The sequence below is a fragment of the Elgaria multicarinata genome, chromosome 5 (genome assembly GCF_023053635.1).
Source record: "Elgaria multicarinata webbii isolate HBS135686 ecotype San Diego chromosome 5, rElgMul1.1.pri, whole genome shotgun sequence".
Classification (NCBI taxonomy): domain Eukaryota; kingdom Metazoa; phylum Chordata; class Lepidosauria; order Squamata; family Anguidae; genus Elgaria; species Elgaria multicarinata.
The window spans coordinates 127,985,082-128,096,319 of record NC_086175.1 but is presented as its reverse complement, the minus strand read 5'-3'; the positions used below and the strand labels follow the sequence as shown (position 1 = coordinate 128,096,319).

General features: G+C 44.4%; 3 protein-coding genes across 3 annotated transcripts; 2 read left to right on the top strand and 1 right to left on the bottom strand.

Moving 5' to 3' along the window:
• Positions 1 to 32,365: 32,365 nt before the first annotated feature.
• Positions 32,366 to 54,255, top strand: PCF11 (PCF11 cleavage and polyadenylation factor subunit). Its single transcript, XM_063127199.1, has 16 exons — positions 32,366 to 32,854; positions 37,772 to 37,897; positions 39,611 to 39,799; positions 40,136 to 40,342; positions 41,413 to 42,485; positions 42,660 to 42,849; positions 42,931 to 43,378; positions 43,610 to 45,330; positions 46,272 to 46,380; positions 47,445 to 47,564; positions 48,035 to 48,149; positions 49,315 to 49,498; positions 51,824 to 51,979; positions 52,150 to 52,242; positions 52,644 to 52,679; positions 53,170 to 54,255. The coding sequence occupies exons 1-16, from the start codon at positions 32,612 to 32,614 to the stop codon at positions 53,383 to 53,385; spliced, it is 5,226 nt and encodes a 1,741-aa protein (XP_062983269.1). The 5' UTR covers positions 32,366 to 32,611; the 3' UTR covers positions 53,386 to 54,255.
• A 3,920-nt stretch (positions 54,256 to 58,175) lies between these two features.
• On the top strand, positions 58,176 to 88,112 carry ANKRD42 (ankyrin repeat domain 42). Its single transcript, XM_063127387.1, has 12 exons — positions 58,176 to 58,200; positions 62,971 to 63,131; positions 65,642 to 65,749; positions 68,561 to 68,680; positions 71,143 to 71,278; positions 72,198 to 72,398; positions 76,686 to 76,811; positions 77,807 to 77,912; positions 79,884 to 80,053; positions 82,141 to 82,267; positions 85,982 to 86,129; positions 87,705 to 88,112. The coding sequence occupies exons 1-12, from the start codon at positions 58,176 to 58,178 to the stop codon at positions 87,837 to 87,839; spliced, it is 1,563 nt and encodes a 520-aa protein (XP_062983457.1). The 3' UTR covers positions 87,840 to 88,112.
• Positions 88,113 to 90,797: 2,685 nt separating this feature from the next.
• Positions 90,798 to 104,839, bottom strand: CCDC90B (coiled-coil domain containing 90B). The gene is made up of 9 exons (XM_063127859.1): positions 104,754 to 104,839; positions 103,107 to 103,226; positions 99,532 to 99,635; positions 97,858 to 97,959; positions 97,089 to 97,130; positions 96,294 to 96,365; positions 96,144 to 96,197; positions 94,000 to 94,114; positions 90,798 to 92,194 (listed from the first exon to the last, which is right to left on the bottom strand). Exons 1-9 carry the CDS (start codon positions 104,824 to 104,826, stop codon positions 92,139 to 92,141), a joined length of 738 nt encoding a protein of 245 aa, XP_062983929.1. The 5' UTR covers positions 104,827 to 104,839; the 3' UTR covers positions 90,798 to 92,138.
• Between the last annotated feature and the right edge of the window lie 6,399 nt (positions 104,840 to 111,238).

Sequence of the window (111,238 nt, the reverse complement as noted above, 5' to 3'; positions counted from 1 at the left end):
GAAGCCGGGTTTTCTATATGTGGGGGAAGAGGGAACGAGGTGGGGTTGAGGCCTGAGGGGAAGAAGACCGTGTCGTTCAGGGGCGACGGGTGCGAGAGGGCCAAAAGTCCTCGGTTGCGTTTGGTAATTGCTCTTGTATGTGTGTGTGTGTGTGTCCCGCCTTGCTGTAGCTGAGGGATGGGAGGGCTGCGGGGTTGCCATGGGAGCCCCTGACGGGCGCGCGGCTGCGTCTTCCCCTACGTCTCCTCGCCCCGCCCCTTTTTAAGTGTTCTAGACGGGCGCGGGCTGTTCCGGATGCCGGTGGCGTAGAGGGTGGAGCGCCCCGCTCGGCGTCCCGAAGGCGCCGCGTTCGAGTCCCCGGCACCGCACTAACCAAAATGGAGCAGGGAAGAGATTCCCAAGCGTGTTTAGTCCGAAGTAAGTCTTCCCCCCCCCCTCCCCGCATGGGATGGGTTCAGGCTTTGCCATACTCGAGCAAATTCTATTGATTTAAATAGGGCTACTCTTTTAAGTATGACATGGTCTGGATTCCCGGCCAGTTGAGTTCAGTGGAAAACGACTCCCTAGTAGACCTGCTACATGGGAATGCGCCTTAATGGGTTTAATGGTGTTTACTACTGAGTGGACAGGCATAGATGGGGTCGCATTGCTGAGCCCAATTCTGCAAGCCCCATTGAGTTCAACGGTGCTTGAGTTCCGTGGTCTAGGATGGCCTCCATAACATGGCATAAACTTTGGGGGAATAAAGTGCTTCCAGGCCCGTGGAATTGTATTCTCAAGACGGCAGTGGTGTAGTTCAGGCCACTGGCTTTTTCCCTTCATTATTCAATGCTGGGGTCTTCAGTGTGGCATCCATCAGGTTCCCTGTCTTTCCTGATTTAATACCTTTGCAGGGATTCTTTTGTGCTGCAAACCAAAGTGCTGGATTCCAGAGCCGTCTTTATTTCGGGGCCCCAGTAGCATTCTTGGAAAATAAAAATGGCAGGGGGCTGCAATCCAGCACTTCATTTTGAAGTATCCCCCAGCTGTCCAGAAAACGAAAAAGGTAAGTTGGGAGTGATAGGGAGCATCTCTGGGGGGTGGAGGTAATGGGGGAGAGCCTGTGTGTAGATATATATGGGGAGTGAAGGGCTACATGTCTGTCTGGACTACTTACCTTGGAGGGAATATGTTTGCTTGTTTTGATATTGATGGATGTGTTTTTCCAATGTGGGTGTGATTCTCTGAGCCTCATTGGTTTGCCTTCTGTGACATGGGTGCTGGAGCAGAAAACTGGGGGTTCACAAAACAGGTTTTCCATTCTCTGCTCCTCCCACACCTCTGCTTTTTAGTTGGGTTCTTGGAAAAGTTACTCTTCTTTTCGCCTCACCAGTTTGTCTTCTGGGACATGGGAGTTTTGTGATTGGCCACATCCATTGTGTGAATGAGCAAGCCTGTTCTGTCTGTCTGTCTGTCTGTCTGTCTGTCTCTCTCTCTCTCTCTCTCTCTCTCTCTCTCTCACACACACACACACACACACACACACACACACCCTCCCAGGGCAACAATTTTGAGAGAGTGCGCATGACGCTTTCTCAAAATTCCAAATGTATCCACTGGTCAAAAATGGTTGGATACCCCTAATTTAAGGAGTTGCCGTAGGTGAACAAGGAATTGCATGCAGACAAGTGAACGGATTGACAACGAAGGAGTATTCTTGTTTTCTTCGCTATGCCCAGCAGACTGCTTGGGGAGGGAAGCCCCCCCTCCTCTCCCACTCCCAGCATAAATATGCAGTAGGCTGTTAAAGGAGGAACAGCTTGCAAATCCTAAACAATCGTCATTACAAAACCAGAACCAGTCCTGTTAGTATGGCAAATGACATGACGACTATATCGAATGAAGGGCATAATATAGTCACATTTCGGAAAAGTCAAAGACAGTTGAGTTGCAACAGTGTAATAGTTCTTTTTTTAAAAAAAAACTTTCCAATGAATGCTGATCATTTTGGGGCCCGCCCACCGAAGGCTTCCCTTCAGTTTGGGTAGTTGTGAAATCTTGTTTGAAGGGCAAATAAGGTACACAGTACTTTAGTTCAGCCTTCCACTGCCTGGTGTTCTGCAGATGGTTTGGACTACACCTCCCATCAGCCCTATCCAGCATAGCCAATAGGGCAGGACTGCTGGGAATTGTAGTCCAAAATATCTGGAGGGCACCGACTTAGCGAACTCTGGTTTTGATTATGTCAGAAATCCTGTTACATTGTTTCATTCCACTAGTTTTGTGGGGGGAAGTGGCTGTTCTTTAACTGTCATTCAAGGCGGCTAATGGATTTGTTTAAAATGCATTTAAATGTGAAGTGTACAAAAAAATATTATAACAAGGCATTAACTAAAAATAGACCGGATATACAAGAGAAGAAATGGTGCGTTGTGGGGCCCAAAGGCCATGAAATGTAAGGTGTAACAATGTCTGACATCTCTGTGAAAAGTCCTATATTAATGGAGTAACTTCTAAGATTTGCAATTGTATCCAGAAAAGATGGAAGGGCTTTTGCACTGAGCAGAAGCAAAACTTTCAGCAATCAATCCCTGAAGCTTTAGTAGCTCCTGATAAAAAAGCCACTATTATCCTGCAGAATTGTTGCCTAGACATGGAGCAGCTGACAGAATTGTACTGGGGATGTTTCCTCTGGTGCTGCAAATGTCCCTGTCTTGTGTCTTTGAGAGTATTTCTTTGTACACATCAATTGAAAGTTTTAAGAGGAGAAAAATGTACTGCCTTACCCCTTTTAATTTTCCTAGATTTTTTTCACCCAGCAGCATAACGAGGCAATCTTACTTTTAATGCTGAATCCATGTTTGCTGGACTGGTCTAATCTGATGCCCACAATATTACAAACATCTGAGTCAGTTAATTAAAAAGCAACTTTATGGTATCAGTGTAGACATCACAATCCTGTATACTTTACTCAGAAGTAGGTAAGGTCAGCTGTTGTCTTATAGAATCATAGAATAGTAGAGTTGGAAGGGGCCTAGAAGGCCATTGAGTCCAACCCTCTGCTCAATGCAGGAATCCACCCTAAAGCATCCCTGACAGAGGGTTGTCCAGCTGCCTCTTGAATGCCTCTAGTGTGGGAGAGCCCACAACCTCCCTAGGTAACTGATTCCATTATCATACTGCTCTAACAGTCAGGTAGTTTTTCCTGATGTCCAGCTGGAATCTGGCTTCCTGTAACTTGAGCCTGTTATTCCCTGTCCTGCACTCTGGGAGGATCGAGAAGAGATCCTGGCCCTCCTCTGTGTGACAACCTTTTAAGTATTTGAAGAGTGCTCTCATGTCTCCCCTCAATCTTCTCTTCTCCAGGCTAAACATGCCCAGTTCTTTCAGTCTCTCTTCATAGGGCTTTGTTTCCAGACCTCTTCAGAGGCTTACTCCCAGTTAAGAGTGCATAAGACTGAATGCACTTAAGATCCCCCTTCAGGCCTTCCTGCTCTATGCAAGAAGGTCAAAGATAGAGCCGGCAGAGGCGGTATATCCATTTCTTGAGTGGCATACAGATAAAGCTCCCATGGGCTTCCAGTCTAGAAAGGTGTGACACACAAAAAGGAATGGGAAAGGTATTGGGGGGGATAATTCTTTTACATGGCAGATGGAATGGCTCTGCTCTCCCTCTCATCTGCAGTATAGCGTGCATTTGCACCCCCTCAATGCTCTCTCACATTCTTTGGTTGTATAGACCCTTTGCGGGGGGCGGGGGCGATTACCTGGCACTAAGCAGGCCTGCAAAATAACTCCACCGAAGTTACTAGCCAGCCGGTATTGAAATAACTTAACTGTTGATGGCCAGAAGTGTTGGAATGGAAGTTGACTGAAGTTCTTTTCTAGATTTATTTATTTATTACATTTCTATACCGCCCAATAGCCGGAGCTCTCTGGGTGGTTCACAATGAAAAGAATGGAGAAGAGCCTGATGCAAGAAATGAATGGGAAATAATGCATGGTGCTTAATGTTTAGATCTGCATTCTCTTTCAGGAGCTACAAGACCCAAGGACATGGAACGTGACTTCTACACTCCCTTGTTTCTGTTGGTTTCAAGCTACAGTTTTCTGTGATTTGCGGCTTTATTTGTCATTTCTAAACAATGGCTTGGATGGCTGAGAATGTGCTGCTCATCCCTTGATCCAGCAGGGATTAAAGTGATATTCTCAGGGCTAAAGGAGGCAGATGGGGTGAGAACATGTAATGTCTTTGAAATTCTTCCTACTGCAAACACTTAATTCAAACAAGTTTATTTCTCATCAGTCCTTCTTCCTCTCAGTGCATAGATGTCTAACACCTGGGGAAAGGGGGTTTATTGAAGGCTTTAGAATCTAACTAGGTTAGGATGTTCTACTGTGGGTGGGTGAAAGAACATCCTGTTTTTAAGACCTAATTAAATCTGATTTTGGAATGCTGCAGCTGCAATCGATTCATAGATAAAGGTGGTAAGTATTTTGAAAGCTGCGGCTCTGTATTATTTTCCTTCTGTAAAGTAGCATCTATCAAGCTTCCACTGAGCATTGGCCGATGTGTTATTCTGGGCAAATCAGAATGTGGGAGGGTTTTTTTGCGTATGGAACTGCCTTATACAGAGTCAAGTTCTGGTCTGTGCGGCCTGGTATTGTCTACTCCCTACTGCCAGCAATTTTTCATGGTCTCCAGTTAGAGGTATTTCCAAGCCCTCCTACCTAACTAAGATCTTTGAAATGGAGATACCAAGAATAGAACTTTGGACCTTGAACATGTGTAGCATGTTCTCTACTACAGTCATTTTGTCTTGACCAATTAGAATGGTGACTCCATTATCGATCAAAGGTGCAGAACCTTTTTCAGCTCATGGGCAGAATTTCATTCCAGAGATGCTCTCTACGGGGGGGGGGGGGGGGGGGATATTTTAGTGGTGGGTGTGGCTGAAGGCAAAAGGGGGTGAAGCCAAAATGCCACTAGGTTTACTTCCAGTAACTAAGGCGTCTCTACCTTTTAAAATGGGGGGAAAGAATCATAGAATTGCGGAGTTGGGCCTACAAGGCCATCGAGTCCAACCCCCTGCTCAATGCAGGAATCCACCCTAAAGCATCCCTGACAGATGGTTGTCCAGCAGCCTCTAGAGTGAGAGAGCCCACAACCTCCCTAGGTAACTGATTCCATTGTCGTACTACTCTAACAGTCAGGAAGTTTTTCCTGCTGTCCAGCTGGAATCTGGCTTCCTTTAACTTGAACCCATTATTCTGTGTCCTGCACTCTGGGAGGATCGAGAAAAGATCCTGGCCCTCCTCTGTGTGACAACCTTTTAAGTATTTGAAGAGTGCTCTCATGTCTCCCCTCAATCTTCTCTTCTCCAGGCTAAACATGCCCAGTTCTTTCAGTCTCTCTTCATAGGGCTTTGTTTCCAGACCCCTGATCATCCTGGTTGCCCTCCTCTGAACACTTGTCTGTGTCCTTCTTGAATTGTGGAGCCCAGAACTGGATGCAATACTCTAGATGAGGCCTAACCAGGGCCGAATAGAGAGGAACCAGTACCTCACGTGATTTGGAAGCTCTCAACACTGGAGAATAGACAACCAAGGTTTATGTGGGAAAGAAGGAACAAAGAATGTGTTGTGTTAGGAATTAGCATCTGGAGGCCCTGGACCACGTGTAGCCCTTTGTGGATCAATTTTCACAAGCATGCATACCAAAGTTGCTAACCTGGAGGTGTGTCAGAGAAATGGGAGCAGTTCATTTTTGAGGGATGGTCCTCCCATTGCCACCTCTGTTTCAGTGTCCTTTAAGTAGTTGCCTCCCAGCCTGCGTCATACCTTGGATGGCTGTAGTTCTATATTACACCAGAGCAAGTGAGTAAAGTGGTTCTCCAGTGGAGCGTGTGATCTGCTAATGCAAGTTGCACAGCACTTAGTTCTGTCTAGAGGTGGCAAGCTGTTTCTAAAAGCTTTTAAAATTTACATCTGCAAGAGGATGCAACAGTTGGGTAAAAATGCATTCCCAAGCTTGATTCCATTTAGGGGTCTTAGTATATGGTACAGGTGATAGAGTGGGGTTTCATCAGCAAATTCAGAGGCATAGGTCTACCAGACAACTGGAAAAACAAAAGTAGTTAACACACTTCACATCTTCACCTCCATCTTAACCATGTTACTTGGACTTGCTTTCAAGTAAATCCTCTTAAAGACTGCAACCTTACACAGGAGTCATAAGCTTACTTAGGAGTAAATGCAATTGGCTGCTGTGGGACTGTTCTTTTTTTTTAAAAGGAGTGCAACCCTAACAAGTGGAAGTTATCAAGCTCTTCATTTATAGGCCACAGGGAAGTGAATGTGGCTATTTTCATGGTTCACCCTCTCTATTCCTTCATAGCTAAACAACATAAACAGCTGTTCTAGAAATACGTCATAAACTGTCTTGTCTTCAAATGTGCTGTGGGAGGGAACTGTTCTTAATCAACATTTGCCAGTACTCTTTGCTTAAAAACAGAGCTTTTGCATCTAATTTCCTCATACTTTCTCCCCAGTCTCAGCTTCAATTTTGAGGAAGGTTTTGTTTGTTTTTTGCTTTGCATTATCAGTACTTCCGATATTGCTTCATCAGACTTGATTAACTCAGTGCTACTTAACTGCCTAGTTACTTATAAGAGTACAGCAGTACTAGGGAGAAAATAGCTTCAGTGCATCTGTTGTATTGAGGGGCGGGGGGGGGGGCAGGGTGGGATGGACAAGGTTTGCTTCTGTGATTAGTTTATTACCCTGCAAATGGGTTGAGGGGCTGGATCTCCGTTGGAAAACACTGGCAACATTCCTTTAACCTAGCTGTGTTCAACCTGGGGGGTCTCCAGATATTTAAATTTGGGTGGCTTTAAAAGGAGGTTGGATAAATTCCTGGAGAAGAAGGCTATCAATGGCTGCTAGTTCTGATGGCTATGTGCTGCTTCCAGTATCGGAGGCAGTAAGCCTATAGGCGCCAGTTGCTGGGGAACATGGGACAGAGGGTGCTGTTGCGCCATGTCCTGCTTGTGGGTCCTTGGTCAATTGCTGGTTGGCCTCTGTGTGAATAGAGTGCTGGACTGAATGGACCCTTGGTCTGATCTGGCTCTTACGTTCTTATGAACTACAGCTCCCAGGATTCCTGAGTAATTTTAAGATGTGTAAGATTGCACCTTTAATGGCTGTTTCCTAACCAGTTACTTTTCACAGTTCTGAAGGCATTTTTCATCACTTGGGCGCTCTTTACAGCAACCCCAGTAGGTACAAGTTTTGAATTGGAGCAAGTTGCACCTGTAAGGCAGGGGAGGGTGTATGTCAGGCTTGCAGGATCTGTTCGATTTCCAGTGAGAACCCCAAGATCCACCAAATGGAACAATGTACAAAAGACAGACAATCGGAACTGAGTGATTATGAACTGAGCTCACACATTTCGTTAAAATGTTTAAAGTTGGAAATCATTGCTGATCTACTTTGAATCACCCAGCAACCTACCAGTAGATTCAGATCTACCTTTTGGCCAGTCCTCCTGCAAGGTGTTTGAAAGCCTGTTGTTGAGGGCTTTTACATGGACCTCTGAAGATGCTAAAGGTTTCCTGCCCGTCTGCCAATGGTGCTCTGTCAGAGCAATGGAGTGTAGGGGTGGCTGCGAAGTTGCTGAATGGTAACAGACATGAAACCCCAGGTGCAGCTGGCAGGAGCGAATGGTTATACATATTTATTGTACCTTGCAGAAGAGACTGCTTTGGATGGGGCTGCCCCCCCCTCCAGCCTCTTGAGTTTTGAAATACACTTGCAAGGTCTGCTCACCCGGTGATTGCTATGGGAGCAGTATAAAAGAATTAAGCACTCCTCTCCTTGCTCCCAATTGCCCTCCTCTTCAAGGTAGCTTTTTGTGCAAAATGCCATTAGCAATGTTTGCATCCATATGACATATGGTCAAGTGCATTTCGTCTTGGGCTGGAAAGGACGTCCTCAGGTTTTCCTATAGGGAGATGTACTAACAAGCTGAGAATTGAGCTGTTGAGAGTTTTCTCCTGCTAGTACATCGTGGTTTGTAAAGGAGCTTTGAGGACCTCAGCAGAGGCACAGATGTAGCAATGAGGATGCTGTTAACCGAGAAGTTCAAAAAAATCGCCAAGCTGTTCGGCAGAGAATGGCTGCTGTTACCTGATTGAACCTGGGATCTTCATACAATGCAGGCCCTCTTGTTATGCAGATACCCTTCACATTTGGTTTCCTGTGTATGTAAGCAAGTGTGTTCTGGAAGTATGTCGTGGGGTGGCTGCAGCCTGTTCAGTGCCTTTGTGGAGCTACTTTTGGCAAGAATTTTTTTATTTTATTAATTACATTTCTATACCACCCAATAGTCAGAGCTCTGGGCGGTTCACAAAAATTAAAAACATTCAAAGTATAAAACAACAGTATAAAACCATAATATCAAATACAATATAAAAGCAGCAGCAATGCAAAATTACGAATTTAAAACACCAAGTTAAAATTTATAGACTTAAAATGCTGGGAGAATAAAAAGGTCTTCACCTGGCGTCTAAAAGCATATAATGTAGGTTCCAAACGGACCTCCTTAGGGAGCTCGTTCCACAGCCGGGGTGCCAGAGCAGAGAAGGCCGTCCTGGTAGCCACCTGCCTCACTTCCTTTGGCAGGGGCTTGCGCGAAGGACCCCTGAAGATGACCTTAGGGTCTGGGCAGGCACATATGGGAGGAGGCGTTCCTTCAGATAGCCTGGCCCCAAGCCGTTTACGGCTTTAAATGTTAATACCAGCACTTTGAATCGGGCCCGGACTTGAACTGGCAGCCAACAGGTGCAACTCTCAATCCATTTCCATGGTGGGTGAAATTCTTGTCTGCTTTTGATCACTCCGGGCAAAGTCTTTTGGATTGAGAATCAGTTTGGAAAGTGGTCACAACGTTTTATGTTAGTTGACAGCAGGCAAAGCTTTAATTGAGAATATGTCACCCAATTAGCTGTAAAGATAAGGGGCAGTTACTTCTGTGTCAGATCAAAATGGCAGGTTTAAATGCATTTCAAATGATTTGGAATGACATCAGTAACTTGTAAACAAATTTTGAAATCCATGACTCAGCCTGGATGAGAACGTGTCTGTTAAAACAAGTCTGTGTAAACATCTTTTTTTCTTTTCAGAGGAAGCTGCTGGCAGCACACTAATGCTAATCTTGTGTCTTTACAGCCTAAAAGATCACATCGGTACTTTGATGCAGGCCCAGAAGAAAACCTCTTCCTATAATGCCTGTGGCACTGCAGGACTGGGAAGTCAAGATAACCTAAATAAGCTGACTGCTTTTCAAAGCCGCCACTGGTGCAGACCTCAGGTTGTCACTTGGAAAGTTCATCAATTGTGCGGTAGACCATAAGCCGCTTAGCAGAAATCTTGCATTTGTAAATAGCGCTAGGACATGCGCTATATTAAGGTGGAGCATGTGCTCCGTCCAGCAGGGGGAGAAAGACATGCTAGGGACCCAGTTCCGTGTAGAAAACAGGGAAACGGAAGGTGCAGCAGTACAGCAAGGAGGGCATAGGCCATAGAATCACTCTTGGAGCAAAGACACTGTAAACAGGCTGGCAAGCTTAGTCACAAGTGTACCAACGCGGAAATGTCCCTCGTTTCCCCCTTAGTGTTGCTTCACTTGCAATGGTTCACAATAAAGGGTGGAGTATAGCTGCCCTGACGACATACGGCTAGGCTAACACTACTGGCGTGCTTTACAGATTACTTGTCTGCAGAGATGTGCTTGTAAAGACAAGCTAATGTGCCTGAGGAGCATTGAACGCCCAACCACTATTTACAAGCTGAATATAGTATTCTGCGGAATTTGAGAATGGATTGTGAAGGAAGATTGTGTTTCCCCTTGGGTGGCCGCTTGTGAGCCACTAAAAAGGAGGACTGCATTGCCAACGAGACAGATTTACATATGCAAATTTAGAAATGATTATAATTTAAATAGAAATCTTACACATCTCACCATTGTGGAGAAGAGTGGACATGTGAGATGTGTGCCTTGCAATTTAAACACCAAGGTTCTTCGGAGGGTTCTTTACTTTTAAAACAGATTTGGGCTGGGAGGCCCTTTGAATAGAGGTTGCTTTTAAACTACAGGACAGTTCTCTGGCAGTCCTTCCAATAGAGGATTGTCCTTGGTAAAAGAGACATGTGGCCACCCTAATGGGGTGGGACTTAAACATTGCATGAAGTAGCACACTCCCAATTGCTGAAAGGCTTCACAAGCAATATTCCGGTAACCGTTGCAGCAACTCCTGTGAGATAGGCCAGCATTATCAGCCTCGTTACAGATGTTGGGGCCCAAGAGGCCATAGCTTGCCAAAGATAATTTCACAAATTCCTATTAAGTTCTCGTCTCTTTCCAATGTTAGCTCAAAACACTTTGTCATCTGACCTCCTCCTTGTGGTGCCCCAGATAGTTTGACCTCCCACCAGCCCTAGCTGGCATAGCCAATGATGAGGGTTGGTGGAAGTTGTGGGCTAAAACATCTGGAGACCCACAAGTTGCCCATCCCTGCCTTCTAAGCCATGTATGCAAGCTTCTTTGTCCTATACAGAGATAAAAGTTTACTGGAGAAAAGCCTTTCCCAACCTTGTGCCCTCTATGTTGGACTACAACCAATCACGGTCATTGGGCCTAGTTGGATTCTCTATGGCCAAACCTGCTGTGGTTCCATGGCTCAATTAGCCAATAGCATGGATGATGCCCACCTTGGTACTTCTTTGATGGTGTCGGGTTGTCAATTTCTCTCCAAGGCCAATCGGAATACAGGCATGCACACATACTTGGGAGGACTCCCGAAGGATTTAGCATCTCTCCCAGTGCCTGCCTACAATGCCATCTTAAGGTCATCTTTGCGTTTTGCACTTTCTTTAAGTCAGGCACAGCTGTATTTGGCTTGATAAGTTTCTGGAAAGCCAAAGCTGATCCTTACCTAAAGCTTTATTCCAGCAATGTGTGTTCGCACAATCATGAGAATGCATCATTCTGAACCTTAAAAGTTTGATCTGAACCATGTTCAAAATTAAGTTCCATTATGCTCATGGTAGAGTTTGCTTCCACATAAAAGAGCATCCCAGTGACCAGATATTTTTGGACTGGAGATGCCAAGGATTAAACGCATCACTTGGCATCTGTTGGGCAACAAGCCTTCAAAGTAGAATATTGATCTCTGTTTAGCAACAACATTGGCACAGAAAACCAAATACCTATCAAGGTTGTTATTTCAGTGGGCCACTTTAACGCAGTGTGCTGCCATTACTTTAGGGAGTGATCCCGTTGTCTTTTGTTGAAAAAAGCGATGGTCTAGCTAGCCCGTGTGTGTGTGAGAGAGAGTCAGTCATAAGCACACAGAATGTGATCCTGGATGAGAAGAATTCTGGCTCTCATTTATTTCTTTAAATAGTTAGTTACTAGACCTTATGACTGAAAAATTACGCCTGAAGTGAACTATGCCTAGTGAAATCTGAAATGCCACAGGAAAAATGTTTGCAGTGCTTATGGGTGAGGCTTCAACAAACTTTATTACTCTTGACCTCACACCAGTGGCAGAAACAGAATATGTTCTGCAAAATAAGAGGAATGTTCCAGTATATACAATTATGCCAACATGGTTGCAGATTTCAGCTTTTAATCTTGCAGGATTTGAGACATTTGGAGCAGGAATGCATTTATTTAGTTTAGCATACATTTATTTTTTCTGTATGTGCTTACTATATTTCTTTTGGAGTTTCTACCCTTGCAGATACCGCTCGAGGTGGTTTACAAATTGAATAAGATTAATGATAAAACAGTCCTCTTTATCTTTCCTCCAAGGAGCTCAGGATGGGACATGTGATCCAGCCCTCTCCCTTCCCACTAAAACAACCCTGTGAAGAAGGACAGGCTGAGAGATACTAGTTACTGCCCAAGGCCACTCAAGACATTTTTTGGACTTGGTTTACACCAGAGCTGACCCTGGGGCCTTTCAACAGATTCAGTGGGATCTTGCTTCCATTCTGGAGAATGGATTGATTTCCCCATTGATTTCAATAGGTCTTCCCATTGCAGAATATTTAGCAGAACATATTTCGTTTCTGCTCCAGGGGTGTAGAACCTCAGCCATATGCTGCCCACCTGGGTTCCCAAAATGGCCATGCCCTCTTCCAGCGGTCTCACTCCCTTTTCCCCAACCAACCATTGAGCAATTTAGTGGTTTCCTGGCTCTTGTGCAGGGTTTTTCCCATTCTAAAAGGTTGAAATGTCTCTCCTAAGGCTTAGTCATAAGCAAATCAGGGCATTAAAATGTGCTGGTATTTTGGTGATGCCCCTATTAAGAGTATAAGAAGTGCCGTGCTGGATCAGACCAAGGGTCCACCTAGCCCAGCGCTCTGTTCATGCAGTGGCCAACCAGCCATCAGCCAGGGACCAACAAGGCAGGACATGGTGCAACAGCACCCTCCTGCCCATGTTCCCCAGCAACTGGTGCACACAGGCTTATTGCCTCAAATACTGGAGATTGCACACAACCATCAGGGCTAGTAGCCATTGATTGCCTTTGGCTCCACCCATTACTGATCTGAATTCAGCCCTTGAGTGAAAGAGGGCTTCTCTATGATTAAGTCTGGATCCATCAGATTAATTTCTTTCCTTTCTGTTATGTTTCTTCTTATTGGAACATTTCTCGAGGCCAAGTGGTACATTGCAACTGTCTTCGCTATCAAGATTTCATTCCCTTCTTCCTCTGCAGTTTGTGGCTTGACTCAAGCAAAAACAAACACATCAGGGTCATTAGCCAATCTAACTCATGCTTCCACTAAGCAAACAATCTTTTTTTTAAAAAAAAAAAAAATCCACACACTGGTTCCCAAGAGATCTTACGTCTATGAGAAATGGGACCTGGGTCCCTAGTTCATCACTTAAGATTGGTTGCTTCTTGGTTAAGTTTCCATAATCCCAGTTGTCAATAGCAGAGACAGAGCCTGTGTTAATTAATCAGTAACAAAAGTGTTATGCTGAAGAAGTGTGTGGTTTAAAAGTACAGAAATAAGCAAAAAAATCAACTCGTAGCTTGAAATTCGTATTCTTTGGGGGAGTTTTGCAGAAAGGAATCCAGATTGTACCTTTACTTCCATTAGACATAATTACCAAAAAAAAGAATTGGGAAATGCCTCGAATTTAGGCAGCATAAGTAGCTGTGTTGGCCCTGGGATTGGGAGTTGAAAAGCCACAGTAGGATGACATTAGTTCTTGCTGAATTGTGGTTTTTCTAATTTTGGAAGCACCCTCCCTCCCCCCAACCCACAACTGCCTTCTCCCCCGCCCCCAAACATACAAAAACTCAAGACACAGTAGGTTGCTTTCTTAGAGATTAAATCTAGAATTGTTATTTTCAAGGCTGTCACACAGAGGAGGGTTAGGATCTCTTCTTGATCCTCCCAGAGTGCAGGACACAGAATAACGGGCTCAAGTTAAAGGAAGCCAGAATCCAGCTGGACATCAGGAAAAACTTCCTGTTAGAGCAGTACGACAATGGATCCAGTTACCTAGGGAGGTGGTGGGCTCTCCCACACTAGAGGCATTCAAGAGGCCGCTGGACACCCATCTGTCAGGGATGCTTTAAGGTGGATTCCTGCATTGAGCAGGGGGTTGGACTCGATGGCCTTGTAGGCCCCTTCTAACTCTGCCATTCTATGATTCTATGAAGAGCCATGTTTAGAAGAAATGCAAAACAACAGTTGTTCCAGTGTCTGGAAGCTCAGAATATCCACCATAAATACTTCAAGGGATCTGTTCTGCAGTACCCTGTCAGTTGGAATCTTGCCCTTGCTTTTCTAAAATAGCAAGACAATGCACCTTGTGTGAAGTTCCCTCGCCTTCTTTTCTCTGTGCCAGGCTGTGAGAATTTTAATTACCTATATACTTTAGAGCTAGTTTCATGCTTGGCTGTCAGCGACAGCTTATGGCAATTTAGGGTGTTCTCTTTGTGTGGCTACGGTGAGTCGATGTGGGATGAATCACAGCCTGGGTGGAATTTCTCTGGTGTGTTATGCATATGCAATTATTTCTGAGAGCTTTCTTTGGGATGGCTTGATTTTTATTTATTTTTGCGAATATTAGAGCCTGAACAGGCGTAGGAGAAATGTAGGATGGATTACATTGGAACTGAGTAACTAGCTGAAGGGGAAAGGTGGAGAAGAAGGCAAGCCAAATGACCAAGGAGGAGACAACCCCCTGTGAGGATAAGATATGATGATTTAGGCGTCTTCGCTTAGAAAAGAAGGGAGTAAAGGAAGTGGAGAAAACACGGTAGAGGAATTTGAAATGGTGTAGGCTGTGGATAAATTGGATAGGGTAAAATGTCATAATGCTCAAACTCAGGACCATCCAATGAAGCTGAGTGGTGGGAAATTCAGGACAGATAAAAGGAAGTTCTTCAGACAGCGTATAGTTAAACTATGGGAATCACTGCCACAAGATCTAGGGTTGTCCACCAACTTGGATGCCTTTAAAAGGGGGTTGGACAAATTCATGGTGGAGAAGGTTATCAGTGGCTATTAGTCATGGTGACTATGTGCTAGCTGTGCTGTACACCAGATGCTGAGAAACACGGGCAAGAGGGCGCTTGTGGGTTTCCCATGGGCTACTGTGCGAATAGAGTGCTGGATGAGATGGACCCTTGGTCTGATCCAGAACAGTTCTTCTTAAGTTCTTCTGTTTACACTTTATAGAGGGGGCCAACTCCCCTATGAAGAAAGGTTCCAACATCTGGGATTGTTTAACTTAGAAAAGAGGCGAGTAAGGGTAGACATGATAGAGGTGTACAGAATTATGCATGCTGTGGAGAAAGTGGATAGGGAGACATTCCTTCAGAATACTCAAACCGTAGGGTCACCTTATGAAGCTGATTGGTGGGAGATTCAGGACAGATCAAAGGAAGTCCTTCACATAACGTATAATTAAATGATGGAATGCACTTCAACAGGATGTAGTGATGCCACTAGTTTGGATGACTTTAAAGGGGGAATGAACAAGGCTACCAGTGGTTGCTAGTCAAGGTGGCTCTGTGCCACCTCTAGGATCAGAGGCACTATGATATGTACAACCATTGCAGGCGAACACGAACAGGAGGGTGCTGTTGCACTCATGTCCTTGGGGGTTTCCCAGAGCCATCTTGTTGGCCGCTCTCAGAACAGAATGCTGAACTACATATTACTATTAGTATTATTATATTTGTATCCCACCTTTTGCCCAATGCTGGGCCTCAAGGCAGCATTACAAAATTTAAAACAGATACATTAAAACCTACAAATAGAACTATACAAAAGTTAAACATATCTATTAAATATGTTCCAATATTTAAACATTTAAAATGACAAATTTAAAAGGCCTTGGCAGAGATGGAGGTCCAGATCATTCGACTAAGGTCTGCTGGAACAAAAAAGTTTTTGCCTGCTTCCGAAAGCACATCAAGGAGGGAGCCAGTCTAGCTTCCCTCGGAAGAGAGTTCCAGAGCACCGGAGCAGCCACCGAGAAGGCCCTCTCCCACATTCTCACCAGACATGCCTATGATGGTGGTGGCACTGAGAGAAGGGCTTCCACGGGCAGGCTTGTAAGGGAGAATGCGGTCTTTCAGATAACCTGGGCCCGAGCTATACAGGGCTTTATAGGTCATAACCAGCACTTTGAATTGTGCCTGGAAACAAACGAAACCAGTGGAGCTGTTTGAACAGGGGAGTTCTTTGCTCCCTGTAACTAGGCCCGGTCAAAACTCTGGCTGCAGCTCTTTGAACCAGCCGAAGTTGCCGAACACTCTTTAAAGACAGCCCCATGCACAGCACATTACAGTAATCCAATTGGGATATTATTAAGGCATGTGTCACCGTGGCCAGGTTCGACATCTCTAGATAGGCTTTTGGTCTCATCCACTATGGCTCCCCTTGTGTTCTTATGACTTGTGGTGCCTTACAGACTTAAGGAATCCTATTAGGACATTGATCTTTTGGGGCTGTAGCTCACTTTGTCAAATGCATGATATGTTATTCTTAGTTGGCAGGTGTCTGTTTATTACACACAGGTACAGAAACATGCATATAGGACACAATGGTAACGTGTGGGGCGAAATGGCCATGAAACACAAGACGTCAATAATTTGGCCTGCCCCATGAAGCTCACTGGATTACCCTGTGTCAGTTACTCTGAGCCTAACCTGCTTGTTATGAGGGTAAGATAGGTATTTAAGTTCAGATTTTGGCTGAGATGTATTTATTGACACACCCTCACACATACCAGCATTTGGTGTGGTGAATAGAAAACCTTCTAGAAGTTAGTGTCCTACAGATGTGTTGAACTACAACTGCCATCATCCCCAGCCATCTTGGGAAAGTCTGGGTTAGGGAGTTAGGACTGGGGAGATCCAGGTTCAAATCTCCACTCAGCCATGGGGTGACCAATATGTAAATCTCTAATCCATGAGCACAGTGGCCATTCACATTTCCAGGAACCCATGAGAACACTGTCCATTCTAACTTTGCTGGGTTAATTAACACCTAATAGTAGGTGAGGAAACCATTGTCTTGATTCAGGCCTAAACAAATAGAATCAAATGTCCTGATAAGTTCTAGTGCATCAATTTCATGCTAGGCTGGAGTCCCCCTTTCAGGCTCTTTTGTTGGAGATTGGCAACTCTTGAGTTAGAAGTAGAGTGTCCTGGGAGATTGAAAGCCAGATGTGGATAACACTTGGTGCAACTGACAGCTAAATTCAATTTCCCTCAAAATTCAGCTGGAAATAGACAAGAGGAAAGTCACGCCTCCCAAAGTAAAGGAACTGAAATTTTGCACCCATGATTAGAGCAACAGGTTAGAGTAACTGGAGGCGCTTTTACACACCATACAGCTTGTTAATTGGCTTACTGTTTGTGGGATCCACTTTGTGGTCCATGTTCACTCAGGTGTACACTTGAAACATCTTCCAGGTACACCTGGAAAACAATGGAATGCACGAAGCCACCCACAGTGATTGGGGGGGAAGTTCTGCAGACACATGTTCAAGTTCACCTGCTGAAGGCAAGGTGGTCTGCCCCTGATTTGGCAATACTGCCTAGAGGTGATGGGGTTGTAGCGCAGCCTTTCTGGAAGGCATCAGCTTGGGGAAGGCAATCTCAGGAAATGACAGCCGGCAGAGAATGGAAAGGAAATGGACTGGCACTTGTATTGTGACTTGCTGACAGAGCATCTTCTGTAAAGCTAATTGCTTGCTAATAGTCCAAGATGATTGTTGGAAGTTTCATCAGTGGCAGCTAATCAGAGAAAATGACCTCCTGATAGCTGGGAATTCTCCCCTCAGCCATTTGGCATACGATGCCCTTCAGAGCTCAGAGAAGGTGACACCCCTCCAGCTCTGGGGACGTGCCAGAGAAACAGCTAAAAGCAGTTTATCATTTCTACTTCTGGAGTGATGGGTGGAGCTGCAAATTGGATTTATATGGGGGGGGGGGAATAGAAACATTGCACTTATGGAAACATGCCTGTGGGTGTAAAACCTACCCCCTACTCTTGACTCTAGTGACACCCTATGCATAGCCCTCCTTCCATAGACATTGTCAGAATGATGACCACTAGCCAACTCAGAATTCATGCTAGCACGTGTTCCCTCAGCCACATCATGTGTGTGATGCCCTCAAGCTCTCATGTTGCGTGGATGAGATCTTCATTAAATATTTTAATGTCATGCAGTTCTGAGCATGAGGCTGACACATAGAAACTGTTGCCTGATTCTTCACCTAATCTCTGTTAACTAAGCCATGTGTCTTCGGAAGAGAAACAGAGAGAATGACAGAATGTACTGGAAAGGTAACAAGCAAGTTAGACTGCTAGAAGAGTTCAGCGGTGGGAAAGGAAGGCCACAGAGCCAACGTTCTAAATCAAACACGTGCAAACCTGTTTTCCTCCTGTGCTAGTGTATTCAATCAAACCTCACTAAACTCGAGCCAAATCAAAAGACTGAAAGTGGATTAAAATATGCAGGTTGAAGTACAGCAGTGTGTTCCTTTTGGCACAGACTGGTGAAGCCATTCAGCACCAGCAGAAACTTCCTCGCCCCTTGAGAGGGGAGAGAATGCGCACCACCACATCGTGCCCCTTTCTGCCATTGCATTGCACCCCGTCCCGCATTGGAGCTCCCTTCCTCTTAACCTCTGCTGCATCAACTCCGTGGAGAGTCACGCGGCTCTCTACAGAGCTAACGGCAGCAAAAGTAAGGGCGGGTTGCGCAATACGGGAAACAGGAAGTGGGTGGGTGGGTGCTCCAGAGAGTCCCACCACTGCTTTCTTGCTGCGGCAAATGCCCCGGTCGGAGAGCAGCTGGTAGGGCTCTTCAGAGCACCCCCTGGAGGCGGTGGTGGCAGGGAGGTGGCAGGGGCAGGGAGTGGCACAATTCACCATTCCTCCCACTCCACCACCTGATGCTTGTACCTCACCTTGCTTCATGGCAGGGCCAGCCCTGAAGCAAGCTCTCTGCAGTTGCTCCCTCTCTGCAGCCAGGTTGCCCTCTCCCTTCTCATGATGTTTATGGGATTCTTTACTTTCCTAAACATTTACAAAGTTCTGTTCAGACCGAAATCCTGGGTTGGTGGGAGGCGGTTGTGCCGTCATAACTGGATTAATGAGCTCATCAGGGACTCGGAGAGAAAAGCAATTTCATGAGGGCATCGAGAGATTGCGTAATTAAGAGCAATGTTTTCCTGCTTGCTTTGGTTGCAGAATCTTTGTTAGAGAAAGGGAGCAAAGGGCTTTGTTAGTTTTGAAATGTGTGATCAGGTGAACCAGGCCTTCAAAATCTGCCCCCCGCCCTCCCGCCACTAAAAAAAGGAATGAGGATTTTGGGAGAAGGTTGTGCAAACAATTCACTTTTAATAATTGCAGTTATGAGCGACCTGTCTAGAGGCCTCTCAAAACTAGCAGCACCCCTTCTTCCAGACTGAGGGCTCTTAGTATGACCGCTTAAAAGACTTTTGGCCACTCTTACAGCTTTTCTTCCTTTGCAGATCTTTTGTGGAAAGAAAAAAAAAAAGATGGAAGAAGCAGAGGGAAAACACAGGAGGGTAATGATTTGAAGATGGCGACCTATGGACTTCTCCATAAAATTCCAACGATTATTTATTATTTATTTACAATATTTATATACTGCTCCCCGTTCAAAATTTTGGAGCGGTGTACTAGATAAAAAAAAAAAAACAGGAAAAAATCCACTTTAAAATAGATTTTTAAAAGAAACAAAATGTACAGTGAACCATGGCTGGTCATTAAGGAAAGGCTTCTGGGAATAATGATGTTTTCAGAAGGCGCCGAAAGGAATATAAAGTTGGCGCCTGCCTGACCTCCGGAGGTAGGGTATTCCATAGGAGGGGGGCCACCACACTGAAGGCTCTTCTCCTGGAGCAAGGTGACTGCATGACAAAAGCCTCATTTGGTAGTGCCCTTAGATACAGTTGGGAATGAGGATCAGAGGGATAACTGAATGATGGTGTAGAAAAGGTAGGTTTTGCGGAGTGATTTAAAAAGGCGGGGAAAGAGGTGGCTTTGCATACATGTTCAGGGATTCCAATCCCACTTTGTCCGTGAGGTTTTTGGCATAACCATTAGTCCACATTGCCAAATGAAACAAAGACTAAGTAGGGCTGTTATTGGCTCTCATTACACTAGGGCTGTGCATGCCCCCTCCCCCGCCGAACCGGTTCGTATCCCGATCCAGACCTTCCAGATCGGGCCCGAACCGATTTGGGTCAATCTGGTTCCCCCGACCCGCTCTGGAACCGGATCCGGAGTGACATCCAGAAGTCTGAATTGATATTCGGATGCCATTTTGCCCCCCCCCTTCCCAACTTACCTGCCTCCGCAGTGCAGAGGCAGGTAAGTGGGGAAGGGGGACAAAATGGCATCTGAATAAGCCACCCTTCCCCAGCTCTGCTGCCACACGGACTGTAGCGGCGGCAGACAGCAGAGCCAGGTAAGCCCCTTCCCCCCCTTACCCGCCTCTGAAGCTTCGGAAGGTCCGAATTGATTCAGACCATTCTGAACCATTTCAAGTGGATCCAGACCTCCCCCGACCTGCTCCGGAACTGGGTTTAGGAGGTCCGGATTGGACCGCTCCGCTTCAGATTCGGAGATCTGAAACGGAGCAGAGCACACCCCTACATTACACTCCTTCCTTGGGTGGGGGAAACCCTGGCCTACAGAGCCTTCTCGGCTTCCCACAAGGGGAGGGGCTTGGCCTTTAGGCCCCACCCCTTAGAGGAATCACTATCGTTATCTCTGATCCGTGTTCAGAAATAACAGTGGCAAATTCCCTGTGTACCACTACACCTCCCAATTGAGAAGGCAAGTGATGGTCGGAAAAAGCCTTGCTGTTATCTTTAACCAGAGATTAAACCTAGATGGGGGACTCAGTGAGCGCTGGAAGGAGCAGCCGCTGTTCTCAGCACCAGCCCAGTCCATTCACACAGCTCTCTATGGAAACAAAGCCGGAGACTCAAGCCAGAGCTGGAAGGAATGACTCCTCCCCCCCTGCATTAGCTGAGTTCCTTTCTCCCTGCCTCTCTCAGCCCAGGGAAAGGTAAAATGGATGGAGGTGGGGCGACAACATCAGCTGCTGTGGCCACACCCAATGACATCATCTGGCCGAGGGGGGCACATTTCAGCCTTCCACCAAAAATATGTTCTTCACCCCTTCTTTTTTTACCTTTGCTCTTCATTCCCTTTTCTCCCTCTGGTCTTCCTCCTCTCTCCTCCTACAGTTTTGACCACGAGTGTCATCACACAGGGGGAAATCGTGTTCGCTTACCGTCGCTTCTCTGCTCACGCATTTGTCCCTCATTACCTCCTCCTTTGAAAGAGGAAGTAAACGACATGCACTGGCCCATTCAGTGGGCCGTTTTGATCCCGCTGCTTCTCCTGCGCACAGCAGTAGATAGCGGCAACTTCCGGCTTTAAAAATAAGTCTTACTGGGGTGTTTTTTTGTCGCACAAAGACATCTAGAAGGATCTGGGGGCACGCGGGAAGCAGACAGCGTCATGAAAGGGACCCGCAAAAATCCATGAGTGCCTAGTAATGAGCATGCAATAAAATGCTTTGATGGAGCTCTGTAAGCACCTCAGGGCAGAGATGTGGCTTCTTTTTTTCTTTTTACATACCTTGCTAACCAGTGCCACCCATACTGATGATGCTATCAATCACCATCATCACTAAAATCACATCCATTTATTTATTTTTACAGAAAACCTTCAGAAACTGGGCCTACCAAAATACATCCATACCAACATCTAGAAAGCAGTCATTAAAACATGCTCAGTAGTCACGGAATTCCTGAATCAGCAAAAGACAACATGACTTGGCAAAGCCTGTCATGTCCACCTAGAAAAACCACCATGAACGAGAAAAGAGACATAAAGATGATGATAATGATTATAAGCAGGTGGTATCCAAAGTGAAATAAGCAGAAGGTCATTGGCGCTATAAGGCTTTCCTGATATGGTTCTCTGCAGCCTCTGTTCATCCTGAAAAATTGGAAGTATACCTGGGATGTGATGTTGGATGACTACAATGCAAATTATTATGCAGAAACCATCCCACCCCTTCACTGCACTGTAACTTTGGATACAAGCTCATAAAAATAATAGTAATTAATAGTAAAGCAAGGAGAAGCTACAGACTCATTTGAGCTCGAACAATGAGTTTACTGGGTTTATCATGGGAAGAGAAAATGAAATGAAAAGGCAGCTGGAGAAAGGCACTGGAAACGTGAACGTCACCTGACCGGAAAACCTTGGGGCACAGGGCTCCTAACGCTAACACTCAAAAGGCATTGAGTCACTATTTCATCATTTTGTCCTTAATGGATTTTTTTTTTCTGGTAAGGAAAAAGACGGGGAAAGCAGTGGAAAAACACTGGAGGGAAGTGAGATGGAAATTATGACATCTGGACCTCTTGTAAAATCCCATGATTGAGGCATGGAGACGTCACAGGAGTGGGAAATCTGCCTGGACTAAGGCAGCCTTGGGAAGTGTTCATTGGGGAGAAATCCAGATAAATGGCCTCTTGTTATGGTTTCACTTTGTCTGAGCTATCTGTCTGTAAGCCAATACTTCGGGAAACTTTAGCTGCCTGTTTACTTCCTTTTATTAGATTGTAAGCCTATGCGGCAGGGTCTTGCTATTTACTGTGTAATCTGTACAGCACCATGTACATTGATGGTGCTATATAAATAAATAAATAATAATAATAATAATAATAATAATAATAATAATAATAATAATAGCAGATAGAAACACTTCTAAACAAAGTGTACACCTAAGATCCAGGTTTAATACAATTATTATAGTACAGCAATCTTGGAATCCATTTGTTTTTTTTATTGAGACAATATGAATTCCCAGTTAAAATACAAGTAGTAAACTATTTAAAAACAATTGAACTTTTATCTCCTAAGCATTTCTTGCTGTTAGAAAACAGAGCTGGTTTGGCAATAGGGTGACCATATGGAAAGGAGGACAGGGCTCCTGTATCTTTAAGAGTTTTATAGAAAAGGAAATTTTAGGTGTCATTTGTATGCATGCAGCACGTGGTGAAATTCTCTCTTCTTCACGAAAGTTAGAGCTGCAGGAGCCTTGCTCTCTTTTGTAACTGGTCAGGAGGGCAGGGCTCCTGCAGCCTTAACTGTTATGATGAAGAGGGAATTTCACCAGGTTCTGCAAGCATACGAATGACACCTGCTGTAATTCCCCTTTCTATGCAACTGTTAAAGAAACAGGAGTCCTGTCCTCTTTTTCATATGGTCACCCTAAAATTTATAGACTTTCTAAAATATTACTTCAATGTCAATATATCAATACTAATTGCTGTTTCAGAAATCTAAGCTCACAATGATGACGTCTAAAAGAATCTTTCATGATCAAAACAATTAAAGATATACAAAAACTTAAGGAATGTTTTCCAAGTTAGGTACAATCCATTTTGATACATGTTTTTGGCTATGGCCACTCCTCTCCACCATCCATCCACAATTGCACAGGGTTCCCAATCATTGAGGGAGCCCACACATGTGCATCAGGCTCCCTTTAACAGGGTTCAACCCTCCCCTCCGGTGTATGGGGGAGGAGAAGGGCTGGGTGGGTGGGTGACGGACATATTGGTGGTAGTGTGGGGGAGCAACAGCCATGGCCCTTGCTGTCCCCCTTTATGCGGTTACAGTCACATGGAGGGATTGGCTGAATAGCACTTCAGAATCCAAGCGATGAAAATATCTGTTTGTCCATGATGCTAAAACTGTATCTTTAATAGTGTGTGTGCACGTCCATTCTTATGTCAGCACAGCATATAAAGCCTGAGCAGTGAGTGTAAATTCAGCACTCCATTTGCAAGGCGGAAGAGTTTCGTAATAAAGACTCTTCAAGGTAGAAGAGTCAGACTTCGCTTCAGTGCCTCAGTCCCGGCTGACAGGCAGAACCTGTTTTGAAGAAGAGTAGGCCAAGAACCACCCAGCAATCTCCCTGCCGTCAGCACCAGGGTGTGGACAGCCAAAGCCACTGCCTTCTTGAGGAACGCATGAGTCCTAAGTTTCATTGGTGCCGGGGTGGGGGAGGGGGGCCTTGGGCAAGATGCCCAGAGTGGGCCCACCATTTTGCCCCTGCTGCCCATGTTCAAGCTCTCTCACGCAAGGCCCAGGCCTCACCTCCTTGCTCTTGTCATGGCTTATAGCGTTGCAGAGGGCAGGTGCACAGGTAGCAGGGCTGGTGTGTGTGTTTGTGTCTTGAACGTCAGCAGTGCCCCCCCTCCACTGTATAATGGGACTCTACAGATGCCAACCCCTGACAATTCCTGGTAAGAGTCCCAAGTAGTGGTGTAATGGCAGCAGGGCTCATACGCCCTCCTCAACATTTCCTGCTCCTTTTGAGTTCAGCTGCAATCCTCACAGTAACTTGTTGGCAGAGGGGGGGGGGATAAAATTTCTCATCAAAAGTGAGCTATCCCTTTCAGAATGCACAGTGTTTTGGGGTGGCAATTGACCCATTAGCTTTACAAAAGACCTACTCCTGAAAACTGCTAGAAATGGTGTGTTGATATGGCTCAACACCGCAACCTGAATTTTTGAACTCTCCTGGAGGAGGGTGGCTATGGAGACTGTCATGATGAGTGCCCACACTTCAAAATTTAATGCTACTTCACTGGTCCTAATGGAATGGGCCCAAAACCAGCAAAGAACTGCTGTGAGAGAACTGATAGGATGCCTGGATAAGACAAGGAAGGCATGCATGTGGACTGGACAATGGTAAGGAACATTGAACTAGGGTGACCATATGAAAAGGAGGACAGGGCTCCTGTATCTTTAACAGTTGCATAGAAAAGGGAATTTCAGCAGGTGTCATTTGTATGCATTCAACACCTGGTGAAATTCCCTCTTCACCACCACAGTAAAAGCTGCAGGAGCCCTGCCCTCTTGACCAGATACTAAAGAGGGCAGGGCTCCTGCAGCTTTAAATGTTGTGATGAAGAGGGGATTTCACCATGTGCTGCATGCATACAAATGACACCTGATGAAATCCCCCCTTTCTATGCAACTCTTAAAGATACAGGGGCCTTGTCCTCCTTTCCATATGGTCACCCTATTTTAGGGTCTAGGCAGGCACATATGGGAGGAGGCGTTCCTTGAGATAACCTGGCCCCAAGCTGTTTAGAGCTTGGGGCTAGGTTATCTCAAGGAACGCCTCCTCCCGTATGAGTTGGAGAGATATACTGTATTTCAGGATTGGTTCCTTCTTTGTACCACCAGTCATGGCCCCAGACTGGTCCGGATCCCTCTTGCCTTGCTTGTCCTTCCCCCTACTCGGATGTTTTGTAACCCTTCCATTTCCCTCCGTCTTCTCTGCCTTTAAGGAAAGGGATTTGTGCCTCTGTCTCAGGAACTGCTCTACAAGCCACCACTTCCCTGTGTGGTGGTGAGCCACCGGGGCTACAGCTTGGAGCATTTCCCCTGACTGGGGACTGAAGTAACTCTGTCTCCTTAGCTGGCCACTACTTTGTCTCTTAACAGGAAGGGCTATAACGTTTCCCTGTGCAGGCTGGACCTTGCCCTGGCAATCATAATCTTTCCTGGCATTCGCTCATGACTTGGTCTCTGGTCCTAAACTTTGTCTTGTGTCATGTTCATCGGTCTCCTGTGGCATGTACTTTTTGGCATGCATATCCAACACATAGGTCCAAGTAATTGTTTATAACAATTGTAATTCAGTATGTGAACCAGAAATATGGGAGCTCCTAAAGAATAATCGTACGTGAAGTAAAACACGAGAGGATCCCGGGGATGGCAGCTCCCTCTGTCCTATCATCAAAATAGCATCCCTAGAAAGTCACCCCCATACCCACCCCCACTGGTTTAGGCTCAGGCCTGGCATTAGTATGCAGCATTCTTTGGCAACTACTGAAGCCCCAGTGTCCAGGAAGGGCCGACACTGGAGTGGCCATATGAATAGGAGGCTTCTATATCTTTAACAGTTGTATAGAAAAGGGATTTTCAGCAGGTGTCATCTGTATGCAGGCAGAACCCAGTGAAATTCCCTCTTCATCACAACAGTTAAAGCTGCAGGAGCCCTGCCCTCTGGACCAGATACAAAAGAGGGCAGGGGTCCTGCAGCTTTAACTGTTGTGATGAAGAGGGAAATTCACCAGGTGCTGCATGCATACAAATGACACCTGCTGAAATTCCCTTTTCGATGCAACTGTTACAGATACAGGAGCCCTGTCCTCCTTTTCATATGGTCACCCGAGCTGATACCTGACACTTGGCCTGCCTCCCACTTTAAGAAGGGGTTGGGAGAATGATTGAGAGCCACCATTTTAATTTTCCACAATGCTCCAATGTGGCATTGTATCAGGGCATTGCGGGATATTAAGATGGCAATCTGAAGCCATCTAGGTGTTGTGTACATCTGCCAGGCCCCATCAAGATAGAAGAGAGACCACTGGAGCTGTTTTGTTCCTTCATACCTACAGATCTTGGCTGATCTGGCAAGTAAATGGCTCTATCATAGCAGATAGAATAAACCAGTTGAGCACTTCAGGGTGTGTGCATCTGTTTAGCCAGAGAGTTGAAATTGAGATTGTAAATACATTTTCCTGCAAATCCCACATTGCATTAAAACACTGAATTCCTGAACTTCACAATTGCAGGAATCCTGGGCTGGGTGTGGGGATATTAGCTATGCCAGATCCAGGGCTGATGTAGCTGACAGGCCTTGTGATGTTTTACTGCATGTGGCTATGTTGTTAAGTGTAGTATAAAAGTTAATTAAGGTTTGCGAGTTTAAAGAAGGTACCCACTGTGTGTTTGTAGCAGAATGGTAAGTATGAAGCCATGGTGGGCAGGGGTGAGTGCTGGATGGAAGGAGAGTGCTGGTTGAATGTTTGTGTGGAGTGTCTGGATTGGTATGAGAGAATGGGAGGAGTCAGAGGACTGTGGAGTATATATGCTGCTGCTGACAGGAGAGAAGGGATGATGTTGGGAGAGAGATTTGGAATAAAAATAGGAAGGTTCAGCGTGTTTTGTTGGATTAGAGTGTTGGAGGGAGAATGGTGTAGCCTAGGGGGATTCTACACGTCGTACTGAGGGCGCTTCCATGCGCCCCCAAAGCGATCGTGTAGCTTGCCTGTTCGAAGAGACGAGGAAGAGGCTTCCTTGCTGCCGCTGCCACCCACCTACCTCTTCGCCGGCCGGGTCGGCCGGCGAGGAGGTAAGTGGGTGGCGGCGGCAAGGACGCCTCTTCCTCGTCTCTTCGAACAGGCAAGCTACACGATCGCTTTGGGGGCGCACTGGGGGCGCATGGAAGCACCCTCAGTATGACGTGTAGAATCCCTCCTAGAAGGGGTAGAGTGGGTAGGAGTACTTATTAAGTAACATTTGAAACGTTTAAGAGAAATTGCTGACTAAAACCATTACGCATTGTGCTTTGAAACCATTACACTTATGAACTGAGAGAAACCATTAAGCTTTTGAACTTGCATTAACGTCTTGTTAATAAATTACATTTAAGTACATCTGGTGTGGTCATTGGAGTACCTAGGAAGGGTACAGGTCGATCTATGGTGGCAGCGGAAGGGAGAAGTTGGGGCGAGGTTGTGGATCTGTATAGCTGTGGGGCCTAAGTAGAGAAAGGCATGCCACAGGGGCAGCTTTAGCATCTCAAACCCCTGATGAAGGCACCTGAGCTGGGTCCTTTGGGTTCCAGAAAGATTAAGAGTGATCCAGAGCAAACCCAGTGCAGAGGTGGTTGTCACAAAAGTCCATCTTCTTCTGCCTAAATCTAACTTCCTTTAACTTGAGCCCGTTATTCCGTGTCCTGCACTCTGGGAGGATCGAGAGGGCCAGGATCTCTTCTCGATCCTTCCAGAGTGCAGGACACGAAATAACGGGCTCAAATTAAAGGAAGCCAGATTCCAGCTGGACATCAGGAAAAACTTCCTGACTGTTAGAGCAGTACAACAATGGAATCAGTTACCTAGGGAGGTTGTGGGCTCTCCCACACTAGAGGCAGCTGGACAACCATCTGTCAGGGATGCTTTAGGGTGGATTCCTGCATTGAGCAGGGGGTTGGACTCAATGGCCTTGTAGGCCCCTTCCAACTCTGCTATTCTATGATTCAAATGTCTTCCAGATGTGATAGACTAAAATTCTCCCCAGCCAGTTCTGGGAGCTGCAGTCCAACACATCCAGTGGGCACCAGATTGGGAAGGGCTTCTGCATTCCAAACCGTTGATGAAGGCACCTGAGCTGGGTCCTCTGGGGTCAAGAAATAATCGAACAGTATAAAGTAGTGGTTGTCACACATAGTGGCAATGGGACTGATCCAAACTAAATCCAGTGGCCTGTATCAAATCAGGCCTGTCTGGGGGAACAGAGAAGCTTTAGACTCACCCAGGTTGGAACCTCCATTTCCATGGAACGCAACATATTTTCACGAGCAATGGACAAACAGCTGATATTGGGTTAACATTTTTACTTAAGAGCTCCAGATGGATCAGACTCTTAGAAATAAAATAATTATGTGTGCATTTGGTTGTATACAAGTATGTACACATGAGCAGAAACAAGTCCCAATAGGAAGCTGCCAGTCCCTCAAAAGATCATCAGCCTAAAAACAAAACAAAACACTCCACTTGAAAGCAGACGTTAAAACATGATGTGCTTTTTGTTCAATATCGTAGGCATGGCGGCTAAACTAATCACTGTTGGTTTCCTTTCATCTTTTCATTTTGTTGCAGCGATTGCAAGACTGAGAAGAATGGGTGAATTATTTATGGCCAAGTCTGGGCTGAAAGGAGAGTGATGTCAGCTAAGCCAGAGTGATTGGGTTCAGAGAGACAGTTTCTGTAACAACCTCGAAATTTACTCAGCAAAAAGGTTGCCCCGACTAATCACTGCTAAGGCCAAAGCACCAATGCATAGCTCTAAGCATGAAGACTGAGGATCTGCAAATGGAAAATGCAAATAAGAACATAAGAAGTCCCCTGCTGGATCAGACCGAGGGTCCATCTAGTCCAGCATTCTGTTCACACAGGGGCCAACCAGCTGTGGAATGGAATAGGACTGAGATACCTGTAGGTCACGACATTAAAAAGCATCAGATCTTGCAATATCCTGTTAAGACAATGCTTTTCAAACTGTGTTGCAGGGAACCCCGAGCACTGAGTGCTTCAGAATTTGGAGGGTCCTTGAGGAAGTCACACTCAAGTCCTACACCAGGATTCACTAGCACACACGAGAGCTAAAACCGGGTAGGGAGGTGGGGGTACACACCCAGGCTCCACTCCCAGCATCCCTGGGCCTGTGGTGTTGTCTAAAGATCTTTGTACATTTAGCACTAAGGTTTGAAGTGGAGAGGGAGGGTTATAAATGAGCTCAGTTGAATGGGCTTCTAAACCTCTCTGTGATCAGGAATCGTGCCTTATCAGCCTCCCTCCCTCCCAGTGCCCCCTAAGCCATCCTGTGGCTATCAGGTACAATGGAGGATGCTGCCCTGCTGTGGCATGAACTGCGGCAAGTGCCCATTGATGCCAACCCTTGGCCCTGTGGTAGGGTGACCATATGGAAAGGAGGACAGGGCTCCTGTATCTTTAACAGTTGTATTGAAAAGGGAATTTCAGCAGATGTCATTTGTATATATGGGGAACCTGGTGAAATTTCCTCTTCGTCACAACAGTTAAAGCTGCAGGTGCCCTGCCCTCTTTTAAATCTGGTCACCCTAGTATAGCTCCTGCAGCTTTAACTGTTGTGATGAAGAGGACATTTCACCAGGTCCTCCATATATACAAATGACACCTGCTGAAATTCCCTTTTCTATGTAACTGTTAAAGATACAGGAGCCCTGTCCTCCTTTTCATATGGTCACCCTACCCTGTGGCTCATATTCTCCTGGAAGAGAACTGCCTTTCAGTGCTCAGTGCAAAGTAAGAATGGAAGCACTGTTGAAGTGGTGGGCCCTCTGGCACTCCAAGGTCCCTAGCAAATGCCCAACTTCGCCGCCCTGCGGTGCTGCAACTCACACGCGGCTGGCCCTATCATTAGGCAGAGTGAGGCGGCAGGGTGGATTGTGAAAGGGATCAGGCCCCTGCAGTCATGTCCCCTGGGTGTTCCTCTCTGTTGGAGGACAGAGCTGTGTGTCTCACCAGACGGCCTGCCCAGTTCCCTGCTAAGCTATCCCGTTGCCATCAGGTACAGTGGAAGATTGCCCTGCTACAAATATTAAAAGTAAGATTCAGCACCGTTTTATCCTTTGCCTCAAGCAGCAAAGTGTCTTTAGCCAGCCCTGTACACCTGCTTGTATTTTCACCCACAGATGAGATATTTTTAAAATCAGAAGCTGGCAGCGAGCCTTGGGCTTGCATGCCTTCCTCCACTGCATGGATAACCTTAGGAAAGGAACTGAGAATAAAACTGGGGTCATCCCAGGAAGCAGATTGGTGGGAGATTCAAAAGGTAGTACTTCTTCACACAGCTATGGCTTAGACAAATTCATAGAGAAGACTAGTCCTGACAACTATTTGCTACCTCTAGTATCAGAAATAGTATGCTTATGTATTCCAGTAGCTGGGGAACATGGTCAGCTATTGCACTCAAATCCTTCTAGAGGGTTTCTGTCAGCAGCTGGTTGGCCAATATATGAACAGACCATTGGTTTGATCCAGCACAGCTCTTCTTATGTTTATGAGAACCAAAGCCTATGCAAGTATGCTCTGTTCATACAATACCATCCACCGTGATCAAGAAGTAGAAGATGAATCCTATCACCATTTCATGCTTTGAAAGAACACCTGTGGGGGTTGTGCTGTGGAGCGCCACACCTTCTAGCCAGCCATGTGGTTTGGCAGCTGTGTGAAAGGGCCTTTTGTATATGCCGATATGCATGCAGAAGTCTTCCATGCAGGCAGTGGGGAGGATTCTGGGTGCAACCCCTGCTTTTGTCACCCATTCTTTCAATGCGTGAGAGGGGGGAGGGTTCAAGTGAAATCCCCTCCCCATTATGAAAATGGACTTGTCAAGTGGGAGATAACTATGGTGCTCAAATTAATCATAAAGATTATTATTAATATATAGATTGCCACTCTCTGTACAGTAAAAACACAAGTTCGTTATGAAATAGAAAATCAAAACTGATAGGAATAGAATAATTATAAACTTGGGTGACCATATGAAAATACATCTTTAACAGTTGTATTGAAAGGGGAATTTCAGCAGGTGTCATTTGTATATATGGAGAACCTGGTGAAATTTCCTCTTCATCACAACAGTTAAAGCTGCAGGTGCCCTGCCCTCTTTCAAATCTGGTCACTCTAGTATAGCTCCTGCAGCTTTAACTGTTGTGATGAAGAGGAAATTTCACCAGGTTCTCCATATATACAAATGACTCCTGCTGAATTTCCCTTTTCTATGCAACTTTTAAAGATACAGGAGCCCTGTCCTCCTTTTCATATGGTCACCCTATATTATAAACATGGCACTGAAAGAGTGGAAGAGTTCCATGCTTTACCCACACCCGCAAACAGCTGTAGTGTGTACAAATTCAAAATGGGCCCCTGTGGGTCTTCTGGCTGTCTCAGAAAGGTCATTAGAGTTTGTTTTGGTTTAATTTTAAATAAAGATCAGCGCATCTAGCAATTGGGAGTATTCCTGGAGGTTTCATCACATGACACGCCACAAGGAACAAATCGTTTGCCCTGAGGGGATAAGAAGTGTATTATCAGATTACTGGGATATACAAATGTAACAAAAATGCTGAGAAGCATACATCTAATTGACGAATCAGTATTAATTGAGGTAATTCCTTGTTTTTCTTCACACTAAGCTCCCTGGGGAAGTTCCTCAAAACTAATTTGGTCTTTATGGAAAGGCTATTTTAGGCCTTTTTAAAATGGCTGAAATCCAACCCACTGTGCTTGGTGTGTGTGTGAGATATTTACATTTAAAATAAGCCATTGACTAATACGTTGGTTAGGGAGACGCTTTTTCATGTATGCACAAAAGCAAGCCGAAGTATTAGTCACTGGCGTACTTTAAATGTGCATATATTTGCAGGGTAAAGAGCTGGATTAAATAGCATTAGCAAAGCCTCAACAGATGTCAATAACGTCCACTAGGGCAGTGTGGTTTCAGTAGCGAACCTACTGTGGGGAAATTTATAGTGTGGATCCACCCCTTGACTTTCAGGTAGGCCTCGAAAGGCCCGCATTGCCATAGCAACAGTTGAGCAAACGAACGGTCCAATAGAAAACGAGTTCTCTCGAACAGCCTTTAACCAAGGGGAGGAGGGGCCCCGTCTATATGCGTGTGTGAAGGGGGAGGGGAGGGCACAAACTGCCCCTAACGTCAGACCTACTACGAGAAATCGGGCTTAGATTCGGCAGGCCCAACCAAACTTCAAAAGAGATAAAGAAAGGCGGGACTTCAGGCCGTAACGAATCACAACTCTCCCTCGCGAGTCAACCAATCGCCGTTAAAGACATCGCCGCTCAATCAAGCAACGAGCCGAAGGACGCCGCTCCAATCGAAAGAGAGACACGGGGAGGGGGATGGAGGAGCGGCCGGGTGGCCCAATCGGGACGCGGTTTGCGAGAAGAAGCGAACCAATGGCGGCGCGGCCAGCGAACAAAAGGCGCTGCCTAAGCGCCCGCCCCCTCCCCCCCTCAGAACAATTTCATATGACGCAGCGGTTGGAGCCGGAGGAAGAAGGCGTTCGCGAGCCGCCAGAGCCGCCGCCATTTTGTGCGTGGTGGTTTTTTTTTTTTTTGGTGAGGGAGAGAAAGCGGCTTGACGAGGAAACGGCGGCGGCCAGCGAAACCCCGGCTTGACGAGGAAACGGCGGCGGTCGTGGCGGCGAAGCGGAGGATGACCTAGAAGAGGCCAGCGGGAATAGCAGCAGCACCAGCGGCGACTACAAGGCGGCAGCCGGGGGCGGGAGGAGGAGGAGAGGGTTGTTTGTCTGGCCTTCTTTCTCTCCTCGGTGGGGGTCGGCCGTTTCCGCGGCCTGTCAGCCCAACGGGGGAGAATGTCGGGCGGCGGCGGCGGCGGCAGTAGTAGCAGCAGTAGTAGTAGCAGCAGCACGACGGCGTCGGAGGGGTCCGGCGGGGCTGGCGGCGGCAGCGAGGACGCCTGCCGCGACTACCAGTCGTCGCTCGAGGACCTGACCTTCAACAGCAAGCCTCACATCAACATGCTGACCATCCTGGCCGAGGAGAACGTGCCCTTCGCCAAGGACATCGTCTCGCTGATCGAGGCGCAAATCGCCAAGGTTTTTATACACGCCAAATACGCTCTCTCTAACCTCCCTTCCCCCCTCCTCCCTCCCTCCCTCCACGCCCCAGTCTCCTTCCCCATCTCTAGGGCCAAATCCCCACCATTTTGTTTGTTTTTAGGCAGAGGCAGGGAGAGAAAACGGGGGAGGGGGGGAGAAAGAGACATCGTGTGTGTGAGTGTGAGAGAGATCGATCAGATTTGGGATGGGGGGATGTTAGAGATTGGGGGGAAATATGGTGGTGAAGGCAGAGCACGGGACGGGGTGGTGGAAAGATGTAGGAGGGGAAGCAGAAGGGGACGTGGCTATACAGGGGGAGCTGAGGCATAGCCAGCTGCTTCCCACTGAGCCAGAACCTTGGGCCGAGTAGCCTGGTTTGGTCGACACTGACTGGCAGCAGCGGCTCTCCAGGGTTTCAGGCGGGGTTCTTTTCCTGGAAAAGCCGGGGATCGAACCTGGGGCTGACTGCATGCCAAGCAGATGCTCCATCGCACTGAGCGATGGGTCCTCATAAAAGCAGGCAAAGGATTGCGAGGGAGGAGAGGGTAAAAGCGACTGAAGAAGTTAAAGGTAGATGTTGCTGTGGGAACTGAGGCAGGGGGAAGGTTGCACAACAGGAAGCCCACAAGGAGAAATGCCTGTTTTTGTTGTTGTTTACATGAGTGGACAGGCACTACATGCTGGTATTTCTGGCCTAGATAGTTTCGGTAAATACGAACGAAACCACCCAAAGGCAATAAAATAAGAGACTGCACAAAACACATGAACGTGGCGTGGCTTGCCCCATAAATATACCTCAAATAGCAAAAGTATGTCAGTGCAGGAGTAACTTAGTGTCAGGGCAGATAAAATGCATTTGATCGTGTCGGCCATGGATTTGGGAATTGAGATATAGGTTGTGATGGTGGGTGAACTACAGATCTGGACAAGGTTAGGTAAAGGCGTGGGGGTGAGGAGGGCATAAAGGGGCTAAGAAAAGGATCCAAGGGCTGTGAGGAAATGGTAAGTGCCAAGGGGGAGTGGAATTGGGCCCCAGTGGGAAGCACGAGTGGAAACAATGCAACAATACAGGTATTAGAAATAGATGGGCCTAAGTGTCTTAACGTGGGGGTCGCTGCTTTTGAGGTATAGGTGAGGCTTGGGCTTTGGTGAAGACAGCTTAGAAGATGGCTAGATAATGGGGGTTGGCTTTGAAGACAAAATAAGGGAATGGTAAAGGGAGCAAAGGTTAGGTGAAAAGTGAGGGCCCCAAGCAATACAGTGGGGAAGGGATTCATCTAATGCTGGTGCAGAGTTAAGACAGAGATGTGTGTGTATATATATGAATTGGTTGTTTCATGGTAGTACAGTTGCAGGTTACAGGAAAATCTGGAAGAACATACCAAATTTAAAGGGAAGAGCTGATTTCCCCCTCCCCCAAATAATTTGGGAAGATATTGTGACAGGCTTTTGAAGCCTGCATAAATGAGACACACAACATGGCGGTCTGACAGTGACTGTGCAGCAATAGCCATGCTTTGCCCTGCAGTCCTTGTCTTCCCTAAGTAACATGCTTTGGTCTACGTTTAACTAGCTGTACCATATATTTGGTAATCTATCATTTTAAATAGATGGAGATGTTTGAATGACCAAAGTGAAGAAGAGAAATAAAGCTTTATAAACAAGGATAAGGATTGCTTTATCACATTATCCGACATGCTAGTTTAGATTTGTGAGACTTAGAAAGGTTTTTTTGTTATGGAGGGAGGAATTTCCCCCTCTTTCCTTATTCCTTTCTGTGGTAGAGATAACTACTGGGAGAGGAGGATCAATATATTAGAATGCTTTGCATAAATATAGGCATGCCAGATTAGAAGGGAGTGTGTGTCTGTGTGTGCATGATCCAGTTCTTGTTAGAACAGCCCATTCATTAAGCCAGCGAACTAAATGTTCCATCCTCTCTGTAGGAACTGCAGCAGCCTGTACAATTGCAACATGGCGCCGGAGACGCATATAACGCAAAAAGAAAGAGTAGACTCTGAATACAGTCCAGGCATTTTCTGACATAAATTAGCTGGCTGCATGTGGTTTAGATTTTACTACACCTTTTTGCCCGGGGATGTTTGATCCTTTAATCATTTAAGTAGCAAAACTCCATTAAACATCTCTGCTCTCTTGCTCTTCTCCTCCCCTTTACCACATCTACTTCCTCCAGGTTGTTGGGCTTTTTATTTTACTAGTTTAATCTGGGATTTTAAATGATAATAAAATTGAAAGATGGGATAGGAAAAGGCTGCTTAAAGTGCAGGTTGGTTAACTTCAATATATTCTCCAGACACTTTCCTGTTTCAGTCTCTCTGTAATGACTGGAAGTCCATAATACATCATAAATTCCAGTACTGTTGTTTGGGTTTGGGGAGGTTACATAGTTTTCCCCTTAAGTGTATTTAAAGATATCTAAAACTTGTACATCTAATTTGATTTGCCTAGTTTTCATTAGTGACCAGGATGAAACAAGATCTGAGTTCCCAGAAAACCACTTTTGAAAGAAAGTGTTGTCTGGAGATAGTTTCTATTTAGTGTAAAACAGAGTGGTTTGCTTACATTTTTAATAAATGATTTTGAAATGTGTGACTGGTATTCAAAAATGTAAATAAAATGTATGAAATATGTATTTGTCTTTTTATTTACCGGGTGTAGTGCAGAATCTGTTTCCAAAGTGTTAAATTATTCTATGGCCTGGGTTTACAACAAGGTATGAGGAAGGCTCAAAACTGTTTGGGAAGTCTAACAGAAAAACACAGCCCCACACATTTTCAACACTCATTCATATGACATTTGAAGGAGTGCAGCAAGCATTCTGTTGAGAATTCCGGACATGGTTTCCTAGCAGATCAATTTGAGCTTAATTTACCTTCAGTTTCTTGGTGGTTTGTGTTGCCTTCCTGCCTTCCACAACTGCTTGGTAATCTAACTTGGTTTTCCCTGACTTGGGGGTGGATCTCCAACATATCCCAGTGTGTTTCCTTTCAGAGACTAACGGAGTAGTTTGCGAACTTAAGTACTGCAGTTTTAAGTCCTGGTTCTCAAATGTGGCATTCCACTCATATAAAAGCTACAGTTTGCTTCGTAATTCCTAAAAACAGATTCTGTGATAGGCTTGCTTCCTTGCTTCACAAAATAACCTCACACACAGTTTTCACAGCTCTGTGAGTGCATTAGGAGTTCATTTTATAATCCTCAAAATAGCATTTTTGCTGCTTAAAATCAAGGGGGGAAATAGTGCATACTTTTGGGAATAAGATATTGAGAATCAGCTGTGTTTCTTTGTCAGCTGACCTTGACAGTAGGAGAACTACCACACGGGTTTAAAAGCAAGGCACAAGTTTCATAAGTGCCTTAATACTTCCCAAGCCCTGTTGTAATAAGTAAAATGGGTTCCTGACAGTTTACACACTGTTAAATTATGCCTAGTCTAATTCCTTTCATTTCCAACTCTTAGGGAATTAATACTTTCCCCTACATGTTGTATCTGCCTTAGCTGAGGTCTTTTTGTTTTCATAGAAAGGCATACATCCTTCTGCCCCTAATTTTTGATTATATGCAATTTGGTAAAAGCACCACCGAGTTGAAGATTTGCTAATATAATTATCTTTGAAGCAAATTTCAGAAGATGGTAGTGTAGTGAAATGGTTTGAATATCTTTTGTGGTGCAAAGAAACCCCCAAACCACACAGTTAAGGTTGAAGATAAATCAAGGATGGTTCAGGTTTACCCCACATTTAAAAACATCTGTATTACCAGACTACTTTTTGCAAATTTCCTTGGAAGACATTCGTTACAAGGATGAAGACAATATCTTGTCTAGCGGAATTTCGACTGATTGTAGACTCTACTCTGTTAGATGTTAAACTGCATGTAAATTCTTCATCTTTAGAATTATTGGGTGGTGAATGGGAATTAAATTACTCCTGTGCAAAAGGGACAGTTAATACACAACATGTATTAGAACCATTTAATAATCCTTCCCAACAAGTCCCTGTACGTGCTGGTGCTTTTTGGAAACTTTCTGCCCCTTCCTGATATGGATGAGATGTTAACATTCATTTTGAACGGAACCAAGAAGGCTTCCACTTGCTTTGGAAGTTCACTTTCAACAACACAGAGTTTGCGCTGCATGAACTTGGGGCACGTCTTATGTATGGAGAAAAAAATCCGTTTTGGCTTCTTGGGCATTGAAGAGTGTCCAGACTTTGAAGAGTGTCTTCCGTGCCAGTCTTTGGTTCCAGTTATAAGCCTGTCAATTCAACATCGTAACTCCATTGTGGATTTATACTCTTCCCTTTTTTTGGTTCCAGTTCTGTGGCTTGCAAATGGCTTTGAGAGATTTTGAGTGGGATTACTTCAACTGGCCAGAGTTGGTGACACTTGAATAGTATTTGCTTGGATTGCAGCAAAGTAACTTCACTCCAAATGTAGCTCACTCAAAGACACTGATATTGACCATCTCTCCTACCACTGAGAATGTTCCCCTTTATTTTATAGGACTTAGAAATCTTTTTAAGTTGATTCACATCCCATTTTCTAGAGATTCCAGCAGAAACTTGTTCCCTCAAATTATATTCTAATATAGTATGAAGTGGCTGTGTTGGACACCCCTAACAGTAATTTTATGTCATGGACAAGTTCTGCCATGGCAGAAATTGAATATCCCTTTCTCTTAAAGGAAAACACAATCTACCAGATAATAGCAAAACTTGGGTTTGGTTATTTTTGCTGTTGAGCTAGTCGGCGTCTCAATTTATATCAATCATCCTTTAGTTCAAAATGGTTACAAATAGAGGTATGGTGATTCTGGGAATGGTAACTCCTTAAATGGAAAAAAAAATGTTTTTGTTACAACTAAATGTCTCAGTTTTCTTCTTATTACTCCAGGCTCCTTCTAATGAGAAACTTCCTGTTATGTACCTTATGGACTCCATTGTCAAGAATGTTGGAAGAGAATATCTTGGTGCATTTTCTAAAAACCTAGTTGCAACATTTGTTAATGTTTTTGAAAAGGTATATATATAGATGTGCTTTCATAAATGCTTTCAAATTTGCTGTTGTATAAATAAATACTTGGCACTCAGTCTTGGGTTTTCTTGGGCACCAAGTGTAAAGAAAGTAGGAGAACCATTTATATACTTGGACTTCATTTATTCACACTCAACTGATACTCAGAAAACAAGGATACAAAAATGTGATTGGGTGTACATAGCATGAAATGTATAAGGCACGTCGAGAGAGACCAGACCTGAATTAGAGAACTAGATGAATGAAGCGCTGTTCTGTCTTAATTTTGCCATTTATTACAGTGTGCTTCTATGTCACATCAGTGGAAGTGTGTCCTTGTTTTGATTTTAGTGCAGCTCACTAAACTTCCAATTTGTAAGATTTTTTTTAGCCTTCTAGAGGAATCTGATGAAGTGTGTGTTTGCATATTTTTCTATATTCATTTTAATTAAAACAATCTTGGGATTTCAGCCAACTGTAGTAGAGGAACATGCAAACATTGGATGCTTTAATGGAGCCTGCTTACCAAGATCTGTAAAAGCTTATTTTGACCATGGGGGACCCTTTGCCTCTAATCTGTCACCCAGCCTTTTCGGTTATGCTCTCTTGGCTGTTCATGTTTCGCTTCTAAATTGGAGCAACTGAATATGGGTGCCATTTCTAGCACCAAGGGGGCTAACCAGAGTTTTAAAAAATGATGAAATAAAGATCTAAGTTTCCATTATAAATTCTTTGAACAGCAGATTGGCATTGAAGGGAATGGGGGGAGTGTATTGAATTTATTAGGGGACCTGAGTGCTATTGAATTTAAAGATTGGAATGCCTGAGATTCGAACACTAAAACAATTGAATCAGTGCATACCTCTCTTAAGTTTTGTTTAATGTTAGAACAATATTGGGTTAGATCCAGACTTAATTACGCTTAGGGTAGACTCATTAAAATCAATGGTATTTAACCTGTGTATAATTCAGCTCCCACTGATTTCAGTGGATCTACGTTAGGCATGACAGTTTGCATCCATCCTAATCACTTGTTAGACTAATCTTGGTGAGGCCATTCTCTATAGTATGATCTAACACCAAACAGATGCACCTGTTTAAAGCCATGCATATATTTTTGGCTGACCATAAAGCTTTACGTGATTAGAATTAACAGACATTTGATCCATAGCTAATTTATGACGGGATCAATTATTTCCAGCCTGGCCCTTTGTATATTTACTCCATGATTTGAGTAGGACTTAATGCAATAGTCTGTGGATGGCTTATACTGGATTTCTTCCTCACCAGGTATGACAGATGTAATACTAAAAAAAAAAACACCGAAGGAGATTAAAATTATCAATGAATATTGTGAGCTTAATATTTTTGTGAGCTGCTTTAAGGTTCCAGTTGGGAATGTATGGCAGGATATGCATTTAAAAATAAAATGGGCTATCATGGTTGTACCTTTATAATGCTGATGCAGAAGGTACAGATAGAAGTTTTACTGTGTTTAATTGTTTATCGTACTGTGTGCAAATCACTATATATACATGTTGCATTACTCCATTCAGTTGTGTGTACTTAAGTTCTGTTGACTTCAGTGGAACTTTAGTACACATTTATGAGCAGGATTTCAGTCACAGAATATAGTTTCTTTGATAGTGAGTTGTAGTAAGAAGCGTAACTTGTGTTATATTAACTTAACAAGCCATAGAATTGTTCTGTTGTTCTTAGGTGGATGAAAATACTAGGAAAAGTTTATTTAAATTGCGTTCCACGTGGGATGAAATTTTTCCCTTGAAGAAACTCTATGCTCTCGATGTCCGGGTGAATTCAGTAGACCCTGCTTGGCCAATTAAGCCGCTACCCCCTAATGTGAATACTTCTAGCATCCATGTGAATCCTAAGTTTTTAAATAAATCGGTAAGTTGCTACGACTACTATATATGCTGGTTTAAACTGTGGTTATCTCACTTTGTGGCAGACTTTTGGACTTGTCATACTTAAAGGTGACATTTAAAGGTCAATAGTTATAGCAGCTAGCTAGTACTTAGTTGTCAAGTCCTTGTAAACGAGGTTAAAGCAAATTATCCACTTATGTATAGTATTAAATGCCTGAAATTATACTGATTATATATTCTAGTTTATATGCAAAGGAAAAATGTAGATAAAATAGTAAAATATGTCTTGAATTGATAGCTCATGACGTCTCCCCATAAGTAAGAATCATGGTGTGTGTTTTTACCATTTTCTTGGTAGACTGAGGAACCTCCTGCACCTAGCTCTACAGTCTGTTCTCCTGTATCCTGTTCTGCTGTGTCCTCTACTCCAGTTGTTCCTGAAATACAAAAGAATTTGACTCAAGAGCAGCTAATAAGACAACAGCTACTAGCAAAACAAAAACAGTTGTTAGAACTTCAACAGAAAAAATTAGAATTGGAACTAGAGCAGACTAAAGCACAACTGGTGAGTACGATAGATATGGCTGCTATGGCATGTCAAGATGGATTCTTCTTCCTGATAAAGCAAACATGGTCTGTGTGCTAGTAGTCCATTTTGGTTGACTTAGTGGTCTAGTTGAGCTACAGACAAAATATTTTTATTGCACTGGATTAATCCGTGTAAGGCTATTAGAGATAATTTGCCTTCATACCCTCAACATGTTGAAGGTAGGCATTGATTTTTCTACTGTGTTTTGAGTTTGTCCTCAAGTTGGACTCACATGTGTAATAATGGAGCCAACTCTTCTGCCTATATATTACACTTGGTCTGTAAATGACACTTGGTAATATGGCTGTAATTTAGTGTAGCCCAATGCTTGAGTTGGGACCATCACTTTATGTGTTCACCTGCCTTCCCTCTGAAAATAGTGGACACGGAGTACAAATTGTAAAGCGTGGTGGGTAGGAAGAGAAGACTCCATAGGATATCAATCACCATGGCAGTGAGACATAAAAAGCTCTTAATCACCACAGGGAGAGTTTTATAAACTATATTTTCTTCTCAAGTTTAAGCCTTTACGTAATATATTTGTGATGTGCTGATAGCAGCTCTTAGGTTTGGTTATGATGTGAGCAACATTTGTTCTCAAAGACTGGATTGCAGAACCGTCCTATTCTGATGTTTTCACTAATTAGCTATACCACATTGGCTACAGAAACATCAGTTGTGCCATTTCAGTATAGTTGATTGGAAAACTAGACTATTTTTTAAAAAATGGAAATACTGCATAATTTTTCAACACTAGATGTTGAAAACGCTGTGTGTATTTGAAAGGCATGCCGAACGTTGTGGAACAATCCTAAAAAAGGAAGCTAACCCCAAATCTAGTATTTTATGCATTTTTCACCATAACATCTCTTTTCTACAGGTGCATTGTTACATATAATTGAAACTCAGGAATTTGTCCATACAACAATGAAAGATATTCGAGTATTGTAATTGAGATTTCTTAATGTTGTATCGTAGGTAGAAATGGTATGGTTTTCAGGGTGCTTTTATTCTAAATATTCTTATTCTTTCTTTCTCTGCTTTAGGCAGTTTCCCTTAGCGTTCAACAAACTGGGTCCGGCCTGGGCCCAGCATCTTCGAAACCACATGTTCCACCACCATCTCACATGCCAGTTAAAGCTTCCCATCAGGTTTGTCTGCCACCTGAGAAAAACCGCCTGTCTCCCCTCCACGATGTCAAAGCAGGGAACAGAGATCCTCGTCTTAATAGAACAAGTCAACATTCTTCTCATTCTAAAGATCAAAGTCATAGGAAAGATTTTGTAATGAATCCAGTCAGTCAGCCCGATCCAAAGACTAGCAAAACCCTACAGGCTGAGAAACAAAATATATCAAAGCCAGAAAAACTAAAACAAAGTGAGAAATTGCAGAAGAAAGAGTTTGACCAATTTGATGCAAAATTGAAATCAAAATCACCATCTCCTTTGCAAAACAAGCTGCTCCATGCTAAAGATACTAGAAACCAAGAATGTGAGAACACCAGAGTGTCTGAAATAAGCAAGAGAGATCCCAGATTAAAAAAGCATCTGCTAGAGAAGCCAGATGGCAAAGATGATGATACAAAAGAAAAGAGAAGATGTGTGGAGAGAAAAGACAAAGAAGAACATAGATCAGTTGGTGGAAGAAATAAAATAATTAATGGCATTGTACAAAAGCAAGATATCAATACTGACGAGTCAGAGAAACTGGGTGGAAAGCCAGGAAGGTCAAGTACTAGGAAAAGGTCCCGTTCTCCTAGATCTCGGTCACCATCTTCCCATTCTCCAAAACGACGAGAGAGGAGGTCACCCAAAAGAAGGCTCAGAAGTCTCTCTCCTTCTGGACTTAAAACTGGGAAGCCTCGGCAGTCTGGGCCAAAGCAATCCCACACAGAGGACTTTGGGCCAGGAATACGGGATGAAAGGAGCTCTAATAAACGGAGCCTTAAACAGGAAGTGAGTTATTCAAAAAGGCTGAAGAAAGCTCACGAAGACCGAACACAGGAAGGAATGAACCAGCATCCTTCAAAAGCAAATTCGGAACCCAAAGAAAATGTGGAGAACTGGCAAGGTTCCAAGTCAAGCAAACGGTGGAAGTCTGGTTGGGAAGAAAATAAAAAGTAAGTTAGCATTTATGAGCTGCACTTAAATCAACTCGAGTGGTTGCAAATCTAGGGTTATTGCTAAAGAAACAAAAGTGTATTGATAAAACGCAGAAGCAGAAGCCGGAATACTTATTTTTAATCTCACTGTGTGCAGGGAAACTAAAGTAAAGTGTTGCCTCTTTGTTTCAGCCCTCAACTTACTGACGAATATCAAGGATCTTGTAAGTCACCGCATCAGAGGCACAGGGACACTTGGGCAACTGCTAAAGGAGTGCCATCACCTCGCACCCCAAAGCAGCAACATCGATTAAGTGTGGATGCTAATCTTCAGATTCCCAAAGAATTGACCTTAGCAAACAAAGGAGAGCTACTTAAGAAGGTAAGATGTTAACTTTTTCTTGATTCGTAGCTTTTTCCTAAAGGCCTTTCAAATTAATCTTAACGTTTTCTCTTCTCATAGGCCAATGAGCGCTTGGCATCTGGTGAAATAACACAAGATGACTTCCTTGTTCTGGTTCACCAAATTCGTCAGCTCTTCCAATATCAGGAAGGAAAGCACAGGTGTAACGTGTGGGATAGTCCCACAGGTGAAAAGGGAATTTCGAAAAAGAAGCCCCTATTGTCTGAATCAGATTTAATATATCATGAGCATAAAGCTACACTAAGAAGAACACAAGTTCAGCGTTCATTTCCAAGACTCAATATGATGGATGCTGAAGAAATTTTAGATTATCACTTAAGCGATGCATTTCTTTCTGGAAAGGACTGTGAACAAACAAAAAATAAGTCTGCGAGCCAGTTTGGTGAAAGATCAAAGCGACATTCCCCTGTTGGTGGTAACAGACCATACTCTGATAATTCATCGCATGATGGCCGGAGACGACATGAAGAGCCAAACTCCTCAAAAGGTACAAGGTGTTTTGTGTGGGGGTGGGTGGGTCGGGGACACTCCTGTTACCTGTACTATAGCTAGGAAGAATTAATAGGCTTTAAATATTTCTTTGAGCAACAAAGCAGAACATATTGGAGTTCACTAATTGGATAAATTTGAAGAAAGGCTTTTCAGAGTGGTATAGACTCCCTTTGTATAGTAGGATTAGTGATGAGTAAACTTATAACAATGCTGTTATTATTTTTAGGTATTCGAGAGGAGCAGAGGTCTCCATTCAATGAGCATTACAAGAGATCAAGATATGAAGATACAGAGAAACAGTTTACTGAGGGTCCAGGATCACGATTTGGAGTTACTGATGGAAAGCAAAGATTTAGTTCATTGATGGAGGATAGATCTCATTTTGAGGGCTCTCCTAGACATCCTGGCACAAGGGCAGGTGGAGATGGACAAACAACTCATTTTGAAGGGACAGCTAATACAAATTCTAGAATTGAAGGACCACAAACACAGGCTAATTTAAGGTTTGAGGGGTCCCTAGGTCAGCCAACATCTCAGTTTGATGGGCCCCCAGGACAGTCCGGAGGAAAAGGCTCTCTGATATTTGATGGACCGCCAGCACAGATGGGTGGTGGTCCCTTGAGGTTTGAAGGGCCCACAGGGCAAGTTGGTGCAGGGGCTGCTGTACGGTTTGAGGGTCCTATGGGGCAGCCAGGGGGAGGTATGAGGTTTGAGGGTCCGACAGGGCAGCAATCTATTGGTGGCATGAGATTTGAAGGGACCCATGGTCAACCTTCAGCTGGGATAAGGTTTGAAGGACCTCATGGCCACCCAGCCACTGGAATGAGGTTTGAGGGCCCACATGATCAGCCTTCGAGTAGCATGAGGTTTGAGGGCCAACCTTCAGGTGGAATGAGGTTTGAAGGGCCACATGGCCAACCCTCAAGTGGGATAAGGCTTGAAGGGCTTCATGATCGCCCTGTGGGACCTCACGGTCCTCCAGGTGGATTGAGGTTTGAGGGACCCCATAGTCAGCCTATCGGACCTCATGGTCAACCAGGGGCTGGTCTACGGTTTGAAGGGCCACATATGCAGCCAATGGGACCTCTTGGCCAGCCAGGAGGCAATTTGCGCTTTGAAGCACCACATGGGCAGCCTCTGGGGCCGCTTGGGCAGCCAGCAAGCGGTCTGAGGTTTGAGGGGCCACATGGACAGCCTGTGGGGCCGCATGGCCAACCTATGGGGTCACGTGGTCAACCAGGGGTTGGACCCAGATTTGAGGGGCCTCATAATCAGCCTGTGGGGCCACATGGGCAGCCAGGAATTGGTCCCAGGTTTGAGGGACCTTCAGTCCAGTCTGGGGGTGGGCTTAGGTTTGAAGGGCCTATTAACCAAACAGGCCCAAGGTTTGATGGCTGTCAGTCAAGATTTGATGGTCAACCTGCTCAGTCCTCACTTCTGCAAAGACTAGATGGATTACATGTACAACCTGGTCCAAGATTTGAAATGGGCCCTACTCAGCAGACACTACCTCGGTTTGATGGCCCACCAGGACAGCAGGTACAACCACGAATACCGCAACGGTTTGAAGATCCTCAACACCAGCAGGCAACACGATTTGATATCCCTCTTGGTCATCAAGGTCCAAGAATTGAAAATGTAGCTAATCACCCTGCCTCAAGACTCGAAACACCACCTTATGGACAAACTGGCCCTTACAATGAATCTCCGAACCAGCCGCCCTATAATGGGCCATCACAAGGAATGCCGTTCCAGAGACCTGAGCAAATCTTTGATAACCCTCAAGGACCAAACTTCAATGGGCCACCTGTTTCTGGAGCTCAGGCCTTCCCTAATACACTTAATAGGGCACCTGGGCCCCCCTTTTTTGATGACAAGAACCTCCAGGGCCCTCAGTATGGAAATTTCAGTAGTATGACAGTGGGAAATGTTCAGCCACCTCAGCAGGTAAGGAGTTCACAAAATTTCAACTTGGATGAAGAATGATGACTCAGCTGTTTTGCTTTACTTGCACCCTCAGTAGCAGGAAACTGTTTCTTCATTTTGAAAATATAAAATGTGCAGAAGCTTCTGTCACTAGAGTTAATTGAGTCTAGGAGTTTCAGTGCAGCAGATTGATGCTATGAAAAGTTATGTGTTGTGTGTGTGTGTGTGTGTGCGTCTGCATTTCTTGCATTCAGTCCACAGTAACATTAAAAATCATGACAATTAGAGATAAATACTTCCCAATCTTGATTATAAAATAAAATCCACTGAAGACATCTTGAGGAATTAGTTAGCAGAAGTGATTTTTGTAGCAAACACTGACATCTCCAACATGTTACATATTCCTTTGTATTACTTAGGGTACAGTCCTATGCATGTTTAGACAGAAAAAGCTCTACAAGTTCCAGCAGACTGGCTGGGGAATGCTCATTGTTATAGGACTGTTTTCATTCTAAATATAGGATTGTGCCCTTAGTGTATGTGTGCAACCAAGATGGATTCAGTTGAACTGGTGTAGTCTTTGCATCATAAACTGAGTGAAATGGTAAAGGTAACTGCATCAGTGTCACATAGCATGTGGGGGGGAGGGGAATTGGCAGTCAAATTTTAGTTTAGGGCAACTCCTGGAAGCAAAACAAAACTGACAGTTCTGGTGCTTAGCTAATATAATTGGTACACATTGCCCCAGCAGGTGAATGGTTTTCATCTGGGTTTAATATTGATGTTCCGAATTTCTAGAAAATCTTAATTTTATGTACAGTTTTATTGATATATAATTCTACTTGTAAATGGCTTCCTTCTGTGTCTGTAGCAGAATGCAAAATTAAGTCAATTTATTGATTTGGAATGAAACAGTGAAATAACTGAACATTCAGACTAAAACAGCATTTGTCTCTTGGCAGGTTCCTGTTATGTCAGTAGCATCAGCCCAGCCTGTACCTTATAATCAAGGACAACCACTCTTACAAGTTCACGCACAAAATCCCGGAAGCTTTGTTCAAAATCAACCCGGTATGTATTTAAACTTTGGACTTGGGTCTGTTAAACAACCCCTCACGCTACGCAACAAACTACGAGATTATGATAAGACGTCGCTCTCCCAGGAAGCAATGTCCAAACTACTCCTGGGGATGTACAATTTTTGAAACGGGTCTGGATTGTGGCCTCGTATAGCAGCAAGAGCTATGGTTTATTGTCTGTGAAGCTGCTGCTTTTGGAAGTGGTGGGGATAAGTAGACAGGTTCACACAACATGCTAACTCACCATGGATGATCGCAGGGTGTTTCCTGCAGGGTGGGTTATTGTGTTGTCTGAATGCAGGGTGGAGTTATTGTGGTGTTTAAATGCAGGGTGTTTCCTGCAGGGTGGATTATTGTGGTATTTGAATGCAAAGCGCAGGATGGCTTGTGAAGATAGCCTAAGGGCGGCAGGAGGGAATATATAATCCCTAATTTATCAAATGTGTTACCATGCAGCCCTCATTCAGCTAGTGATGTTTTTTAAAAAACACCAGCAACATTGGATTGAATTGGGATAAAAGAAACAAGCTACCCAGATAGAAAGCTGGATTTTAAAACATTCCTACATTAGAAGTTGATTTAGAACCTGGTCCTCAGGTCTTGTATGTTTCCATTGGAATTTTTGACTTCGATCTCTAGACATGCACATCACACCAGGGACTTACTCCTTTCCGTTAAAAGCAGTGTACCACACAGCCTATGAGGTGCTGTTGAGGAACCCTCCCCTTGGAAATATGGAACTGGTTTTACATTTTTGGGATGCTGTCCATGTGCAACGTTTGGCAGATAAATTCTTCTGCTCTTTGCCTTTTCACACATATACACACAGAAATAATGTAAAGAAATGGGAAGGGTTAGGGGATGGACGTGAAATTCAGAATAACGTTGAGAGGGGAGGAAAGCTAAGATTGGGAAAGGGAATGTAAAATGTATCTGACTATTAACCAGATTATCTTGTTTAAGCCTTAACAGTTACTAACTGTTTGAAGTGATGAATTTTTATGTTGAGTTTTCTGGGAGAATATATTAAATATTAATGATTACATCTATTTTTAGGTAATGTCCCACTTTCCTATCCTGATAATCATCTTGGACAACTTGATGTAAACGAATTGTACTCAAAACTACTTTCCACAGGAATCCTCAAAGTTTTACAGACCGATTCAACTCCAGCACGTAAGTATAACGGTTAGTCTTTTATTCTCTGACCTGGTTCGCAGGATTAAACAAACCACTATCACTTATTTGATCATGTGAAACTGAAACCTCTGTGCTGAAACCTTAAAAATGTTAAAAGTTTGTTATGACACAAAGTTGAACATGATGCCCCACATATATTTGAACTAAGAATCTTGTAGAGATTAATGGATTTAATAGTAGACAAATTGCTGGGCAGAAAAATTGACAGATTGAGAAATGGCTTTTGTATTTTTTTCTTTTTAAAGCCAAGAGCTGAAGTTGAAAGAACTGAAAGAAGTTGGTTACTATTAAAAATGTTCTTGAACCTTCTATAAATTCATGAATGACTAGATAAGCTGTAAAGTTGTAGCCTAGATATGTGTATGTTAATCTTAAAATGGCACAGTTTTTTTTAAAAAGCAAAACATTTTGGTCCAGTGCTTGACGACTTACTTCATTTTGTTTAGAAGTAAATGAAGTTTCTACTCAACCACCCCCGGAAGAGGAAGAGGAAGATCAAGACCAGAATGAGGATCAAGATGTCCCAGACCTAACTAATTTTGGGATAGAAGAACTGAAACAGTATGTGTATTCATTGAAGGGCACGTTAACCCAGAGCGCAGCCATTCATGGCATCTTAACTTAAATAAACAGTTTAATAGTTTTAGATCAAAGGAAACAAATTTAATATGAAAGGTCAGAAAACTCCTGTTTTAAGGGCAGGAGAGAGCTATATTCATATGTATTCAATACCATATCTTAAAAAATCACCTATAATGGCATATTATAGGTGAAAAGGTCTCAAGGTTTACAGTGGGCCTCTTTAAGGAGGTGTGGCAGTGTCTTGATCCATTATACCTGCCTAACTTTAATATAGTTTGGATTTGCTTGGAGTGGTGACTTGCATCTCACTGTCAGGCATTTGCCTTCATTTATGGATCCATGTGGCCTCCTCCCCTTTTTCTTTCCAAGCCTGCGCCCCAGTGTAGGACAATATTAAGCCTCAATGGCAGAACGAGTCTTCTAATCTGGGGATGGGAACCTTGTGGCCTTCTAGATGTTGTTTGTCTCAATCCCCGTCATCCCTAGCTGCTGACAATGCTGGCTGGGGCTGATGGGAGTTGCAGTCTAACAACATCTGGATGGGCAAAAGTCCCCCACCCCTGCTCTAATCCTTGGATGAGACAGATCTCCCCAAGTTTAGTCTTGGATTTACAAGACTAGCTTAACAGTAAGTGACCAATCAATCTGCATTTTTTGGACATAAGAGAATTATTATTAAATTTGCCTGTTGTATTCCAGAGGATTGGAGTATCAGTAAACTAAGCAACAAAATATTGAGGTGAATACACATTTAAAGCAGCTTGAGGCCTCAAAGATAGTTTAAATGAGAATTGCCTGATTGCTTTTGAAGGCTGCTCAGCTTTCTGCAGATACAGAGTTTCCATATTGGTCAATGGCTTCTCAAGAACGTCATAGCATTCCAGGCAAATTGTTGCCTCTACACATTTTTAGCCCTCTGGTTGTTTTCCTTAGGGTAAATTTCTTGAACCCTTCTTCTAGAGCAAGTGATTGATACCTGTTACTAAATGAATTGGGAATTTGAACTCATTTTAACCATCTTCCAGCTTGATAACCAGTTTAGTCTTGCGTTTACGAGTCAGAATTCTTTGAAGTTTGCTTGCATTTTTCTCCCTAAAGTAATTGCCAGGAACCAGCTGCTAAGAGGTTTCCAACTTGTTTCCAGGCGTTACGATAGCGTTATAAACCGTCTCTATACCGGCATTCAGTGTTACTCTTGTGGAATGAGATTCACAACTTCGCAGACGGATGTATATGCCGACCACTTGGACTGGCACTATCGTCAGAACCGCACCGAAAAGGATGTCAGCAGGAAAGTCACTCACAGAAGATGGTACTATAGCTTAACAGTAAGTGACCAATCAATCTGCATTTTTTGGACATAGAGAGTTATTATTAAATTTGCCTGTTGTATTCCAGAAGATTGGGGTATGAGTAAACTAAGCAACAAACTATTGAGGTAAATACATGTTTAAAGCAGCTTGAGGCCTCAAAGATAGTTTAAATGAGAATTGCCTGATTGCTTTTGAAAGCTGCTCAGCTATCTGCAAATACAGAGTTTCCATATTGGTCAATGGGTTCTCAAGAATGTCATAACATTCCAGGCAAATTGTTGCCTCTACACGTTTTTAGCCTCTGGTTGGATTCTTGAGGGCACCTGCTTCCTGTTTTTTATTGGATCTTCGGCTGCCAATCAACTGGACTTGACATACTTTCCTGCCCATATTGGCCAAATAAGCCCATCTGAGAGTAGGAATGGGAAAACTAGGGATGCTTGAGCTCAGTTCAGCCTGCTGCTGTTCTTGTTTGCGGCTGCCTTTTCATTCGAACAGGAAAAATGTGAATTTTTCAGAAGTGTGTACTTTTTCTCCACTAACTAAAGTGTACATTGTTAGAAGTGGGATGCACACTTTTAAAAATTCACACTTTAAAGTGTTCATTTTTTAAAAGTATGCATCCCCCCCTTACTTCTCTTAGTAGTGTGTTCTCTTTGTAATCTGTTGCCACAGGAGTGCCCTCTGGTGGTCACAGTGTCTGCATCTGAGAAGCACTGGGTTGCTTTCAGTTATCTTTTCAACAACCTCTTTGCAGTGCAGCAATTAATGCAAAAACAAAAATGTGGAAACTCAGTTTTTTATGGCCCCGGTAGTCAAAGCATAGATTAAAAAAAAAAAAAGCATGCCTGAACAAAAAGTGGTACATTACAGGTGGTGTCTGGCATCTGTGTTGCACATGGCATTTATGATGTGATATCCCAGTGGTTTGAAGTGTCTGTTGGTTGCCTGCTCTCCCTTTTCAGCTTGTGCAGGAAAGGACCACCGATTGGAGAAAAGCTTCCCAGTGGTGTGTTACTAGGTGAATGGTGGGCCACTTGGTGATCTGAATCAACTGTAGTTTCCATATATTGCTGGATAGCTCTATGGAGATTAAAAAGTGTTGTAGGAGCAGTGGTTCATTTTTTTCAGGAGCACAAGTATTCAGAAGACTGCATCCTTACTCCTTCAGGGAGGGGACATAGCTCAGTGTAGAGCACGTGCTTTTCGTCCAGGAAGTCCCAGGTTCGAGCTCTAGCATCTTCAGGGTAGGGCTGGAAAAAATCCTGCCTCAATCCTCGGAGAGCTGCTGCCAGTCAGTGTCAGCAATACTGGGCTAGATGGGCCAGAGGTTGGACTCTGTACTTAGCAGCTTTCTGTGTTGTTCGTAAGGCCACACACAGGCTCAGTTCAGACAACACGTTTTTCAAAAGCGGTTTTAGAACACAGTGGAGTTTTATACCACCGTTGACAAATGTGTTGTCTGGCGGGAAAACTCCACGCAATAGTGGAGGTTTTTTGGAAAACACTCCATGCAGAATATCAACGCTATGCAGAGGAGAGTTCCTGCAAAACCGTTTTCTGGCGGGCGCCGTAGAGTGTTCCGTTGCATTGAGTTGTCTTTTCCTACTGGCTGTAGAGTTCTCTGGCAAGTGCGGCAAAAGGAGGGAGTGCTGCTCTAGGAGAGCCGCCAGGATTGGTGGTTGTTGTTTTTTGCAGCAAAGGCTGATGGGATTTCATCGGGAGGATCAAGGGAGGAGAGAGGGTGGGGGAACTGTCAATCGACCCCAGATCTATATTTAGGCTTGGCTGAGAGATCACATTTGTTTTAAATGTATATTGTCCTTGTCTGTTTTTATGCTTTTAAATTTTGTATATCAATTTTTAATGTTCAATGTTTTAACCTTGTACACCGCCCAGTGAGCTTTGGCTATGGGGCGGTATATAAATGTAATAAATAATAATAAATAATATAATATTCAAACATCGCAATGGATTTTACTCAACTCCACGGTAGCCCACGGTCACACAATGGTGGAGTTAGAACATGTTGTATGGGGAGTAACCCCTAAAACCTCAACTGTTGAGTGGAGTTTTTCACACTGCGTTGAGCAGGGGGTTGGACTTGATGGCTTTATAGGCCCCTTCCAACTCTGCTATTCTATGATTCTATGACTAAAGTGTTGCCTGAACTGAGCCACAATGTTATTTGATCCAGTTTCTAAGAAACAGGATCGTGGAGTGTTAGTCAGGGTGTAGTGGTATGATATTTCTGCCTCACTATAAGGATAGCTTGTTTACTTAAAATTTTGGGAATAGGTTTAAAAAACCAAAAGTTTTGAAACTTGTGTTTTTCTTTAGGACTGGATAGAGTTTGAAGAAATTGCTGATTTAGAGGAGCGTGCAAAGAGTCAGTTCTTTGAAAAAGTGCACGAAGAAGTTGTGTTAAAAACACAAGAAGCTGCTAAGGAAAAGGAATTTCAAAGTGTCCCTGCAGGCCCAGCTGGAGTAGATGAGGTAAACAGAATTTCACAGTGGTAGTAATAGCAAGGTGCAGAATTTCTGTAGTTGTCCTATACCTGCCATTCTCTTAGTCTGACAAAATAAGATTGCTTCTCTGTTTATCTAAAAGCACAAATATGCTTTAAATGTAAATAGTGTTCTTTAACTGCTTATCTATTTTTCAGAGCTGTGAAATCTGCCAGGAGCAATTTGAGCAATATTGGGATGAGGAAGAGGAGGAGTGGCACCTAAAAAATGCCATTCGTGTAGATGAAAAGGTAATGTTGAACTTAAATTTTCTGGTGTAGCAACACAAAGAAAAAATGGCTATAGTAATCAGTTTTGGGCTAATAGTCTTTTGCTACTTATATGAATTTGAGAGAAGGTGGTGTCCTGAAAAACGCTCCTTCCTGTTTGCACTCCCACTGAGTTCCATCAGTCTGCGTCAGTAGGCAGATTTTTACATTGCTACAGGTTTAAAACAGCCCCTACTAAACACAGTCAATTAATAGTAAAAGGGGAATAAAGATTTACAGTAGGGCAGAATAAAAACTAGAGAAGTGTATACAGAAATTCTAGTGAAAGATGTGACCTTATGAAAACAAATGTCATGGCTTTGTAATATATTCGTACTTTTTTAATTATGTGGAGACTAAGATTGGTTGTCTTCCCTCTCCAGATCTACCATCCATCATGCTACGAAGATTATCAAAAGGTAAGAAGTGCCTCTTCATCTTGATTACCTGTAGACTTATATATAAAATCTGCAGTTTACTGCAATCCTCATTGGACAGGCAGGTAGTCTTTGTTCTTCAAGTAGTCTTTGTTATTCTGAAATTTACTCCTAAATGTGGAAAATACATGAACCAGCTCTTCAAGGTAGTATTACTCTTAATTTTTAAAATAATGCGAGTTTAATAATAATGTATATTTGATGGACTTTGTCTCCTTGTTTGAGTCGAATGTATCTGTGAAACAATGGGGCTTAGAAACCTTTTTATAATTGAAAGCTCAAATGCCTAGAATTCCAACGAGACAAAAATATTTCACCTTGCACGCTAGAGGTAATCACAGAAGGTATGCAGATTGTGAAAGTGACATTTTAAATCCATATTCTTCAGTCATATTTAAAAAAGAAAGAAAAGAAACTGCCAATGAAGTGTTTTTGTGGTGAAAATTCTATATGTGGTCATTTTGATTTACAGACCTCGTCATTTGATTCAACCCCATCTCCTAGCAAGACACCTGTAGAAAACCCACTAAATATTATGTTAAGTATTGTCAAGCAAGAAGTACAGGATTCCTGTAACAGTCCCAAAATCAAAGAAGAGCCTGAGGAAAAGCCAGGTGAATGTATGGAAGGGCATACACCTGCATCTGCCGAAATTAAAACAGAACCTGAAAAGGTTGAGTCAGTGTAAACAAACTGTGTGATTTTTTTTTATTACATAGAAGAGCTACTGTGTTCTAGCTGACTCTAGAAGGCAAATAATTTTTATATGAATAAAGTGTTCACCTGGGGCAGGGCCCCAGCTGCTTATTTGGTTAATAAATACATTTTTGTATTTGTATTTGAATTTCTTATTGCCTGCACAGTGTCAGGTGTCTATTGTGTGAAAGTTCTGTAGATGGCGTACAAATTTAACAGGAATAGACTGTATATGTAAGAGAAAATGTACAATTTTTTCATTTGTGGAAATGTAAATTATAAATAAAAGATATTTTTGCTATCTATGGAGTGTAATGTTTATGCACACCATCCAATTAAAAAGTATTTCAGTTTTGGGGGTGTTTTAAATGGAACTGAACTCAGGCTTCTAGGTTGGCCTTGTGCTTCAATAGGATTCTCAGAGGAAATAACGGATGGAATTTTTTTGGTGGAAAGTTTGTTAAGGAGAACATTACTGTTCCAGAAGATATTTCTGCAAACATTGGATTATTTTTCTTAACCTCCATTCACATCTAGATATTTAAAAAGAAAGCTAGGAGGGTTACATAACAAAGTAATATGTTTGACTTGGGACACGTGCCAACAGTTTTACAGCAACACCCAAGGGTCTACAGAAGCAGATCCAGATTTCATAATTACCTTTTTCAACTAGTCAAATACACAAGACCTTAAGTTAGCCGAGCCAATTTTCTTTAAATTTTGCAGAGAGAAATTAATGTAAGATTGCTCAATTGCAATATGGTTTAACGTTTTTGTTGGTTTATAACTTGGGTCTAGACAGTATAGAGATTACCAAGAGATGTTAATATTTATTTCATGTAATAAACTAGAATGAAGCATATATCTGTCTGAATCTCTTTATTTCGTGGATTGCTTTTGGGAAAGACTTGAGTTGTGCATATCACTGGACGTTGAACATAAATAAGGTATGGTTTTGTGCCCAAAACTCACTGGGCTATTTTCATACTCAAAGGTTGTAAAAGTATATATAAGTGGTTCTGGGTCTCAAGTCTACTTAGGATCTGTAATTGGATCTCAGTTCTTTAAAAAAAAACTTTGAAAGCAGCCACGGGAAGATAGGGGTGGGATTGGAGGCTGGGGGAGATAATTAACCTTTTTGTGTGTAGTCTCAGCCACACAGTTTGCCCTAATTTTGCAAATTCTAGTTAACTTTGAATGCTTTGAGGAAATTAAACCTCTGCTGCTGTATATAGATAACTGAGTTCTGAGTTGAGAGTTATTTATTTTAACACCTCTGGAAAAGTGCCGCTTAACCAATACCTTGTTATAGAAATAGCTAGCAATGTGACTGCTTTGGCTTTGGTTTCAGATACCGACTAAATCTAGCAGCATTATGCTTAACAATAGTATTGATGCCCATACACAATTTAAACTGTTAACAGTGAGATTAAATTATTTTGATGTTGCAATTTAATATTTAGCATGTTACATTAAAAAAAAGTATTCACATGAAAAAGAGAATGGTACAACTGTGAAGTGCAGTGCTGGTATAGTAACATTGCAGCAGGTGTGCTAGATTTAGCACCACACTCTCTATGTACTCCACACAGTGGTAATAGTTGCATGCTGTAGATGCTAAATAAATATTTGTTTACACTTCAATTGAATGTTCAATAAGAATTGTAATTCTGAAGGAAATAGTTCAACAAGTGATCTGACCATTAGCTTCTAAACTCTGTCTGTGTGTCTTAATTTATGCAGTTTAATATACTGAAGTATCATACTGGATGTACCAGAACATTGTCAGAACTGTAGGACTATTTAAAAAATACCTTCATGTCCCAGGCACATATAACCACAGGGATAGAACCAGATATAGATGTGTGTGATGGAAGTGGCTCTGCCCCACACTGGCAGCCCCTCAAATACTCTGCTGAATGGGGGATGCTATAGAGGCCGTGCAATCACCCAGGTAGGCTTATCCAATGCATGGATAACTAGCCAAGCTTTTGGAAGTGCCCAGTCATGTTTAAATGCATTTGTGCTGGCCTATATGTCCGTTGATGTTAGCAATCAATGGACTGAGCAAATATGAACATACAAAGCTGCCTTATGTGTAGATCATTGATCCATCTAGTGAAGTATTATTTACACTAGCTGGCAGTGGAGAGGGTTTTTTCCCTGCCTTGCTTGGAGACTGAACCTGGGACCTTCTGCACGCCGAACACATGTTCTACCACTGAGCTATGGATCTTCCCTGCAGATGCGGCAATGACACAGTAACATTACACACAAACAGCTTAGTGCACAGGGTAAGGTACGTGCATTTAACTGAGTCTCTGCCTGTGACCAAAGGTTATATGGATAAGCGCTTTCACAGTGGACCACGCCCTGTTTAAATCAGGCCTCAGTAAAGTTTCCCTGGGATCAAAGATAGTTCAGATTAATCAATTTAAATGTATGCATACCTTTCAGGTGAGGCAAGATACCAGCTGGTAACAAAGTGAGGGGACAGAACATGTCACTGATTACAGAAGCATGATCCTATATACCCCCTCAATTTTTCCTGGTGTCCTCCCTCAAATTATTATACTATGAAATCTAGATTACAATCGAGCCCAAATTCAACCCTTTTAAATCCCATCAATTTATTCTCGTGGGTAATCTCAAGATTTTATTTATTTATTTATTACATTTCTATACCGCCCAATAGCCAGGGCTCTCTGGGCGGTTCACAAAAATTAAAACCATTCAAAGTATAAAACAGTATAAAACCATAATATAAATGGTTTTTCATTTATGTGTGTGTGTGTGTATTTATTTATTTATTTATTACATTTATATACCACCCCATAGCCGAAGATGAACATTTAAAAACAAATATACAAAATTTAAAACCATAAAAAGCATCAAAACAGACAATATCCATTTAATACAACTATTCTAGGGTCAGTTACTGTTTTTAAAGCTCAATTGAAAACTTTTCTTTTTTTCCTACAGCTTTTAGAACTTGACTTTATTCTTACTTTTACACTGTTCGTTTTATCGTCCTCTATGCCTGTTTGGTGCGTTCTCTTCCCTCTCTTACTGTTTTATTATGATTTTATTAGAATGTAAGCCTATGTGGCTGTTTTATTCTTTTACTATGTACAGTTCCATGTGCATTGATGGTGCCATATAAATAAATAAATAAAAAGCAAAAAACAAAACAAAAAACAACAACAACAAAACCCAAAAAGCATATGCTGTTAAATGCCTGGGAGAAGAGAAAAGTCTTGACCTGGCACTGAAAAGATAATAATGTTGGTGCCAGGTGTCCCTCATCAGGGAGATCGTTCCATAATTGGGGGGCCACCACTGAAAAGGCCCTCTCCCTTGTTGCCATCCTCCGAGCTTCCTTCGGAGTAGGCACCCGGCGGAGGACCATATATATATATATATATATATATATATATATATATATATATATATAATCCCACAGTTTTTCTTTTTGCAAGGAATCCTAGTCTTTCTATAGCCCATAGCTTCCATAGTTCTCCCCCTGCTTAACATTTTATCCTCACGACAACCCTGTGAGGTAGGATTAGGTGGAGAATCAATGACTGGCCCAATATACTTGGTAGTAATCCCCAGTGTGTTCAATGGTTTACTTACTCAATTAGCTAATCAGCTAGTGTAGCGGTTAGGGTGTTGGACTAGGACTGGGAAGACCTGGGTTCTAGTTCCCACATGAAGCTCACTGGGTGACTTTGGGCCAGTCACTGACTCTTAGCTGAACCAATCTCACAGGGTTGCTGTGAGGAGAAAAAGGGATAGGAGGAGGACCATGTAAGCCTCCTTGCTAGTGCGACAAAGGTGGGACATCAATGTAATAATAAATAAAGAAAAATAAAATAAAGGTACTCTTTTGAAAATTAATCCATGCACACACCAAACCCATGCATGGGACTTGTGCTGTAGAAGAGCACAGGGTGACCAGATGAAAAGGGGGACAGGGCTTCTGCATCTTTAACGAATTTCAGCAGGTGTCATTTGTAGGCATGCTGCAACCACAAGAAACCGCAGCTTCTTCTGTGGGGGAGAAAGTCTGAGAAATTGAAGTCGATTTCCTCACCTCAAACTATAGCGGGTGAAAACAAACGAACAGGTGGCTTGCCTAGAGCTCAGGTTCTTCAACTGCTACACCGGGTTAGGGTGACCATACGAAAAGGAGGACAGGGCTCCTGCATCTTTAACAGCTGTATGCATGGTGAAATTCCCTCTTCATGACAACAGTTAAAGCTGCAGGAGCCCTGCCTTCTTTTTGTATCTGGTCACACAGGAGGGCAGGGCTCCTGCAGCTTTAACTGTTGTCATGAAGAGGGAATTTCACCATGCATACAGCTGTTAAAGATGCAGGAGCCCTGTCCTCCTTTTCGTATGGTCACCCTAACCCGGTGTAGCAGTTGAAGAACCTGAGCTCTAGGCAAGCCACCTGTTCGTTTGTTTTCACCCGCTACAGTTTGAGGTGAGGAAATCGACTTCAATTTCTCAGACTTTCTCCCCCACAGAAGAAGCTGCAGTTTCTTGTGGTTGCGGCTGTGGCTGAAGGCATCGTATTCCTCCCCCCCCCCCCCAAACACACACACACACACACCATTTCCACCCAGCTGCCAGTTGAGGCAGAGGCCCAAGCGAGCATCAAGTGTACACTGTTTCCACGGCAACCCTTCTGCAGCAGCCACAAAGGAGGCAGAAGCATCAGAGGAGGAGAAAGCGGGTTGTGAGAATTGAGGCAGGGTCTACACCCTTGCAAGCACCATGCCGGCGGCTGACACCCCAAATGGTGAGACTCATCTCTTCCTAGATCATTTTTTTTGGGGGGGGGGGGTGGAGGAAAACTACCCCACAAGGTTTCTTTCTTCCTTTCTGTTTGCCATCATCTTCTACTTCTCAGGGCTCCTATGCCTTTAATATGGGGCCGCCCCCTTTTCGTTTCCAAAACTTGTAGCACCTCAAACCAGGTGCCTCTGAGCATATACAGAGAGCCTTACCCTCGTCCCCCACCCCCCTTCCATGGCACAAATGTTTTAAGACTGTGATCCTATCCACACTTAACTGGGAATAAATCACATTGAAGTCACGGTACTTTTTGCTTCTTTTAAAATCTATTTTAAAGTGTTTTATTCTGTTTTTGTTTTATTTTATCTTGTGCGTCGCTCTGAAATTTTCAATGGGGTGGGGTATATAAATATTGTAAATAAATAAATAATAAACTCAATGGAACTTACTTCTGAGTAGATCATAGGATTGCAGCGTAATTAATTAATTTAAAAAAAAATCTCCCAGACTTTGAAAAGGATTTTTAGATCTGGGTTTTTGTTTCATTTAAAAATAAATAAATGAAAAGGCTGCTTTTACTTCCTCTCTTCGTTGGCTTGGATTGTTTTTATTGCTGTTGTTGTTTTTACTATACCTTGCATTGATTGTTTTCTTTGTAAATTACCCTAGAAACCGAAGGTAAAGGGTGGTATAGGAATTCATTTATTAATTAAAATAAAAAGAAATACTATAAATAAATAAGGAAGTAGACCTATAGGCAAAGTGAATTTCTGCCTGTCCAAAGCAATGGTCTAGTAAAAAGCTGCAGGGTGCCTTGAGCATGTGCAGAGTGTGCTCTGAAAGGTCTTTATGTTTTCTTTAAACCCATTTTTTGTCTTTTTAGAATGTAGGGAAATAACCAAAATACTGCTCTTCTCCTCACTAAATTTTCACACCATATTAAAATTACATTAAATGCCCACGATTCCTTTCAATAGTACCTCCATTCCTCTCCGAAAAACCCTTTCTTCCTAATTTAACTGAGACTTTGCTTCTACCGTCTCCTGGTGTGAGTAAGAATTCTTTCTTAAGTCTTACTATTAAAATGTCATGGCAGGAATGTGTTACGTATTAACTTGCAAAGTTCAAGAACAAAAACCCAAATTTTCTTTAAAAACAAACCAACAAAAGAAAATCCAGAATGACATTTTAAAATGTCTTTTTAAAAGGAAAGAGACATTTGCTTGAGTTACAAGAATATAAATCCAACATTTTGCAACCTCATTTGAATTGGAAGAATTTGTGATTGCTGTCAGCACTGGTGGGCCCATGTGGAGTCTATGGGCACTGGCATTTGCCCAACCATGCCAGCTGCTAATGCCAGGCCTGGCACAGTGAGCAACAATAAAAGGAAGGGCTTCTTCACACAACGGATAGTTAAATTATGGAACTCACTACCACAAGATGTAATGATGGCCACCCATTTGGAAGGCTTTAAAAGGGGGTTGGATAAATTCCTGGAGGAGAAGGCTATCAATGGCTACTAGCCCTGATGGTTGTGTGCTATCTCCAGTATCCGAGGCAGTAAGCCTGTGTGCACCAGTTGCTGGGGAACATGGGTGGGAGGGTACTGGTGCACCATGTCCTGCTTGTTCATCCCTGGCCGATGGCTGGTTGGCCACTATGTGAACAAAGTGCTGGACTAGATGGACCCTTGGTCTGATCCAGCAGGGCTCTTCTTGTGTTCTTATGTTCTTAACAATGAAGAGAGATAAGCAAAGAGGAGGGCTTTCTCTGCTGTGGCACCCTGGTTGTGGAATGAGCTCCTCAGAGAGGTTCGCTTCACACCTACATGGTTTTCTTCCCATCGCCAGCTGAAGACCTTTTTATTCTCTCAGTATTTCAACACCTAATTCAACTTAAATTTAAACTTTGCTGTTTTAATTTCATATTTTAACCTATATTAATTTTTGCTGTGTGGTTTTATTCTGGTTGTGCTTTTTATGTTGTATTTCGTATGTGTGTTTTAAATTTGTTGGTTGTTTTTATGCTCTTCATGGTTTTTAATTTTTGTGAACCGCCCAGAGAGCTTTGGCTATTGGGCGGTAGAAAAATGTAATAAATAAATAAATAAATAAATAAAGCAAAGTTGTGGCTCTTATGAGCTCGAAGTGAGAAAGCAAGGAAAACCCCGTAACGGAGTAAAAAATAGCCAAAGGCAAGGGCGGAACCAAGTAATCTTCTACAATAATATTATTAGTAAATGTTTTATTAAAGTGGCACTTTAATAAAACTTTTACTAATAATATTATTGTAGAAGATTACTTGGTTCCGCCCTTGCCTTTGGCTATTTTTTACTCTCTTATGAGATCGACCCTTGCTTTGCCAAATTCCTTAATTCTAAGAAATTAATCAAAAAGCAGTTGCTGTGTTGTCGTTGTTATTGTTGTTGTTATTATTGTTGCTATATCCAACACAAGGTTGCAATATATATTCCTTAATCACAGGAGATTCCGGCTAGCTATTTTCTCCAATCAAGACATTCCCTTCCTCACTTTTCCAGTTTTCTTTTGCCAACTGATACTAAAGATTCCGTAGCCAGTGAGCATGCTCAGTCCATGTTGGGTTGATTTTGGGGTTGTGGTTGATTTTTTAAAGAAGTGTGCTTTTGCTTATTTATCAATCTTTTGGTAAGTTTTAACGGAACAATAAGACAAAATAAAAATAAAAATGCAAATGTAACTACCGTATTTCTTCGATTGTAAGACGCCATTGATTGTAAGATGCACACTAATTTCAGTACCACCAACAGAAAAAAAAAACCTAAGACACACCCAAGATTCTAAGACGCACCCCATTTTTAGAGATGTTTATATGGGGGGAAAAGTGCGTCTTAGAATGGAAGAAATAGGGTACATGCTTTTTTTTTTCTTTTTCTTTTTTAAAAACCTTTTGTAAACCTTGTGGTTTCCTGAGCGTGTTGATCTGACCTCCTGTTTCTAAGTGGCTCCTATTTGATTCCATTTCTTTCGGCGCTCATCACTTGCATTTGCTATGAGAGAGGTTGTTTTTGGTAATGATGATGATCATAAGGTGCCTATTTATTTATTTATTTATTTATTTATTTATTACATTTATATACCGCCCCACAGCCGAAGCTCTCTGGGCGGTTTACAACAATTAAAAATAGTAAACATTAAAAGTATACAACAATTTAAAAACATAAAAACAGTATAAAAACAACAGTATCCATTTAAAGACAACAATTCTGGGGTCCATTAAAAACAAACTTAACGTTGTTAAACGCTGTTAAAATGCCTGGGAGAACAGAAAAGTCTTGACCTGGCGCCGAAAAGATAACAACGTTGGAAAAGGAAGACAGGGCTCCTGTACCTTTAACAGTTGTATAGAAAAGGGAATTTCAGCAAGGTGTTGTTTGTACGCATGCAGCACCCGGTGAAATGCCCTCTCCATCACAACAGTTTATTTATTTATTTATTTATTTATTTATTTAATTACATTTATATACCGCCCCACAGCCGAAGCTCTCTGGGCGGTTTACAACATTTAAAAATAGTAAACATTAAAAATATACAATTTAAAAACACACACACACACACACACACACACACACACATAAAAACAGTATAAAAACAACAGTATCCATTTAAAAACAACAATTGTGGGGTCCATTAAAAACAAACTTAACGTTGTTAAATGCTGTTAAAATGCTGTTAAAAATGCCTGGGAGAAGAGAAAAGTCTTGACCTGGCGCCGAAAAGATAACAATGTTGGCACCAGGCGAGCCTCATTGGGGAGATCATTCCACAGTCGGGGGGCCACCACTGAAAAGGCCCTCTCCCTTGTTGCCATCCTCCGAGCTTCCCTTGGAGTAGGCACTCGGCAGTTGAGCTCCATCACAAAGAGAGCTTCGGCTATTGGGCGGTATAAAAATGTAATAAATAAATAAATAAATAAATAAACAGTTAAAGCTGCAGGAGCTATACTAGAGTGACCAGATGCAAAAGAGGGCATGGCTCCTGCAGCTTTAACTGTGGTGATAAAGAGGAAATTTCACCAGGTGCTGCATGAATATCAATGATACTTGCTGAAATTCCTTTTTCAATACAACTGTTAAAGGTACAGATGCCCTGTCCTTCTTTTCATAGGGTCACCCTAGATCATCCTCATCATCCTCATCCTCATCCTCATCAATAGCAATCTCTCTCATAGCAAACCATAGTGATAGGAACCCTGTCCTCCTTTTCATAGGGTCAGCCTAGATGATTAGTAGTAGTAGTGCTAGTAGTATACCACCATCTATGTACATGGGGCTTTACAAATAATGAGAGGACCTGTCCCTGCCTCTCTAATGGAGAAGAACTTGTGAAGGTAAAACTAGCAAAAAATGTAAAACAAAACACGAAGAAGAAGGGGGGGAAAACCTCTGCCTGCAGCCTGACAAGCTTAGCATGGTGGGGTACCGGGGTGCATGTGCAGAGGGCACACCAGAGTAGTACAGAGGTTCCTTAGAGCCCCCCCTTCAAACCTGGCTGTGTGATTAAATTTGTTGTTGCCTCACTGCTAACAAGGGAAAGATATAGCACCTGCTTTGCATGCAGAAGGTCTCAGGTTCGACCCCCGACTTCTCCAGATAGGGCGAGAAAAGGAATCCCGCCTGAAATCCCAGAGAGCTGCTGCTGCCAGTCAGTGTCGACAATACTGGGCTAGATGGACCAAGGGTCTGATTCAGTATAAGGCAGCTTCCTATGATTCTTACGTTATTCTCCAGCAGTTCTGAAGAAGAAGAGGTACAAGAGTATTCACGAGGCGGTCAGAGCTGGAAACGTGGAAGAACTTGACAAGATGGTGACGTTTGGAATCAGCATGAATGACGCGGATCCTGTCCACCACTTTACACCCTTGCACTGGGCAGCCCATTCTGGAAGCCTGGAGGTAAAAGAGGCCCAGGGGAAAGCATGTCTACTCTCTACTAACCCTGTTCTACAAAGAATAAGAGGCTAGGTCTCTGCCCCAAAGGGATTGCAGTCTAGAAATTTGCACAACAGAGGAAAGGGAGAGTTATGGAGATGAGAATAAGTAACGGAGAACAGCAAATAGCAACACCCCCTCCACTCCCCAAATCAAGGGGCATAGTACTCAAAGCTGGCCAAATTATTTTGGCACCTAAGGCAAAAAAAAACCCCTACAAGTGTCCCCCACCACCACCTAGGAGTACAAATGCAATCAAAATACATTGACGAACAATTTGCCGCCCTCTCTTGACACCCCGAATCACTGCCTAATGGTAGGGCCAGCCCTTGTATGGTTTAGTTCAGTTGTACATACCTCAACTTGGTTACAATAAGCCAGCGTTCCCCAACCTGGCAGCCTTCAGATGTGATGGACTACAACTCCCAGCATCCTCTACCAACCATGCTAGGAATTGTAGTGCAATACATTTGGAGGCTACCTGGTTGGGGCAACATTGCAATAGGGCATGGAGACTGAGAGCATCATCAGACGGGGAAAATCACGGTTCCTTACCGTTGCTTCTCCCCCCCAGCCCACTTCTGTCACACAATACTTCCTCTTTCTTTATGGAAAAGAAAGAGGAAGTAAACGGGGCTTTTTTGTCGAACCGCTTTTCCTGCACACAGCAGGAGATCGCGGCAAGTTTTGCTGCTAAAAATAAATCGGACTTACCAAGGCCTTATTTTGTGATGGAAAGAAGGCCAGAAGGAGCGGGAGACGCCCGGGAGGCAGACGGCATCGTCAAAAGGACCCGTGAAAAACTGTGAGTGGGCAGTAACGAGCATGCAATAAAATGCTCGTCTGGTGAAGCTCTGAGAGGTCATTGAAAAGAAAGGGAAAAGATCCACCAACACTCCTGAAGTTGAGCGCACAAAATATAGGGAGCCCAACGTGTTGTGCGTATACCAAAAGCCTTAACACAATTATCCTAGCCAGCAGTCATATAACGAACGTCGATGGACGTTTAGCAAACATTTAATCAACATATAGCAAAGTTACTGGTGATTAACAAGGACAAAAACATGTCATAAACATGAAAGAATACAAACAAGAGAAAACTGTAAATGTAATATTAACCGATGACTCCGGTTTGTATGCGCTGTTTCCAACTTCGTCAGTAGTACACATTTTCAATTTTCAAAAGTTAAGCATTCACCATAACATAAACATATAAGCTTGGCGTGGTAGACGGTTTGCTTCCTGAAGAGAAAGGTTGGACTCTGTGTCCAAAATTGTGGTAATGATTTCTAATCTGTAATTGACATCTTCTAGAAACAGCATAAGTCTAAACTGACGAGGTGTTTTGGAAGCTGTTTCCAAAAGAAATACCTTCCAAGCGGGCATGGGGGTCTTCAGCGCGTGTTTTGGAGGAAGGCAGGTTGGCGTGGAAAGGCGGGTCCAAGGATGGGGTCCAACCCAGGCCGATTGCCCATCACAGTTATTAGGGATATGAGAAACAGAGATTTAGACAGAGGACTCGTCTACACGGGCACTTTACCCCAGGGTAGTTTCGGAGTGGTGGCAGGTGATTTTTTTTTATTTATTTATTTATTTAAGGATTTTTATGCCGCCATTCAGCCAAAAAAGGCTCTCACGGCGGCTTACAAAAGTATTTCTTGACAGTCCCTGCCCACAGGCTTACAATCTAAAAGACATGACACAAAAGGAAAGGGGATTGGGAGGGAGGAGGAGGAGGAGGGGGAAAAGGAAAGCAAATTCAGGCACTACAATCTTAGTTGCAAAGTTCAGCAGTTACAGTTGGTAGCAGGAGGGAGGGGGCTCTCAGCTGGAGCTGGACCCAGGCATGGTGGAGAGGTGCCTGGCTGTTGCTTCCTCCCTCACTGGTGGCCTCTCCAGAGACAGTTGACAGCAGGAGGGAGGGGGCTCTCAGCTGGAGCTGGACCCAGGCACGGTGGAGAGGTGCCTGGCTGCTGCTTCCTCCCTCACTGATCTGCACGACGCAGCTGCCATTCTGAAGCAATCCAGGGGCAAAGCCCCAAAGCTCCACACTAAAAAAAGTTGGGTGCTTACCTTGACTTTTTTAGGTTGAACCCAGGCTCTGTTGCTCTGCGGAGCCTCTTTCAGGGGGGAAACGAAATTGGGGTGGGTGGGTTGGAAGATGGCGAGAGGATCTAAAGATTAAAATAAATAAATAAATTTAAAAAAAAACGGGGCGAGAGGAATGGGGCAGCCAGAGCAAGCTCAGAGGGAGGCGAGCCGGCTCCCCCGTTCTTCCCCTTCCCTCATTCTGCCAGCGGTGTCGGCGGCAACTCCGATTTGGCCCTCCTTCCCATGCAGATGCTGGGAAGGAGAGTCAACTCGGGAGCTCGGGGCGCGCAGATCCAAGGCCGTCAAGATGGGGGCAGGGATGCTAGCAATGCAGGAGCTAACAGGTAAAAATGGGATCCAAATACATGGTTGTTGTTTGCTAGTGCCTCCAGTGGCTGCTCTGGCATGGAGCTGACAGGACAGCGGTGACCGTAAGAGGCTGGACTGCGGCTCACCTTGCTGCTATCAAAGGCCAGGATGCCTGCATGCAGGTAAGCATCCTCATTATTATTATTATTATTATTATTATTATTATTATTATTATTATTATTTATTTGTATCCCAGCTTTTGCTCAGTGCTGGGCCTCAAGGCGGCCTTACAAAGTTTAAAACATACATTGGGGTGGGTGGGACATAAACGTTTAAAATACACAACAAAATTAAAGACATTAACATAGATGAAGGGCCAGATTATTCTCCAAAGTCCTGCTGGAACAAAAAAGTTTTAGCCTGCTTCCGAAAGCCCATCAAGGAGGGAGCCAGCCTAGCTTCCCCGGGAAGAGAGTTCCAGAGCACCGGAGCAGCCACCGAGAAGGCCCTCTCCCATGTTCCCACTAAGCGCACCTGTGAAGATGGTGGAACTTAGGGTGACCAACTGTCAGGATTTCCCCGGATTTGTCCTGGTTTTTGTTCTTTCCATGGTGTCAGGGGGGATTTTCTATAATTTTCAATAATGTCCTGGAATGACACACCTTCCTCTTTAAGGCTGCCATTAGCATGGCAGGAGGGAGTGACATGCTTTCTTGAGGCATGTCATTCCCCCACCCCGAGCTCCAATTGAGGTCTTAAAGGGGAAAGTGGGTCATTCATGGACATTATAGAAAAGGCCCCAATTGGAGTGGATGGTGGTGGTGCAGAATGAAATCCTTTCCCCTCCTCCACTCCAATCGGTTTCTTTAAGATGGCGGGGGAATAACGTACTTTCTGCAGGACTCAGAAAGCTGCTTCCCCACACACACACTAGGTGTCCTCTTTTTTGGTTTCCCAAATATGGTCACCCTAGTGGAACTGAAAGAAGGGCTTCTCCAGAAGATCTCAAAGCACGGGCAGGCTCATAAGGGAGAATACGGTCTTTCAAATAACCTGGACCCGAGCCATATAGGGTGGAGGCTGACTTCAGACAACAGGCTTTTTGACACCCTGTTCTTTGCTTTTATTTTTCCTTTTTCGCAATTCTAAGCTTTGGATTTTGATCCTGGGAAAGTGGATAGAGAGCATTTTTTTTCTTCCTTTTCTTCTAAATATGTGGGTTCATCCACAGTCAGTTTTGAAGTGCAGGCACTCGTAATGTCAGTCCCCAAAGCCAGGACCCCAAGGAAAGCCCCAAATTCCAGGCAGTTGTGTCGATCCATATCAACAAACCACTGCTAGCAGTTTTCACTTCCACCAGGAGCTGGTCTTGTCTAAAGCGAATGGGTCTTCACTGCCTTGGAAGAAGAAAAAAAGGTGAGATATAAATGCAACAACAAAAACAACCCATCTGGTTATATTCTTAAGTGTTTTGTGTTTATTTAGCATGTTCTGGCATTTTAGAACAAGATCACAAGAAATTAATGTAGACGTTAGGTGTCTTCGATACAAATGTAAGTAAAATTAGTTTGAAACCAATTTTAGTGATACAGCTTCCAATCAAGGGAATGGTAGACCTTGAGCAGAGGCCAAAAAGTCCTGAATGTTTGGGTCCTACTGATCAAGGGTGTCTCTATACGAGTAATTTATTTCACACTTGTGATTGGTCACTCACAGAAGTTTGCAGGTCCTTTACATGATGGCACCAACCTCCAGGGCATTTCCCCCTTCATCCCGCTCTCAAAAAGATTGGAGATAAACTAGAAATAAAAGTTAATGGTGCCATATCAGCAGTGTGTAATACCGGCATACGCTATGAACTTGGCAGGACTTTCTTCAGTTCAAATCATGTGTCTGTCATGTAAATGACTGAGCACATTTCTCTATCACAGGCCGATTGTGGGGAGAAGAGGGGGAAATGCCTTCCTGCAAGGAAAAGAGACAACCCCACTGATCCCCAACCCCACAAAGCTCAAAATCAACATCCTCTGTTGATTCAGAGCAGCCCATTAAGTTTAGTAGGGCTTAATCCCAAGTGTGCCTAGGGTTGCAAATTTACAGCACACTCTTACATCTACTCAGGAGTAAGTCATAGGTTTCCTGGGGGCTGTGAGGGCACAAATTAAGCATTGAAAACAAGGCTCCTTCTGGTCTTTTGCACACATGCCAGAGAGGGAGGCGCTTCCTTGACTCATACCACATGTCTGCTATGTAAAGGTGCCCCTTGTAATCCCACAAAGAAACCGAAAGCAAAAAGCCCTGGTAAGGATGCGGGTCTTTTGCTTAATGTAGAGAAACCCCCAAGTCTTTGGCCTTAAAATGCCCCTTATATGTTATGCTGCACTTGAGGACATAGAATCATAGAATAGCAGAGTTGGAAGGGGCCGACAAGGCCATCGAGTCCAACCCCCTGCTCAATGCAGGAATCCACCCTAAAGCATCCCTGACAGATGGTTGTCCAGCTGCCTCTTGAAGGCCTCTAGTGTGGGAGAGCCCACAACCTCCCTAGGTAACTGGTTCCATTGTCGTACTGCTCTAACAGTCAGGAAGTTTTTCCTGATGTCCATCTGGAATCTGGCTTCCTTTAACTTGAGCCCGTTATTCCGTGTCCTGCACTCTGGGAGGATCGAGAAGAGATCCTGGCCCTCCTCTGTGTGATATTCATCCATTTCTCACACAAGCTTTTAAGTGTTTGAAGAGTGCTATCATGTCTCCCCTCAATCTTCTCTTCTCCAGGCTAAACCTGCCCAGTTCTTTCAGTCTCTCTTCATAGGGCTTTGTTTCCAGACCCCTGATCATCCTGGTTGAGTAATCTCCAGCTGCCATGAATCCTGTTGCACTTTGACTACACTTGCTCATAATTTCTTTCAATACCAAATTGCACTCTTACACAAAGTAGGTGATATTACCATTACCAAACCCTCAGTGTGCCATTTTGCTTGCTATATTCACAGGCCCTTCATCTTAATGGTGTAAACCTAGGAGCTCAGGATGATCGAGGATGTACCCCCGTACATCTAGCAGCCACCCATGGGCAGTCATACACCCTGCAAACCATACTACGGAGTGGGGTGGTAAGAGGACTTTCTACATCCTTTTTTCTCCTAAGAATTGGTACCCTTTTTGCATATTATTATTATTATATGGTTGTGCACTTGCTGGTAACCTCAACGCTTAACTTCTGCAACGCGCTGTACATAGGGCTACCATTGTACCTAGTTCAGAAACTTCAACTAGTTCAAAATATGGCAGCCAGGCTGGTCACCAGTACATCTAGGAGTGAGCATATTATCCCAACATTAAAATCACTCCACTGGCTGCCAATTAGTTTCCGGGCGAAGTACAAAGTGTTGGTTATCACCTTTAATGTCCTGCATGGTTTGGGTCCAGGTTACCTGCGGGATCGCCTTCTCCCATACTGTCCGCCCCACACAATCAGGTCCTCTGGGTAGAGCTTACTTCAATCAGCCAAAACTAGGCTGACATCAGTTTCCCAGACGACCTTTTCTTCTGTCACCCCCAGATTGTGGAATGGCCTGCCAGAGTAGATTCGTAATATTAACTCTCTCTGTGATTTTAGGGCAGCTTTGAAGTCTAGTCTTTTCCGGCAGGCCTACTCAGACCTAGATGAATGTGAAATCAAGTATTTTTTTTTTAAGATGTGTTGATTCTTGTACTAATGTTGTTCCCCGCCTCAATCCAAAGGGAGAGGCGGGTAAGAAATAAATATTTTATTTATTTATTTAAAATATTTATATCCTGCTTATATCACTAAGATCTCAGGGCAGCGTACAGATAAAAACATACAGTGTAAAACAATAAATATACACAGTTAAAAACAAATTAAACCATAATCCAAGTTAAAACAATATATAATTTAAAAGCAATAGTTTCTGTTAAAACAGTTAAAACAATGTGCCAGTGAGTTTAACCATCAAAGGCTTAGTTTAAAAGCCATGTTTTTACTTGGCGTCGAAATGCAGTCAACGTTGGTGCCAATCGGGCCTCCAAGGGGAGGGCATTCCACAGTCGGGGTGCCACCACAGAGAAAGCTCTCTCCCTTGTCCCAGCATAGCGAATGTGTTGCATTGGTGGGATGCAGAGAAGGGCCATCATCATCATCATCATCATCATCATCATCATCATCATCATCATCTTTATCCTGCTCTTTCTCTAAAAAGCTCAAGGCAGAATGCAAGATTCATCCTCCCCCATGGTTATCCTCACAACAACCCTACGAGGTAGGATAGGCTGAGAGATAGCAACTGGCCCAGGGTTATCCAAAGTGATCTTTATATCTGAGAGTCAAACAATTATTATTATTATTTATTTATTTATATAGCACCATCAATGTACATGGTGCTGTACAGAGTAAAACAGTAAATAGCAAGACCCTGCCACATAGGCTTACATTCTAATAAAATCAATAAAACAATAAGGAGGGGAAGAGAATGCAAACAGGCACTGGGTAGGGTAAAACTAACAGTATAAAGTCAGAACAAAATCAGGTTTTAAAAGCTGTGTCACAAGATGTCACCCTACGTATGTCACTCAGAAGTGTCATGTTGTTATTTGTTAAATGGTTAATAGCTTTTTATTCTCTCAATATTTTAACACTTAATTTTAACTTAAATTTAAATTTTACTGTTTTAACTCTGTATTTTAATCTTATATCAATTTTGTTGCGTGGTTTTATCCTGGTTGTGCTTTTTATACTGTATTTTTGTAATTGTGCTTTTAACCTGTTGGTTGTTTTATTGTGGTTTTAATTTTTGTGAACCGCCCAGAGAGCTTCGGCTATTGGGCGGTATAAAAATGTAATAAATAAATAAATAATAAATAAATAAATAAATAGCAGCTAAAGGGGGACCGGATTTTTATCAGGACTGGTTAACCCTTTCTTCCCTGTCCCATCCTGTGATTGCTATTAGTCCCGGAAGGCAAACTTCCTCTAGGGTTAATAGTCCCTGCTGAATATTTTCATTGGGAGTGCTGTTGGGGAAGAAAGGGTTAACCCTTACACCCACACACCCACACACACCATAGAGACAAGAACTCAGATCTCCCGAGTCCCAATCCAACACTCCAACCACTACACCACACTGGCTCTCACACTGGCCCTAGGGCAATACACCCACAATGGACCCCCTCCCATTATCATCAACTGCTATTGCTCCTCTTTCTCCTGCTGCTCCTTCTCACCAGCACTGTTGTTTGGGCCGGAGCAAGAGGCAAGAGAAACAGGTTGCAATGATAAAAGGCACCTCCAGGGGGCTCTTGTCAGTTGGCCCCTGGACCCTTTGCAGGGACCCAACCATGCCTGCCCTTGGTGATGACCTGAGCAGAGCAAGCGCTCTTGCATCCACATCCTCCTTGTGTACATCTAGTTGGCCATTGTAGGAAGCAGGATGCTGACCTAGTTGGTCAGACGTTTTATGTTCTCACGTTCATTTCTTTCTGAGCTTCACATGGCTTCTCCAGCAGCAACTTAAAATTTGGAACGGACCACTCTGCTTCTTTTCTTCTTAAAACCCAGGATGTGAACACTTCTGATAAGAACGACTGGAAGCCCATTCATAATGCCTCCTTCCATGGCCGGCTCGGCTGCCTGCAGCTTCTGGTTAGATGGGGAGCTACTTTGGATGATGTGGATAATAACGGAAATCTTCCAGGTACTGCAGGGGAAATCTCCGCCATTATCCTGAGCTGGAAAATGGTGGAAGGGGACGAGAGTTTTGATGGAGAGGGAGAGAGAGAGAAAGTACCCTGGGAAAGAGATAATGAAGAGTGTATTGTGTCTCTGAGTGCTCTCTGTATTAAATAAATAAATTGTAGAATATTTATTTAGAGCTTCTCAGCCTGATGGTTCTTCATGCAGTACTCAGCAATAACATTAGATTTATAGGTGGATGAGGGTTACTATCACAGTGATGGGTGCCGTTAAGTGCACCCAGCCACTGGAGACGTTGCTTTCTGAATAGCGTTATCCTGCTGGTCTGAGGGCCAAAGAACACATGATGTGAAACATCTTTGCATTCCAAACAGGGAGATGAGAGTGGAAGCAGGACAAAAGAGGCAAATAAAGGGAGGTACGATAGAGGTGTACAAAATTATGCATGGTGTGAAGAACCATCCCCCCCACACACACACACCTCTCATATCACTAGAACCCAGGGTCATTCCATGAAGCTGATTGGAGGGAGATTCTTGACAGATAAAAGGAAATTGGCTATTGGGTGGTACAGAAATGCAATAAATAAATAAATTCGTTCTTCATACAGTGCATAGTCAAATTATGGAATTTACTTCCACAAGATGTACTGATGGCCACCACTTTGGATGGCTTCAAAAGAGGGTTAAATAAATTCCTGGAGAAGAAGGGTATCAATGGCTACTAGTCCTGATGGCTATATGCTACCACCAGTATCAGAGGCAGTATACCAAGGTACACTATTTGCTGGGGAACATAGGTGGAGGATGCTGCTTACGGGTTTCCCGTGGGCAGCTGGTTGGCCACTGCACAAACACAATGATGGACCAGATAGACCCTTGGTCTGATGCAAGATGGTCCTTTTTATGTTCTTATGACAGTTCATCTGGCAGCAATGGAAGGTCACCTGCACTGCTTTAAGTATTTAGTGAGCAAGATGCCCACTTTGGTCCATGCCTTGAAAGCCAGAAATGACCATGGGGAGACCCCGGGGGACCTGGCACAGAGGTTCTACAAGGACAATATTGTGGAGTACATTGATGTTCTGCAAAAGGAGAAGAGTCAGTTGCAAAAGGAGGAAGGTGAGTAACCAATAGACGAGGTGACATTCATTTCCATGGGAGGGAGAAGGATTTGTGCAATGGCCAAAAGTGTGCAGACTTCAGGCTTGCTGGATGTACTCCCATTTTATTAGAACTCTGAGATCCACTGCTTGATAGAAAAGTCATCCACCTTGAATTAAAGACTTCTGAGCTCAGGAAGTTGTTTTGAGTACCAAAACTAAATGGAGCTCACAGTCTTTCCATGTGGAAATCTATTCTGGTTACACCAAGCTTTTTCCTGTTCAGCAGTATAATTTCGGTGAGAGGAGAATTATTTTGTCGCATAAAAAATGAGAGTCGGAAATCCTTGTTGATCTACGGAAGAACACCCAGAGACCTACCACTAGATCCAGATCTATCTTCTACCCACCCCTTCTCTAGCTCAGTAAGACCAACAGCTAGGCACATGGGTGAGAGCAATCTCTGGTTCAGGTAAATTATTGTCACCTCCCAAGATTCAAATTCAAAGGAAAAAAAGGGTTATTTAAGCTTAGTATACTGCGTGGAAGAATTAGGGGTAGCAAACAGAAAGTAAATAAATAGTTCTGCTTAGTCCATATCCTTAAATAGACTTACAGAATCATCCTGGCCTAAAGCCAGGATCGCTCCCCAGATGTCCATTGAGAGAAAATCCAAGAGATTGGGGAGGGGTGTGTGACAAGGTGAACGAGGGCCAACGAATCAGGTGTAGCCATTGTATCAGTGGGCGGAGCTTTAGAGTACACATATGAAGTTTATCACATAGCTCGGGGAGGGGGGGGCTAGTCCCCTGCTCAGATCCTAATACACACAGGAATATTGGTCATTAGCACTTGCCAACAGCCCAGTAAGGTAGTATAAGAGGTGTGAATTGAAATTATCTCCTCCTAGGTTCCTCTAGTTAAGAACTCTCTAGGCTTCCTCTAGTTAAGAACTCTCTGCTCTTAACTATTAAATAGTTAAGAGCAGAGACACCACACTCACAACAAAGGTCCACATAGTTAAAGCAATGGTATTCCCCATAGTAACCTATGGCTGCGAGAGCTGGACCATAAGGAAGGCTGAGCGAAGGAAGAAAGATGCTTTTGAACTGTGGTGTTGGAGGAGAATTCTGAGAGTGCCTTGGACTGCAAGAAGATCAAACCAGTTCAGACTCCAGGAAATAAAGCCAGACTGCTCACTTGAGGGAATGGTATTAAAGGCAAAACTGAAGTACTTTGGCCACGTAATGAGAAGACAGGACACCCTGGAGAAGAGGCTGATGCTAGGGAAAGTGGAAGGCAAAAGGAAGAGGGGCCGACCAAGGGCAAGATAGATGGATGTAGGGTGACCATATTTGGGAAACCAAAAAAGAGGACACCTAGTGTGTGGGGGGGAAGCAGCTTTCTGAGTCCTGTAGAAAGTACGTTATTCCCCCGCCACCTTAAAGAACCCGATTGGAGTGGAGGAGGGGAAAGGATTTCATTCTGCACCACCACCATCCACTCCAATTGGGGCCTTTTCTATAATGTCCACGAATGACCCACTTTCCCCTTTAAGACCTCAATTGGAGCTCGGGGTGGGGGAATGACGTGCCTCAAGAAAGCATGTCACTCCCTCCTGCCATGCTAATGGCAGCCTTAAAGAGGAAGGTGTGTCATTCCAGGACATTATTGAAAATTATAGAAAATCCCCCCTGACACCATGGAAAGAACAAAAACCAGGACAAATCCGGGGAAATCCTGACAGTTGGTCACCCTAGATGGATGATATTCTGGAGGTGACAGACTTGACCTTGGGGGAGCTGGGGGTGGCGACGGCCGACAGAAAGCTCTGGCGTGGGCTGGTCCATGAAGTCACGAAGAGTCGGAAGCGACTGAACGAATAAACAACAAAGGTTCCTCTCAGACAGAGTTGAATAAAGGGGGGGGGGGAATCATCATGTATTTGGGTGGTGGGGTGATTAAGGGTGCAATCGGTATATAAATATTCTAAATAATAATAATAATAATAATAATAATAATAATAATAATAATAATAATAATCCTATGCATGTCTAACATTTCTGAATTTTTAAAAAAGCTATAAAGACTGATCTCTTCCAGCAGGCGTACCCAGTCGAATTTTAAGATGCCTGGCTGTTATTTTAATAATGTATTAGTTTTCATATGTTTTTAACCAGTGTTCTGTATTTTTGTATTTAATGTTGTTCCCTGCCTCGATCCAAAGGGAGAGGCGGGTAAGAAATAAATAATGATGATGACGATGTTTGGTCAGAAAAAAGTCCTACAGCTGCCAGCACTCGTCAGTTTAGTTTTAGATCCTAGTCCCTATCTTGGCTCCTATAGGCTCTTGCTATGGCTCATCTTCCTCAAATGGCCTTAAGATCTCAGAAGCTTTCTTACCCTGAACACAGACATTCCTGAGGGGAACCACCAAAGGCCTCCAACTCAGGATGCCTCCATAACCTTGCTCATGCTGAAATTCTGGAGGTCTGCAGAAAAAAACCTGCTTCCACATCAGTCATTTTTGTAAATTTTTAAAAGTCTGAGCAGGTTTCTAGCCCTGATGGATGCAACGATGGACTTGAAATTGTGTGGGTGATGCCTGCTGAAATCTCAGAAGCCAGAGGGGTGGCTGCATAAGGATCCCAGTGGTTTGGAGGGCAAGCATCAGCGCCCTGCATCATTCTTCCCCTTGATGAGCGAGTCTGGAAACAGTTAGGGAAGGCAGTGAAAACTGCCAGAGAAATGATGCAAACTGTGCAACAGGGACTCCTGCTGAGAAATGCCTCCTCTTAAGAACGGGCAATTCTCCTGTGTATTTACATTATTATTATTATTATTATTATTATTATTATTATTAATTTATTTATTTATATAGCACCATCAGTGTACATGGTGCTGTACAGAGTAAGACAGTAAATAGCAAGACCCTGCCGCATAGGCTTGCAATCTAATAAAATCATAGTAAAACAATAAGGAGGGGAAGAGAATGCAAACAGGCACAGGGTAGGGTAAACAGGCACTGGGTAGGGTAAAACTAACAGTAGAAAGTCCGCACAACATCAAGTTTTAAAAGCTTTAGGAAAAAGAAAAGTTTTTAGTTGAGCTTTAAAAGCTGCAGTTGAACTTGTAGTTCTCAAATGTTCTGGAAGAGCGTTCCAGGCATAAGGGGCAGCAGAAGAAAATGGACGGAGCCGAGCAAGGGAAGTAGAGGCCCTTGGGCAGGCGAGAAACATGGCATCAGAGGAGCGAAGAGCACGAGCGGGGCAATAGTGTGAGATGAGAGAGGAGAGATAGGAAGGAGCTAGACCGTGAAAAGCTTTGAAGGTTAACAGGAGAAGTTTATATTGGATTCTGAAGTGAATTGGAAGCCAATGAAGAGATTTCAGAAGCGGAGTAACATTAGGGTGACCATATTTGGGAAACCAAAAAAGAGGACACCTAGTGTGTGTGTGGGGAAGCAGCTTTCTGAGTCCTGCAGAAAGTACGTTATTCCCCCGCCACCTTAAAGAACCCGATTGGAGTGGAGGAGGGGAAAGGATTTCATTCTGCACCACCACCATCCACTCCAATGGGGGCCTTTTCTATAATGTCCACGAATGACCCACTTTCCCCTTTAAGACCTCAATTGGAGCTCGGGGTGGGGGAATGACGTGCCTCAAGAAAGCATGTCATTCCCTCCTGCCATGCTAATGGCAGCCTTAAAGAGGAAGGTGTATCATTCCAGGACATTATTGAAAATTATAGAAAATCCCCCCTGACACCATGGGAAGAACAAAAACCAGGACAAATCCGGGGAAATCCTGACAGTTGGTCACCCTAAGTAACATGGTCGGAGCGGCGAGCCAAGAAGATGATCTTTGCGGCAGAGTGGTGGACAGAAACCAACGGACTGATGTGAGAAGAAGGAAGGCCAGAGAGAAGAAGGTTGCAGTAGTCCAACCGTGAAATAACCAGTGCATGAACAAGCGTCTTGGCAGAAGAGACAGACAAAAATGATCGAATCCTGGCAATATTATACAGGAAAAAACGACAAGATTTAGCTACTGCCTCAATATGAGGAATAAAGGAGAGCGAGGAGACATCTAAACTGATTGAATATTCCAAATTACTTGCCCCTCTGAAAGCTGGACAGGCTGCCTAATTTATACAGTTCAGAGTATCCAACGTTTCTTGGATAACCTGGGTTCTGTCATCTTAAACTAGAAGGACCCCTTTTCCCAACCTAGCAGAGGTTCTGTTTGCTTCTAATTGGGGGGTTATTGAAGCTAACCGGGCCTCCTCTTGTTTCCTGTCTGCATAGATCTAACATTTCCAGGTCACGATGCTGCCTTCAGAGGGGACCTGGAGACATTAAGAACGTTACTGGAAAATAGAATCATCAATATTAACGAGCGGGACGATAAGGGATCCACTCTTTTGCACAGAGGTCAGGAGAGCGGTGTTTTTAAATCACTGTTGCTTTGCGCCCAAATGGTTTACTCCTGTTTTCTAAGAGCGTCACCGCACAGGGGAAAATCGTGTTTGCTTTCCGTCACTTCTCTGCCCACGTGTTTGTCCCTTGTTACTTCCTCTTTTGAAAGAGGAAGTAAACAATGTGGACTTGACCCATTCAGTGGGCCGTTTTGATCCCGCTGCTTCTCCTGCACACAGCAAGAGACAGCAGCAACTTCCGTCTATAAAAATAAGTCACTGGGGTGTTTTTTTGTGGTGTGAAAAAGGATAGAAGTTGTGGGAGGCAAACGTCATTGTGAGAGGGACCTGCAAAAATCTGTGAGTACCCAGTAACGAGTATGCAATGGAGCTCTTAAGTGGCTGCAGATTTTCTTTTATTTATTCATTTATTGCATACGGTACCCGAAGATGCTCAGAGAGGCAAGCACTGCCTCCCCAGCCTCGTGTTCTGCAGAACTTTTGGACCTCCCATCAGCTTAGGCCAATATGGCCAATTGCTAAGCATTCTGGGAACTGTGGTCCAAAACATCTACAAGAGACCAGGCTGGGTTATTATGTCAGATTAGGCTGGGGAGACCTGGATTCAAATCCCCACTCTGCCATGAAACTCAATGGGTGGCCTTGTGTCAGACACTCTGTCCTAGTATGCATGATCACGGAGGGGAAATAAGCCACGGTGACTTATTTCCCCCTCTCCAGGCATGCTGACCACATGCTGGCGGGATTTTCATAATTACCCCCAGCTAGGGTGTCATGCGAACCCAGCTGTTGTAGTCCATGAGAAAAGGAAAACCAAAAGCTAGAGTTGGGCAATACCAGTTTTAGGGCCAACCATGATTCCAGAAAATTGTGCAAGGTTTGGAGTACTCCAGAATTCTTCGTCAAGCTAGATGGAATTTGGTTTGGTCCTAATTAAGGTATTGCCCAACACTGGACCTTACGCCTGATGGTTTCTTTTTCTCCTCTCAGCTGCCGGACAAGGTCATTTACATGTCTTAGAGTGGCTGATCAATAGGGAAGCGGACTGCAACGTCGCCAACGAAGCTGGAGAGACGCCGAAAGACGTTGCCAAGAGGTGACAAGTTTATGCTAGAGAGATACAAATCTGGATCAAATCCCACTGGGCTTCTGTTCTGACCAAACACTGGTGTGGATTTAAAATCTGCTGTCCCCAAGTTGAAGATCAGAGAGCAAAGCTTAAGGCTGGTTCACACGACCACAGAAATTGGACTTGATTTTATTTATTTTTAACATGCGGAGGGTTCCATTCCCTGTCCCCTCCCCCTAACTCATGCACAGAATGCACATGTAATGATGGTGATGCGAATCAAGCGCCACTGCATGCACAAGCATGAGCATGATGTATGCTATGTATTTTCTCATACAACTGTGTGCATTTGGTCCGTGAAGAAACCTCTCCCTGATCTCCCACAGGCTGGAAGCCTTCCTGTGTTGAATTGTCAAGGATCTGCTGTGCATCAGCTGCAGAATTAATTCTACTTTGTGTAGTATTACTATCATCATCATCATCATCATCATCATCATCATCATCATCATCATCATCCGGCCTTTTGTCCACTGCTGAATTCTAGGCTGAGTTCTGGAGTTCACGCTTAGTTCATGAGAGTACACTCTAGAACAGTGGTCTTCAACTGGTCCAGACCCGAGACCCATCTCAGACTCCCAACCTGCAACATGGGACCCACTTCCACAATTTTCTCCATGCCCAACATGGTGGCAACAGCTTTGTCATGACCCATCTGGATTGCGAACCACTTTTGGGTTGTGATCCACCAGGTGAAGACCAATGTTCTAAAACAAGGGTGCAGAACCTCAGGCCAGGAGCCAAATCTGGCCCATTTGGGGGGCTTCAATCTGGGTTCCCCAGGAGGCCATGCCTTCTTTCCCTGGATCCTCCCCCTTCCTCCTTGACTACACACTGTTTCTCCCATCTTTTCTGCTGCTTTCCCCTATCCTAACAGGTTAAAATGCCCCTCCTAAGTCATAGTTACAGGTAGCAAGAGTAAAGTAAACTACACCCGCTTTTTTGTGTGGTTTGGCTCCTGCCGCCTTCTGCCTTCAGTCCTGTCACCACTGGGATGATGCAGCTCCAGAGAAGCTTCTCCAAAATGGAATTTGGCCCTCAAGCTCAAAGAGGTTCAACACTCCAATCTAGAACGTATGCCAACATTCACCTACATCAGGGGTCTCCAGCGTGGACCTCCAACGGCACACCCACGAAGTTCTCTCCTCCCTGCCCCCATCAGTTGTTCTATAAAAAATAACAGCCTTGAGAAACGTTAGGGTGGTCTTCTTTCTCTCTCTCTTTCTAGCCTCTCTAAGCCTTGCTCTTTCTCTCCCCTCAGCCTTGCTATCTCCTCCTCCCTCCCAGCCTCTGGCCTCACCATTTCTCTCCCCACCCACCTCTTGGGTTCACTGTTTCTTCCCCTCCTACCCTCCAGCCTTTCTTTACCCCTTTGCCTTCCTGTTTCCCCCTCCATCATCTTCTTCTTCTTCTTCTTCTTCTTCTTCTTCTTCTTCTTCTTCTTCTTCTTCTTCTTCTTCTTCTTCTTCTTCTTCTTCTTCTTCTTCTTCTTCTTCTTCTTCTTCTTCTTCCTCCTCTTCCTCTTCCTCCTCCTCCCCCTCCCCCTCCCCCTCCCTCTCTCTCCCCATCTACCCCTTTGCCTTGCCTCACTATTTCTCTCTCCGTCTCTCTAGCTCACTTTTGATGACTAGCCAGGCCCCCACAGTAGCCATCATGTGACTAACCACATCTTCTGTGGGAGCCATTTGTGGTGGTGCCCACAGCAGTTTCTCAAATCCCCAGATGTGTCCATGAGTTTAAAAAGGTTGGGGATTCCTGTCCAACAACAACAACAAAATACCGAGTTAAAAGCTTTAAAATCAGATTGTGCCAACAAAATCGTGGCTGGTTGGTCTTGTTTAAATATAAATGTCTTCAGCTTGTGCCCAAAGTGGAACAATCTTGGAGCAATACACTAAAAGCTCTCCTCTAAGTGGACTAACGAGTGTCTGAACTGTGTAGGTTTGCCCAGTTGGCTGCTGTGGAATATTTAAGAAGCAAGATGGGAAATGACTCCGATGAGGAAATTGATGTACAGGACCCACAGTTCTTCGAAAGACACGGTGTGGAAGGGAGCACGGACTGCAAAGCTGATTTGAATGTAGGCAAACAGGACAAAACGGACAGTCGTGGTGAGTTCCTCTCTTTGTTTTGGGGAAGTCAGAAAGGGTTAATGGTACATGGAAATGAAGAGTTAGTCGAGGAAGTGGCAATAGTCTGCTGGTGGAAAGGCATGTTTGAAGGGCCCATGGCTACCCTGATTAGAGTTATGGCCTGTTTTGCAGTCAAATAAATACAAACTGTGTATTGTCTACAGATACAATTCTAGCAGGTGCCATTTGAGCAGGTTCTCACACCTCCTGGACATGGAGGTTTTCAGATCATCTGAACGCAGAGGTTTTCAGATGTCCCAGACATGGAGGTTCTCAGAAATCCTGGACATAGAGGTTCTAAGATCTCCCAGACTCAGAGGTTTTCAGATCGTCTGAACACAAAGGTTCTCAGATCCTCTCAACATGGAGGTTTTCAGGTCTTCTGAACACAGAGGTTCTCAGATGTCCCAGACATAGAGGTTTTAAGATCTCCTGGGCAAGGAGGTTTTCAGGTCTTCTGAACACAGAGGTTCTCAGATGTCCCGGACATGGAAGTTTTCAGTAGGAAGGGGGGGATTATTTCAGCTCACATTTTATTATTATTATTATTATTATTATTATTATTATTATTATTTATTTATATAGCACCATCAATGTACATGGTGCTGTACAGAGTAAAACAGTAAATAGCAATGTTAGATCAATGTTCTTTTCACCCAAGGACGAGATCCAAACAGCCCTTAAGCACGACTCCACCATTCCAGCGACAGAGGGTTCAAAAGCGCTTTATTGATTAGTAATCAAGGCCTGGTCTCTTCAAAGGGAGCAATCAGGCCTGGTCTCTTCAAAGGGAGCAAGACCCTGCCGCATAGGCTTACATTCTAATAAAATCATAGTAAAACAATAAGGAGGGGAAGAGAATGCCAACAGGTACAGGGTAGGGTAAGCAGGCACAGGGTAGGGTAAAACTAACAGTAGAAAGTAACAGTAGAAGTCTGCACAGCATCAAGTTTTAATGCAAACTTACCTAATTTCGCACTTTTGAAACACTGTGCAAACCCAAATTCAGCTATCCTTCACAATTTACACTTCTCCAAATGTTGCAATGAAGTTCTCTAATGAAAAAAGTGTATATTAGGACAAAGGATGTGAAAAAATGGATTATATGAGGAAAATTTCTTGCAAACAATGTGGATATTAGGCAAAAATGCATGTATTAGGAGAAATGTGCACAAACATAATTATGAATTTTCATGCAAACTTTTTTTTAAAAAAAGTCTCGCATTTCAACATGAACCAAACTCAAGATTAGAATAATGAGAAAATGAGAGTGTGGCGGCACTGACCTCACACAGAAGGCCTGGCCTAGCGCACCCTTCTCAAGCCAAGCGCCACCGCTTGAAAAGCCTGAGGAAAGGGTAAAAACCACACAACCTCTCCCTTATATGTGAGGGAACAAGGTAAAGGGGTTTGAAAAATAGGTTCTATTGTTGAGGTACTGAACTGCAGGTGTATTGTTAGATGTTTTTACACGGTGTAATATAGCAGGTAATAAATCCGAGCTGACATGTGGTTTGTGGTAACAGAACACAAAGTAAAGTTTATTGAAACTTAACAAATCTTTGGTATTTCAATTTAGATCAAACCTGCTTATTTTTATATTTAAAACAGCAATCCCAAGTCCCTTAAAATCCTCTCTCTTCTCACACACCAAACACTTTCATGAGGCACAAGCCAGACTAAAACTCCCAGACTAAAACCAAAACTCAAAACGAAACTCACAATCCCCTCAGCCAACCTATTTATACTCCTCCCTCCCCCTCTCTCACCGCATCACTAGCCACGCCCACTCAGTCAAACATTCTGCACTCGCTAGACATACAAACCTCAGACATACCTAAGGGACAGAAAGGTGTGTATCGCCACAGAGAGAAATTGAAACTGACAGATTTACTCATCCCTACTTCTCAAACAACCATGGATAGACCATTCGTCGGTGAATTTGTCTAACCCCCATTGTCTAATAACCATTCACTAAGGGTGTGTGTGTGTGTGTGTGTGTCTTGTCTTTCTAATATGGGGAGGGTGTGTGTGTTGGACTCAGAGAATGGTTTTCCCCCATGCAGAAAGAGCCTATTGGAAGATCCAAGAGCTGCAGAATCTCCTAGAAATTGCCACCAGCAATTTCAAGCAGCTTGGAGGAATAACTCCCGAAGAACGGCAGGCGAAAATAGAAGAGCGACGGCTCATCAAGTAAGAGCTTTGCAGGTGGCCGTAGTGCCAGGGATGTAGTGGACTCCTCAGGGCTCACAGGCTCAGAGCAGGGGGGTGTTTTAGCTTAGCAGGGTCAATGGCATCATCTGGGATCCCCTTCAGGCTTCCTGGTTGCCTCCTAGGTGCTCTCTCCACAGTAACTGGGGGGAAATGGACCCCCCTAGCAAGAATATATTGTTGTGAGCTGTGTTGTAATACAACATGCTACTTTGGGGAGGCTTGGTCTTGGATTGGGAAATTGAGACTCAATGGTTTTTACAAAAGACTAACAAAAGGCATAGATGGATAACACAGCCGTGTGCATTTTTGGACTCTCCTATGGGGACTGTCACGAAGAGGGTCTGCACTTCCAAATTTACATCAGAACATTAAAAGGGCCATGCTGGATCAGACCAAAGGTCCATCTAGTCCAGTACTCTGTTCACACAGTGGCCAACCAGCAGTGAACCAGGGACCAACAAATCAGGACATAGTGCAACAGCACCCTCCCACCCATGTTCCCCAGCAACAGTTGCACACAAGATTACTGCCTCGAATACTGGAGATAGCACACAGCCATCAGGGCTAGTAGCCATGGATAGCCTTTTTCTCCGGGAATTTATCCCACCCCCTTTTAAATAGGGCGACCATATGGAAAGGAGGACAGGGCTTCTGTATCTTTAACAGTTGCGTAGAAAAGGGAATTTCAGTACGTGTCATTTGTATATATGGGGAACCTGGTGAAATTCCCTCTTCATCACACTAGTTGAAGTTGCAGGAGCTATACTAGAGTTACCAGATTTAAAAGAGGGCAGGGCACCTGCAGCTTTAACTGTTGTGATGAAGAGGAAATTTCCCCAGATTCCCCATATATGCAAATGACACCTGCTGAAATTCCCTTTTCTATGCAACTGTTAAAGATACAGGAGCCCTGTCCTCCTTTCCATATGGTCGCCCTGTTTTAAAGCCGTCTAAACTGGTGGCCATCGCCACATCTTGTGGGAGCAAATTCCATAGTTTAAGTCCGCGCTGTGCGAAGAAGTCCTTCCTTTTATCTGGCCTGAATCTCCCACCACCAGTCAGCTTCATGGGACGACCCCACTGAGTTCTGGTATTATGCGAGAGGGAGAAAAATGCCTCCCTATCTACATTCTCCACACCATGCATAATGTTGTAGACCTCTATCAGGTCTCCCTTTTCCCAAGCAAAGCAATCCCAACCTCACAGGCCATCTACCCCAGTCTCCCGCTGAGAGGAGGCCGTTCAGCCTCCACTTGAAAACCTCTAACCAAGGAGAGGCCGCCATTTCCTAAAGCTCCCTGTTCCACCGTCGTCGGAAGAGCTCGTAGCCTCAGGAAGTTCTCCCTCATATCCTATCTTACTACAAGGTGAAAGGTTTGGATGCCTCATTCCTGACTGCTCCACGCCCCACCAGCCCACCCGCACCTCTGATCCTAGAATTGCCATTGTGGGCTGTTAAAAACACTCAGCTGTAAACCTGACTTGGAGGCGGGGTGGAGTGTACTGAGCTTTAGAGAGGCAACCAGGAAGCAATGGGCCAACGCAAAGAGGCTGAGATCCAGCAGATCAATTACAATATATTAACACTCTCTCACCCTTTCATAGGCCGGTTGCAACCTGTAACAGCAAGCATTACAACCACGTTAAAGAATTTCCTGCTTTAAAAAAACACTGGTTGCTTTGCTGCCCTCTGCTGTTTTTTCTTCGCTATGTCCAACCTTACATGCAGTTAAGGCTAGACTACTTAAACTGGATTTTTGTAAGCACCCTGGTTTTTGCCCATGTCTCACCACTTAAAAAAAGATAAGGAACTCTAGTGCAACCTTCCCCGGACCTCCAGATGACAACTCCCATTAGCCCCAGGCAGCATAGCCAATGGCCAGGAGTGCTGGCAGTTGTAGTCCAAAACACCCAGAGTTGCGGGAAGCCACGCTAGCGCATGGATTGCTAACCCGGAAAGAGGGCTCCACGTCTTTCGCAGCCGGGGCAGGGGCTTGTGTGAGGCATTGGTATCTTTACTACATAACGGCAGGGGCAAACCTAGTTGCCGCGGATTGGCAACAACATCATCTGTCACTAACAACCCCAATGTGTTCTCCCTCCGCACTAAATCGGCTGTGTAGATTGGCCCCTAGTTTCTAGCAGAGAGATAGCTATGATAGATGGGCGTCTTATCAATAGCAATGCAGCAGCTACTGCACATTGTTGCTACTCTTTCTGGGCAAACTGCAATGGCTGCTGGGTATTGTATCGACTCAGTTAACCAAACAGCGCCTAATTACCCGCATGTTCTCAGTTGCTCTATTTCTATCTGCTGCAGCTTCAAATGCCATTGTCACAGAATCATAGAATAGTAGAGTTGGAAGGGGCCTATAAAGCCATCGAGTCCAACCCCCTGCTCAATGTCCTATTCCCATCCTTTGGATCTTTTTTTTTTAATGGACCCCAGAACTGTTGTTGTTTAAATGGACACTGTTGTTTTTATATTTTTGATGGTTTTAAATTTTGTATACTTTTTAATGTTCACTGTTTTTAACCTTTGTAAACTGCCCAGAGAGCTTCGGCTATGGGGCAGTATATAAATTTAATAATAATAAAATAAGAATATAAGAAGAGCCCTGCTGGATCAGACCAAGGGTCCATTCAGTCATAAGAACATAAGAACAAAATGGGTAGGAACATCAGAAGTGCCCTGCTGGATCAGACCGAGAGTCCATCTAGACCAGCACTCTGTTCTCACAGTGGCCAACCAGCCATTGGCCAGGGATGAACAAGCAGGACGTGGTGCAACAGCACCCTCCCACCCATGTTCCCCAGCAACTGGTGCACACAGGCTTACTGCTGTGAATACTGGAGACAGCACACAACCATCAGGGCTAGTAGCCATTGATAGCCTTCTCCTCCAGGAATTTATCCATCCCCCTTTTAAAGCCATCCTGCTTCATATCGATTTTACAATATGCTTGGTTTCGCAACGTTAAAAAAAAAAACGGGGCCTAGAAACCAAATTGCATGAGCATTTAAATTCTCATGAGGGCCTCTGAGCTCTGCCTGCTCATTCCTACCAGCTTATTGTTTGTAGAATGATAGAATCATAGAATAGCAGAGTTGGAAGGGGCCTACAAGGCCATCGAGTCCAACCCCCTGCTCAATGCAGGAATCCACCCTAAAGCATCCCTGACAGATGGCTGTCCAGCTGCCTCTTGAAGGCCTCTAGTGTGGGAGAGCCCACCATCTCCCTAGGTAACCGATTCCATTGTCGTACTGCTCTAACAGTCAGGAAGTTTTTCCTGATGTCCAGCTGGAATCTAGCTTCCTTTAACTTGAGCCCATTATTCCGTGTCCCACACTCTGGGAGGATCGGGAATAATTATTGTTAAATTAAAAAGGAGAGTCTCGAGTCCTTTAGACTTAAGAACATAAGAAGCTTGCTGGATCTGACCAAGGGTCCATCTAGTCCAGCACTCTGTGCACACAGTGGCCAACCAGCTGTCAACCAGGGACCCACAAGCAGGACACGGGTGCAAGAGCACCCTCCCACCCAGGTTCCCCAGCAACTGGTGTCTATAGAAGGGGTGGCAGCAGTACCAGCAGCATCTTCTCAATTGCCTTGAGTGCCATTTTTGGGTGGAAGGGCAGGATATACAGCCAGTAAAAATGTAAGTAAAGGAACCTTGGCTTGGCTTTGTGCAGGACAGTTGGCGACCTGAGGGAACAGCTGGAGTATGAGCGGTTGCGGCGGGAGACGCTGGAGGCGCAGGTGGACGAGTACCGGGAAGAGATAGGGAGGCTCAAAGAGCAGCAAGAGAAACCCCAGGTCACTGCAGCCACCATCCCCGAGGTGGGTAACTTGTGCCGTTCACCCTCCCTTTCTTTCTTGGTGTCCTTGAGTCGCTGACAGGGTCCCGGCTCCCATTTAAAAGGGCTCTACTTTGGTGCTCTGGGGTCTAGCTGCCGTTTTAATTTCCCCACCATGCTCCCAATGGCACACCGCTCCACAGCATTGTGGGAAATTAAAATGGCAGCCGTTGCTCTTACGAGCACGGCTCCTGCTTGCTGTCGCTGCCAGGTCAGCCTGCCAGGGCCAACCAAGAGAGGAGGGGAACTGCCAGAGACTCCTTCAAACCTGGAGCCAGTGGAGGCTGGAGGCTCCGATGTCAGGGGAGTGGTGAGTCCGCTCCAGGTTTCAGTCAGATCCAGTCAGAACCCTAAAGGAGCTCTCCAAGCGCTTTGCTGTGTGATACCCAGAGCGGATTCACTGTCCCACTGAGATCGGAGTCCTCAGCCTCCACTGCCTGGAGCAGGTCAGGACTCTTACAAAATCCACCTCTGCTGGTTTCCACCCTGGATTCCAAGTTCCCATTTTCTCAGGAAATGTACCAGAGGGGAACTCAGATCCTCGAAACTGTTTTCCTTTTGGTGGAAACCTAGGTTTGAAGAGAGGGGGGAAAAGTGACCGATTTCTCTCTCTCTTCCAGAGGATTAAAGCACTGAGTGAGCCAGAAGAGGGAGATAAGAGAGGAGGAACCCTCTTGCCTTCACATTACTTGGGAGTGTGTGTGTGGGAATGCCCCCCTAATGAAGAGATTTCTGGTCTGCAGCCTTTCCACGCCCCCCCACCTTCATTCAGCCCAATGGAGAAACGGCTCTCCATTGAAAACCAAGCTGGACACATGCGTGGCATCAACTCCGCCACCAAAATTCTGAGAAACAAAGTGATAAGAGAATCACAGAAGAGGACTGAGGGCCTAGTAACTTTATTTAAAAGACATACTCGCATTTTCATCCTCCCTTTATGAAGTGCAGCTTCATTCCAGGAGTGGAAAAAGCTGTCCTCCCTCAAGCAGTCTTACTCAACCTGCTGCCCTCCAAATGTGTTGGACTACAAATCCCAGCATCCCCATGGCTGGGGGTAATATGAGTTGTAGTCCAACACATCCGGAGGGCACCAAGTTGGGGGAAGTCTGTCCTAAAGAATTCCATCCCTGGGGGCCTTCAACGCAATCCATGTGTCTGCCCGAGTGAATGCCGTCCCCCTGGTCATGCTAGCTTTCTGTGTGCGAGGAGCTTTTAATCTGTTAGGGGAGTGTCCAGCCCGTTGCGGATTAACCTCTAACCTACAGCCTGAAGCTGCAAGGCTCAAGAACAGCTTTCCCCTTTTGATAATCTGAACGTGCAGAACTGGAAGGCAGAATTAAAATTAGAAGAGCAAGTGGCTATTGGTTCCCAGTGGAAACTACCCCCCCCCAAAAGAAAGCAAAACGGAGGCCTAAATCACAAAGGGAACAACTGTATTTTGAAGCCTTTAGATTCCCAGTTTAGCATCCAACCTATTTGACACCTCCTCTTTCACCTGCTTCAATTAGCACACTGGCGACGTGGTAGGGTGTTGACGTTTCCAACGTTGCTTCTGCAGGAGCCTTCTGGGTCCGAACCTGGTAAAGCGGACTCCGATTCTGGTAAGGTGCCCTCTGACTTTGGGAAAGAGAAAAAGAAATTGAAGAAAAGACCCCTCATCAGTCCTGGCGGAGTGTTTGTGAGAAGGTTTTAAAGGGGTGCCGAATGGAGAATTATGGTATTCCAGGCGTCTTGCTGGCACGATAATTGGATTTACTGGGAAAGCAGAGCTCAGCTGAAGAATGTAGTCACTCCCAGGAGATACCAGCAGGAAAGAACTCCGGTTAACAGTGTCATATCCAGAATCTCAACTACCCAAGGCTGATGCACATCCTTAACTATGCTAGAAATATCTTCTCTATCCATTTATCCTGTGTAAATGTGTAATACGACCCTAGAGGCACAGGGTAGCAGTCAGGTTGTTTATTACAGGAGAGGGTACTGTTGAAATGTATCACCAATAAAGGTATATTAGCGCTTCATTAAAGACTGTAATTTTAGGCAATTTATTTCTCCAGTTTTCACCCTGCGTCTCAGCCAAGGTTCCTGAAACAAGCTTTACAAACATGAAGACAATTCAATATCAGTAACGAAGTGTACAATATTAAAAACAGCCAGCTAAACAGATTAAAACCAATAATTTGAAAACCATATTTAATCTTGGAAAGCATTAGAACAGCAGCAACGATGATTAAAAATACCAGCCTAACATTCAATAAAGCATACATCTCTCTCCCACCAAAGTAAAACCTGGCTTTGTGGCTTAACCACCGTGGTTAAAGCCATGGTTTAAGGTGTCTTCTGAACACGGCCTGGCTTTCTGGCTTAACCACCATGGTTAAAGCCATGGTTTAAGGTGTCTTCTGAACACGGCCTGGCTTTCTGGCTTAACCACCATGGTTAAAGCCATGGTTTAAGGTGTCTTCTGAACATGGCCTGGCTTTCTGGCTTAACCACCGTGGTTAAAGCCATGGTTTAAGGTGTCTTCTGAACACGGCCTGGCTTTCTGGCTTAACCACTGTGGTTAAAGCCGTGGTTTAAGGTGTCTTCTGAACACGGCCTGGCTTTCTGACTTAACCATCGTGGTTAAAGCCGTGGTTTAAGGTGTCTTCTGAACACGGCCTGGCTTTCTGGCTTAACCACCGTGGTTAAAGCCATGGTTTAAGGTGTCTTCTGAACACGGCCTGGCTTTCTGGCTTAACCACCGTGGTTAAAGCCATGGTGTAAGGTGTCTTCTGAACACGGCCTGGCTTTCTGGCTTAACCACCGTGGTTAAAGCCATGGTTTAAGGTGTCTTCTGAACACGGCCTGGCTTTCTGGCTTAACCACTGTGGTTAAAGCCATGGTGTAAGGTGTCTTCTGAACACGGCCTGGCTTTCTGGCTTAACCACCGTGGTTAAAGCCATGGTTTAAGGTGTCTTCTGAACACGGCCTGGCTTTCTGGCTTAACCATCGTGGTTAAAGCCGTGGTTTAAGGTGTCTTCTGAACATGGCCTGGCTTTCTGGCTTAACCACCGTGGTTAAAGCCATGGTTTAAGGTGTCTTCTGAACACGGCCTCGCTTTCTGGCTTAACCACCGTGGTTAAAGCCATGGTTTAAGGTGTCTTCTGAACACGGCCTGGCTTTCTGGCTTAACCACCGTGGTTAAAGCCATGGTTTAAGGTGTCTTCTGAACACGGCCTGGCTTTCTGGCTTAACCACCGTGGTTAAAGCCATGGTTTAAGGTGTCTTCTGAACACGGCCTGGCTTTCTGGCTTAACCACCATGGTTAAAGCCATGGTTTAAGGTGTCTTCTGAACACGGCCTGGCTTTCTGGCTTAACCACCGTGGTTAAAGCCATGGTGTAAGGTGTCTTCTGAACACGGCCTGGCTTTCTGGTTTAACCACCGTGGTTAAAGCCATGGTTTAAGGTGTCTTCTGAACACGGCCTGGCTTTCTGGCTTAACCACCGTGGTTAAAGCCATGGTTTAAGGTGTCTTCTGAACACGGCCTGGCTTTCTGGCTTAACCACCGTGGTTAAAGCCATGGTGTAAGGTGTCTTCTGAACACGGCCTGGCTTTCTGGCTTAACCATCGTGGTTAAAGCCGTGGTTTAAGGTGTCTTCTGAACACGGCCTGGCTTTCTGGCTTAACCATCGTGGTTAAAGCCGTGGTTTAAGGTGTCTTCTGAACACGGCCTGGCTTTCTGGCTTAACCACCGTGGTTAAAGCCATGGTTTAAGGTGTCTTCTGAACACGGCCTGGCTTTCTGGCTTAACCACCGTGGTTAAAGCCATGGTTTAAGGTGTCTTCTGAACACGGCCTGGCTTTCTGGCTTAACCACCGTGGTTAAAGCCATGGTTTAAGGTGTCTTCTGAACACGGCCTGGCTTTCTGGCTTAACCACCGTGGTTAAAGCCATGGTTTAAGGTGTCTTCTGAACACGGCCTGGCTTTCTGGCTTAACCACCGTGGTTAAAGCCATGGTGTAAGGTGTCTTCTGAACACGGCCTGGCTTTCTGGCTTAACCACCGTGGTTAAAGCCATGGTGTAAGGTGTCTTCTGAACACGGCCTGGCTTTCTGGTTTAACCACCGTGGTTAAAGCCATGGTTTAAGGTGTCTTCTGAACACGGCCTGGCTTTCTGGCTTAACCACCGTGGTTAAAGCCTTGGTTTAAGGTGTCTTCTGAACACGGCCTGGCTTTCTGGCTTAACCACCATGGTTAAAGCCATGGTTTAAGGTGTCTTCTGAACACGGCCTGGCTTTCTGGCTTAACCACCGTGGTTAAAGCCATGGTGTAAGGTGTCTTCTGAACACGGCCTGGCTTTCTGGCTTAACCATCGTGGTTAAAGCCATGGTGTAAGGTGTCTTCTGAACACGGCCTGGCTTTCTGGCTTAACCACCGTGGTTAAAGCCATGGTTTAAGGTGTCTTCTGAACACGGCCTGGCTTTCTGGCTTAACCACCGTGATTAAAGCCATGGTTTAAGGTGTCTTCTGAACACGGCCTGGCTTTCTGGCTTAACCACCATGGTTAAAGCCATGGTTTAAGGTGTCTTCTGAACACGGCCTGGCTTTCTGGCTTAACCATCGTGGTTAAAGCCATGGTTTAAGGTGTCTTCTGAACACGGCCTGGCTTTCTGGCTTAACCACCGTGGTTAAAGCCGTGGTTTAAGGTGTCTTCTGAACACGGCCTGGCTTTCTGGCTTAACCACCGTGGTTAAAGCCATGGTTTAAGGTGTCTTCTGATCACAGCCTCTAATACCTAGCTTGATAGATTGGCTTTGTTGCTGTTTTTAATCTTGGTGCTTCATGTTAACGGTTGCTTTAGTGCATTTTGTACATGGCCTCGTGATTTGTTAAATGAAGAACGGCACATAAATGGTTTAAGTAATAACAATAACAGAACTCCTTAGCTGCGCTAGCCTCTGAAGCGAAGACACATAAACATAAGGCATGTTTTTTACTTTAAAAGAAAAGGGGGAGTGTTGTTCGGGGGCTGAGCAATATGCTTTGCAGTACATGATGGCTGGGGGGGGGGGGGAGACTGTGGCCTGAGTCCCTGAAGAACTGCTTTAGGGCAGAGTAAGCAAACCCAGGCTAAAGGGCCCACCGTGCAATAAGGCAACTTGAGACATTCTGCTGTGCAGAAGCGCTTGCATTACATTCCTTTAGCACTTGGAGAAGGGCATATATCCTTTCTCATCCCATTCAGAGCATAATCCAAGTTCCCCAACCTGGAGCCCTCCAGATGTGTTGACCTGCAAATCTTGCCCGCCCCAGTCAGCACATCTGGAGGGCACCACAGTGGGAGTGGTGCAATCCCTTACGGCGTTGCCTGCTTGCGCAAATTACTATGCACGCAAATTGGAATTTTTTAATTTAATTTTTTTTTTTAGCAAGGGTGGAGAATCCGCCGCCTGTCAGATGTGGCAGGACTACAGCCCCCATCAATCTTTGTCCACTGGCCCTGCTGGCTGGGGCTGATAGGACTTGGGAGTCCAGCCACATCTGGAGGCAACTGGGTTGCCCCATCTCTCTGTTATAAGGGTTGTTTCTCCACCAGCAGTTGGCGCCACTGAATCAGAAGTCACTGGGGTAGGCAGAGGAGCTGAGGATGGGGTTGGGGGCACTGAAACCAGGTAGGGGTAGAAGAGAAAGAACCAGATAAAACCAGCAGGGCTTGAACAATGCAAGAACATTCTACCCGTCAAAGAACGTTCCGCCTTTTCTTTTAAATGATCCCTGAAGCTTTCAGCCTCCGGCACGTGGGAACTCCGCGCAAACGACATGAGCTGAGCACATGCCGCTCAGTCTCTTATTGTGCCTGCACACAATATCCACTGGCAATTACATGTTCAAGATCAATACCAACACGAAGAGTCCAAAGGTGTCTGCCGGAGGGCGTTCTCCAAGACACGGTATAGGTCAACTCTAAAAGGCCTCGTCATGTTCCCGTCATTCCCACAGGCTGGCTCTTTATTTCCAGAATCGATAAAATCCCAGGGCGATTGCAAGGCAAGTGAAAACCGAGGCTGTAAATAAAAACAGAAGGTGCATTTCAGGGTTCAACCTATTCACACACACGCACATTTCTGAGTCACTCACCATAATATTCAATGCATCATGTGACCTCCCTGTTAAGGTTCTGAATCTCTTGTGTACAAAATTATGAATGAGGATCGGGAGACATTTTTGTCCTTCTCCCATAATGCTAGAACCCAATGGGGTCATCCCATGACAGTGTAATGTTATGGAGAGGGGCATCCCATGACGCTCAATGGTGGGAGATTCAGAACAGATAAAAGGAAGTTCTTGACACAGCGCAGTGTTAAACTGTGGGATTCGCTACCACAGGATGTAGTGATGGCCACCAATTTGGAAGGCTTTAAAAGGAGGTTGGATAAATTCCTGGAGGAAGCTATCAATGGCTACTAGTCCTGATGGCTATGTGCTAAAGAATCATGGAATAGTAGAGTTGGAAGGGGCCTACAAGGCCATCGAGTCCAATCCTCTGCTCAATGCAGGAATCCACCTTAAAGCATCCCTGACAGATGGTTGTCCAGCTGCCTCTTGAAGGCCTCTAGTGTGGGAGAGCCCACCACTTCCCTAGGTAACTGGTTCCATTGTCGTACTGCTTTAACAGTCAAGAAGTTTTTCCTGATGTCCAGCCGGAACCTGGCTTCCTGTAACTTGAGCCCGTTATTCCGTGCCCTGCACTCTGGGAGGATTGAGAAGAGATCCTGGCCCTCCTCTGTGTGACCACCTTTCAAGTATTTGAAGAGTGCTATCATGTCTCCCCTCAATCGTCTTCAGTATCATAGGCAGTAAGCCTATATACACCAGCTGCTGGGAAACCTGGGTGGTGTGTGCTTTTGCACCCTAGTCCTGCTTATGCATTCCTGGGCAACAGCTGTTTGGCCACTAGCTGGACCTTTGGTCTGATCCAGCAGGGCTATTCTTATGTTATTCCACTTGTCCATGGCCCTGGAGAAGTGCTGCCAGTCAGAGTGAACAATACTGTACTAGATGGACAAAGACTCGTATATACGTTAGCCTCTTATGTTATCATTAAGAAAGGAAGGAAAGGAACCTCTCGTGCAAGCACTGAGTCATTACTCTTGGAGGGATGCCAGCTTTCGCTGATGTTTTCTTGGCAGGCCTTATAGCGGGGTGGTTTGCCGTTGCCTTCCCTGGCCGTTATTTCCTTTACCCCAGCTAACTGGGTACTCATTTTACCGACCTTGGGAGGATGGAAGGCTGAGTCGACCTGAGCCAGCTGCCTGAAACCAGCTTCTGCTGGGATCGAACTCAGACTGTGGGGAGTTTCAGCTGCAGAAACTGCTGCTTTACCGCTCTGCGCCACACGAGGCTCATTGTGTTATCATTAACTCACTCCGAAAGGTTGCAAAGCCCGGGAGAGTGTGCAATGGAGAGGGCCTTCTCTGCAATGGCCCCACACCTTTGCAACAAGTTGCCACTGGAGGTCCCCCATGCTTCATCCCTGCAAGCTTTTAAGAAGGCCTTGTTTTACTGTGGCTTTCTCTTGACATGACTGCTGTCATCGCTGCTTTTGCTGTTGTTCTCGCTGGTTTTATTGTTGTTGCTATGGCTACTTTACTGTTGCGTTTTTAGTGCTTTTAATATTTTAATGGTTTTTATGGATTTTATTGCTGGGTGTGCTTCTGCCCTGAAAGGCGACCAAGAAACGTTTTAAATAAAATAAATAAACAGATATGAGAGTCAGAACATCACACCCCTGCAAAGACACACTGCAATCATGGCGTTGGTAAAGCAGGGAGTTAACAAATACATAATTTTGTATACTCTAGCCGCATACCTGCTAAATAACGGATGGTCCCCAGCTTATTCGATTCCATGAGTGTTTTCAAGGCAGCAATTTCGGCATCGATTTTATTGCTGACTTCGGTTACGTTGCTGTTGGTGCCCGAGTCCTATAAGACACGGCACAAGCGTCACTTTCTACCCAAGATCAGGTGGGTGGTAACCAGAGGAAGAAAAAGGGCCTTTTCAGCGGTGGCACCCAGTTTGCAGAACTCCCTCCCCAAGGTGGCCTGCTTGGTGCAAACGCTGTTATGTTTCTGATGCTACATGGAGACGATTTTATTCACACATTGTGTATTTTCTTTTAATACGTTATTTATGGTATTTTATTGGTGCATTTTCTGTAAGTTTTGTAAACCGCCCTGGACGCTCTGCTGAGGGGGATGACATATACATCTTTTAATTAAAACAAAATAAAATAAAATAAATGCTGCGAGTTGCTGGACTTTCTTTTGTCTAAACGGATGTAGGATTGGACTCTTAAAGTACTTTCGTTTTTTCATTTTTATAAAATAAAATATAGACATAGACAGAAGGAATCCATTTTCACACAAAGATAGGCCTCATTAGATCTGCCTGGTATTTAAACCAGGGATGCAGAACACATTTAAAGTGGGGGTTCAAACTGCCCCCCAGGCCACCCATGGGCTGGATGATGTCAGTGGCTGTCTCCCCTCCCTACCGCCCTGATTTTTCAATTTTTCCATTCTGAGAAGAGACACGGAGTTCCGGGATTCTCATCAACTTAGGAGAAAGGGACTCTCAGCTGATGCTGGGAGCAATTGGGAAAGGGATGTGGCCTGCAGGGGAACCCCCAGTGTTATCTCCAATCTCAGGTTGGAGATAACACCGGGGTCTCCTCCAAGGGGCAATTCTCCAGAGGAACTTGAGAAGGCTCCAGGGGTTGGATTGGGTAGCCCAGTGAGCTAGATCAGGGCCTGTAGGCCCTGGGAGTTCTGCACCACTGATTCAAAATTTGCCTGGTTGCCAGAAATAACAAGGTGAACTGGTGAAGGGGGGACGGAGCACTCCATCCCTCCTTTGTGCCCAGCATAGAAACTAAGTGGGCGGCCTCAGGAGGGAAGCCTCCTCCTCTGTTAGCATAACCACCTCCATTTTCTAAAGGAAGCTGTATAGTATCCATTATACACCAGGCGAAATGTCACGTACCGAGGGCGTCTTCAAGGGTGTCTTCTTGGAAACTGTCTTATCTATCCAAAACAAGAGCGCTGGCTCCAGTGCTGCTGTGTCTGTAACTTACTGTCAGGCCAAAGGTATTGTTTACAGAACTGTTTAGCATAATTAGCTATGCCCCAGTGTTATGTTCTGATTGGTTAATGCTGTTACTGGGCCTTGCCCCTTGCATGCTCAAATACTGCACTGTATTCCCTATGTCTTTTGTCTGATTGCTCCCTTTGAAGAGACCAGGCCTTGATTACTAATCAATAAAGCGCTTTTGAACCCTCTGTCGCTGGAATGGTGGAGTCGTGCTTAAGGGCTGTTTGGATTTCGTCCTTGGGTGAAAAGAACATTGATCTAACACCTCCTCACCTATCATAGAAAAACAGTGGGCCACTACAGGATGGACTGAGCTCTCTGCCCCCCCCCCCCCCAGCTTCCAGCACGACAGATTTCTGCAGGCTAGTAGCTTCAGTGGGCTTATTTACAAGGCAGTCTCAGAAACTCCTGGGTTGACCCCAACAGAAATAAGCATCTCACACCTCTTTTTTGAAAGATGGAGAGCGAGTAGAGAAACCCTGGGCTAGACCCCTTTCCCCCTGTGCTGATGCCCAGATCCAAATTGCTCCCACCCTTACCCCCATCTGGGGGCATCTACTTTTACAAAGGGAAAATTATCCCAGAGGTTCTCAAATACAGAGCTCCAATGTGTAATGTGTAGCTTGGCTTTTAGACGTCTCAGTGAATGGTCTGAGAGCACCTGAGGATGAAGGTAAGCAGGGATGAGTCAGATCAGTGTCCAGGTGGGAGACATCAGTGAATTCCAGGGAAGCCGCTCAGAGCTTTCGAAGGAAGAGTGGGATACAATTCTCTCTCTCTCTCTCTCTCTCTCTCTCTCTCTCTCACACACACACACACACACACACACACACACACGCCTGCCTCAACTCAAACACTTACTTTTTGATGAAATTCTGTTGTGGCTTCCATGAGTTTTTTATCCTGATCTGTGAACTGAAGAGTTTACAAAGGAATAAGAAATCGCCAACCTCACAAAAGCTAGATTAAGCATATTGGCGGGTGGTACAGGGATGTCAACTCATTGCTTACCATATCTGTCACCCGGCTTCTCTCCAAGTTTATGTCCAGCTTGTTTTCAGCTCGGATCTGACTGGTTTCATTCTTTAACACAAAAACACACACTCTTTTTTAAAATAAATAAATCCCTTAGTATACCCCATGAATCACATCCTTCCTAGGTAAACCTGCACTGAGAACTTTGTTCCACTTCAGGGGTTCTCCTTTGGGTTCTGCAACCAGAGATAAGGTGGGTAGACGCTCATGCAGAGGCCTTCCCAGCTGCACTCACCTGGATTTAGAAGATACCCCCACAAACACACACACAAGAGAATTTTGCCTGGCCCCTTCACTGCCTGCTTCTATTTAGGACGGCATTATTTAAGCGCCCATTTTGTTTTAGAAACTTGCTCACTCCTATTTTGCCATCAAGATTGGCGCATCTCCCATCGGTTCACCCCCACAACCTTCCAGCTTTTCCTCCCGACCCTGATGTCGAGAGGAGGGGGTTCAAATCCACCCAAGTCCTCCTCCCTTGCCCACTCCTGGCTCCCAGAGGGCCAGAAAGCTCCAAAAAAGCTCAGCTTCTTTCCATACCATCTAGCTGTTCCTCATAGACTCTACGCCCAGGAAGATTCCACCCATTTCCTAGCCTCCCTCTTGCTTTCATGGACTTTTATGTTCCCTTGCTGCCAAGCCCAGAACAGCAGCTTTGGCGCCATTGAAGGCCTTTCTTCCTTGGCTCAGAGAGGCCTTTCTTTCTTGGCTGGAAGCAGGTTTGGCTCTGCCTCAAAATTGTACGGGTTCGGTTGGTTCTTCCCTACTTACCAGTAGCTGCTGTTTGACTTGATCCAATTCGATTTTCATTTTCTATGTACCGGAGGTGGGAAGAGAAGAGAAATATCCCGAGTCAAACGATGACCAATTTAAAAAGAAAGCTAACGAGAGAAGGTGTGTGTGGTAAAGAGCGAAGGAATTTTTTTGGGCCTTGCACTTTTAACTAGTACTAGCAGATATTCCCAGCACTGCTCAGGTCTCCGAATAACGTTAATCCACTTCCCTCCACTTGTCGCTGATGCTATCCCTCACTGCGCTCTCGAAGAGTAGCGTTGTTGAGGAGTGAAGTGGCTCTCAGGGAAAGGCATTCTGGGATGTGCAGCCATTTCAGAGATCTCAGGCAATCGCCCATGTGGCCACACATGATCCCCTGAGGTCTCTCAAACACCTACACCTCCCAGAATGCCTTCGGTGGTCTGCAGGCGTCCTCGTCCTCTGAGAAGACAGTTGTAATTGAATTCAGCCCTTGGACTTCCAAGAGGTTCAACAGCCATGGGCGTTTGGTCAGATTCAGCACGGCCCTCCCTACATTTCCAATAATATGGTGAAGTTCTCAAAACAAAGTAAGAAAAGAGGTGAAATTCAGCAGGCAAAAATGCTCATAAGAAGAGCTGGTGAAGTTCTCAAAACTAAGAACGAAAAGAGGTGAAATTCAGCAGGCAAAAATGCTCATAATAAGACCTAATTCCTCTCCATTTATCTCATGCTGCTGCTCTGCAAAGAAACGCAATCCAATTTTGTGCATCAACTGGGGAAATACCTCATTCTCCGCTCTCAGGTTGGCAAATTCACTTTTCTCGAGGATGACCATGTCTTTCCGAATGGAGTCCAGGTGAGCCATTATCTGTTGCAAAGTTATTTCCTAAAACAGGAAAAAAACCATGGTTATTCCCTAATATAATAATACACACACACACCTTCTTGAAATATTCCCATATCCGCTGGCAAAAAACATCATTCTATTTGGGTGAGGGAGAATCTTTGGCTAGTGTTTTCTGGGCAATGACAACAAACATGCTTTTTTGGGTACTGTTGGAGAGTGTGTGTGCATTTCTGTTTGAGATCTATACACATATACTGCAGAGGGGAAAATATGGGTGCTTGAAGAGCCAGGAAGACTGGTTCAGCATTCCCCACAACATTCCAGATGTGATGGACTATACATCCCAGTCATAACGGATAATGATGAGAGTTGTAGTCCAATTTCTCTGGAAGGAGTCAGGTTGGACACGGCTGCTCTATTTGATTCAAGCAAGTCTCTCTCTCTCTCTCTCTCTCTCTCTCTCTCTCTCTCTCTTATAGGCTCAACAGGGACTCAAATATATTTGGGTTTCCACCTTCACCCAAGATTGGCAAATTTAAGACCCCAAAGCATTTTATCACAGCTATGAATTTTAAAACAAAACACTGCAATCTTCTACGTTTGTGGACACACAACCTTATACACAAGAGAGCGTCCTAGCTTTGGCAGAGACGTAACTCATGCTTAAGTGCATCAGTGGAATTACGCAGGTGGAACAGTGGTGGCTTAGAATCCTCGGGCAGTGTCAGGCTGTTGAAATGGGCTTTCCACAGTATTGTTCTCCACTGGAACTCAGGTGGCTCACTCCCCTGTGTGTAGTTCACAAACAAAAAATATCCAGATCTTTCTTTTTCAGGTATGTATTCGAACAAGAGGCCAGGACATTGGCCTAATGGGTTTCAGGTATGGCAAGGTAGATTGTGGTTCAACATTAGGAGAAAATTCAAGAATGAACCGATAATCTAGAGGGGCATTGGGATCTTCCACATTGGGGGACTTGAAACAGAAGGCAGCCACTTCCCTTACCCTCCTCACTTTCAGAATTGTCGTGGGTGTCGTGGGCACTCTTACAAAATGGCTGTTGTGGCAGACCATGGTGGGGGAGAGGCTTGCTCATTCATAAAATGGCTGCTCTGGTGGGACACGACCAGTCACCAAACATTCATGTCCCAGAAAGCTAACAGAAAAGACGAAGTTGCCCAAGAATCAAAGCAAAAGGCAGAGGTAGGGTCTGAATTCGAACACACAAAGCCACTTTTATGAACTCAAATAAAGATGGTGCTGGCAGGCAGCAATTCAATTTGCAGCAAGGCAGCCTCCCAGTTAAAAAAAAACACCTGAAGAAATAAAATAACAAGCAGGGACCATGGCGTGTGCCACGAAAGTTATCTGCGTGGCCATTGGTGCCCACGGGCACTATGTTGGAGACCTCACAATTTTACCACACAGAAGCCCCTTTCCTTTTAGGAGGCCATTTAGCTACTGAGCAGGAAAGTTGCCAAGAGTTGACACTCCCACCTTGAACATAGTTGGGTGAATCAGCCCTTGTATGAAGAATCAAGAAAGACACTACGTGTGAATTGTCTTTATGGCCATGAAGAATGAGGAATCACAGGATGAGGAATTTGGTACCTGCTGAGCTTGCGTTACCATGTCTTTATAGATGGTATCCAGGCTGACAGTTGACAAAGTTGTCAATGCTGACACGATGGTTTCGGCCTGTTCTTTCACAAAGCCTGTAGAAAGAGAAAGATGTAATGTTTAAAGGACGACATTATCAAATGAACTGAGAGTAAACTACATCAGAAACCTTCAGCCTTTAGAACCAGGGCCTGCCCAACACACAACACGAGTGAATTTTTTTAATTTTTAAAATGTAGGTATGGAACAAGTAAGTATCACAGCTTATAATGCAAGTCCACGGGCTGAATTTATACGGCGGTTCAATTTTCACCTCATTTTCCAAATGAGTTAAAGTTACACCTTGATGATGAAAATGGCATATGGTGGGTCTGAAACTGCTGGTATGGTTATATTATCCCTTTATTTTAAGTACAGATTTACAAAAACTCAGAGATATAAATCAGGCATAGATTTTCCAAAACAATTCTGAGTCTCATATACTGAAAAACAGTATTTCATAAGAAGGAAATGGTGTTTTGAGATATTTAATCCATTTGATACTGAACTCATTCCTAGTTGTTTATATGTGGCTGGGTATTTTTGCTGAGTAACTAAGGGCCTTGCTAGACCTGCCAGATAATCCGGCTGGGAGTCGGGGCAACGGCGTGCTGCAACTAGCGCGTGCCGTCGCCCTTTCCCACACGGAAGACGCGACAGGGCAAGGGGAAGCCCCGTCACGTCCGCCATTTTCTTTAAAACTTAAAGGGCCATGTGCGCAGGAGCGCACCGCCGGACAAGGTAAGTTTTTTAAAAAAATATATAGGGTCCCCCGCTCCCCCTGCCCCTGATTCCTCCCCCACAATGCCTGATGCCCCCCCTGCCTGCTCGCTCGCCCATCCTCCCCCCTTCCCCGATGCCGTCCCCCATCCTTCTTTCCCCCCATCCCCCTTCCCTGATGCCCGTGCCTGTCCTTCTTCCCCCCCTCTCCTGCCGGGTCCGACTTTTCCTCCGGCCCCTATCTCCCCCCCCCCCCCCCCGTGATTCCACCCCACCGGCCCGATGGGCACAGCGCAGTCCGTGGCTTCTCCCGGCTACTTGCGAGTAAGCGAGCAGCTGGGAAAAGCCATGGACCCTGCTAGACCTTCCGCAGCCCCGGCCTGAGGCCGGGGCTGCGGAAAAGCTGGGCCATAAGCGAATCCACTTATCCCGGGTTAAGGGAGGTCTTAGCCTGGCCTGACCCCGGAATCCCCTGTGCGTCATCTAGATGCACAGGAGGGAGACCAGGCCTCACACTGCGCTAACACCTGGTTTAGCAACGGCCTAAGAGTGCAATCCTATGCCTGTTTAGACTGAAGAAAGTCCTACAAGTGTTCTCCAGTCAGCATAGCTGGCTATGGAATGTTAGGAGTTGTAGGACTTTTTTCTGTCTAAACAGGCATAGGATTCCGCACTAATATAATTGAATGTGTATACTGACTGTGTTGCATAATGTTTTATGTATTAATAAAAGTTAATAAAAATTAAATTAGAAAGAAAAATACAAAAGGATGTATAACAACCAACAAAATCCATTTTCAATAAAAGATTTCTATCTTTTTAAGTCCCCAAGGGTGTAAGCCTATGCATTTTTAGAGAATGGGGGGGGGAGTACAATTCCCAGCATGCCCCAGGCAGTTATGTTGGCTTGGGAATGCTGGGAGTTTCAGGTATTTTTTTTCTGTTTAAATATGCATGGGATTGCACCCCAAAATATGTTAATTTAGACCCAACAGCAAAAGGCCATATTTTCAAATACACCAGTGAAGGAATATTAGTTTTCTCCCAAACAGAAATGCAAATCTTTGCAATTGATACTATGTCTTATAATACTGTAGTGTTCAACATTTTCCCCGAGAGGTTGAAATTCCCACCCTCCCAACAGCTCGCTTATTCCTGCTTTGAGACTACTTGAAAAAATATATTCACCATGTGAAACGACCATCACAAAAGCCACCTCGTGATCACTTGAGATCAATACAACTTCGAAGGCCCAATCTACACCAAGCAGGATATTCCACCATGAAAGCGGCATGAAAGCGGTATATAAGAGGCAGGAGCCACACTACTGCTTTATAGCAGTATTGAAGTGCACTGGCAACAGTTGGGGCCCATAGACACAGACCAGATACTGCTTTCATAGTGCAATATCCTGCTTGGTGTAGATTAGGCCCAAGATTCCTCACCATTGACCATGCTGGCTGGGGATGATGGGAGCTGAAGTCCAAACCAACTAGAAGGGACACATGCAACACATGCACTCAAGCCAGTAACACAATTGTAAAGGAAAGCAGATAGACTGTGCTGAGTAGAGGACACATGGGCGAAGTAGTAGGGAACGGAGCAATTTTAATTGGTTTTATTAGGCACTAAGTTTAAATGACAAAGGGCCTTGGCCGGACACCTGCAGGAGGGAGGAAAGATGGGGTGCCAGGAAGATGGATCTTACCTGCCGAAAGGCCTTGAGGGATCACAGGGCAGAAGGAGGTGTGAAACGGAGGTAATTGAACGGAGCCAAGAAAAGGGGACAGAGAGACTGAGAGAAAAAAGGAGTATAAGTGGAGATCCACCCCAAGGCCTGGTGTGTCTGTTTTTTGGCTAAAGAGGAGAGGAAGAGCTATGATGCAGGGGCCAGGTCCGGTGTGAGTATTTAGACACAGTTAAGTTTTTGTGTTTTAGCCGCTACTCGGTTCTACGTTATGCATGCTTTGATGATATTCTTTTAGTTATTCTTCCTATGTATCATCCCCACCCTTAAGTCTTATTAAAGTCTTCTACCTCACATGATGAGCCTCCTGCGTCTTGCTTTGGGCCTGTGCTAAATCCAGTAGGAGCAGGCTGTAGAAACGCTGCCCTACCGTTACAACAATAACCGGCAACGAAAATGGGAGCAGCGGAATGGTTAAGAGAGTGACCTTGGAACTTCTCACCCTCCAACGGTGTCCTCAGCTGAACTGCTCTACCTTCACCCAGAAAAAAGAATGGTTTCTTTCCATTCACTTCTATGGCAAGAAGTCAAGTGGGAAAGCAGGGAGGGAAAACCTGATTTCCATGGTACGGCCCAGTACTCACTGAGGTGGGCTGCACCACTTAGAACTGCATGTGGAAAAGGGCTCACAAAATTATTTCTCCGCCATATTCAGAAGAATCCCATACATGTTAGCAGTGTCCAGGTACATAAAAGGATGCCACAGGGAAGATGGTCAAGAACTATTTTCCATTGCCACAAAAATTAGGACCCGAAATAATGGGTATGAGTTACAGCTACCTAGATTCTAATTAAATATAGGGGAAAACTTCCTGATGGTAAGTACTGTATGACAGTGGAACAGTCTACCTACGGAGGTTGTGGGTTCTCCATCTTTGGAGGTTTTTAAGAAGAGGCTGGACCTCTCGTGGATGGTTTAGTTGGTTTTCCTGCACACTGCAGAGGGATGGACTAGATCATCCTTGTGGTCCCTTCCAACTCCACAATTCTATAATTCTACATAGGGAAAAGGATCCTAGCAGGACTTCAGGGCCATTATTCAATCACGGTCTTGGCTCACCATGCGCCTCTAGATCTCGCACTAGACTGTGGGTGTCGAAAGTGAGTTTCCTTTGCTCCAGCGGGGTGATTTCCACTCTTCGCACATCGTAGGCCTGTGCTGGGGCAGAGGCGGCAAAACCTGAGAAGGGAAACAAGTTTTAGGAGTTGGCTTCTTTTGTAAATAGCTCGACACAGCATTATAAAAGGGCACCAGTACAGAGCCCAACAGTACAATTCTAGGCACTTTTCTGAAGAAGGATGCTGCACTGTGTTCAGCGGGCCAATTTCCAGGTAAGCAGGCACAGGTGTGCAACCTGCACACAAGACACCTCCAAGCCCATTCAGCAAAACATCCACTCCAATATCCTTAACGTGAAACTCAATATAGGTCCTGTTCAGACAACACGCTAAGCCATGGTTAGGCCGCTAATCCTTTTGCAGCAAATGGTTAGCGAGTGCATTTAAACCGTGTTTATGTAGCCACCAAGTTTAGGAACGATTCATACGACACACTACATCATGATTCACACGAAATGCTTAGCCAGCGTGGTTTAGTGTGTCATCTGAATGGGTCATATTTTGCTAAGATATTAACACAAAGCTTCCTCTGAAGGTGAGTAGATCTGTTACAAGAGGGGGAGAGTTCTATTGCACTCATTTAGAAATGTACGACATTATGCATGGTGTGGAGAATGCAGATACGGAGACATTTGTCTTCCTCTTGTCATAACGTTACAACCCGATGGGGTCACCCATGAAGTTGATTGGTGGGAGATTCAGGACAGATAAAGGGAAGGACTTCTTCACACAGCATATAGTGAACTATGGAATTCGCTGCCACAAGATGGCTTGAAAAGGGGGTTTGATAAATTCCTGGAGGAGAAGGCGATCAATGGCTGTTAGTCCTGATGGCTTTATGTTACCTCTGGGATCAGAGGCAGAAAGCCTGGGTGTACCAGTTGCTGGGGAACATGGGTGGGAGGGTACTGTTGCACTGTGTCCTGCTTCGTTGGTCCTTGGTTGACAGCTGGTTGGCCTCTGTGTGAACAGAGTGCTGGACTAGATGGACCATCTGTCTGATCCAGCAGGGCTCTTCCTATGTTCTTACATTTTGCTTCTGGCCTTCCAGGGCAGGATCTACACTACTGCTTTAAAACAGTTTATAACAGTAGTGACAACTGTTGGGGCCCAGGACAGACACACACCATATACAGTTTTCAAACCGTTTTTCAAAGTGTCATATCAGGCTTGGTGTAGACGTGGCCTTGATGGAGACCTTTATTTGGCCACACAGAGGGCTGAAAGGAAGGCTTTTCTCAGAACGATGAACAGAAGTTCTCATCTGCTAAACGCCTAGTAATCTTATGCTTCCTTTAACAGCTCAAAAAAGACATATACACCGTGGTTATGGAAACTTGTTTAGATGCCATCAATTAAAGGCACAATCCTAGACTTGTTTAGACAGGGAAAATTAGAAGTCCTACAACTCCCAGCAGGGCTGGCTGGGGCGTGCTGGAAATTGTAGGGCTTTTATTTCTGTCTAAACACGCACAGGAGGTTTAGAAGAAAGCCCCATCGAATACAATCAGTGTTACTCTCCGGTCACAAACTATTCATAGGATTTGCAGCCTGGATGGACTTTTGCATCATAGCCTGGCTAACATACCTCTCTGGGAGGTCGACACTTTGTTGCTTCTCCGGAGCAGGAGCTGCGCGCCCAACGCACTAAATCGTGGCATCTTCCTAGCTTCTTCTTGCAGGAGTCATAAAGAAGTCAATTAAAACAGAACACCCACTTCCGGTTTGAAGCCCAATGGCTCGCTGGGAAATGTAGTTCTTGCTGGGCGACCCGGGACTTCTCACTTTCCTCTCCTGCTCCGAAGCCTTTTGGGAAATGTAGGCAGTGAGAGTCGATGGCAGGAGAAGTAAAAGGCAAAGTGGAGAGTCGAGTGACTGGAGCGATGAATGGCTGAGATGGTTCATGCACTAGGTCGTGGGTGGGGAATGCGTGGCCGGCCAGATGGCGTTGGACTCCAACTCCCATCATCCCCAGGGAGAAATGATGGGGGTTGCAGTCCCAACAACATCTAAAGATACGTTTTCCATCCATAACCTATGCATGTCTGTGTACACCAGCTGCTGGGGAACATGGGCGGTAGAGTGCTGTTGAACTCAGTAGCCAACCAGGATCCTCATGAATTTCACAGGGAAAAATCACTGTGAAAATTATGAGCCAACAAAAAAAATCATGAGTCTGTGAATCTAGATGTGTTCTGTGATTTAAAACATAACGTAAGAAGTGCCCTGATGTTGGATCAGACCAAGGGTCCATCTAGTCCAGCTCTCTGTTCACACAGTGGCCAACCAGCCGTCGGCCGGGGACCCTCCCACCCATGTTCCCCAGCAACTGGTGCACACAGACTTATTGCCTCGAATACTGGAGATAGCACATAACCATCAGGGCTAGTAGCTATTGATAGCCTTCGCCTCCAGGAATTTATCCAACCCCCTTTTGAAGCCATCCAGATTGGTGGCCATCACTACATCTTGTGGTAGTGAGTTCCATAATTTAACTATGTGCTGTGTGAAGAAGTACTTCCTTTTATTTGTCCTGAATCTCCCACCAATCAGTTTCATGGGATGACCCCGGGTTCTAGTATTTTGAGGGAGGGAGAAAAATGTCTCCCTGTCCACATTCTCCATACCATGCATAATTTTGTACACCTCTATCAGGTCTCGGTTGGGCGAGGATCTGTGCCCTGAATCCATGTTTTTGGGCTGTACAAGGTTATGTTATTATCACATAAAGCCCTAAATAACTTGGGGACAGGATACCAAGCAGACCGCCTTCCCTTATATACAGGGCCGGTGCCAGACTATTTTGTGCCCTAGGCAAGGCGAGCTACTTGCACACACACACACACACACCAAATTGCCAACTTCAATGTTTAAGAACAGATGTTTTGTAGAAAAAATAAAAAGCACAAAACTTGAAACTGCTAAATTTATTTGAAATTGCAAGAATAAGTAATAATCAATCTTTGTTTATCTTTCGCAAATACAAAAGAAAATATTTTGGCACGCAAATCATTTTGAACTAAAGGGCACTTGGTATAATGCACACCTCCCAGGGCAGGTGTTAGACTATTTTGGGCCCTAGGCAAGGCGAGCTACTTGCACCTCCCCCACTCCCGCCCGAAAACTGCCAACTTTGATTCAGCTGTTCAAGAAGAGTTTCTGAACGCCATTGAGAACACAACATTAAAACCTTTTACTTCACACATCTTTAAGTACTGCACCCCTCTGAGGTCTGCGCCCTAGGCGGCTGCCTAGATGGCCTAATGGTAGCGCTGGCCCTGCTTATATACACCCAGACAACATTTAGGATCTTGCTTGCTTGTCATTCCAAAACAAACAGAATGTCACCATGAAAATCCTCGAGGGTGGGGGCCTTCTCTGTAGCAGCACCCACCCTCTGGAAAACCCTCCCTTGTGTGGTTCGGGATGTGCAAAATGTAACATCCTTTCAACACCTCATGAAAACACATCTTTTCACACAGGCTTTCCCTGGGCTGTAACTGCTGCTGGATTGTTTTGGTCTTACGTGGTATTTTAAAACTTTTAGACTTATATATTTTGGTCTGTTGTATTTTATGTTTTTAATTGTGAGAGAGCCTTGGCTATTGAGCAGTATAAAAATGTAATAAATAAATAAATAAAATAGATGGACCCTTGGTCTGATCCAGCATGGCTCTTTGTATGTTCTTGATGCTTAAGTTCTGAATACAAAGGTGTGTGTTTTTATAATATAAGTTTATTGTTACAGACATACCCCCCCATATTGTTGTCTCCCGATAAGTTATGTGATTCTATTGTGTTCTGTTTGATGGTGTTGTTAGACACTTTGAACTTCTTTTTGGAAGGAAAAACAGGATGGGGAGGCGGGCAATAAATAAATAAATACAATATAAATAAATAGGGAAGGTGAGGATGAGAATGTAATAATGTGTGCTAACCTGGTAACAAGTGTGAACGGTATTGATTTGTGACAGGATGCTTGTATGCATAGGCAACAGCTGTATGTCTTGGATCAGGTTTGGGTAACCTGCAGCCATCCAGATGTTCTTCTTCTTCTTCTTCTTCTTCTTCTTCTTCTTCTTCTTCTTCTTCTTTATTTATATAGCACCATCAATGTACATGGTGCTGTACAGAGTAAAACAGTAAATAGCAAGACCCTGCCGCATAGGCTTACATTCTAATAAAACCATGATGAAACAATAAGGAGGGGAAGAGAATGCAAACAGGCACAGGGTAGGGTAAAACTAACAGTATAAAGTCCGAGCAACATCAAGTTTTAAAAGCTTTAGGAAAAAGAAAAGTTTTTAGCTGAGCTTTAAAAGCTGCGATTGAGCTTGTAGATCTCAAATGTTCTGGAAGAGCGTTCCAGGCGTAAGGGGCAGCAGAACTAAAACTTCCATCACTTTTGATCTTTGGCGATTCTGGGTGGGTTGATAGGAGTAATAGTCCAACAACAAATGGAGTGCTACAGCAGGCCTCCAACCTCTCTGTCTTAGATGAAAAAATATTTTTTTTGTGAGTTCGGCCTCCTGCTGCACCCACATCCTGCTTTCGGGGCACACCCAGGTTCCAGAATATTTTATCAAGTGTTGGCAACCCTAGCTTACTAAATAAATAAATAAATAAATACATAAATTTGAATATCAGTACAATACTACACTGCAGTAAAGCCAGGGTGCAGGAATCCTGTTAGTATATGCAGAATGAGCTTCCTTTGCCAGCAAGTAGCAGGAGTTAGTCCTCATGATCATAAAAAATACAGATTCTAGGTCATAGGACTCTTAGAATCATAGAATAGCAGAGTTGGAAGGGGCCTACAAGGTCATCGAGTCCAACCCCCTGCTCAATGCAGGAATCCACCCTAAAGCATCCCTGACAGATGGCGGTCCAGCTGCCTCTTGAATGCCTCTAGTGTGGGAGAGCCCACGACCTCCCTAGGTAACTGATTCCATTGTCGTACTGCTCTAATACTCAGGAAGTTTTTCCTGATGTCCAGCTGGAATCTGGCTTCCTTTAACTTGAGCCCGTTATTCCGTGTCCTGCACTCTGGGAGGGTCGAGAAGAGATCCTGGCCCTCCTCTGTGTGACAACCTTTTAAGTATTTGAAGAGTGCTATCATGTCTCCCCTCAATCTTCTCTTCTCCAGGCTAAACATGCCCAGTTCTTTCAGTCTCTCTTCATAGGGCTTTGTTTCCAGACCCCTGATCATCCTGGTTGCCCTCCTCTGAACACGCTCCAGCTTGTCTGCGTCCTTCTTGAATTGTGGAGCCCAGTACTGGACGCAGTACTCTAGATGAGGCCTAACCAGGGCCGAATAGAGAGGAACCAGTACCTCACGCGATTTGGAAGCTATACTTCTATTAATTCAGCCCAAAATAGCATTTGCCTTTCTTACAGCCATATCGCACTGTTGGCTCATATTCAGCTTGTGATCTACAACAGTTTCAAGATCCTTCTCGTTTGTAGTATTGCTGAGCCAAGTATCCCCCATCTTGTAACTGTGCCTTTGGTTTCTATTTCCTAAATGTAGAACTTGGCATTTATCCCTGTTAAATTTCATTCTGTTGTTTTCAGCCCAGCACTCCAGCCTATCAAGATCACTTTGAAGTTTGTTTCTGTCTTCCAGGGTATTAGGTATCCCACCCAATTTTGTGTCATCTGCAAATTTGATAAGCGTTCCCTGCACCTCCTTGTCCAAATCATTAATAAAAATGTCGAAGAGCACTGGGCCCAGGACTGAGCCCTGCGGTACCCCACTCGTTGCCTCTCCCCAGTTTGAGAAGGTTCCATTGACAAGTACTCTTTGAGTCCGATTCTGTAGCCAACTGTGAATCCACCTAATAGTTGTTCCATCTAGCCCATTTTTAGCTAGTTTGTTAATCAGAATATCAAGATCTAACCAAGATCTAACCAAGGTTGAGTCCCTGAATACCTTTTGCTTACCAATTTAACTACCAACTCTGAGGAATGGAGAACCTATGCTAAACCCACTGTACTAGGAAGTTGTCTTTCAAAATGTGTTATGTTGTTGTACTTGCCTAGACTTAAGGTTATCCTCAGAGGTCCTTCTCTGTGAGCCCCTGCCAAAGGAAGTGAGGTGGGTGGCTACCAGGAGGAAGGCCTTCTCTGCTGTGGCACCCTGGAATGAGCTCCCTAGAGAGGTTCACCTGGCACCTTCAATGTACTCTTTCCAGCACCAGGTGAAGACCTTTTAATTTCCCCAGTATTTTAGCAATTTATTATCCTAGGCTTTTTAACAATGCTCTTTTAAATTTGTATTTTAAATCTCTGCTCGGTTTTATTCTATTTATACTTCTGTATTGTGGTTTTAAGCTTTCATAGTATATTGTTTTTAAGTGTTTTATCTTATGTAAACCGCCCAGAGAGCTTCAGCTATGGGGCGGTATACAAATATTATTATTATTATTATTATTATTATTATTATTATTATTATTATTATATAAATAATAATAATTTATGCTGACTTGCGGTTTTCACTTTTGTGAACGTCCAGAGAGCTTTGGCTATTGGGAGGTAAATAGAAATGAAATAAATGAATAAAATAAATAAATTGAAGGCGACCAAAGCAGTGAAAAGGACTCTTGTGGACAATTAGTGCATAAAAAAATGTTCCACCATCCTGCACTGATTGTCGAAGCCCATGCAGATGAACCAGAGACCAGGTGATTTGGATGGAGACTGTCATTTCTAAGAGCAGGCTAACAGCGACTAAAACTGGATTCAAATTCACCTCTGTAAAAGCTCTGCTCTTCTGAAGAATGTTTTCTCATGGGGGCAATGCCATAATTTGTGGCTTACAGCCATCAGAGGGCAGCATTCTACAACGAAACCTTGTAAACGTGTGCGATACAAGGCATACAAAATTGAATACATCTCGGCCTTTTTGTTTCTTTGGGTTTTGCAGGACACGGGGGTGTGTGGGGTGGGACTTTATCTGCAGCAGGATATACTGTACTGTTGTGGAGCAGGACTAAGTATGAGAGCTGGTTCAAAACTTTCCTTAGCTCAGCATTTTCCTTAGCTGAGCAACCGCTTTACATGGCTTGGAATACCTTCATGTTCATCAAAAGCTAACATCATTTTACCCCAAAACATTTACTTCATTTTTAGGTTTATATCTCAGAAGTTGTGCTGCAAAGAGCCATTAAGGCAGTTTGCAAAAAGAAAGAAAAAAGCTCCCATAGGTGTCACCTTATATTACTATTTTTGAACTTAAGGGAAGAGTACCCACTATTATAGAATCATAGAATAGTAGAGTTGGAAGGGGCTTACAAGGCCATCGAGTCCAACCCCCTGCTCAATGCAGGAATCTACCCTAAAGCATCCCTGACAGATGGTTGTCCAGCTGCCTCTTGAAGGCCTCTAGGGTGGGAGAGCCCACCACCTCCCTAGGTAACTGGTTCCATTGTCGTACTGCTCTAACAGTCAGGAAGTTTTTCCTGATGTCCAGCTGGAATCTGGCTTCCTTTAACTTGAGCCCGTTATTCTGTGCCCTGCACTCTGGGAGGATCGAGAAGAGATCCTGGCCCTCCTCTGTGTGACAACCTTTTAAGTCTTTGAAGAGTGCTTTCATGTCTCCCCTCAATCTTCTCTTCTCCAGGCTAAACATGCCCAGTTCTTTCAGTCTCTCTTCATAGGGCTTTGTTTCCAGACCCCTGATCATCCTGGTCGCCCTCCTCTGAACACGCTCCAGCTTTTCCGCGTCCTTCTTGAATTGCGGAGCCCAGAACTGGACGCAATACTCTAGATGAGGCCTAACCAAATAGTAGCCAAAAAGGCAGGGAATCCCAAAAGTTGTGAGGGTACAACAAATTACAAAGTGAAAAATAAAATAAGGGGGGAGCCTAAAAAAAGCCCAGTGATAATTCAAATGGGATGGAATATTAGACTGATGTAGTGAGGGGAGAACCTGACAATTGGACAGGAGGGTTGAAGCATGGGATAATGCAAAGGAGTGGCTGGATGGGGTGGGGGGGAAGAAAACTGGATGGGAGAGGAAAAGAGGATGGAGGAAGAGATACATAGAGATAAAAAAGGGTGGAAAGAACCATC

Bases quoted from the DNA above. Each gene is read 5' to 3' on its own strand.
- PCF11 (XM_063127199.1), top strand. From the start codon at position 32,612: ATGTCGGGCGGCGGCGGCGGCGGCAGTAGTAGCAGCAGTAGTAGTAGC. The intron at 43,379-43,609 runs GTACAAGGTGTT...TATTATTTTTAG, and splicing joins AGAGCCAAACTCCTCAAAAG to GTATTCGAGAGGAGCAGAGG. The intron at 46,381-47,444 runs GTATGTATTTAA...ATCTATTTTTAG, and splicing joins CTTTGTTCAAAATCAACCCG to GTAATGTCCCACTTTCCTAT.
- ANKRD42 (XM_063127387.1), top strand. From the start codon at position 58,176: ATGCCGGCGGCTGACACCCCAAATG. The intron at 63,132-65,641 runs GTAAAAGAGGCC...GTTGTTTGCTAG, and splicing joins CCCATTCTGGAAGCCTGGAG to TGCCTCCAGTGGCTGCTCTG. The intron at 72,399-76,685 runs GTGAGTAACCAA...CTGTCTGCATAG, and splicing joins TCAGTTGCAAAAGGAGGAAG to ATCTAACATTTCCAGGTCAC.
- CCDC90B (XM_063127859.1), bottom strand. From the start codon at position 104,826: ATGCCACGATTTAGTGCGTTGGGCGCGCAGCTCCTGCTCCGGAGAAGC. The intron at 96,366-97,088 runs GTAAGTAGGGAA...TTTGTGTTAAAG, and splicing joins AAGTCAAACAGCAGCTACTG to AATGAAACCAGTCAGATCCG. The intron at 94,115-96,143 runs GTAAGTGTTTGA...CGTGTCTTATAG, and splicing joins CAACAGAATTTCATCAAAAA to GACTCGGGCACCAACAGCAA.